Source organism: Magnolia sinica, chromosome 9 (assembly GCF_029962835.1).
Source record: "Magnolia sinica isolate HGM2019 chromosome 9, MsV1, whole genome shotgun sequence".
NCBI classification, from domain to species: Eukaryota; Viridiplantae; Streptophyta; class Magnoliopsida; order Magnoliales; family Magnoliaceae; genus Magnolia; species Magnolia sinica.
Genome location: NC_080581.1, coordinates 9263508 through 9407686, shown reverse-complemented (window position 1 = coordinate 9407686; position 144179 = coordinate 9263508). Strand labels below are relative to the sequence as shown.

At 39.9% G+C, this 144179-nt stretch overlaps 7 protein-coding genes across 7 annotated transcripts; 6 read left to right on the top strand and 1 right to left on the bottom strand.

Annotated features, from left to right (window-relative positions):
• Positions 1 to 18862: 18862 nt before the first annotated feature.
• On the top strand, positions 18863 to 35677 carry LOC131256839 (uncharacterized). The gene is made up of 4 exons (XM_058257896.1): positions 18863 to 19011; positions 26278 to 26948; positions 33522 to 33959; positions 34935 to 35677. Exons 2-4 carry the CDS (start codon positions 26321 to 26323, stop codon positions 35126 to 35128), a joined length of 1260 nt encoding a protein of 419 aa, XP_058113879.1. The 5' UTR covers positions 18863 to 19011; positions 26278 to 26320; the 3' UTR covers positions 35129 to 35677.
• A 6434-nt stretch (positions 35678 to 42111) lies between these two features.
• On the top strand, positions 42112 to 43068 carry LOC131256447 (uncharacterized). Its single transcript, XM_058257338.1, has one exon. The coding sequence runs from the start codon at positions 42112 to 42114 to the stop codon at positions 43066 to 43068; it is 957 nt and encodes a 318-aa protein (XP_058113321.1).
• A 23614-nt stretch (positions 43069 to 66682) lies between these two features.
• Positions 66683 to 67860, top strand: LOC131256125 (uncharacterized). The gene has a single exon (XM_058257175.1). It carries the CDS (start codon positions 66729 to 66731, stop codon positions 67686 to 67688), a length of 960 nt encoding a protein of 319 aa, XP_058113158.1. The 5' UTR covers positions 66683 to 66728; the 3' UTR covers positions 67689 to 67860.
• A 22885-nt stretch (positions 67861 to 90745) lies between these two features.
• LOC131256445 (uncharacterized) lies at positions 90746 to 91699 on the top strand. The gene has a single exon (XM_058257337.1). The coding sequence runs from the start codon at positions 90746 to 90748 to the stop codon at positions 91697 to 91699; it is 954 nt and encodes a 317-aa protein (XP_058113320.1).
• Positions 91700 to 94388: 2689 nt separating this feature from the next.
• LOC131256444 (uncharacterized) lies at positions 94389 to 95366 on the top strand. The gene has a single exon (XM_058257336.1). It carries the CDS (start codon positions 94389 to 94391, stop codon positions 95364 to 95366), a length of 978 nt encoding a protein of 325 aa, XP_058113319.1.
• A 16549-nt stretch (positions 95367 to 111915) lies between these two features.
• On the top strand, positions 111916 to 112875 carry LOC131256439 (uncharacterized). The gene has a single exon (XM_058257331.1). The coding sequence runs from the start codon at positions 111916 to 111918 to the stop codon at positions 112873 to 112875; it is 960 nt and encodes a 319-aa protein (XP_058113314.1).
• A 5028-nt stretch (positions 112876 to 117903) lies between these two features.
• LOC131256837 (glutamyl-tRNA reductase-binding protein, chloroplastic-like) lies at positions 117904 to 143836 on the bottom strand. Its single transcript, XM_058257895.1, has 4 exons — positions 143305 to 143836; positions 125584 to 125688; positions 125174 to 125323; positions 117904 to 118451 (listed from the first exon to the last, which is right to left on the bottom strand). The coding sequence occupies exons 1-4, from the start codon at positions 143710 to 143712 to the stop codon at positions 118215 to 118217; spliced, it is 900 nt and encodes a 299-aa protein (XP_058113878.1). The 5' UTR covers positions 143713 to 143836; the 3' UTR covers positions 117904 to 118214.
• Positions 143837 to 144179: the final 343 nt, after the last annotated feature.

Genomic DNA, 144179 nt, shown 5'->3' with positions numbered 1-144179 from the left:
GCTTCTCTGGACTCCTCATAGAGACTTCTCGAATCCACGAGGAAAGAAAGTAAGAAAATAGACATAGATTATAATAAATTCGAAATTTAATTAATTGATTGAAATAAACGAGTTCACAACCCTTTAAATAGGGATACCAAGCAATATGAGAGAAATCAGAGGCAAACTATAACTAAAACTTCCTAAAATTTGTCTATGCGGCTTAACCACGTTATTCTCCTAATTATTCTAAGCACTTTTCATGTTGGACACAACTCCTAAAGCCCAATGGATGAAGGGTTATAATCAAACTAAAACTTATTATTTATAGTAAAAAAGGAACTAAACATGGAATTCGACCGTCGATATGATGGAATCTCCCCCTATAGATTATGGCTTGAATTAAAAACTATGACAACTGTTCATGTGAAAATCGGTGATTTATTTATAAATGGAACAATATATCACTTACGATGGTTCTTTGTGAAAGCATTTGTTTCGCTTTTGTTGCTTATTTGCAAGTTGCCTCTCTTTGGAATTACTTTTCCATTCTTTTTTGTCAAGGGGGCATCCTTCATTTTATTTTTTTCTGTCTGATTTTATGGTCTTCATAATCTAAGTAAAATATTGGAACATGCATGTAGGGGTGTACATCGGGCCGAACCGAGTCGAATTGGGCTCAACCCGGCCCGGCCCGGCCCGGTCACCGGGCTAACATGTCCAGCCCGAACCCGGCCCGGTCAGCAATCGGGCGAGTTCAGCCGAGTTACTCAACCAGATATCATAGTTTTTTTTTTACTCCCTTATATTTAAATAAATCAACTGCCTTGATACGAGCAGCATGCGCTCTATCAGTCCCTAAGAGATATATATATATATATATATATATATATATATATATATATATATATATATATATATACGCCCATAAAGGATATGGTAGGCTTAGCGACGGGTCGTGACACCCATGACAGGTGGATAGTGCTTCTCATTAAAATGGCCCGTCCTGACCCAAACTCAGTTCCGGGTCGGGCCGAGTCGAGCGAGTTAATCGGGCTAGCCCGGTTCGTGTACAGCCCTACATGCATGCATCATGCAATCCTTGTAGGGCTACAACATATTTAGGTTTGGAGTTAATTTTTTTAGAAATTGTACGTTCACAATCAGTAGACAACCATATTTCCCAACTAGTAGACAACAGGCTTCGAGAACTTATTTAAATTTATTGGCAGCTGTGTGATTCTTGGGTTCCTTTTGCTAGTTCTTTTCTATTCCAATATTCTCATAATCTGCATGATAGGCAGATTTTCTAAGCTTTGTTTATTTGTGCTGCTTCTTTTTAAACGTTTGACAAGTTCAAGAGATGGAGAAGAAGATGTCTGAGATGAACGTAGACCCAGCACGAGTCTTAGGAAATGGTAGCCTTGCAAGCTCAAGTATATCTACCATCTCCAACACGCATCTCCCAAATGACGGATGGTCAGGATGGCTCGACAGTTATCTGAGCAACGACTTCATATTCCTGTGAGGGGGAATTCATTCGTTACGTTTACCTGTGGTAGTTACCTGTACTACTGATTTTATATATGCAGAACCGTGCTATTTTAACATATAGTGGAAGTGATGCAGGACATGGAAAATTAAATATGATATGCAAGATTGCAGGCTTAGATCACACCAATTCAGAAACAATCACACAAATTCCACATCCCACATGAAAATCCAAACATTCAATTAAAGGGGAATCTATGCGGGTCCAAGCCGACACAGGCTAGAACTGGACCAATAAAATTATAAACCAAACAATGTCAAAGGGAAATAAAATCAACTACTCATGCATAAAAATCAGTCCCTAATCCAAGGAATTCCCTAATTTCAATGTAAGGAACCCTAAGGTGATAAAAAGGGGCAAATCAATTAGGGATCATGTAATATAGGGTTAGGATTCATGAAAAAATAGCTATGAGAGGATAAAAGAGGATAAAAATCTGAGCCAAAAGATGATCCCGTGTGTGGACAACAACAATGGCCCAGACGGACGTGCGTGTGATCCCGGCCGCACGTGTGTGGGGCCCACTATTCAGAAAAAGGCCACCTTGGCCCTGGTCGGCCAGGGATGGACTCCAAAACCTCTAAATTTCAGCTCGATCCGATGTACGGTTTGTGCGTGGTGCTCCGCCGAAGTTTCAGCTCGCCTGCGGGCCGAAATCTGGAAACCTGCTTCAATGAAGAAATCTGATGCAACAAAAGGACAAATTCGAAGTACGGATGGTGGGGGAAGATGAAAAAAAAGATGATGGAAGATGGGGGTGAATTGGGATCGATGTGGCTTCGCACCACGGTAGTTAGCCCTTCGAAAAGGGAGGGCTTCGCACCCACTTTTGAATTCTTCCACAACTCACGAAGAGAGCAGAAAAATAAAGCAGGAATTTTTTTATTAACTTCAATGAATGAAAAGAACTACAAGGGGTGCCTATTTATAGGAAAATTCTACACCCCAAAACTTGCACCATGTGCGCAACCTATTACTTGGTGAGGAAGTAAACTAAAATAAAAACCAAACAAAGAAATCTAAAGCGTTCACGATATTCTAAATAATAACAATAAGCAAAACTTAAAATATGAAATCAATCCGACTAGCAGGCCATAATCATGAGATCCCATGATGGGCTTTTTTTTAATTCTCGGGCCCATTTTTTTGAACAAAAACTCCGTCTTCTAACATGGGGGCCCTCCCTGGACATCGTCATCGATCTAGATCAACGGTGGGGCCCTCCTTCTTGTGTACATGCGTAGGGGGCGGCGTGCGTGCGCGTGATGTCCCCATCAGGAAGGCTTATCTACACCCTGTTTTTAATACTCCTGAACCGCTTCAGGATGTCAGGATCAAGTCTCTGAAGCTCCTCCTCAGTGAGCCATGTGCTATCTGAAGCAAGGTATAACTTCCATTTAACTAAGTACTTTTGAAACCTGCCGTCCGACGTTGAAACTATCTGATGGTCCAGGATATTCTCTATTTCCTCTGTGGGTGTGTGAAGGTTATGTATGGGAGGGAGAGGTTGATAAGAAATGTCAGGAAGAATAGGTATGGGAGGTAGAGGCTGAAAAAATGGATAAGGACCGGTAGGTATGGAACGTAGAGGTTGGGAAAATGGATCGGGAAGGGTAGGTATGGGAGTAGAGGCTGGGAAGAAAGGTCAGGAAGAGTGGGTATGGGAGGTAGAGGTTGAGAAAATGGGTCAAGAAGGGTAGGTATATGATGTAGAGGGTGAGAAAATGGGTTGGGAGGGGTAGTTATGGGAGGTAGAGGCTGGGAAAATGGGTCGGGATGGGGCCATGGTTCAAGGGATAAATATGGAGAATCAGGATGGGTGGGCGAAGGGCTGAACAAAGTATCAGTGGTCCCCTGAAAAGTAACTAAATCCTCTACATCAGATGTGAAACTAATTCCCATGAAAGGTGGAAGATCTACCTCATACACATTGGAGCCGTTTCGTTTTATAATTTTGACGGGTCCAGCGCTACACGTGTGTAACTTACGAATGACCCTCGAAGGATACTGCGCGGGCCTGATGCAGACCATCACAGAGTCCCCAATATTGAATCCTTTGAAAAATTTATACTGGTCTGTAGAAAATGTGCAATGTTCATTATTAGTCATGATCTTCTGCCTGATTTCTTGATGCCATGAATGAATGTGATGCGCAAAAGACTCTGCAGACTCTAACGGCCCATGGGACAGTGACATAGGGACAAGATCAATAAGTTTCCTAGGTTTATAATCAGTAAAGACTTCATGAGGACTTAGACCTGTGAACCTATCAATAAAATTATTCAACGTAAACTCGGTTGTAGGTATTACGGTGTCCCATGTTCTGGTGTGCTCTATATCCCTCCTAGGGGGAGACTCATTCGGTAGATCATCAGGAAAGATATCACGTAACTCATCCATTACCGAAATGGCCTCAGTGGGTAACCCTACACTAGCCATTGGTGCACTCTCTCCAGCCATAAGGTCGCATTTGTTGTACCCCTCAAAATAGTGGTCTTGATGTTTCTCATGGGGTGGGTGCACGAGTGCACACCCATAATTAATTCCTTGACCAACTCCATTCATTGGTCTATCCTCCAGGCCACCTGCTTGAGATTGGACATCTACCCCAATGGTGGGGTTTGTCCTAGCGATGGTCTTTAGTCGGGTAATGCGTACATCAAGTTGTTCACAGCATTGGTCCATTTCCAAGCGCATAATCATAGACTCCAACGTCTGAGATATCTTGTTTAGTGACTCTTGCAATTGTTCCATGTTTAGTGTAGGGTGTCAACCAAAATTCAACAATATAGTTGTCAAAATATAAGAGATTTTTTTTTAAAAAAAAAGAATCGACCTAGTTTCTAAAAAACGAAAAAGGAAAGTTTCTAAAGAAACAAATTAGGAAAGCTTTTAAAAAAAATAAATTAGAAAAGTTTCTAAAAAAAAAAAAAAACCTAGTTTCTAAAGAAAAAGAAAAAATGAAAGTTGCTAAAAATAGAAAGTAAGTTAGTTTTTAAAAAAGAAAAAGGAAAGTAAATTAGTTTCAAAAAAAGAAAAAGGAAAGGAAATTAGTTTCTAAAAAACAGATTAAAAGAGTTTCTAAAAAATTAGTTTATAAAAAAAACAGAAAAGGAAAGTTTCTAGACCTAGAAATAGAAAACTAAGTTAATTTCTAAAATAATTCAAATAAGGGGATAACAGAAAATTTCAGCAGCTTATTCCAGGGTTTGTGGACCTCTAAACAGCCATATATGATGAGAATTGATGTGTAATGGACATAAACAACCAAACCCTAAACATATAATGAATTCCCTTACAAGAACCCTAGGCTCTGATACCAAATTTGATGCAGGACATGGAAAATTAAATATGATATGCAAGATTGCAGGCTTAGATCACACCAATTCAGAAAGAATCACACAAATTCCACATCCCACATGAAAATCCAAACATTCAATTAAAGGGGAATCTATGCGGGTCCAAGCCGACACAGGCTAGGATTGGACCAATAAAATTATAAACCAAACAATGTCAAAGGGAAATAAAATCAACTACTCATGCATAAAAATCAGTCCCTAATCCAAGGGATTCCCTAATTTCAATGCAAGGAACTCTAAGGTGATAAAAAAGGGCAAATCAATTAGGGATCATGTAATATAGGGTTAGGATTCATGAAAAAATGGCTATGAGAGGATAAAAGAGGATAAAAACCTTAGCTAAAAGATGATCCCGCGTGTGGATAGCAACAATGGCCCAGACGGACGTGCGTGTGATCCCGGCCGCACGTGTGTGGGGCCCACTATTCAGAAAAAGGCCACCTTAGCCCTGGTCGGCCAGGGATGGACTCCAAAACTTCCAAATTTTAGCTCGATCCAATGTACGGTTTGTGCATGGTGCTTCGTCAAAGTTTCAGCTCGCCTGCGGGCCGAAATCTGGAAACCTGCTTCAATGAAGAAATCTGATGCAACAAAAGGATAAATAATAATGATGATAGAAGATGAGATATATGGATGAGAGAGGATAGGGACGGATGGGGATCGATGTGGCTTCGCACCACTGTAGTTAGCCCTTCGAAAAGGGAGGGCTTCGCACCCACTTTTGAATTCTTCCACAACTCACGAAGAGAGCAGAAAAATAAAGCAGGAATTTTTTATTAACTTCAATGAATGAAAAGAACTACAAGGGGTGCCTATTCATAGGAAAACCCTACACCCCAAAACTTGCACCATGTGCGCAACCTATTACTTGGTGAGGAAGTAAACTAAAATAAAAACCAAATAAAGAAATCTAAAGCATTCACGATGTTCTAAATAATAACAATAAGCAAAACCTAAAATATGAAATCAATCCGACTAGCAGGCCATAATCATGAGATCCCATGATGGGCTTTTTTTTTAAATTCTCGGGCCTATTTTTTTGAACAAAAACTCCGTCTTCTAACATGGGGGCCCTCCCTAGACATCGTCATCGATCTAGATCAACGGTGGGGCCCTCCTTCGTGTGTACATGCATAGGGGGCGGCGTGCGTGCGCGTGATGTCCCCATCAGGAAGGCTTATCTACACCCTGTTTTTAATACGATTGTCTGGTCTGTTCTGGTAAAGTGCATGTGATTCATTATGGGGGTGAATGGATCATAACAGTGGGTTTAGTATGACTTCTCAATATATTGTCTGCATCAATGCACTCTTCAGTTGTGGGACATTCTACAACATGTAGCAAAAATTGCATGATTTTTCTATGTTTATTGTCATCATTTCTTGCATTGGTGGATTGTCTCTAGCATTGGGATTTGATGCATTTTTTGTGCAACAATAGTACAATGCTATAACTTATATAATTGCATTTGATCAGTTGTACTAACACTGCGACATGCACATATGGTTTGTATATTTAGATATCCAGCCATGAGAAAAGCCTTGTTGCTAGATGTTAAAGAATATATTGAATACTCTTATTAAACTTTCGAAGTTCGTTGCATGTTTTTTCAATATGTTCATTCTTACTTTTCCTTTTTCTTTTTTCTTTTTTCTTTTTTTTTTTAAAAAAAATTGCCTAAAAAAAGAATCATTGCTTGGAGAAAATTTCCTTAAAGTCTCCTAACTTTAGCTTGAGATTGAATTTCCTTTGGTTTGAGTTGGCAGTAGTTGTTTGGATGACAACAAATAATTCAGCATAGCCTGTGAAGAGACTAAAAATAATGTGTTATCATTTTCATCAATCTTTTCTTGTCTTCAACAAAAATAATATTCCATTTTTCAAAGTGCCATATGTTGATAGTTTAAGATTTATTGGCCTGATAAATGCTAGATGATCTGGGATCATCATTGCCAACATTTTTCTATCATTGAAGGCACATCTACAAATTTCATCAGACGGTGAATCTTTGGTGGTTTATCCTGATACTTTTTTCAATGGATGGAGGACATCAGGGAGATGAAGGAGACTGCTGCAATCTTCACTAATGTTTGTAGGGAACTCAATGACGTAGCTGTATGGATAAAAAGGGTTAATAGTATTCATTCCCTATTGATTGGGCGCTGCCTCTTGAATAGTTTATTTTGTAATTTCTAATAAATTCTCGATTATATCTTAAGGAAACCTCAAAGAACTAAATGAATGTAATTATATTGCAATTGGAGATTGATTGGCGCTGTCTGTAATTTTTTTAATGAGAAATGCCCACTACAAGAAAAATGGACTTTACCGGCGGTCAAAACCGCCGGCAAATACTTTGCCCGCGGTCAGCTAACAGCCTGTAAAGCCTCAGTTGGTAAAGGCTTTACCGGCAGTCAGGACCTTTGCTGACAGTTGTGCTGGCCGCCGCTACATGGTTAGAAGCTACGGTTAAAATTCGTAGAATAGAACGACCGTAGCCATTGGCGCCTAGCTCTTGAAAACATTACTACGGTTTATATCCGTAGCTATAGAGGTCATGGCCACTGACAATCCGTAGCCACAGTGAAATTCTTTCTTATCAAAAAGTTATAAAAAAAAAAAAAAGAAAAGAAAAGGTGACATACCTTGGTTAATGTCAATGATCTCCTTGTTGCCAATGATTGCCATTGTTTCCAAGGGATTGGTTTCTTCTATCGATCTTTGGTGAGCTGTGTAGCAGTAAAAGGCATCAGCACCAGTTAGCAGTTAAAATTAGCTCACACTCCAAATCACCATTCATTGTGTTCTGAGTGGCTGTGACATGTAAAACACAGATCCGTCTTGAATTTACCTTGACATAATATAATAATGGCAGAGAAAAGGAAGTGTGCCAGTGTCACCTGTTTGAAGATAAAGCAGGGAATTTGTAAGACAATTAGAAACACTACATACACACACAAAAACAAAAAAGAAAAGATTCAAGGTCTAAGTCAGAAAATAGACAAAAAACAAAACAAAAATATAACTTTTTTTCTAGAGTAATACTATGACCATTGATTTTGGAGAAGTGGGGTCCATGTAGATAATCCAAAATGCTGATCTAATGGATCAATAGTGGATGGGACCGGACCAAACACACTTTTTGCTATTCTAGGGGAAAATAAACTAGTTTACCTTTAAAACATCCATTGTCAATCCTTATAGATGCCTAAAGCCAAGAACACGAACTCGAACATGACTCCCTTCCTTGAACTTTTCATCTAGCTTGCAGACTTCCTAATCAACCACATCAGATATCTATGACCCACAAAAGAAGAATCTTTACATTTTCAGCCTGGGTTGTAACAACAACACCAGAAGGATCTTTAAATATGAACCAATCACAAAAAAAGAAGGCAATGCCTTCATCTGTATATTAAGAAAAGCTAGAGAAGAAAGAATTCAAAATTAATGCATGAATTGTAGTTTTAACTCTCTAATGAGGAAAACATCCATGTTCTTCTTCTTTAAAGGACTTTAAGTGTGATGTGTTCCCACCAATTTTTCAACTTGGTTTTTAAATACAACACATTTGGGTTTTTATTTTATGCAAGTGGGGCCATGGTTTAGTGATACAATCCATTAATATGCTGGGCCTAGTCATGGTTAGCCAATGAACTAAAAGTTCCCATGGATTGGAAGATTCTAGTTGTAGAATGCAAATTGTTGTTGTTTAACCATCTGGAGAAACTGGTATCTCCAAGTCATGGACTCAGGACGCAAAAGCTGCATCTCCATGTCATGGGCCAAAAAGCCTAATCTAATCTGCAAACAAGACCAGGAAGCCTATGAAGGTTGATTATGCATATTAAGTTGTTTTGGGTGAGGGATCAGCATCATGGATTAGTGAAATCCACAGATTTCAAATCTCCTCAACTTGTTTTATAGTCAAGATTTACAAAACCTGTAGATTTACCAATTCCAACCCCCCATAAATCCATAGATTTGACAAAACAGGAAAAGAAACCACAAGGAGAAGACTCATACATCAAGTAACATCTTCATCCAATTACTAGAATAAATCAAAGTAACAAAAGAGGATCGATATAAATATGAAAACATGTATCTATCAAGTTCTGAATCCTGATAGTAGCATGATAGTCATAAAAATAGCCTTACAGTGAGACAAACTATACTCCAAAAAAGATTAAACAAGAAACAGTAAAAATTACTTTAGTCTGTTGTCTCAATGCCTCCAACTACCTAAAGGTTTTAAGACATACAGGAAACTCCTTTTTTTGAATGGTAATGAAATTAAATACAGGAAACTTTTGCATGGCAGGATTTTCATAAACAGATTGCAAATGGAACAATCATATCATTTACAGAGGTCATACAAATAGAGACTCACTTGAATGCAAAAGCAAACAGAAGGAGAAATATTGGAGAGGCGGATTTACACTGCAAAAGAAAGGAGCATATAGGATAAATAATCACTTTTATGTTGGGAATCTTGTTGTTTCATAAGTAATGTGTACAACATACATAGCAGAAAGGACAATTCTATTCAAAAGAAGGTCGGTCATCATAACAAAAATTACTACAAAGAAGAAAAAGACAACTGACCATAGTGGCAAATGTGACAGAGATGAAAACAAGGGAGACATTACTCAGGTTTATATCCAGCGTTGTTCCAATAGCCGTTGGTACAACTGTAAAAGAGAAAGCACATCTTTGCATCAGGCAATTGGCCTCAATACCTGACAGTTCCTCCAGAGTAGTGATACGGTATTTCTTTAAAGGCTAAAGCGTGTTTTCATCAATAAGAGAGATACATAGGAGCACAGATATGAGTTACCCATAAGTGCTCATGCATGCTAACAATGGTAAACCCAAAAAAGGTAATGTGAAGGTAGGAAAACATAAACTCAAATTCAAAACCTGAGTACGAAAAAAGGCAAAGCCAAGCATCTGCTTATTGAAAACATTTTTCTTTTTGAAAGGTAACACTACTAGGGTTTGAACCCTGGATCACCCACACACACTGCACTGTCTCCACCAGCTTCTTGAAAACATATATATAGATAGTTCTTAAGTAATTCATGATAATGAAAAAATATAGATAAGAAAACACAGGCAATGGGAAGCGGAGATTTACTCACAAAAAGACTAACATTGTTTTATTGTGTAAAAGAGCACTAAAACTGTAAAAAAGAAAAACAAGAACCAGCCAATAATCTTCAATGCATTATGAAATCCAGCTCATAGATAAGAGCACTAAAACTATACAAGAGCACTAAAACAAGAACCAACAATAATCTTCAATGATGACAGTTGAAGAGGATTGAAAATTCAGGATTTTCTGCACTCCTTTTCTCTTGAATTTTAAAAGAGGCCCTTTTGAGGATTTGAAATCCAGGATTTAAAAGAGTCCTCATGATTTGGATGGTTCAGGTTGCATGTAAGAATCTCCATATATACATTTATGCCATGTGGAGGTGGATTGGTCAGGCCATGGAGGATGATGACGATTTCTGTATTTTGATTGCAGCAAACGATTTCTGTATGAACAACTACCCCTTATTTTCAAAAATGACAACAATGTTATGCCTCTTACTATCAGCTTCACGACGAGCAAATAATTGGATTGTTAGGATGTGTGTGGTAACCTACAAATAAATGGTTTTGAACATCAAGAGATTCATGCGTGGTGGATAAAGGTCTACAACCTGATTGCTATCAACACCGCTAGGCATCTAGGCGGCATTATTTTTCTACAAAAAATTAGATCAATGAAAAACATATATACCCAAGAGCATGGCATCCACCATTAAAAACAGCATGAGAAATTAGACCCATTAGCCTACACTTCCTTCCACCACCATAAACCAAATTGATTTTTCTCTCAACCTGGAAAAACTGGCATATACATAAGAGAGATGAAGCCAGACAGTAAAAAATACCAATTTAAAATGCTACTAGCAAAGCAAAATGGAAAATGTACCAATCACTTTCATAGAGAATGATAACATCTGCAGTGGCAAGGTTGATACCCAGACTAATGTATCAAGTAAATGCAATTTTGTTTGAGATGATGCATAACAGAAAAGACCAACAAGTTTCCTTCTCACCCAAAAAAAGACCATTTGTTTCAAAAAAAAATAAAAAATCTGAAATGGGTCTTTTCTCTATTTTGCCTACTCTTGAGAGGATTTGTGAGAAAATGAATGAAAACCATTTCAGAATTATTTTTTTTTATGATTTATTTAAAGGTGAATACACACCCTTGTAGTCTCTTTTCAACTGCATTTATAACTAGAATTTGGTGAGTCTTCTAATGCAAAAAAACAATTCATTGAGCAGGGGATGACAAACATAAGGGCAAAAAAAAGTGTCCTACAATCTAATTGTAGCTCAGATTGGGAAAACATGTTTTTAGATATCCTTGTGTTAATAAAGTTCCCTGTCAAACAAGAAAAGACCTTCCACAAGAAAATGTATAAATTGAAGAGACGTGTCTTTCGTATGCTATCAAATGAAACTAATATAAAAAATAAATGAAATTTGCTTGAGGATTTTGAGATAGAAATTACATTTTTTTCCTGCTGCAGCAAGGCAGGTTACATAAGAGTGTTGGCAGAGTGTATTGGTGCATGTCCCATTAGACAAATGATAGGAAAATATATTTTGGAGCTTTGGGGACCTCAAACTTCCTCAACTTCTCAATTGGTCATTCTTTTCTTTTAGCCTGAGATAGGAACATAAAGGAAAGTTTGGTGGGGATTAGTACTCAATTAAAGGAAAGTTTAGTGGAGAAGATGATTCAAAAAAATTTGTTAAACAATAATACTTATCAAAAAAATGAAAATAAGAAATTGCATATATAAGTAATAAAGAAGTCAAAGTAAAAGAAGTTGCAAATGTAAGAATATCACAGAACTTGAACTGTAAGCTTCAGATGACAAGTTAACCAAAATGTGCTAAACAATTAGAAAGAAAAAAAAAAATCATCTTTATATGAGCCGCATACAGGATTGTTGGGTGCACAGAAATGGACAAGCATCGACGCAGTAAAATATAAAGAAGTGAAGTCCCCTATTACAAAGGAAAAACCAAAAATGGGCAGATCCAGTCATAATAGCCATAGTTGAGCACAGGACTTCTCCTCAGCCAAGTTTTCAGGAAATAAAGGTAAAGAGACCACACACATAAACTAAATCTCTACATTGATGGTGACACACACACACACACACACACACACACACGAATTTCAAAGAGATTTTGGCCTGATAAGCCCAAACAAATCAGCAAAAAACTTGAGCTCATATCCAGTCCTAGGCCCCACTCCTTGAAATCTGACGATACCTGAAATAAAGGAAGCTTAACTTGAAGACTCAAGCATGCTTTATATATTCTTGGGTATGTGACCTGCTGTGGATGGACTACACTCCCAACCCTCCCAGATTGAAAGCCGAATGTGGACCATTGCCGCATTTCACTTCTAAACTGTCACTTTGCAGGCCAAATTATTGAACTTAGGATGGTCCTATCCAGGAGAACTTTTCAAGCAATGGTCCTTCCAAAGTGGGGCCCAGCTGACAAACGGTCTAGATAACAGAACATTACACAAACTGAAAATGAGTATGCTGTATATCTTGGGGCTAAGGATCAAACAGTTCATCTGCATTTCAGTTCTATCGTCAGCAGCCACACGAAGCCCAACAATTCTTACCTTTGCTCGTAGTTCGTATTGGTCATCGGCAAAAAAAAGAGTCGGTAATGGCCCACTTTCTTGCAGTGTCACTAATCTATAGAGGTCTATGCCAATAAAAAAAAAACTCAAAAGAGTTAATGTCTTCCTTAAATAAGGTTCCAAAATTCAAACTGTCACCCCCTCTAGGGTCCAAAAGGCACGATTTACTATGTTGTACACATCCCGTTTCCCTGATTCCTATAACTTCAATTTATACAAGTACATGATTTCTCTGGATTCATAGTTTCAATGCTCGCAACCAACCATATCAGAAAGGTTAGCACTCTTCCAGTCCTCTATCCATTGTTCTTTCATTTCAATATTTTGTTGAAAAATTGATAAATTTTGTGTTTCCTTTTCAAAATGGTCTTGTAGTAACACAAGTAAACATGGCTGTTGTTTTCTAAAATGTTCCTAAAAATTTTAGGATTCTATTAAAGAGATACATGTTACAATCTTTTCACTCTCCATAATCATTTATTTCTCTTTCAATCTTTTCATGGTAAGGTAGGTAATTTTTTCCTCCCTAATCACTGTTGTGTTTTTATCAAAATTAGAATTTGAAAACTTATGAAAAGGGCATGCATAACACTCATTGCATGTAAATTTCATACAGTGCTGGGCACTGAACATGCCACTTACCAGTCTTGAATAAATGCTTGGAAAAGTTACACTAAAGATCAAGGATTAGCAGCCACACTCACAAGTTTGAGAGATCCATAGCATTCAATCAATGATCACATCAAGTTGCACAAACGTCATGTTACACATCTGATTACTAGCCTATGGATATCAATCCAAGGAAAAAAAAAAAAAAAACTACTATCGGACAGCCTAAGAAAAATTAGGGGCAAAATAAAATTCCATTGACTGCAGGAATTAAGAATCATCTGATTGGTGCAATATTCTGGCCAGGCCCTTCAATAAGATGATCCATTGATTGGATTGTCAGCATTTAATTCAATGGATATTGAGTACCAATAGCAACCAGATCTAGAAAACATAGTTCTGTTATATAAAAAAAAGCACAGAGGTTTTTAAGCACATCAGAGAAAAAACGAAAGAAAGAAAGAAAATACATAAAAGACAATGCCTTTTCTATTATTTTTGAAACAGCAACCACACATAAAGCTCTCCCAATTCAAGACTGGCTTCAATCAGTTTCAACTGCTGAAGTAGCTGTTGAACAGAAATAGATCTGATTGATGAAACCAAGCAACTATATGATGGCTCCATAGGGCAAAAAGGCCATTTGAAACCTTTTTGTTGTCTGTCAATCTAATTGGCCCACCATCAAGTGTCTCTGCTACAGAATCCCACTTAGGACAGATACATTATGAAGCCAATGAGATGATCAATCCACACGAGTAAAAGCTGAATCCCGCCTTTACTGTTGGTTGACCAGAAAGAATGCAGTTTGGTCCCCAATCTAATTCAAATAAGCACAGTTGGTTGATCAGAAAAAACGCAGTTTGGTCCTCAATCTAATTCAAAAAAAAGGCACTGATCCATCCAAAAAGTGGAAGGAGAAATCAAGAAACCTGACGTAAGTGAAAAAAATATTACATAGTAAATGCATCGAACAACCAAATCACAAGGGGAAAAACACACGATAGGCATCAGTCACATACAGTGATGAAAAAACCAAAAAGAAGGGAAAAACATTCAAGAAAAAATTTATTAGCTTAGACCACTACATGACTCCCTTCTTTTTTCAATTTCTCTGTTTTTCCTCCCAATCAAAGAACTACACCAAAAAACGATCTCCTCCCTAGAAATTTCATATCCCTCAATTAAAAGAAAATTTTAAAAAATAAATTAATTAATATTCAAAAGATCTACATCATCAAAGCACAAATGAAAAACATCAGACAAAATTTTTAAAAAATAAAAATAAAAATCCTATGAAACGATCTCAACATCAAAATGCAGCACCAGAAACCCCCAAAAATCGTTGCAGAACACAAATGTGACTCAAAAAACCCTAGAAAACATAATGCAGGTCGATGAAACCCTAACCTTACAATGCGGGAAGACGAGATCAAAAAGATTGTGTTTGCTCTTACCTTAAATCGATAAAACGGGAAGCGAGAAAGTAAAACAAACCCTAGATCCAATGCGAACGCGATAACCAAACGGGTCCACCTTTGAAAACATGAGCTCGTTGAGATCTGCGAATCCAAATGAGAGCTCTCTCATCCAGCATTTAAAGTGAGAGAGAGAGATAGAGATGGAAAATCGGTAGTAGGGTTTTCTGAGAGAATCGAGGGAGAGAAAAATTCTAGAGCTTTCACCTTTATCACTGCTGCCGGGTGTTGCAAGAAGGAAAAAAAGGAAAGAAGATAAACACGAGGGAGATAGGGAGATACTGCGCAAATGGATAGGCATTTATGTTTTTTTTTTTTTTTTTTTCCGTTTAATAGAAAAGGATCCTTTGCCCATAGCCGTTAAAATGGGCTGCGGGCAAAGGGTAAGCCCATCAGTCGGCTAAGCCATAATTTGTTGTAGTGGCCGAAGGCTTTACTCCCGGAATAGGAAACAAAATCAGTGTAATTACACAATTGCACGCAATGGTGATTTAAGCATCGATCAATCAACATCAATCGAGCTCCCATGTTCGATCAATCAAACAAAGCCTAAGTTATCCAGAGAGCAAACTATACAAAAACATGATTTCTCAATCGATTGAGCAAGGATTTCGATCAATCAAACTCTCCTGTTCCAGACAGATTAAAGACATTTGACAACAATATGTCCTTTGTAACTTTTGGCTAGTGAGATCTATGAAAGTCCCTTGTGATTCTTGGTTTAGTATTCACGACTCCTGCATGACACCGATCACTATGCCAAAATCTTGATTTTACGACGGATTTCGTAAAAAAGGATTGGTTTAATGATGGACTTAGTCCGTCACTAATGGAAAATGTCCGTTGCGCACAACTTGCCCATTTTTCAGCCATTTTTTAAGGGCTTCCACATTACACACAGAGTGCGCTAGTGTGCCCTGTAGTTTGATTCACTTCTTTTGCTCCAAGGCAGCCCAATATGCCTCTCGAAAGATCAAAAGTGATCAAAGCTGTAATTGTACAAACATGTATGGAGCTTTAGTAGCTACCCTTTCACTAGCTCGTAGTATTTATTGGCTTTCAAGGAATGAAATATTACCATACACCCTTCGCTATTTCGAATTGTATTTATGGTCTTACGTTTTTTCTAGTCCTAATTTCGGTTAGACCCAGAGCATACTACGGATTAATGCTAAGCCCATGGAAATTATGGTAGTAAAATTGGAGGTAGTTAGCGATGGACCTAAATTCGTAGCTAAAATGCTTGGTTCGTTGCAAATTTGTGACAGATTTATTAATCCGTCGTAAAGTATGAGTTTGTGACAGATGTTAGTCCGTCGGAAAGTACCGCCCAAAAAACCCAACAAGCATTTTGCGACGGATTTTAACTGCTTTTGCGACGGTTCATGGTCCGTCATAAATTGATATTTTGACAATTGTCACTTTGAAAAAGAAAATTAAGTAAAATTTTTTATAATGATTAAAAATGAAAATTTAAAAATAATGAGATTTTGATAAAATTTTAATATTTTTAAAAGGAAAATTAATAATTAAAAAAATGTGATTTTAAAGAAAAAAGTTCGAAGGTTTGGAAAAAAATGACAATGTTTGAGAAATTTTGAGATTTTAAGATTTTAAAAAATGAGATTTTGAAAAGAGATTGAAAAGTTTTAAAAATTTTATGATATTGAAAAGCAAAGTTACAATGTTTGAAAAAAAATAACAATGTTTGTGAAAAATTAAGATTTTGAAAAAAATTAAGATTTAAAAATTTAAAAGAATAAAAAACAAAAAAAAAAAAACAAAAAAAAAAAACTAAGATGTTGAAAAGCAAATATTATAGCCCTAGTATAATAGATGTTGAAAAGCAAATATTTGAACAACCAAATATATTTGGAATATGCTAATTAGGATAGAGAACAAAATTGAGCCTAGTTTAACATGAAACCAATCTGATCCATCCAAAACACTTTTTAAATGGGTATGATTAGTTTGTTTAGATATAAATGGATTTTAGGAACAGATGAACGGGATTGATATACATAAAATACATCAATTTGGCTCACATGGTTATTTATCATTATTTCTGTTAGTAGGATCCTCTTGATTTGGAGCTTTGCAATTTTTGGGATCACTTCCCAAAATAAGATGGTACAACATATGGATGGTGTGGATTTACAAAAAAATATATCAAGGTGGGCCCTACACGGTTAGGTAACACCCACTAAGGGAGAGTGGATTAGGCGAGGCCTTGACCTCACTCAACATAGTGTGGCCCTGACTGTGGAGCCCACGTTGATGATATTTTGTATATCCATGCTGTCCGTCTATATCTCCCGCTCATTTTTGGGCGGGTTATAAAAAATTGTGTACATTTAAATCTTAGATGGACCACATCACCGAGAAGAGTGGTAATATAGTGCATCACCATTAAAATTTATGAAGAGCCATTAGAAAGGTTTTAATAGTGTTTATTTGCAATCCAACTTGTTGATAATGTAAAGAGGATCTGGATGAAGGGAAACTACAAAGATCAAATTGATCTAAAACTTTTGTGGCCTTCAAAAGGTTTTGAATGGTTATTCATCACTGTTGTAATTAGTATGGCCCACTTGAGATTATCAAGTTCTTATGATTGGGAATCACATCCTAAATATACAATAGTAAAACATATGGACAGAAAGTATATCAAGGCAGGCCCTACATGGTTATAGTAACACCCATGAAGGGGTTACCTAGGTGGGGAAATGGTACTATAAGGTTGGCTTCATGGGAACTTCCCATGAGGTCGAGCTGTGTGGGCCCCACCATGATGTGTGTAGAACATTAACACCGTGCATTGATGTGTCCCCTTTAGATTAAGGGACATCCCATAAAACAACCATATACGAAACTTAGGTGGGCCTTAGCATCTAAAACTATGTGAAGACATCCCTAAAACATGTAAAGAACTCAGTGGGGCCCACATGAGTTTTAGAGGCGGCTGAAACTTGGTTTGACTCCTCATCCAAGCGGGGTACACATAATGAATGGGCTGGATCTATGAACCATATCTAGATGGGGCCAATAAATGATTATGAATGTTTTAATGGCAGGGTAACCCTTCTCAACTATAGTTTGTGGTGTGGCCCACCCAATCATGGATTGACTTTATTTTTAAGCCTGTGGCCCACCCAAATCATGGTTTGACTTTATTTTTAAGCCCGTGGCACAACATGGAACACTGCATCTAACTGATGGGGCAGATCCAAAGTTCAAGTGGACCCCACCATAGAAAAGAGTAGGATAGTGGCGCCCACCTTTGAAACCTTCTTAGGCCCAACATGTTTATAAGTTAATACAGACATGGATCAAAGGAAAACATAACTATTAGCTTGATCAGAAACTTCTAGCCCAAAGAAGTTTTTACTGGAAGGCATTCAATCCTTGCTGTTTTCTATGGTGGGGTCCATTCTAAGTTTGGATCTGCCTCATACCTTGGCTTATGCTCTAAAATTATGCGTAAAATAGATGAACAGAGTGGATAAACTACACGTATCTATGGTGGGCCCCGCTGAAAATACCATACTTAGTTACACGGTACACAAGAGTTAGGGACGCGGATTGCGTCCTACCCGGCCCGTCTCCAGCTCGGAACGGGCAGTAGCTTTGAGTGGCCACTGTGATGTATGGGTTTTATCCACACCGTCCATACATTTTTTTCTTATCATTTTAAGATATAAGCCGAAGAACGAAGCAGATTCAAGGCTCAAGTGGACTACACAATGGGGATTGAACTCTTACCGTTGAAAACTTCCCGTGGGCCACAAGTTCTGGATGAAGCAGATATTTGTGTTTCCTCTTCAATCCAGGTCTATGTAACTTTATGAATAGGTTGGATAGCAAATAAACATGGGACCTAAAAAAGTTTCAACGGTGACAATCATTATCACCGCTGCTTCCTGTGATGTGGTCCAATTGAGCATTGGATGGACTTCATTTTTAATATTTTATCTTAAAATGATACGAAAAAATGGATGGACGGTGTGAATAAGACCCATACATCACAGTGGCCACTCAAAGCTCCTGCCCGTTCCCAGCTGGAGACGGGCGGGGTAGGACGCAATCCGCGTCCCCCTTACTCTCCTCTCTCTGTCTCTCTCTCTCGTACCCTCTCCTCTCTCTGTGTCCCTCTCTCGCCCTAATCCCCTCTCTCCTCTCTCTCTCTCTCTCTCTCTCTCTCTCTCTCTCCCAACCCACGATCTTGTTGCCGAACGCCCTATCCACGCACGCCCTCTCTCTCTCTCTAGCTCGGTTGAAGGCTAGCCCATTCACGAACATGAGGTATCTCTCTCTCTCTCTCTCTCTCTCTCTCTCTCTCTCTCTCAATCTCTCTATCTCAATGCCGATTTTGGGATTTGGGGATTTTAGGGTGGATTGTCCAAAATAGGGGTGTCAATGGACCCGGCCGCCCAATCTTGTGCAATTGTTCTGTTGCATTGAGGAGCGTTTTGGGACATGGCGCATCCATAGTGATGGCCAACAGACCAATGCCTTGGATGATTAAATCATGGGCACCACTCGCCTTGTTAGGATCCTATAATTTATTGTTTCAGAGAAAATGAGGGTTAGGGGACGACAACATCTTGTTGGTTCAGGACGCTTGCTGCGGTTATTGTTCTGGTTATTTTCAATTAGTGCTCTTGAAATACATGGCCATTCACATGCTGTCTACATATCCATATGCCAAAACCGTCGGATCTATTGCAGGGAATGATCACATACATCTGAACACGTGATGTTTGTGTAGACTCTCCGTTCATAGAGCGCTATTCCTATTTTCACCATACATCCTGATTGAGAACTCAGGTGGGACACCATAGGTAGCAATGTGCAATCACTCCGAAATCCGATATATATATATATATTTATATATATATTCACTAGTGGCCTACATGAGTTTTGGAATTGCTCGAGCTTAGTTCTTTACCTTAAATCTGGTGGGCCGCACTTGATGACTGGTTTGGATGACATATAGACAACAGGGTGGACCCACATTAGAAGTTTCTTTTGCTGGCGTTTCCCTCCCAAGCGCCCTTTGTTTCCTTTTGTTTGGCCCACCTGCGTTATGGATCAGGCTTTATTTTGGGGTTTAGGCCAAAAATGAGAGGGTGCATCTAGTGGACGGGTTGGATGACTTGCACACATTATGGTTGGCCCCACAGTGTTCATTACTAATGTATGTGATCATTCCCTAATATTATTATTAACGGAAGAGCCAATTGTCCAACAAACAAATGTCCGTTAATCAGAGGATGTGATTGATCAGTTGATCTGATTTTGGGGGCTATGCCCCATTTTAAGTTGTGCTCATGATTTAGTATGCCACGTGTTAGTGGCTATGTACATGCATGTGGATTCTCACACGTTCCTGGCATATCAAGCAACCCCTCAAAATTCTATCAAGAAAAGAAAACAGGGAATTGCACAAGAGGAAAAATGCTACCATGCCATCATGATTTTTTAGTTTCCATCTTTTCTTTTCTTTTCTTTTTTAAAAAAACTGGTCGAAGGGCTAGGATCAGCCCATTAGTGAAAATATGGGCATACCTATCCACAATGGGACCCACAACTATCAGGAGAACGCTTTTACTTTGTCACTTTCCCTGTTGCTAATATCTTGTGCCAGGCACACAGTTTCACAGCCTACTGACTCGATGACATGTCATTTGGCCATGACTAGAACTAACCCATTAGACCTTTGACATGCTATAGGCGAAGTGGTCATTTAACAAAAACTCATCTTGGCTCCATGTATTTGTCTTTTGAACTTTGTTATGCTCAAACTGCATAGAAAGCCTTGGAAAATTTCGAAAGTCGCATGACATGAACTTCAGTCATCCTGACTTTGATCGGCTACTTTAGTCCATTGGAACTCTCCCTTTTTTTATGCAATCGGTAATGGGAGCCATGATGGAACTAAACCCTCTAATGAACTGCCAATAAAAAGTGGCTAAGCCGTGAAATCTATGCACCTTGTGAATATTACGCGGCTCAAGCCAACTGATTATGACCTTGAATTTCTTGGAATCCGCAAACATGCTCTCAGATGACACAATAAAACCTAAGAAGATGACACTATTAGACAAAAACAAACACTTCTTAAGGTTGTCATGCAACTTCTCTGCCCATAAGGATCCCATACACTTGTCTCAGATGGTAGAAGTGTTATTCCTTAGTCATGCTATAAATAAGGATGTCATCAAAGTACACGACTAGGAACTTCCCCACGAAGGGTCTCAACTCCTAGGTCATCAACATAAATGTACTTGGGGCATTGGTTAACCCAAAAGGCATGATTAGCTACTTGTACAACCCATCCTTCGTCTTGAAGACAGTTTTTCATTCATCACCCGGGTGAATATGGATCTGGTGATACCCATAATTTTCTTCAAAATAGATTTCAAGAGTGGGTATCACTAGATCCGTATTCGCCCGGGTGATGAATGGAAAACTGCCTTGAAGACGAAGGATGAGTTGTACGAGTAGCTAGTCATGCCTTTTGGGCTGACTAATGCTCCCAAGTACATTTATGCTGGTGATGACCTAGGTGTTGAGACCCTTAATGGGGAAGTTCCTAGTCGTGTACTTTGACATCCTTATTTATAGCATGACTAAGGAATAACACCACCTTCTAAGGCAAGTGTGTGAAATCCTTAGGGCAGAGAAGTTGCATGCCAACCTCAAGAAGTGTTTGTTTTGTCTAATAGTATCATGTTTTATTGTGTCATTTGAGGGCATGTTTACAGATCCCAAGAAAGTCAAGGCTATACTTAGTTGGCCTGAGCTATGTAATATTCACGAGGTGCGTAGCTTTCATGGCTTAACCATATTTTATAGGCGGTTCATTAGAGTGTTTAGTTCCATTATGACTCCTATTTCCGATTGTATAAAAAAAGGAAGTTCCAATGGACTAATGCAACCTCTAGGGTGTTTAAGGAGATCAAAGTCAAGATGACTAAAGCTCCTGTCACGCAACTTTCGGATTTTTCCAAGGCTTTCTAAGTTGCTTGTGATGCGTCTGGGTAGAGTACTTAGTCAGGAAGGGTTCCATGTCTCTTTCTTTAGCGAGAAGCTGAATGTAGCGAAACAAAAGTATTATACCCATGACAAAAATTCTATGCGGTAGTGCAGTCTTTGCCCCATTGGCGACATTATTTATTACTGCAAGAGTTCATATTATTATCTGACCATAAGGCTTTGCACAATCTCAACTCGCAAAAGAAGTTGAACTCGAGGCATGCCAGTGGGTCCAATTTCTTTAGGAGTACACTTTTGTGTTGAAGCACAAGGTCCAGGTTGAGAATAAATCTACCGATGCATTGAGTCATAGGATTGCGTTACTGCAATCCATGAACGTCGAAGTCACCGGGTTTGAACGATTAAAGGAAAGATTATCTTAGTTGCCCAGATTTTGAAGAGGTGTATGTATCGTTGTTAAATTGTCAGTATATGGGTAGTAGTTAGTTTGTCCTGGTCAATGGGTTTTTGTTTAGAGGTGATAGATTGTTTATACCCCATACCTCCCTTAGTGACTTTTATTTCCGAGAGCTTTATGCTGGAGGGATAGCTGGTCATTTTGGGCATGACAAGACTATTGCCCTTGTAGATGATGCAGGACAATTAATCACTTGCTCTAAAAGCTCGAACTGTTAGAGCATGGCGAATTAATCCTTTTATCTCATAGCTTAGGCCTCATATCTCATGGGTTAGGATCTCGGCTGAACCCTCCTCGTGGGCACGGGCTGCCCACCCCGAGTGTGTCCTCGCATCCCACAGGCTACCCTACTTGAGCCCGGTGTGAAATCGCATTAATTACCCCTGGTAAGGAGTCTCGAACACGAGACCTCCCCTGTGGGCCCCACCCACCCCGAGTGTGCCCCTACATCCCACAAGCGACCCCACTTGAGCCCGTTATGAAAATGCCCCTGCATTAATCACCCCTGGTGAGAAGTGTTCGCTCTCTGACACCAATTTGATGCAGGACAATTAACCGCTTTCTCTAAAGGCTTGAACTGCTAGAGCATGACGAATTAATCATTTTATCTCATAGCCCAGGCCCCACATCTCATGGGTTAGGACCTCGGCCGAACCCCCCTCGTGGGCCTAAATCACATGGGTACCGCCTCACACGGGCCGCCCACCCTGAGTGTGTCCCCACATCTCACAGGCTACCCTACTCGAGCCCGGTGTGAAATCACATTAATCACTTCTGGTGAGGAGTTTCGAATACGAGACCTCCCCCGTGGGCCTCGCCCACCCCAAGTGTGCCCTTGCATCCCACAGGCAACCCCACTTGAGCCCGGTGTGAAAATGCCCCTACATTAGTGGAGGAGCGTTTTTATTGGGCAAATCTTAAGCGAAATGTGGCTAACATTATAGGGCAATGTAGGACTCGTCAACTGGTAAAGCAGAGGAAGCATAACACCAGTTTATATACTCATTTGCCAATTCCCCATACTCCATGGGTTGATATTATCATAGATTTCGTGCTAGGGCTCCCCAAGATGATTAGAAAGAAGCACAATTCCATTTTTTGTAGTTGTGGACCATTTTTCAAAAATGGCTCACTTCCTCCCATGTTCTAAAACGCCTGATGCCACTGATGTGGCTAAGATATTCTTTGGGGAGGTAGTTCGTCTGCATGGTTTACCGAAGACCATTGCGTCAGATCAAGATGTGCGGTTTATGAGTTATTTTTAGAAAACTTTATGGCACATGATGGGAACTAAATTACAGTTCTCTTCGGCATGCCATCCTCAGACTGATGGTCAGACGAAAGTTGTCAATCGAAGCTTAAGGAATCTGCTATGATGTTTGGTGGGAGACCATATTAGGACTTGGGATGTAATTTTGCCTAGAGCCAAGTTTGCATACCACAATTCGATCAATAAGTCCACATGAATGATTTCAGTTGAGATAGTATTTGGGTAAAAGCCTAGAACGCCTATAGATCTCATACGTTCGTCTCACATAGGCCATCTGAGTCTGTAAAAGCATTTGCATGTCATATTCATGACTTGCATGGCGAGATTAAGAGATGCATTAATGCTAGTAATCAACATTATAAAATCTATGTAGATTCACATCGTAGGTTTAAGGAGTTTTAGGTGAGTGACTACATCATTGTCGTGAGGAAAATGTATGCCCGCAGTGCAGGTCCATATAAAATTTTGACAAGAGTGGGCCATAATACGTGTATGGTGGATCTTCTATCTGACATGGGCCTTCGCAACATTCAACATGGATGACCTCGTGCCTTGTGACGGACCCACACATCCATCTTTTGTCCTGCAAACTTTTTTCCTACCCCAGATGATGGTGTCCCTGACCTCAACCCCAGCTCATGGCCTTTACTAGACCCTACTTCCCACCCATTGCCTTCTCTTCCATCACTACCTGGATGGAAAGAAGAGATCAATGATGTTATGAACCACCAAGTGGTCTCTACCCGCCATGAAGGATATCATAAATACCTCGTGAAGTGGAAGAACAGGCTGGAGGCAGACAACACCTGGATTATAGAGACATAGTTCTAACGCATTGATCCCGACCTCCTCAAGCATTACCACAACTTTATTTTGCCAGTGGTGAATTCTTCTCAGCTAGGGAGAGTTGATGGGGACATTAGAGGACCTACTTGGGTGTACTAGAGATGGAGGCGACCACCCATATTAGCGCATCTCTCTTTGTGGATGGGAGATGTGTTTCAGATGGGTCCCGCCGGGCCACTTTGAACTCCCTACATGCATTGGACGTGCATCAGGAAGACCCCACTTAGGGATGATGCATGTGAGCTGCTTAGGAGATAGTTTTAGTCATAATTTTTCGTGTCGATTTGACCATTGGATTTTGTCGATTTGGGCCACCAGATCTTCTAGATCCAGGCACCTTGTACCCTGATCTTGTTTTATTTATGATTTTTGTTATTTTTAGGATTTATTTGACGGTTAATATTGATGGCAAGTGTCTTAGTTTGCTTATTTTGGATGATGGGTCATGCCACTTAAGTGAGTGACATATTTGTAATTTTTCTAAGTTTTAATATAAAAGCGGTTGGCGAACTCTAATTGGAACTTGAGAAAGAAAAAAGAAGTCTTTCTTGTATTGACATGGTGTTTTTCCTCTTCGTTCCAATCAAATTATTGAAGGGTAGAAGCTTGCTTGATTGTGGATTTCTCAAAGATGTTTTCTTCTTCTTTCTTTTTTCCAACAAGGTACTCCACTTATTTTATTTTTTCTTATTTTTCTTCCCTTACAACTCTTCTAAACCCGTCAAAACCCAACCCAATCCACCTCATTTCTCTTTTCCCTTACCCATCCACGCGCGGACCCACATGCACGCACGCACGCACGTCCGTACGGGCTGCCTCATGTGGGCCCCTTTTGGTACTTTTCCCCCCTTGATTCCCCTCCAAACCCTACCTAATCCCTAGACCGCTAATTCCTAAAATCCCCAAATCTCAATCCTTAAGCTCCAAAACCCTAACAAAAGTCTGATTATTTATTTATTTATTTATTTTTTGTAAATCCATTCCTCAAACCTAATTTTATTGGCATCATTGTTTTCTCACGTGGTTGTACTACTCACGCTAGATTGGAAGTCCCTACTTCCAAGTGGGCCATTCTCATGATATTTTATATTTTTGTGCATCACGTATGTGATAGCTCAGGCCCTTTGTGTTACAAATATGAATTTTCCGAATCTATTATGTGGATGTGTTTGGTTTTACATGTTGACTGCTGAAATTATTGTGTAATTGATCTCACATCTTGCATCCTAAGTTTCAATCGTCCTACATCCCATTAGGAAATCTCCAAAGTTTGCTAAGACAAATAAAGAATTAGTAAATCTTGGCGTAGATTAGGAAGGAGTGTTTGAGGCCATTGCTTGAGTGGTTAGGAGGGGTAAAGGGGGAAGTGGTCTTTTTCAATGAAGATTTTATCGTGGAATGTCAGGGGTCTGGGTTGCCCTGATAAATGGGCCATCATGAGGGATGTTTGCATTAGATCCAAATCTCATTTGATTGTGTTGCAGGAAACCAAATTACAATATGTCAATGCCTCTTTGATCAGATTGGTCTGGGGTTGTAAGGGAGCCAAATGGATGGCCCTGAACTCGATTGGCTCTGCTGGAGGTGTCCTGGTCATGTGGGATCCCTCTGTTTGGTGCGGAGAAGACAGTTGGCTGGGTAACTTTTCTGTCAACATTGAGTTCAGGGATATTTCATTAATCTTTAATCTAAAATATAATAATATGATTACCATTCATCATAAAAAAGTTTACTTTTTTGGCAATCATACTCGTCATAGGGATAGTACGAGTTTGAACAGTATGTGCACTGGACCTGACCTCCATCCTTTAAGCTAGGCTTTCCATTCCATGACACAAAAGCTAAAGAAAAATGTAGAAAAGAAAACAAAGGTTGGTGCAGTTAGGGCTTTGTTTTTTGGTATGTCCATTCAGTCTTGTGTCTTTATTCCTAGGGATCTAAATCTTTCATTTATTTTTAGTCTTGGGTTTTGATTTTCATGTTTTTGTTGCTCCAGATGGATCCTCTTTAAGCTTGGATTGGGCCAATGATGCGAGAGCATGCCGACATTCACAGCGATTGCATTTGATAGATTAATAGAACCTGGGCATCCAAAATCAAGTTCGAAAACTGACACAGTGGCAAAGCTGGAGAGGCAATGTAGCCTGTCAACAGAGAAGAGAAACCACCGAGCATATATATCACCGGTGCTCTATGCAACTCCCGAGGCAACTCCACTTCCAGATTCCCCAACCTCGTTCACCCCCTCACCATACATCGTCAATCATAAGCGGCGCGGACCCCGTCTCCTGAAGACCCTTTCTCAGACCAATGCTGTAGATTGCCAACAAGTCAATGGAAAAGAGAAGATCGATGAAGATGGGGTGAATGCAACCAGGGATGTTTCTTGTACAGCAGCAGTTTCTATCAGCAGCCCTAGTGAACAGGTTCATGTCAATGGTTTCCAAGATAGGAAGCTCCAAGATGATAATCCTGGTGATGGTTTGGTCGGTGCTGATGAATCAACTAAATCCTTACCTCTTGATTCTGAGAGAGATGGTGAGGGCGAAGATTTCTTTGATCCTCAAGATTCCGTGAGCGTTGACACGGAGATGGAGGATAACGGTGGCATTGACCGCATGCGGAAGCCTAATGCGCTTCTTGGGGAATATTTCGATGCTTTTGAAGGTAAACTCTGCCTTCTGTTTTTCTTCATGTTCCAAATTGTACTTGTATGTTTGTTATGCCTTCTTGTTTCAGGTTTCATGTATATGGCTAATGTAGTTTGGAAAAGCAGACTTGACCAATGAGTCCTTCAATTACAAGGACATTGAAATTAAGTCTCCATACAAATGAATAATTGGTGAATAATAGTCCATAATGCATATTATCTCTATGTGTGATTACTTCAACTGATAGTGTACCTGTTTGCTGCTTATACCACCTACTTGTGCAAATAAATGTGACAAAGATTGAACGCTCAAAACACTCGTGAAGTCAACTTGACTCAATCAAATGCTTGAAGCACTCAAAGCTTATGTTTTGATCTCCATCACACTCAAAGCTTGTGTTTTGATCTCCAAAATAGGCCTTGATCTAGTTGAAATTGAGTTCTTAGTCCTCATCTATGCTTGAAATAAAGAAAATACACAAACAAGTAAGGAAGTTGGAAAAAAAGGTCAAAGAATGACCTCTTATGGTCATATCTGCCAGTACATGATATGTAAGGTTGATACAGCCACGGATTTGGAAGTGGGTGGTTTCACCCTGCATTGAGATTTGAGCCTCATTACAGGCCAATACAAATTCGATATGCCTATATTGGCCGATACAATACGGAGAGTTGGATCCTCAGCGGAATATTCAAAATCTTACTAGCTAGGTTTTTTAACTTGAGAAACTCAATCTAGCAGTGGACCAGTTATTTAGTTGTCTTGGCCCCAGGCTTTCATGCCTCATCGAGCCCTAGTGGAGTTCTGGCTTTTCAAATCTCAATGTGGTAATGTATGATTTAATTGTATATCATCCAACAATAGCTGTTTGTTTCATTTTTATTTTATGGTCGCATTGTACAGGGGAAAAAAATCTGATTCTATTTGGTCAAAGATTGACATTTCGTCAAAGATCGACATTTCCTTGCTACCTTGTGTTTGTTTGGACTTTTGCTTTACGAGTTCGCTTTTGAGTCTTGGCATTATTTCCTTGAATTATAGGAAGTGAGACCTGAGCTACAAATAACTCAATTTTGTGATACTCATCAAGTTTAAAACGCCTATTAGGTAGTTTGAATTAGGGGTTTTTGCAAATAACTACCTAAATAATAGGGTATTTACAAATATCTGCATAAAAATAACTACCCACTTTCGGTTAGTATTTTTCTAACAATTGTTTACTTTTTTGACATATTTTGAGAAATGATGAAACTACACATACCTTAAAACCTTTCTAACCCAATTTAAATACTCAGGTGGTGTATGACGCTAAGTGCACTTGCACTGTTTCCCTGAACATGGGGCCCACCTTGATGTATGTGTTGAATATCCATGCTGTCCATCAGTTTTTTCCAGCTCATTTTAGGGCATGGTCCTTCAAATGAAGTAGATCCCACATAGGAAAAAGCGGGCATTGAACGTTCACCATTAAAAACTTTCTAGGGCCCAAATTAGTCTTTATTTGCCATCCAACATGTTGATAAGGTCACACAAACCTGGGCAAGCTTGATTCAAAACTTTTGTGGCCCCGACAATTTTTTAATGGCGGGCATTCAATCCCTACTGTGTGGTCCATAAGATTTGGATCTGCTTCATTTGTGGACCATGCCCTAAAATGGTGTGGAAAAACTAATGGACAGCGTGGATCTACGACACATACATCAAGGTGGGCCCCACTGTCCGGGCATCACCCACTAGTTTAGTTGATGTAGGCCCACGACCCACCTAGGCCTTCTATGGGGCCTGGCAATGACGTAGGTCCACAGCCCACCGTAGGGCTCAATATGTGCTGATTTTTGGATTGTTTGTTTATATATTTGGCGGGCCTAAATCAAGGTTGTAATTTGCTATTTTTGGAAGATACTAGGGCTGGATATAAAGATGTGACTGAAGATATATGAGGGGGTGTGATTGAAGATAAGGGGCTGATTTAGATGTAATTAGGATTGCTTTTACTATTATTAGGCTTTTAACATCTTTAGGTAGATTAGATTGGTTTGATATCAATCTCTTAGTGTGGGGGGGGGGGGGGGGGGGGTCGTCTAAAAAGGGGAGGTGGTGTAGGAGTTGGTCATTCCAAAATTTACTAAGTGAGTTTTTTTTTTTTTTTTAATTTTTTTTTTTATTTTTATAAAAGCATTGTAGGAAGAAATTTAATTTTAATGGAGCTATTTCTCCCTCTCTACTTAAATATTCTTGTGAGTGTAATTTTTGTCGTTTTCTTTGTGATTCATTAACTTGATAACTGGGTTGCACCACTAGTGGAGTATGAATCTTGATATACATGAAATTTGTCCATCTGGCATTTATTAAATAAACTAAATCCATTAAAATATGGGGCCTGCTATTTCTTAGTCAAAATTTCAAAATCATATTGTGTGAATGATGTTAACCATTGATTTATGGGCACTTGTTTGTTGAAATAGGACCATTAGATAAAAAATTCTTCACCAAGGTATTCTATAACGGTAACGGTTACCTTTTCGAGGGGTTGTAATGGTGGTTACTGTCCCTGTCATGGCTGTTACGGTCTCTTTTTTCTTTATTGACAAAACCCCCGAAGAACTTGTATCGGCCCCATAATGGACCGTTACGACCTTTGCGGGGGGCGTAACGGGGCTGTAACGGCCCTTACGGGTAATGTTTCCGTAACGGCCGTTATGGCCTTTATGACCCCATAACGTGTAACGGTTGCCACTGTTACCTAGAGCTGTACACGAGTTGAACTAAGTTGAGCTTGGCACAACTCGACTCGGCTCGGCCAGTAGTTGACCCCAGCTCGAATTCGGCTTGGCTCAGTCCTCGAGCCCGAGTGGCCAACTCAACTCGGTTCAGTCAGCAGCTCGGGCCAATTCGAGCCGAGTTCGAGCCTCTGCGACATTTTCTCAAAGACATAGAATGCACCTTCAATTTCTCATTGTATGCAAAACAACATCAGCAATTTGCATGCATTTCATCAAACACTCGATAGGCAACATCAAAATCAAAATACAAGGATAGTTTTATCGTGTGTGTGTGTGTGTGTGTGTGTGTAGTGATTTGTTTCGTATCATACCTTCCTTGCCACCAGTTGATCCTGCAAAGAATGTATGCACCCGAAACACCACTTCGTTGAGTCATTTCATCAAACACTTGGTGAGCAATATCAATATCAAAATAACGAAGTCACCGAATTGATTCGATTCGAGTCAATTCGAACTCAGACAAGCTCGAACTCGGCTCAAAATTTTTTCGAGCTCCAAAAATCTGCTCGACTTGGCTTGAACTCAGTTTCGAACCGAGTCGAATCAAGCTTTTTCGAGTCGAGTCGAGCGAGTTAACCGAGCTAACTCGGTTCGTGTACAGCTCTATTGTTACCTTTACGTGATGGCCTTTATGACACACCACGTTCTTCATTGCCCAATAAATGTCAAATGATTTGATACTAGGATGATGAAATAAGTATTAGTTTGGGCCAATTGCATAAGTTGGGGCCATTGGATATTTTTCATTTTTCACCGTCCAATAAATGTCCACTAATTTGAGGTCAATTACATTAGTGGGATGAGTGCTAGTAGATTGCATGAATTTGAGGCCAATTTGGGGCATCGAATGGTCCCCCAATTCGGCGTCACTATTCATTCGAATTTAATTTCATTTTTATTCTTAAAATTTATTTTTTAAAGACGATATTTTATTAGGCCGAAAAAAAAGAAAAGAAAATAAGGATAGAGAAAGGAAGAGAAAAAAGAAAAAGAAAAGGAACAAATAGACAAAACAAAAACAAAAGAAAAACCGAAAAACCAAAACAAACCTAGAAAAACTACAGAAAACCTAAAAAACTAAGATTACAACAACAGGCACCTTGCTACCGCAATGCTTTAATTGCGGAAGCACTGCTTGTTCCTTTCTCCCCCGGTCGTCTGCAGAACAACTAGCATAGTAAATCTCCACTTTTTTCTCCCAAGCTTCCCCAATCCATTGCATGGCAAGCAAGAAATAGGTCGTCTATGGAGTGCGGCATGACCCAGTGGACTGACGCAAGGGCAAAGATCCCTGCCCACACATGCAGTGAGAGCGGTGCAAGAATAAATGGTTGACTGACTCAGCTTTCTTAAAATTTATTGGGGGAAATGATGTCAAATGGTTAGGGATATGCATTAGTGGAATGCGCATTATAGCATGCATGAATTTTGGGCCAATTTGGGGGCATATGTGCCCCCCAAATTAGTGACACTTTTCACCTAAATTTAATTTTAATGGAGGAGTGATGTCAAATGCTTAGGGACTTGCATTAGTGGGATGAATGACATACATTACCTGAATTTTGAGAATATTTGGGGGCATTCGAATTTAATTTCAAAATTTTCTTGAAATTTCTTTGGGAGAATGGTGTTAAATACTTAGGGATGTGAATTAGCGTGATGAGTGCTACAACTTGCATGAATTGTGGGTCAATTTTAGATCAATCTAAGCTTGTCAGGTTGATAAAATCTTCAGACAGGTTGAGATAGCATTCTCACCAAAGAGTGGACCTTTACACCACCATAAACATGGTAAAAAAAAATGAATGCATATTTGGAATATTTAGAATGTTTGGGATATTCTGGTATTTTTGCACAAAAATAAAAATAAGAATCCGACTGATATCCATATCTGGCCATTACCCATATCAGTAATGGCACCGATTGATACGACACATCTTGCTTGCATGTCACTCGATTCCTAAGGTGACATTTTATTAAAAATAAAGGCGGGAGTGGGATTCGAACCCCCAACCTTACCCAAGGGAAGCAATGATCTTAAACAGCGAGGCATCCATGTCATAGTTAGTTTGAGTTACATTGTATGTTACTAAGACTTAATTTAGATAGTTTAAATGCCTATTTATATTCCTAATATTTTCAATTGAGGATAATTAAATATCGAGTTGATTCGAGCCTTTGAGTCAACCCAACTTGGATGAAAATTGAGTTGAGTTTTTGGGTTTTTGAACCAGACATGCACTAGTGTATTAATTTGTGAATATTTAGTTTATCGAAGATGTTGGGGGGGGCGGCGGCGCGGCTCGGATGTTGAAAATTTGGAGAAAAAATAACTTAAAAGCTTGCAAACTTGGATGTCCAACGTTAGAAAAAATAACTTAAAAGCTTGCAAACTTGGATGTCCAACGTTACCTCCAACCATTAAGCAGAAACAACAAGTCTCTCAGAAAAATTCTAAAGAAAAAAAGAAGAAAGAATATGAATTTCCAATGTCTTTAACCGAATAGCAGAAAAATCAGCAAGGGCTTCAACATCATATCAAAGAGGCTTCAAATGTAGCAATACATGATTCAAAGCTCTAGAAAATATTCCAGCGGCAAGTCACCCTTTGTCATGAGTCACAACGAGTTAGTGAAGAAAAGGCCTCACGACTCTCATAATATAAAAAAGAAAAAGAAAAAGGGTGAAGGGAAAAGGGTTAATAAGAAGCTCTTTTTGTGTAGGGAAGGAAATGAACCACTGAAGCTTAGGAAGGGAAGGAAGGGAAACACCTGTTGAGAAAGATTAGAAGAATAAAACTCATAGAGTTAAGATGAAGAAGAAGAAGAGGATGAGAGCCACAAGCCACCCTCTTCTCAGGAATCACAACGAGTCAGTGAGGAAAGGCCTCACGATTCTCAAAACAGAAAAAAAAAAAGAAAGAATGAAAGAGAAGGGTGAAGAGGGTGAAGGGAAAAGGATTATTAAGTTGTGTGGAAAATGAAGGGAAACACCGAAGATTAGGAAATGAAAGAACAGAAACTACTTTTTGAGAAAGATTAGAAGAATAAAATTCATAGAGTTAAAGAGGAGAAGCAGGAAAAAGGCCAAGTCCATAACACCTTTTTAGACAAGTTGAATTAAAGACGATTTCTTTTTTAAATGTGTTTTAGTTAAAAAAGAAAAAGAAATATAAATCCTTTTGGGGGCAATTTAAAAAATAGAATCGGTGGTTTCACCCATTGATAGAATTGAGTAGAATGTTAAAAAAAAAGAAAAAGAAAAAGAAAAGAAGTAGAAAAGAATTGATTTATAGTAGTACAACTTGAAAAGTAAGGATTTTAGAGAAGCAAAGAACATCATTCTGAGTATCTATGTATGTTACTGTTCATACATATAAAATTTTAATTATTTAATTGAAGTTTTCCATTTTACCCTTATTTATGTACATGCTACGTACACATTTATGCACATGTATAGCCATTTTTTCACATTGCTATTTTGAGTCCAAACTGTATTTAACCCAAACTAATCATTCTCTGGGTTTTTGGAATTTCCATTTCTTTAACTGAATTCTTTACTTTCTTTTTAACAATCAAAATCGAATTAAACGTGAACATTTCCCATAACTTTTTTTTTTTTCCAATATGTTGTTTTGCTAACTATGCTCACAAGTGCGTTGCATTCATAACATTTGGTACAAGCAGGCTGTAGGTGATGTTCCTTTCTTCTACGTGCGATTATTTTTGCCAACATGGGAATGTTAAAAATGACTCCTCACTGTTTAGCAATAGAGGAGACTTACTCGAGCTTTCTACCTGTTGTAGAACTTTCTACCGAGGGTACCCCCAATTCTTCTCGCCGTAATGTTGAAGAAGAGCTGCGGGAGATAAGGTTGAATTTCTTGATGGAGATTGAGAGGAGGAAGCAAGCGGAGGAAGCTCTTGTCAAGATCCAGGAACAGTGGCAGAGGATTACCCGACAGTTAGCACATGTGGGGTTGACCCTCCCCGAAGCTTCCACCGTTCTATCAGAGCAAGATGAATGGCCAGATGTTGACCCTGCGGAAGAGATGTGCCAACAAGTCATTCTTGCACGGGCTGTGGCCAATTCCGTCGGGAGGGGTGTTGCCAGGGCTGAGGTTGAGCTGGAGATGGAGTCTCAGATCGAGTTGAAGAACTTTGAGATCACTCGGTTATGGGATCGGTTACATTACTATGAAACCGTGAATCATGAAATGTCTCAAAGGAACCAAGAAGCTGTTGGTGAGATTGCTTCGCATGTTCTTCCTTGTTGGTTTTTCTATTTTGATTAGTTTTTCCTCTTTCATTTGTTTTCTTCCTTCTATTATAAAAAATATTGGTTTTTTTTTTTTGTTTTTCTTCCTTCTATTATTTAAAATATTGGGCCTGGATTCTTTCCCATAGTTTATCGGGCATGTTCTGACAAGTGGACTCATTCTTCCCACAAGGAGGGTCGAGTTTGAGACCTGATCAACAGTGTTTCTTTCACTAAAGGAGTTTCCTTTTATATTTTTGGTCGGGAAGAATGGACAGTCTTCCTTTACACATTGGTGAAAAGCCCACTCCATTTTTGCAAGAGAAAAATAGGCTGTATCCAACATGTACTTGGACATGGCTATTAGAAAAGAACCATTTAATATTTTCTTGTTTCTTTTTGTTTTGAATTATTTATAAACTATTTAGGACGTGTTTGGATGCCACTAAAAATTTGTTTTAGCTCATTTTTCTCTTGACAGGTGTGACGGGCACCCGCACAAAAAAAATAAAAATAAATAAGTATGAGATTGTGGCCCAATAAAGCGTCCAATGGGCCTGAAATTTAACTCAGATGTGCTTTTTGTGATGTCGAGTTTGATTAACGGTCAGATTTTTTTAAATATCTCATATTGTAACATGTGTTTGAGTGGTGGTCAAGCAATGCCTATTTAGCCCACTTTTTTTGAAAAACAAAGGCTCAGTGGTAGACTGTTTAAACTCTGAGGTCGGGTTCGAGAACCCACGTGGTGTAAGAGTGCGGGGGTGTAAGAGTGTGCGTATTGACCTTTCCAAAAAAAAAAGAAAAAACAGGGAGGGAGCGGCTCTCACAGCATCCGCATGCCGCTTTCAGATATTATGAAAAATGAAAAATGCCTGGATTCAGATACACCCTTGTACGATTTATTCTTCCTAATGCAGCCCTGCTCTTACTGTTCCCACTAATTTTAGTTCCCATTGCAGAAAAGGCCCGGCAACAACGACATAGAAGGAAAAGAAGGCAGAGGTGGGTTTGGGGTTCAATTGGCCTCGCAATTATGCTAGGTTCCACGGCCCTTGCGTGGTCTTACCTGCCAAGTACAAGTAGTTCATCGATCACGGCCTCTTCTAATGCTTCCAAGAGTGATGAGGTTGCCAGCCACAAACATTCGAGGTAAGTTTGTTGGAGGTAAAGGTGTTGATGTTGGAGGAAAAAGAGTCGAGGCCTTAAAGAGTTCAACCGACGCTGCTTTGTGCCTCAACTTGAATGGTCCCAGGTTCATTTCCTACAGGTTCTTGAAAATAAAATCAAATGCATTCTGCTGTGTAGTAATTTTCCCTTTCTTTTATTAAAAAATGGAATACATGTTGTTCTTGAGTAATGTTCTCATGCTTTTCTTTCCTCTTAATCTATTCTCCTCTTTTCTTTTTCCTCGTTCTTTTCCCCATGGACATAGCAATAAGTATAAGCTTGGATTGCTTCCACGAGTGATCTATGTGACTGGTTGAATCCAGATCAGTTCTTGTATTTTGAATCCGAGTACTGATTTTGAAGCTTCTGCTGAATCCCACTCGAGTCCTGAAGTCATCTTCCAATCAGAGGCTCACATGATGCCATCGAACGGTCAGTTGTGAAGTCTTAGCACATGTATGCCTTTTTTACGTCACTCCTTACCATTGCTCAATTGGGTGTGGTTTGATATCGCTTTCTTTGGTGTTTTTGCTAACTTGAATGGTTGTCTATGTTAGAACTTTGGGGATTTTCAGCGGCACATCTTAGAAAAGGTGCTCCGTGCCCAAATGCAGCCCAAACATTCGAGTTTCAGTTGCTTGGCTGCCTATAGAGAACTTTGGGTGAGCCGGTTCCTGCTCCCTGATGGTTGGGAACACGTGGGTTGGCCTGTGGCGAGCAGGATGTGCTTGCTTCTCCAGTCCTCGCTAGCAGTTACAAAGGGCTGGAGGACATCGCCTTTGATAAGCAGGGCCTGGGCAACCCGCCTGTCTGCTATTTTTATGGATGGTTGTCGGCTGGGCCCCTTGGTTGCCATGTGTGTGTGTAGGAATGCTCACCTACGCACCTTCTTACGTTTGTACCTGTGCGCACCTTTGCACAAGTGTCATAGGCACAAAATCTGAATGGTCCATGTGATGTGGCACGCCTTGAAACTCTATGGACTCAATTTTCAGCCTTATCCAAAACTCTAGTGGGTCATAACAAAGAAAAATGCAAATCAAGGGAGGAAACTAAATTGATTTAGTTTAAATTTACTTAAAGTTTTTGAGTTGTTTATTTCTAGATTAGTTGTGTACTATGGGTATAATAAATGCTTTGATTTAACAATTGTTTAGCTTGAATTAGAGAATGAATCACTCCGTATAATTAATTTATCCAATGATGCCTTAGGGTGCCTCGGATGCTTTGAGTTCCATGCGATTGATGTCCGAATACTTTATGGGAAAACTAATTAATTGAAATTATATTCTTCTTGGTGTTTATAAATGGTTTAACAGAATTATCTTCCGATTGGATATGATAGGACTTCGATTCCAATTGAGATATTAAATCAGCAAAATAATATTGTGATTGCTATAAGTGGATTTCTGAATTCTTAATATATTATTATTATTATTATTATTATTATTATTTACCTCATTGGATTAAAAACTCAGACCAACTCATTAGACTTATATTAATTCTAGGTCGTGTTTCCCATTTCTTGTGTATTTAACCTCGGTCTTACAAAGTTATTTCTATAGTGCAGCCTTACAATTGGGGTTGTCCGTACAATATCATCATTCATCATGATCCAACAACCACTCAATGACTGGGTTACACTTGTGTTTTGCTATTTATTGTTGGTTGGACAATGTTTTATATGGTCCAACTGGCTTATAGGGAGATAGAGAGAGAGTAAAGTTCAACCAGTTGGACTATCAGTAAGGTCCAACCTATAGATAACTTCCAACCTTTCATGTGTAGGCAACATCTAACTTAACCCTGGCTCCATGGCTCAGCCGTAGACCGTCTCTGTTTCAACACTAAGATCAGGGGTAGAGCTGCCATGCGGTGTGGGTGTGTGAGTTGTGTGTGAAAAAAGAAGGCAACATCTAACCTGTCGAATAAGATGACCCAATCATAAGGATCATCTTTTGCAAAACTCATCAACGTACCACATTTTATTTTATTTTTGCTATTTACCAATGGTTGGACATTGTTTTATAATGGTGTGGCACACTTGATGAGCATATAAGGTTAACCTTTGCACTAGGCAACCCTGATGGTGTGGCCGCCAACCTATTGGAAGGGTTGGCTGTAACATGCACCTGAATAGGTTGGAAATTATCATCTAGAAGCATTGATCTAATCATCAAAGTTCACATCTTAATTATCAGAACCTTTGTAACAAGGAATAATACTTTCCCGGATATTATTGGGAAATCTTCAAATTTTGAGATTTTTCTTAGGATATTATAGGAGAATCTCACCAAAATCTAATTATTTAAAAATACCTAAATTATTAAATAAATTGAAATTTTCAATATAATTAATATAACAAATTCCTTAAAAGTTTACCATGTTTTTGTTAACATATCGATATTATTATAATAAAAATGCAATATTTTAAAATTTGCAAAGAATTCAAAATCTTGCGGTAATATAGTATGATACATTTATTGTTATATCATGGTGAGGTTTTCAAAATATCAGCGATATTTGTCATAGTGGCTGGTACAGATGATGAATGGTGTGGATGTCGCATGCATATCAATACCAGTCCATGATGCTTTTGTTGCATGCCCAACGTCCTTCATGTGGGCACTACATGTGTGGTTTTATGGTTATAGCATTGGGCCATGATATGATGCTTTTGATCAATGTACAAGGTACGGGTGTGTAGACACCCCACCTCAGGCGGTTAAATTGATCAAATTTGGACAGTTTAGAAAGATGTTTAAACCCTAATCCAACCCATAAACCTCAAACCTAATTCCAAACCTAATCTAAACCCTAACCTGAACCCTAAAATCCAAACCTTAAACCTTAATCCAAACCTTAAACTCTAAACTTAACCATAGGAAAAACCTAGTCAAAATCAGTTAACCAATGCGTCAAATCACTGAGTCGACTCACCGGGTCAACTTATCCAGTTAACTCTCCTAATCAAGCCAAACCCTGAACTAGAATCAAACCCAAACCCAAGCCGATTCGAAATCCAGAGAACATAACAACAGCAACTTTTGAGAGGAGGCCTTACATGTATAAGGGAGCCTCCTTGCCAAGGCAGGAGGACCCATGTGACACATGGCAGATCTCCTGTCGGGGCAAGGGCGGGAGCCTTATAAGTGTGCAAGTTCCCCATTTGCCAGTTTTATCAATGTGGCTCACTTCGATACCCTTTCTCTTTACCCATATTTACTCTTTTACCACCCAATCCAACACATCATATTCCACCACGTGGCGATCTCAAACCCTAGCCTTTGAAGTCTTTTCAACCTTAGAATTCGTAGTAATTACTGGAAAACCAACCCACAAGTTTATAAGTAGCCCCCCTTTCCCTTATTTCTAACCATCCAGAACTCACCAAGAATACCTCGCACACAAACAAACCTTTAGCATCCCATCTTCATCCCTCCACCAAGGAGAAGTGAGAGTAATTTGGAAAAGTCTTGCCTAGGTCAAGCCAAATCCAATTCAATCCAAGACCTCCTAAGCAATCGAAACCCTAGTCAGCCTAACCTCTTAACCCAATCTTTACGACGCATCCGTCCATCCAACCATCTAATTCCTTAATTAGCTTCGTTTAATTCCAACATTAGCATTGTGCAACACCGATTCTCTTCTCCACCCCTGCTTATTTAATCCATAACATTGCATCAATTAGCATCAAGCATTTAATTAACCATGAGCGTATGCTTTGTGGCTTTTCGATATAATCGGATCATTCACATCAGAAACTTTAGTCGGTTAGTTTATCGCATTAAACACGACATATTACATACACTACATATATCAGTGCGCAAGAACTAATCTATATCCTCAAGAATTAGTCAAATCTTGTGAAGTAGATATAGTACATTTGTATGAGTAGAGTAGATGCCTAACACCTTCCCTCTTTGTAACCGTGATCCTTTAGCTCGAATATCTAACCGTATATCAAAGAGTCATTCTAAGGGCTGAATGTCTTTTGTATCTTCCTTGGCATTTTATAGTCAGTCACTTGGGATTCTTAGATCATGATCCTGATGTCTATCCTTTGTGATTCCTAGGTCATGATGCCAATGTTTGTCCCTTATGATTCCCATGTCATTATTTAGAACCTACTAAATCATGTCGATGTCTGTTGCTTGTGATTCTCGGATTATGATGTCGATGTTTGTCCTTTGTGATTCCCGGATTATGATGCCGATGTCTGTCACCTATGATTCCCGGATCATCGCGTAATAGTTCTTTTGCTTTGTGGATTCTACTCACAATTTTCAACCGGTTGTGTATCCCCAAGCTGGTGTATGCCTGCAATTCATGCATTTAAATGAGATTTACATTTATGGAATGTATGTTATGTTTATTGCTTCTATTTGTAAACTATACTTGAATATTATAATGGATGTGTAATCTCACAGGGAATTCTTCACTGAGAGGGTCACATGGAAGAAGAGTCATACATGTGTGTGTTTAAACTCAAGCAATAATTTAGAATTTACACTTTTATAGAACTTTAAACTTGTTTGATAGTAAGTTCCCATTTGGAAGGCCATTTGGAGATCTTTGAGTTTGTTGATTTGAATCTTTATCGCAAGTATGATTTTTATTTTTTTATTTTTTTTTGTTTGATGCATATCATATGAATGTAAATATGAATAAGGTGAAATGAAGGAGAGTACATTTACCTGTGCTTTCCCTATTTAACACTTTGGAGCATTATAATCTAGAACCATGCTGCGACAAGCTCAAAGACCTTATGTTAATTTCTTAGATTAGTTCCACTACTATCCAGTGCACCACTACAGTACACAGTAGGTTAGTATAAATATTCATGACCTCATCATTGGATCTCCAGATTTCCGAATCCTTAATTAGTAATTCCCTCGTCACATCCTATTGAGCTTGCACCACAAGCATCTCACAACCATTTAAGTCCAAAGCATCGTCAAGACCATGGCTGTTTTGCCAACCAGACTGTCGTAGGTAATCTCTTATGCTTATTTACTTCTTTTCTTTTTTTACTGATTATTGTACTCAATTAGTACTCTCATTAATAAAATCAAGTCATTATTTTTTATACATCCATCTTTTATTTCTTTTATTGAGAAATATAATTTAAGTCATCACTCTAGAAAGAAAAGTTCTTGCCTTCAAAGCAAAAATGAATCATTCAGGAACGCTGGTTATTTTCTTGGCAAATCGCCTAATTCCAGTAACAATAGATGGCTGAATAATTAGACCAATCTTTATAAATTTGATCTTAATCCAGCAAATTCAATGCTTGATGTCACAAGAATTCAATTTAACTTGAGTCGAACACGTTTCTGGCACTACCCGACTTTTAATATAGTCGCACATATTTAAACAAAATTAGGGCCATTCATTTTAGGGATAGCCACTTGTCTGTATTGAACAGCAATATATAGGAATCTTGTGGAATATTTATACATGAGCCATCACATCAATGGCTCGGATAACTGAACCATGAGCCCACCTGTACAAACTGACAACCTGAATGGCAGTGCAGAACCAGCGTGACAAATGTGCCGAGATTTTGAAGACAGCTTGATATATTCTCCACAGATCTCTGATACAACTATAAGTTAAAAGTAATTCCCATTACATTGGGACACTTAAACATTCAAACCCATTGATTTAGATTGTTCAATAGGTCCAACGCATGTTTCATGGCCTACCATGAAAGCACAAACTAATCCAACAAATATTAACCACTTGCTCAATAGCCTTAAACATGGACGGTCAAGATCATTTACATGAATTGCTTATGAAATCATTTTTATTAGGCAACCTTAATCATTCATGGATCTAAATAGCCTATGTGACTAGCTGTCACTTATCCCTGCGAGCTAGCCTGTCAGCCACAACATTTGCCTCTCTTGAGAAGTGGGAGATAATAACCTCCCTGGTATCCACGAGGGACCTGATTCTTACCCACCAGTACCACATGGCGCACAAAGGAGTAGCCAGCTTGGTGAAGGAATCAACCACCTACATGTATTATAAACTTAATGGATAATTCAGATTAACTGATTGAACGGTCCAAGTGAACCAATGCAACTAGGAGCAGTATAAGTTACAGTGCTCTGATAACACTTAAAGCATTTCCCTGAGATAATGCCATGAGACTTTTAAAATATTGGCAATTTTGAATTTTTCTTATCTCAATATTAACGGAAAATCTGAATTTTTCTTATCTCAATATTAACGAAATTTGAAGTCTCCTAGGTATCCGAGATTTGTCACCACGTGTACAGCCCCTGCCATTCCTTAACACGTCGATGAATAAATAAATAATAGGCCGTTTCCTGGTGCAACGTTTGTCAAATAAGCTTATGCTACAGCGTTGTGTGTGGGGCCCACCGTGAGATAGGTCCTACATCCACTCCGTTCATAAGGTGCATCCTTCAAGTTTATCCCATACCCAAAAGTCAGATCGACACAGAACACATAGGCGAGTTACACGTCAGGGGACAGATGGGATGGAGAGGTCTACCAATAAAATCTTTCAAATTGCGTGTGAGGCCTGTAAATTTTCTATTTTCCATCCAGTCCAACCAGAATATGCAACATACCAATATCAATGGACAGACTAAAAAACTAGTCCATTTGAAAATCGGGTGGGACACACGACGACGTATTTTAAAAGTAATTTCCCATGGTGTGACCCAGATGAATTTTAGTCTAGTCTTACTTTTCGGATCCAGACAAAACATGCTGGGACACACATGATGGACGGAGTGGATTTCATGCATACATCACAATATCCTCCATACATAGCATTGTAGAATAAGTTTATTGTAGGAGCCGGCCTCAATAAACAAATAAATAAGGCCAATGGATGAGACATTCTACGCAAGAATATATAAACTATATATACCATCTTCTCTCATGAGTTTTACAATACAAGTTCATCTCTCAAAGCCCATAGCCAAGAACATGGAAATTACTCCATTCATGCCCATGGGTGTCTTTGGAATTCTAAGAGAAGCTTTCAAGATCCCATCCAGAAATGGAAAGATCTTCCTCTCTATTACCCTTTTCCTCCTCATCCCATCCTCTCTTATTTTCCTGGCAAACGACTTCACCATCAAGCCGTTAGTCATGGATCTAGTGGTAAAAACATACAAGTTGGAGGCCAATGATCCCCAATGGCCTGGATATTCCAAATTGATAGATGGGATTAGAAAAGACGTTGGATTTCTCGTGGGCGAGGAGACACTCTTGTTAGTAATCTCTTCTATAGTCTCACTCTTCACAGCTGTGGCCACGATTTTTGCATCTTCCATGACTTACTATTGCAAGGATCTGACACACAACGAGCTGTTCTTGAGGATTGGACAGACGTGGAAGCGACCCATGATTACATGGTTGTACATCACCCTCTTCGAATCGGGTTATCTTCTTTTGATATTTTTACTAGTAGGCATTTTTACTATGATAGCTAAGGGTTCTATGACATTAGCTTGTCTAACTTTAGTTCTAGCTCTTTTGCTTGTTCGCTTTTATGTTTATTTCTCTATGCTTTGCAAGTTGGGTATTGTAATTTCAGTCATGGAAGAGGATAATTATGGAATGGGGGCACTTACAAAAGCTGCAGATCTGATCGAAGGAAGAAAGAGGCAAGGTTACATTCTCTACGTTCTTTTTAAGCTAGTTGGGTTAGCTGTCTATTGGGTTCTCAGTTCGGCGATGCAGGATATAGACCGATCCCATACGACCCGATTGGTGATTGGAGTTGTTCTAATGCATGTTATTTCCCTTGAGAAAATCCTCATGTCTATGGTTTTTACAGTGTTTTACTTTGAGTGTAAGAAGAGCCATGGAGAGAAAGTAGAAACAGGAGGGGAGAGTGGGTATAGTTTGGTTTCCACTACTGCTCTTGTTGAGGTCTGATCTCTTCCTTGAATCAGCTTATCTGGGCCTTAGACTAAGTGGGCCAGTTTAGTGTATGGTCAGGGTTGTTTGATATCAAGATTATGGAGTTTGGGATTTGCTCTTATTTAATAATTTTAATATGTTTATAATGTTATTAGTTGTAATCCTTTGTTTCCATGTCATATGAAGTATTACTAGTATGATAAGAGGTTTGCAAAGCTCACATCTGCCAGCATGTACGGGTTCTGACATGTGTAACTTTTTATTTTGATTTCCTATTTTCAGGCCGTTTACTAGATGAAATCTGCAGTTGTAAGTTATGAAAAAGGTAGATGGTATAAGTTTTGTAGATATCGCCTCTTTAATCGTCTTAGGGTTTGTTTTTAGGGTTGTCAATGGGCTGGACTGGCTTGTCAGGCTTTTGAGCCGGGCTTGTGCTAGAGTATCAAGGCCGAGGGTTGGGTTCGGGCTTAAAATTGACACAGGGATGAACGTTATGAGGTCGATCACCGTCTTCCTCAAGGATAACTACTCCGAATCCATGGAGCTTCTTTGGACTCCTCACAAAGACTTATTGAATCCTCTAGGAAAGAAAGCAAGAAGAATATAAATAAATTCTAATAAATTTGTAATTTGATTGAAGAATATAAATAAATTCTAATAAATTTGTAATTTGATTGATGACTGAAATAAACAAGTTCACAACCCTTTAAATAGGGATACCAAGCAATGGGAGAGAAATCAGAAGAAAACTATAACTAAAACTCCTAGAATTCGCAACTTACTATTTATAGACGGTCGTGATGTCTACCAGTACGCAAGGTTTTCAGCCAAAAATAATAAGTGTCCTATTTGGCTTCACGAAGTTGTTCTCTTAGTTATTCCAAGCTTTTTTCACATTGGGCGCAACTCCTAAAGCCCAACGGATGAAGAGTTATAACCAAACTAAAACTTACTATTTATAGTAAAAATGGAATTAAAATAGGGAAATGACTGTTGATCTGGTGGTATTTCACAAATCTAGCTTGCGCAACCCGGTGTAGCGGGGTTGGGTGGCTAAAGTAACTTGTTCTATCCCAAAATCATACATTTTACTCCCGATAACTCATTCCGGATTGTGAGATACGCTCGATGTAAGATTTGATGGTCCGGATTACTTATGTTGACGACTAAGCCTTTTCTGATCCATCTTGGCCGTGAAACTGTCTGCGACCCGCTCTACATAAAAAATTCAGGATTATTTCTAATCAAGCTGGGTTTAGACCATGTACAAGGCCAGACCTAGCCCAACCTATTCCATTAGGGTTTGCAAGAATAATTTTATAATATACATAATATGTGAAAATTATCATTTACTCTTCATGTTACTGATTGAAGCCACCGCCTCTGTCTGTGTGTGGGCATTCACTCTCAATGGACAACACTTGCCAGGTTAGGCTCAGTCCTGGCCTAAACATTTTTAGGCTGGGCTCGAGCTGAACTATTTTTGCTTGTCATGGACCAGGGCCGGCTCAGGCTTATGTTAAACAATGTAGGCCAAGCTTGGACAGAGCTTCGCCCACCCTTACCTGATCTATTGCCACCCTGAGTTTTGAGAATTATTGCTTGTGTAATCACATTTATTTTGGAATTGTAATAGAGATTTTAGAATCCATGTAAATTTTCTAATTTAATTAAATTTATAATTTTTGGAAAATTTTCCAATCTGCTTGCATTAGGGTTTTGGGTGTGTGTTGTCTATTTAAAGTTGTCAGGTGATTCATAAGGATGTTCCATTCAATGAGCTTTTTTACTTTCCTCATAGAGGATTTTATTCTTTGTGGACTCAAGGATATTCATTAAGGAAGAGGCTGGTGATATCTTCCCTTTTCTCTGTGCACTGCTGCACTCACGGGTGTGAGATATGAGCCATCCGCAAAGTGGGTCCCACATCCTGGTTAACTTGGGTGAACGATTAGGATTCCACTTAGTAGGTGGCTCATAGTTTAAAAAACAAATTGACGAATGAAACAGACAGCCAAGTTTTTCTAGCAGTCGGCATGTTTTTAACACTGTTGGCCACTTGATATGAATCCTTGTTCTTCGGCAAGGGCATCTACATCATGTAAACATTCAACAGAGTGCGGATCGCCTGTGTTGAAGGCACAGGAAATTCCAGCGCCGTCTTCTCATTTCTACAGGTCATAAGTCAGCTCACAAAATAAGCCCAATTTCTCTCTCCCAGATAGATTGCGTTGCGTGATTTTGTGTTAGATCTACACTGTACATTAATTTTATTATTATTATTATTATTATTTTACAGATAATTCTAGAGAATGAACACAAAAATGAAGTACATCCAAAGCTAAATTGTACCACACCACATTAAGCAGTGGGGATTGAACAAACTAACGTTGAAACCTTCTCAGGCCAACTGTGAAGCTTATTTTCAATCTAACGTGTTCATAAGGTCACATATAAATTGGATGAAAGTAAAATACAAATATTAGCTTGATCATAACCTTCTATGACCCAAAAAAGTTTTCAATGCTAGCATCAATTTCAACTGTTTCATGTGGTGTGGTCTACTTTGAATTTGGATCTTCTTTGTTTTCGGGCTTGGGCATGTATATTAGAATAATCTGAACAAATGGATGGACAGTGTGGATCTAAGAACTACATCACTGTGGACTCACATAAATTTCACACGTCAAGAAATTTCATTGCGGGTGCAATGGAGAGAGAAAAATCGAGTCCCACACCGTCCATTAATTTTTCCATACCATTTTATTGAAGAGACCAAACGAGGGAAATCCAAGACTCCAAAGGAGGGAACTGGAGGCTACTGTTGAAAATTTCTGAGGGGTATTGGAGGCGAGGCTCTGATCAAGCTGATATTTCTGTTATCCTTTGTCTATATGTCTGTGTTACCTTATCAAGATGTTACATAGCTAATAAACCTTACAGTGGATCCTAGGAAGGTTTCAACTGTAGTCATTCAATCCCCAATGCTTTCTGTGGTATGGTCCACTTGAGCTTTTGATGTGCCTCATTTCTAGGTTCATGCTCTTAGAATGATTTGTAAAAATTGATGGACAATGTGGATCTAAAACATAAATTATTGTGGGTCAAAAATGCTCCACACATTAAAAGTTGAGTTGTGAGAGAAAATCTGTGTTTTATGCGATGACGTGAACCAATGGCACTGAAATTTTCTGTGCCTTCAACACAGATGATCCACACTCTTGTATGTATACACACAAGACCCACCTAATGATTGTATCAGCCTGATCAATGAGAGATGGAATCTACAGTCCACATGGTAGCAACGTGAGATCACCTGATGATTAGATCCGATGTCACACAGGTGTGCCTGGCTTCCACGTTTAAGGGTTAGCATGTCAAATAGGACTCCTTGATAAGAAGGCTTACAGCCCACGAAAGAAAGAGGAATTAAGACATGGACCCGATTGATCTTTTCATGATGCATGTATATGTACAAGTGGGGGTAATGTTTGGGTGATCCGGACTGTTGATCTTGTGGGCCCTGAATGTAGAATGAGCATTCAACAAAAGTCTTTCAGATAAGTATCCCAAACCTTAAGTAATGTCTGCAAAATAACAACCGAGATAAAATATAGCTACAGCCCCATCCCCATAAGCTGTGGAGCCTATAACATCAATGATCTATTTCAACGAACCATGTACTACTCCAGGGGTAAAGCATGGGCGTTGAATTACCATTGTTTCCCATGGCATGGCCTACTTATGTTTTGGATATAGTATAAAATAAACCTTGCGGAGAATATATTAGGGAGGCATATTTTCTGCTTTCGAGATTCGAACACAAGACTTTCAGAGAACGGTGCATCGACTGACCTTAATAAGATCAATGTATAAGGGAAAAAGGGTTTTTTTCAGGAAGATACTGGCTATGCTGCTCTACTATCGTATATAGACTTCAGTATACCTGATTGTATTAAAGGTCTATAATTCTACCTTAACTATGCATCTTAATTAACTAAATCCTTCCATCATATGGCCACCATCCTTAATCAATATCTCATACTGGCCTATGGTATGAATTACTGGATCTTAATCAATAGATATATGTCCATTAAGCTCAATTTAAAATAAATAAGCAGTCAAAATTAAAAGTTAATGGTTGAAAAAACTTGATTAAAGAATAAAAACTTCTAATGTGCTAGTCAACCTTTTAGACACTTGATGAACCGTCTAAACCATAAGACCAGTCCATAAGTAATATCTCAGGTAATCATGTGGATCCCTTATTGAATCATTTGATTGTACACGAGGTGAAACAAGCCAGAGCACATGTTATCGCCAAATGTCCTTAAGCCTCCAACTTTTTGGAATTCAGGCCTATCAGTCTTTGCAATGCTATCTACAAGATCTTCGCAAAAGTTATTGCCACAAGGTTAGCTAAGATCCTGCCTAAGCTGATTTCTAAAGAGCAGGGGGCATTCGTTCAAGGCGGGGATGTCTTAGCAACATCACGCTAACTCAAGAGGTGGTGAGAGACATTAACAGAAAGGTGCATGGGGGGAATATTATTATCAAGCTGGATGTCGAGAAAGCGTACGATAGAGTGGATTGGAATTTCCTGAAATCCTCACCTCGGAAGCCTTTTCCTCAAGTCTCAAATGCATGGTGGAGTCCAACAAAATTCAGCCATTCAAGCTTCAACGTGGCTGCCCCACCCTCTCCCACCTTCTTTTCATAGATGATACTCTGCTTTTCCTCAATGGGAGTGTTCACTCCCCATTCAAGCTGATCACACTACAAGCTTCACCTCTTAGCCCTAGCTAAGAGGTTAGCTATCCACAGACATGATTAACTACTTAAAAGAAAAGACAGAAAAAAAACTAAAACAAAAACTCTAATTTCTCTCTTGTGCTTCACGTCCCAGCTTGGATCCCCCTCTAGATCTGAATGAATTCTCCCCACGTCCAAAACCTTCTTTTATAGCTGCTAGAGGTGGTGGAGGGCTGTCGCAGCCATAGCGAAAGCTTTTTCGTAGTCAAGTTCGGAGCTTCAAAACTCCCTACTTTCCTCGCTCAATTTCCAAAGAAACACCGTCCCTTAGGATGGTTTTGAGCCCTCTACATGATGGACAGTTAAGATTTGCCATATGATGAAAGATGGTGTGCCACAACCGCTTGGAAAAGTCGGTTTTCGCGGATCTGCGAAAGCTTTCGCACTCCTTCTCCGTCGTGATCGGTGGGCCCCATAGAGGTATTTTTGAAAAAATCCACCCCGTCCATTGCATTAAGGACGAAGTTTCAGTCAAGAATGGATGGTTTTGAACGTCCATTGACGCGGTCCAAAGAAGAAATCATGCTAAGATTCCTTTTGAACGTTGCAGGGCAGTCCACTTGTGGCCTCTGTGTCACACATGTGTGTACGTATGGGTACAAAATTTCAGCTTAGGTTCGATCCTTTCGAGGCCCTCTACAAGATGGACGGCTTGGATCAACCGTATGAACAATGTATGAGGCCAACTGCTTTCCGTAAAACCCGACAGTGTCGATTATGTAGACTTCTGAAAACGACAGTTTCCGTTTTTGACTGCCACGAACCAGCCCGTTTTGGAAGGAGGTGCAGTTGCAGTGCGAATCTGGAGCATTTGTACAACATGCACACCTTGACTCATGCGGGGTCCATGGTGATGGTTCTGAAAAATCAGCTCCATCCATTCGTCTTGTCTCCTCATATAATATGTTGAATCCGAAGTTGAGGCATATCCAGATAGCAGGTGGCCCCACTTAGGGAATTAAGGGGCTGATCAATCCGTTAGGCCACTTCCCGAAATATCCAATGGTTGAAATTTAATATGTACGGTTTATTTATAGCCCCCAGCAATTGTATGAAGTTTCGAGCCAATCGGATGGTAGGAACCCTATGATGCTGCATTCTGGACCATTTTCGGGCCTCTTTAATGTGAACAACTTAATTTCCTCGGATCTCTTTCGTGTAAGCCCTTGATCATGGTCCCATGGAGTCCCGTCCAATGCCTTGGTGATGCCAGAGCGTTAAATCTATGCTTTTAGCATCCTTTCCAGTCCACGCTCCTAGATTCACCTTGCATCACAAACATGATTAAAATAAACCGTTAAGCAATATCATGTTCGTAAATCCAGGTAGTAACTGGGGTCTAATATGCAATATTTGACCCTCAACAGGGAGTCGTAGATCGCTTATGGCAGCCAAACGTTTCCTAGAAGAGTACCAAGAGGCATCGGGCCAAAAAATTAACTACAAGAAGAGCTGCTTTTTCAGTCCTAAGGGGTTACTAGCTGGGAGGGCTAGAAATATTGAACGTCTTTTAGGTTTTTTGACGACGGCTGATAGAATAATGTATCTAGGAGTGCCTCTTCGGCGAGGTAGAACCAAGGTAGTAGATTTCCAGTTCCTGGTCGACAAGATCAACCAAAGAGTTGGTGGTTGGAAGTCAAAGTTTCTATCACAAGCTAGTAGGTTGACTTTTATTAAGCATGTTTTGGGGACTATCTCCATCCATACCATGTCAGCTATGCATGTACCAGGGCAAGTTATCGGAAGATTGGAAAGTCTTTTTGCTATTTTTTTCTGGGGATGGTCAAATGGTAAAAGCAAACTGCACTGGATTGTTTGGGATAGAATTGCTAGGCCTATTAGCGAAAGCGACCTTGGGATCAGATGTCTTAAAGAAGTTATGGGTGCTCTCAAGATGAAGATGATGTGGGAGGTGAAGTTTGGGCAGATTGCTAGTCCATGGGCTTCACTTATGCGGGCTAAGCATCATAGGGACTTGAGGGGCCCAGTCAGAGTTTCAGCGTCAGCTTCCCCTTTATGGGCTAAAATCAAGCAACATTTCCCGTTCATTCTAAACAGTGCCCAATGGAAGGTGGGCCATGGGGACATAAATTTGTGGGAGGACAATTGGACTGGGTTGGGTCCTCTTCTGTGACTAGTTTCCGTCCCAATTCCTGTTGAGATGAGGGGTCTAAAGCTTAGAGATTTCTTGGGTGCGGCAGGTCCTCTCCCTCTGTCGTTAGCCCTCAATTTCCTCCCGAACCAGGTCCTAGCTCGCATCTTTAATGGAGGCTTCATGATCTCAGATGATGGCGAGGATAAATGATTCTGGCCTTTGATCTGTCAAGCAGATTCACTTTCAAATCAGCTTGGAAGGTGAGCCGGGCTTCCTCTCCGGCCATCAGTTGGAGCAAGTGGCCGTGGCACAAGGATATTCCCCTAAAAATATCGATTTTCTACTGGAGGTTGCTGCATGGGGCAATTACAGTAAATGATCGGGTTCAGTCCAGAGGGATTTCCCTGGCATCCATCTGCACTTGCTGCTCATGTGACATACAACGAGCTTTGCCATATGCCGAGTCTATTGATCATCTGTTCCTGCATGGCCAGCACGCGGCTGCAATTTGGTCCCATTTTAGCTGCTGTTGCGACATGCCCATCATGCCCAATTAGAACGTGGAAGGGAGAATGCTGCAGTGGTGCCTTGCGGAGGCTGCTGAAGGAGCATGTTGAGGGTCAAATATTGCATATTAGACCCCAGTTATTACTTGGATCTACAAACATAATACCGTTTAATGGCTGATTTAATCATGTTTGTAATGCAGGGTGTGTTTAAGAGCCTGGACTGAAAAAAGGTGGTAAATGCATGGATTTGACGCTCCAGAAGCACCAAGGCAAGGAACGGACTCTAGAAGACCAAGAGCAACGGAATTATACACTAGGGGTCCGCGAAAATCGAGAAACTGAAGCTTAAGTGGCCCAAAAGACGTCCAAAATGTAAGATCACGGGGTTCTCGCCATCCGATCAGCTCAAAACTTTATACATGGCCTGAGGGTCATAAATTAACCGTACACGTAAATTTTCATCCATTGGATCGCTGTGGAAGGGGCCCAACGGACAGATCAGCCCACAATTTACTGATCTGGGACCCACCTGATCTCTGGATACTCCTCATCTTCGGTCTCAACGCCTTAAATCATGAGAAGAACAAGATGGATGGTGTGGATTTCTCATAATCATCATACAGTGTATATAGTACACTTTTTGCACTAACACTGCATGGCAACACAAGGACGTCATCCTCTCCAATTCAAATTTTCGCCAGCGCGAAAACAGAGCTCGCGGCTGGCGTTTGTGGAGCCCAGGCATTGTTCAAAAGACAGATCTGGACCGTCCATTGTGACGAGAGGTTGGGGTAGACCCTCGCCTAGGTGTCGTTTTACCACCATGCAAGCTATTGTAAGATCCTAGCCGTTAAACGTAGGATGGACGGCGGAATAAAATATCGTATGGGCCACTCCAATTTCACTCCAAAAATATCCCTTCCAAAATGTTTTTTTGAGTAGATTCCAATGTACGGAATGGATTTTCGTCCTGACATCAATCAGTGGGCCGCCATCCATCACAGCGCGGACGCAAAAGCTCTGTTCGTAACCAGAGTTCGCGGTTGATCTCTATAGGCCTCCATAGGACAGCAACGGTCTGATCTGGACCGTCCATAAGAAGCCCACGCTCCCCATCATCCTAACCTGGGTGACGAATTTTCAAGAGGCAGCAGAGATATATTTTCATCCGTTCAAACGCAAGATAGACGGCAGTGAGAGAGATATTCCGTACCACTAAAGATCCGATCCAAAACCATCCATATACGACCGGTTTTTCTAGGTGAGCTCAGTGGACGGAGTGGATTTCCTGTCCAACTTCGATCATGGTTGCATGTGCAAACAAAACTGAAAAATTATTGGTTTTCTCTGTTGCGTAAAACGTCTCCAACTACGAAACAACCGACTTGCTTGCTGCGCAAACAGCCCAGCCGACCTACATCGGGTTATAAAAGGACAGAGAAGAGAGAAAGGGAGCCATCATCTGGGACAGGAAGTGCAGCCGTGGAGGCGAATTTTGAAGCCGGTTTCTGGAGTTTTTTTTTCCTTTTTCTTTTTCTTTTTATTTCTTTCCTTTCATATTTTTTATTTGGTTCTAGCAGGATCATGCTAGGCTAGACCTCTTAGCTCGGGCTAGGAGGTGAAGCTTGTAGGAAGATGGGAGATTCTACTTTGTGCCTTTAAATTTCATAAACTGAATTTGATTTAGTGATTATTATAAAGAATATTTTTCTTAGTCTTTAATGGTCTGTTGTGACTGAAATTACAATGGGTTTGCAATGGCTCAATATTTCTTTCCCCTTTTATGTTTATGAAGTCAGGAAGCCCTGTTGTTCATCATTGCTCCATGGGCATGGTAGGATGACAGTACCCTTCCTGATCCTCATACATTGTTGATTGGTTGGTAATTAGTTTAATCCTGTTGTTTGCTTTGTCTCCTGGGCATGGTTAGATGATGGAATCCATCCTAACTCATATACCATTCACCTCTTGAAAACTGTATCAAAGGAAGTCTAGTTCAATTCCATGATTTCTGAAGCAGGCATAATTTCTCCCTGATCTCTACAAGTGGATCCTCTGAATCCCTAGTTTCCTTCCTCTGAATTCCTTAAAGTTTTAGATAATTATTCCACAATTATTCCTTAAATTTACATTTGATTTTGATTACATCTTAGGCTAGTTCTATTTCTACCTAGTTTCAGGAAACGTACAAGTTTCAGTCCCTGTGGATTCGACCTCGGTCTTACCGAGTTTATTACTACATCACAACCCTATACTTGGGGAGTGAACAAGTTTTTGGCGCCGTTGCCGGGGACTGACGGTTACGTTTTTTGGGATTAATTAGTTTTAGAATTAGTTTGAGATTAGGATTTTACTAACTTTAGTTTTAGATTCTTATTTCTATTTGATTTTTAGAACTAACTTGTTTCCTGTTTTGTAGGATCCTGACATAAACTTCTAAATTGGTAATTCTTTTCTGATTCCTCTACTTTTTCTATTTTTAGAATTAGGGTTTGAATTTTAGAAATTTTCTAATTCTAGTATTTTCCTATTTTTTTTTTTATTATTTTTTTTTTTTTTTTTTTTTAGAAATAGTTTATTTTTAGAAACTTTTCTCTTTTGTTTTTAGAAATTTGGTTAGTTATTTCTTTTTTTTATTTTTTTAGAGTTTCTTGCTAATTTTAGAAACTAACTCATCTTCCCTTTATTTTTAGAAATTTTCTAATTCTGGAACTTTCCTTTTTAGGAACTAACTTTCTATTTTTATTAACTTTCTAATTCTAACTCTTTTAGAATCTAACTTTGTTTCCTAATTTATTTTTAAAAATTTCTATTTGTAGACTTTTTGTTTAAAAACTAACATTATTTTAGAATTTTTAAATTTAGAAACTAATTTCTGTTGTTTTCTTTTGCAGGATCTTAATATAGGAACTTCTCATTTGGTACCTTCTTTCTAACTTCTCCTCTTACTTTATGTATTGCTGTAGGATTCTTCTTTTTCTAGGATTAGACTCAGAGTTAGGGTTCTACCATGGAAGCGTGGGTACGTGCATATGCCGAGATGGATAAGAGATATTGGGGAATGCCTGAGGGTTGTGGAATTCAACGTATACCTCAAGATTTTTCTCCATCAAGAACAGACATTGAGAACCGACTAGAACGTTATGTTCCATCTGTTAATAGGGCCGTATATGATCGTAATTATGGAAACGAGGATTATTATCAACCATCATATTCTCCCATGTATGATCATTATGACTATTACCAGGGGAAACATCAAAATTTGGAAGATGAACCAACTATATGTTATAATGATTATCCTCTTAGATATCCTACCATTGATATCCAACCAGAAACAATCCAAGAGGATTTAGCTCAGCATAGCCTGGCCTATCTCACGGAAATGAGAAAATCGTTGGAAGCGCTTAATTCGCGCCTTGATAAGATAGAGGAGGCTCGGTTATCTCAACCACAATTCATTCCAGAAATACAATGCGAGAAAAGTGATCCTAACTCGCTTTGGAAGAACTCTGGAATTACAAATGAGGAGTTGGATTCTATCAATGAACATATGGTTCAATTTCCCGATGAGTTGATCTCGATGACTGTTCAAAGGAATGGTCAAGATGCGTGGGTATCTTTCAAATACAGTGATGATAACACACTTTCCTCACATGACACACAGGATCTCAATGATGACGTAGAAGTTAGTTTTTTCAAACCTCAACCGAACTTAGGTGTAGAATGTGAGGAGAGCGACCCCATCCCAAGTGTGTACTGCACGGAATTAGACAATGATGCTTATTGGGATGATGATCATGAATATACAGCCCAAAGTCCCCTAGAATCAATCTCAAGTTTGGTCCAGGTCAATGATCAAGATGTACATGAAGTGGTCGGTCATAATGAGCCACTCCCCTCACCTGACATGTCTGATTTTAAGGTGGAGGCTGAGCCCCTTACAATCGACCCTTCTAACTCTTGTGAAACATGTTTGGACCACTCTTTTGAATTAAATGATGATGTGATTCAGGAGAAGGTCGAGTTGCTCGTTACGACCTTGGAAATTGAAACCACTAAGTTGAGGCCACCATCTGAGCTGTACACGTTTGACAATTCAACACCTCGATTGAGTAGTTTCAATGAACAAAGTGATCACATCGATGCTTCCCCTATTGATTTTCAATCTATCTGTGTAGGGCTGGAGCAAGAGAGCACACCTCCATTTACCTTTAAAGACAATGGATTCCTTGGGCAGATCATCACAAGCTTTAATGTGGAAAATGAGTCACCCTCAGCTGAATGTCCCAACTCTTTTGATGATTGTTTGGCACACTTTGCAGATTCAAATGATCCCATGATAAGAGACATAGTGAATGCCTTGCAAGACGACATCTCGGTAGTCATCACTGACCGAGTGAACCCTTACTCTGAAGCCCCTTCTTCCACAGATCCTGAATGTTTACCATTAGGGGAGGAGGAGCTGAAAATTGAACTGAAGTTTGCTACTTCGGAATGTGTTGAGACTACACTACTTCCTGAAAATTTTTCTCAATTTAATCTACCTGTAGTCTCTGATTCACCATGGGATAGTAACTTTGCAACTTTTTCTGACACAGGTGAATCACATATACTTTGGATACCTCAAGCGAATCAACAGCAAAATTTTAATGAGGTACATAAGTTTCTATGGAAGGTCATGCTCCAAGGCGTCCAAGCCTATTGCAAAAAGGGCTTTTGGATGATCCTGTTGAGGAACTTACTGAGAAACTTATCAAGATACTGGCCGAAAGAGGAACCTTGCAGCTTGACTCAGTAGTTTTTCCTTGCTTTCTTAGGACTAGAGTAGTTGCTTTATTTGTATGGCTGAAGACGGTAAACTTAGCGCTCCTGGGAGGCAACCCAGCTATTCATTTCATTTCATTTTTATCATTAGTTAGTTCAATGTTTGTGGGTAACATTACTGCAAACCCTCACGAGATTACAACTCGTCCACTAGGGGTAACCTAGGGGTTTAAAGGCTTGTTGCATATGCTAAATGCAATCGAGAGCACCTGCGAAAGTGGTACAGGTAGGGTTTTATTTTTGTCATTTTTGTGTTACTTTCTCTCTCGTGCTGACCGACGCCCATGCTGCGATCTCTTGGAAAGTATCTCTCGATTCATCAGCCAGGTACTATCTTCCCATCACTTCATATTCACTTTTCGTGTCCTAAGTGCATTGCAAGCTCATATCTTTTACATTGAGGACAGTGTAGATTTTTGGTTGGGGGTGGGAGATTAGGTTTCCCAATCAGTGTTTCTTGGTCTTGAGCAAAAGTTGTGAAATTTTTTAATTTTTCAGAATTTCGTATGAATTCGAAGCGATTTTAATGGCCATCTTAGACTTAGAATTACAAGATAAGTGATGTTGGAATTGATGACTCTTGGATTCAACTATTGTTAGATTTCACAGTTAAGTTAGAACTATTAATCCATGATTAGAAGTTTTAAACACTAATTGAATCCTAATTTTACATGTCACATCTCGCTTACACATTAAGGTTTCATTCGATATTGAAGGATTAATTTGGTAATCATTAAGCTTGAAAGGAACCAACTTGAGAAATTGAAAAGATTGGGCGAATGGTTTTCACCATAGGTTTGCTCCCTACAGGTGAAGGTTTGATTCCCCAAGGTTAACATTCATAAACTTTTTGGCAACCGGTCTTTACCATAGGTTTGCTCCCTATAGGTGTAGATTCGATTCTCCTCCTTGGCTGTACTTTTAAGCAAGTTGACATAGTGTGAAAATCATCAAAAGCTGGAAGAATGGATCAAGCTTTGGTTTAGGTATTGGTTATCATGAATTCTCTTGTGGTTACCAATGATATCCTGAAATAGAGGAGTGAAATTTAAATGGTGTCAAGTCGAGATTAGACTATACATCCATGGAATTCAATATTTAGAATCGTTTTAATTAATGGATTAGTATTTAAGCTTGATTATGAAGTTTACCGTGAGCTTGATTTCAGGAGAAAGTAATGCCAACATTCATGAATCTTAGTTTTTTTTATTCGAGTATCTGAATTGTTTTTCATAAATCTCTTGGGTTTGTAGAAATTGTCCTGTATTTCTCAATTTATTTTTTCGCATACCTTGCTCGGGACTAGCAAGATGCTGGTTAGGGGTTGTGTTGAGGGTCAAATATTGCATATTAGACCCCAGTTATTCATGGATTTACGACCATGATAATGTTTAAAGGCCTATTTAAATCGTGTTTGTGCTGCAGGGTGTGTTTAAGAGCCTGGACTGAAAAAGGGTGGTAAATGCATGGATTTGACGCTCCAGAAGCACCAAGGCAAGGAACGGACTCTAGAAGACCAAGAGCAACGGAATTATACACTAGGGGTCCGCGAAAATCGAGAAACTGAAGCTTAAGTGGCCCAAAAGACGTCCAAAATGTAAGATCACGGGGTTCTCGCCATCCGATCAGCTCAAAACTTTATACATGGCCTGAGGGTCATAAATTAACCGTACACGTAAATTTTCATCCATTGGATCGCTGTGGAAGGGGCCCAACGGACAGATCAGCCCACAATTTACTGATCTGGGACCCACCTGATCTCTGGATACTCCTCATCTTCGGTCTCAACGCCTTAAATCATGAGAAGAACAAGATGGATGGTGTGGATTTCTCATAATCATCATACAGTGTACATAGTACACTTTTTGCACTAAGACTTGCATGGCAACACAGGGACGTCTCCCTCTCCAATTCAAATTCTCCCCAGCGCACAAACAGAGCTCGCGGCTGGCGTTTGTGGGGCCCAGGCATTGTTCAAAAGACAGATCTGGACCGTCCATTGTGACGAGAGGTTGGGGTAGACCCTCGCCTAGGTGTCGTTTTACCACCATGCAAGCTATTGTAAGATCCTAGCCGTTAAACGTAGGATGGACGGCGGAATAAAATATCGTATGGGCCACTCCAATTTCACTCCAAAAATATCCCTTCCAAAATGTTTTTTTGAGTAGATTCCAATGTACGGAATGGATTTTCGTCCTGACATCAATCAGTGGGCCGCCATCCATCACAGCGCGGACGCGGAAGCTCTGTTCGAAAACAGAGTTCGCGGTTGATCTCTATAGGCCTCCATAGGACAGCAACGGTCTGATCTGGACCGTCCATAAGAAGCCCACGCTCCCCATCATCCTAACCTGGGTGACGAATTTTCAAGAGGCAGCAGAGATATATTTTCATCCGTTCAAACGCAAGATAGACGGCAGTGAGAGAGATATTCCGTACCACTAAAGATCCGATCCAAAACCATCCATATACGACCGGTTTTTCTAGGTGAGCTCAGTGGACGGAGTGGATTTCCTGTCCAACTTCGATCATGGTTGCATGTGCAAACAAAACTGAAAAATTATTGGTTTTCTCTGTTGCGTAAAACGTCTCCAACTACGAAACAACCGACTTGCTTGCTGCGCAAACAGCCCAGCCGACCTACATCGGGTTATAAAAGGACAGAGAAGAGAGAAAGGGAGCCATCATCTGGGACAGGAAGTGCAGCCGTGGAGGCGAATTTTGAAGCCGGTTTCTGGAGTTTTTTTTTTCCTTTTTCTTTTTCTTTTTATTTCTTTCCTTTCATATTTTTTATTTGGTTCTAGCAGGATCATGCTAGGCTAGACCTCTTAGCTCGGGCTAGGAGGTGAAGCTTGTAGGAAGATGGGAGATTCTACTTTGTGCCTTTAAATTTCATAAACTGAATTTGATTTAGTGATTATTATAAAGAATATTTTTCTTAGTCTTTAATGGTCTGTTGTGACTGAAATTACAATGGGTTTGCAATGGCTCTGAATATTTCTTTCCCCTTTTATGTTTATGAAGTCAGGAAGCCCTGTTGTTCATCATTGCTCCATGGGCATGGTAGGATGACAGTACCCTTCCTGATCCTCATACATTGTTGATTGGTTGGTAATTAGTTTAATCCTGTTGTTTGCTTTGTCTCCTGGGCATGGTTAGATGATGGAATCCATCCTAACTCATATACCATTCACCTCTTGAAAACTGTATCAAAGGAAGTCTAGTTCAATTCCATGATTTCTGAAGCAGGCATAATTTCTCCCTGATCTCTACAAGTGGATCCTCTGAATCCCTAGTTTCCTTCCTCTGAATTCCTTAAAGTTTTAGATAATTATTCCACAATTATTCCTTAAATTTACATTTGATTTTGATTACATCTTAGGCTAGTTCTATTTCTACCTAGTTTCAGGAAACGTACAAGTTTCAGTCCCTGTGGATTCGACCTCGGTCTTACCGAGTTTATTACTACATCACAACCCTATACTTGGGGAGTGAACAGAGCACCAGCCAATATCAGGTACATTCTCCCTATTCTCAATTGTTGGAAATTTTGGCGTGCTAGGAATAAAGCAAAATATGAGGGTTGTAAGATGAGGGTAGCCTCATCCATTGCCCGAATAAAATGGTGGGCTGTTTTGATCCTTCAAAAGGATGCGGTTGACAACTCGAGAGGTAGGAGGTGTAGTCGGATCTTGGGCATTCCCTCTCCTAGGGAAAGACCGATGAGGTGCCATATAATCAGATGGAGTAAGCCAATAGCAGGGTGGGTAAAAATGAACGTCGATGGCTCGGCGAGAGGGAATCCGGGCTTGTCTGGAGGTGGGGGTGTTTGTCAGCGAGATAATGGGCATCTGATTTTCACTTTCTCCTCAAGCTATGGGGTGTGCTCCAATAATATCGCGGAAGTAAGGGCTATGCATGATGATATCAATTTTTGTCTTTTGAGGGGACTGAAGAAAATCTTCGTCGAATTGGACTCCGAGTTTGCCCTCAACCTCATCCTCGAAAAATCCCGAATTCCATGGACTATGAGACCTTGGGTCTTGCGGATTATTTCCCTTCTTAAGGGTTGTTTGGTGTCCTTTTCTCATACCTTCAAAGAGGGGAACGGGCCAGCGGATGTCATGACTCGTATGGGCAGTGAGAACCTAGTGGCCTCCTTCCACATGCATCCAAACTCCCTCCCATGGCGTCTGCGGGGGCTGTTGGTCCTGGACAGGATCGGGTTTTGGGCCCTGAGATCATTTCGTGTATAAAGTGTTTGTTACACGATCCCGTCGCGGTTTTTGATTTTTGTTGTGGGCTCTCCTCGGGTGATCCGGGGGGTCTTCGCGCTGCGTCTAGGGTTTTCTTTCTATTGATATGTAGAGCATATGATAGGAGAGGTTCGAGTTTTTTGTGGTTACCCTCCTGAATCAGGTCAATTGTATATCTGTTGATTGCACGTCAATGAAATTATATATCTTTCTCCAAAAAAATAAAAATAAAAAATGCCAGAGCACATGTTACCAAAACCATTCATCCACATGTCCTTAGGTCTATGGATTAGCCAAAGCCAGTCACATCCTCTTGTCTATAGATTAGCCAAAGCTAATGTATCTACAAATCGATCTCAGTCTCAGTTTACCAGCCCTGTAGGGGAATCAGACTTTGTAGATTTTAATCCACAATGACATTATTACAAAAACAAATAGGAGAATTACATGGTACTTGGTACCTAGAAATTGGACACATGCATACATTTGTTCAAGATAAAAGTCAAATCCAAAATTCTCATTATTTGAAATATTTCAGCCTTTGGTTGATGGACGTTTGTAGAAATAGGAGTAACAGTGGATATTTGTCATTTAACCGTCCAACAAATATCCACCTATCCTAAAAGATAAGCAAATAAACAGTCAATTTTGTTCAAGGAGCATTGAAATCGGTAAACATAATTCCAACAGTTTAGTAATTGACTTAGGCGTAAGAAATGTATACGGTTGCTGAGTAACTTCTAATTGCCTTTGTATCATCCATCTGACCACGCTGGAGTATTAAAGGTTTTCTCATGCATATTAGCATATATGCGTTCGACTTGCGCACAAATAGAAAAAAAAAAAAAAAACCCTCCTCTTGACTGCTATGCACGATGATCAATGGCAAAGCATCAGCATCATGCATGAAATCCACTCCAAGAAAGTAAAGACCCGTTGCATGAATTTTACCAGAAGGGATTACGTACTGAGTAACTCAGTATGCTTTGGATTCCTTCGTAAGCTGTGGGACCCACCACGTGTATGTGTTTGATCATGCCATCCATCTGTTTACCAGCTCGTTTTAGGGCATAGCCCAAAATTGAAATAGGGTGAATTTAACACCTACAGTCGAAAACTTCTTGAGGGCTACAGAAGTTTTGGGTCTAAGTTGACTCATTTGTTTTTCTTTCATCCAGGTCTTTGTGACCTTATTAACAGGTTGGATGAAAAATAAACATCATAGTGGGCCCATAGAAAGGTTCCAATGGTGGATGTCACTATCTCCACTGTTTCACATGGATCTACTTGAGCACCGGATGTGCTTCAATTTTTGGCTCATGCCCTAAAATGAGCTCAAAAAATAGATGGACAGTTTGCATAAGAAAAATTCATCATGGTTGGCCTCCTAGAGTTTACTCGATATGTCACAACATACTGACAGTAATGATCTTAAGCTATGTAGATAAAATATTCGGTTATATGTTATGGGATCCAATTGACAAGAACAAGGGGAGCAACCCTCTCAAGAACCACTAATCAAGCCTAAGTTAAAAAAATGTACTCACCTCATGAATATATCATGATTATAGATGGAGGTAAACCAGAAAACTATCAAGAAATTCAAATTGATGAACACAAAAGGGAGTGACTAATAGTTATGTAAGAGGAGATTGATTCTTTGCATAAAAACCATACCCATGACTTAATTAAGCTACCAAAGGAAGAGAAAGTACTTAAGAATAGGCAGGTATTCAAATTGAAGACTAAAGAGAATAACTCGCATCCAATGTACAAGGCAAGGTTGGTTATGAAAGGATTTGGGTAAAAGAAGGGCATTGACTTTGATGAGATTTTTTCACCTATAGTGAAGATGTCATTCATTTGGGTCATATTGAATTTCGCTACAATCATGAATCTAGAGGTTGAGAAACTAAATGTTAAGAAGATTTTGAAGTCAAAGGCAAGGAGCACATGATTTGCAAGTCGAAGAAGAGCTTGTATGGGTTAAAACAGATCATAAGACAATGGTAGAGTAAGTTTGATTCATTTATAGTAAATCAATAAAGAGTTTTAGCAAAACATTAGGGGTTTCTTTCTTAGAGAAAATGAGAAGAAAGAAGAAGAGAGAAGGGGCTTTGTAGAAGAGCAAGAATAAGAGTATTCTACCACTGAAATCTTTGCATCCAAGTTCATAAGGGTCCATATACAATGTCAGTTTCTATGATTGTCTTCTCGAAGGGTTGTGTTGGAGATTTTTTACAATCGTTAGTTGGTGAGAAATTCATTTCTTTCATATTATAATCCACCTTTACGTGATGGAATTTGAGTATTCAAGAGAGATCTTTTGATGACTGTACTTCCATTATTTCTATTATAATGGACTCGTGCTGGACAAGGTCTCGTGATTTTTTTCCTTCACATTGAAGGGTTTACATTTAAAAAAATAATAAAAATAAAAAAATAAAAAAAATCTTAGTGTCTCTCGCATCCTACATGTTTGATGATTTGATTTCTTGTATTAAAAGTGGTTTTCATCCTTTAAATATTTTATATTGTTAATACATTTATTTGCACATAGAAAAGAAATGTGTGTGGTTTCCTAACACATGGACCCATGCTAAAGGACAAGACCAAGTAAGCAGATTGCATCACCATCAATGGACTCAGATTCGACAGTGACCCCTGTAGTACCAAGCTTAGTACTGATCCATGCTGAAAAAGATCTATAGGCTGCAGCATGATGTATGTGTTTTATCCACCATCCATGCATTTTCCATTTAATTGTAGGGCATTAGTCCAAAAATGAGGTGGATCTAGAGCTCAAGTGGACCACACCACAAGAATCACTGGGGATAATGTTGCATACTATTGAAACCTTCACAAGGCCTACTGTGTTGTTTATTTGCCATTCAACTTGTTTATAAAGTCACATAAACCTAGATGAAGGTGTTGGCACTCGATTTGGTTTCTGTCACGTGTAGTGTGTGTGGGTGTGCTTAAATCGATAAATCGGCCCGATCCAAACCGATTAACTTTAATCATAAGCGCCAAAATAAGTAGATACGTCCAATATGAATGTATATGACCAGATTTTAAGAAGTTCAGTCCTTTACTCGACCACTTGCAAAATTTTATAATGATTAGATGATAATCGGGGGTGGAGTTCTTCCTCCGAAAGTAGGTTATATATTGCTTTCCACAAGAAAGGGGATTTTTCATAATATCAATATAATCGGATAAAAAGAAAAACTCACAATCGGTCACTAAGAGTGACTGCAAGAATGCGTTTTTTAAAATAACTGCTTGATATTGGATAAAGAACAAATCCAGCGTATGAGCGTAGATTTTGATTACAACTAAAATTATAGCTGAGAATCACTATTACTGGATTATCATTATTCTTAGGATAAGCTGAGATAAAGTAAATTCATATATTTGGTTTTATTATATGTTGGATTTTTTTTAGATGATTTTTTCTCCGTAGATTTCCCCTATTATTTATAAATTTTTATTGTAGCTTATTCTTCTATATGGTTTTAGCATTATTCCAATGGTTACAATAATTGAAGGACTACAACAGTCGAAAGGCTTCTCTTTGTATCCTTCTCTTATTATGTTTCCATTCTTTACTTATTACATCACTTACAGTAGTGGAATGGCCTCTCTCTAGATCATTTTCTTGTTATATTTCCCTTTTAATTATAATTATTCCTCTTCTATCAATCAGATTTTGTGTCTCTCTCAGTGGCCTACTATCTCTTGGACTCTTGGACCGTGCTTTTCTCTCTCTGCTTGTTAAATTTTAGATAACTCAGCTGCATTATCTGGTCAATCATCCTTATGTGTAGCACTAAATTTATGCCAGCCATAATTCCATAAATAATGCTTGAAGTATTTTAAAGGTTTTTCATTCATCGCTTCTCATGTTGTGTCATATGTCACCTTTCTTATAGCTTGTTGTATAATGGCCAAAAATAAGGTACAATAGAAGGGGAAATACAAACCAACTTGATCCAAAACTCCTATGGCCAACAAGAAATTTTGAACAATGTAAGCTTGATCTCCATTGTTTCCTATGGTATGGTCCACTTGAGATTTTGATTTGCCTCATTTTTGGGCAGGTGGCCAAAATGATCTGTAAAAATGAATGGACAATAGGGATAAAACACATGCATCATGGTGCGCCGCACATAGCTCCTACATGACTAGTACCGACCTTCATGACTTATTCATGTGGCAAGTTACGTGGGCCCAACCTTTCTAGGATCCATCGTGATGTTTATTTGCCATCCACTTGCTCATAAGGTCAATGGACCTAAATGATGAGAAAACATAAATATCAACTTGATTTAAAACTTTCGATGGTAGATATTTAATAGGCCGACATAACCTTTCCACGTCAACAAACCCCAAGTCCATCGGCATGTGCCAGACCACGCCACGGAGCGTATTAGGTGAGACGTAGGGCTCACCCGGGCTCACCCGAGACAGTGCGGCCATTAGTACGGGGCTCACCTTGATGCATGTATTTTTTATCCACTTCACTTTTTCATATCATTTTAGTGCATTATCTAAAAAAATGAAGCTGATCGAATTATCAGGTAGACAAAAGGCCATCCAAGTTTTGGATCAAGCATATTTATTTCTTCCTTTCATTCAAAAGAAGTTTTTAATAGTAGAGCGTTCAGTCACTGCTATTTTCAATGTATGGTCCACCTGATAATGGGATATGCTTCATTTTTGAGATAATGCACTGAAATGATAAGGAAAAACGGATGGACGGGGTGGATACAAAATAAATACATCAAGGTGGCCCCACCACAGTAATGGCCGCACCGTTTTGGGTGAGCCCGGGGTCACCTAATCCGTTCCCTTCCCAAAAGCATCGGTATCTCACCGTCTATACGTCCCTGAAAGGCACTTTTTCATTGGTAGCAGACCCGATGAGGTGTTTTCCGTGTAACATCGTACTCGTTGTTTCCTTGACCGAGGGGCTTACCTTAATATATGTACCGTGTGTTCAGGCCGTCCATCAACTTTTCCATCTTATCGTGGGGCATGCATACATCAACTATATATCCACACCGTCCATCAATTTTCCTGATCATTTTAGGGCATCGTACCAAAAATGAAACAGATTCAGATATCAAGTGAACCACACCACTAGAAACATTTGTCATTGAATGCCCACCATTAAAAGCTTCTTTAAGCCTCACCGTGATGTTTACTTGCCATCCAACCCGTTGATAATGTCACAAAGACCTAGATGAAGGTAAAAAACAAATATCAAATTGATCCAAACTTTTTTGGCCCACAAGAAATTTCTAATAGATAATCACCACTGTTTCATGGGTCGTGATTCTATTGAGATTTAGATCTTTTTAAAATTTTGGAGCATACCATAAAATGAGTTGAAAAAGCTGATCGACGGCCTGGATATACAACATGCTGATCAAGTTAGGCCCCACGGTCAGGGAAACACCCGCTTAGGTGTTACCTTACCCGGGTAACACCTGATCCGCTCCCTCGGCTTCCCTGATCAAAGAACAAGAGAACAGGTGGCCTTCATCTCTTTGGTCAACATAGACGGTAGATTTAAGTATTGGTTGTGGAAGAACGCACCTCCCCCAGATGTGTGTGGAAATTGATGTGGACCCGTTTACCAGGTAATTACCATTTACTTCAAAAATCAAACAGGCCGTTACTGTCTCGGTGAGCACCCTAAACCGTGTCCTGCATATCACCATAAGCTACAGAGGCACTGCAGTACATTAATCTGAACCGTCCATCTTGTAGGCCACACTGCAATGGACCACAATATCCGGTGGGAGACACTTTAATAGGACACAGTAAAAAGAGAAAGCCATAGCAGTACATTGATCTGCAGTGCCCATCTAGCATCTTAGACTCAATGAACAATATTTGAAAAAAAAAAAAAAAAGCTAGCCAGAGAATCTTATCAATCCGCTAGGTGGGTCTTGGAGATAATACATTATACATGGCAGTTCAATTTTCACTTTTTGGGCTACTTTTGTTGAAGGTGCAACTACGTATATCATGAAGAGTATCTGGATGTCTTAAAAAAATGGTGGGCCACATTATCATAAGGGAATAATCAGATCCTAGATGTCCTTAACAAGAGGTGGGCCTCACTGTTTGATCACTGTAAAATCCCAATCTGAAGGATGGCAGCATTTAATCAATACAAATGAAATAAAGTGGACCATTTAGTCCTGCTAGTTCCTTGGTCTACTTTTTGAAGACACGGATTGGATCGAATTCAATAATGGTCAGGTTCCCATTTCGATGTAGATTTCCAGTTGAATTTGGGATGATAACAGCAGTCAGATAGTTGGGCCCACCCGATGAAAATCTCCAATGAAAGAAGGTCAGGGTTGGCATGATGTTCGGACTATGGCCCGTATATAGTGGAGTCCAACTGTTTTATGGTTCTTATCATCTAACCATAGATTCTTGTGGGCCCCATTTAGATGTCATTGCTGAAGGACCCTTCAAGGCGATAAACGAAAATTTTATCAAGATTCTATAATAACATTAACATTACACTGGACCGGTTCCTCTACAACGCCTGTGGAATAAGCTCATTCCAAACAACTATACATTTGTGGGGCCCACAGTTATCTGGGGCACATATCTAATCCGTCCATAAGGTGAGTTCCCCTTCAAATTCATCCTCCTTCTAACGTCATGCCTATCCGAAACAGAGGTGAGTCACGCGATAGGGAGCCTTGGGATTGGGACACACTCCAATAAAACCTTCCAGATTGTCTGTGGGACCAACTATGTTATGTTTACGACATCCGATCCATAAATAAGATTCTATCCAGAAGGATAATTGACACTAAAATAATCAGGCCATTCAAAGCTCAGGTGGGCCACACCATATGATTTTATAGGTTTTATGCAAGATTTTAGGTAGTGTGGCCCTACGGAGTGTTGGGTCAGTCTAATTTTTTGATTTTTAGGATAAAATGAGGAGCCTCACATGATGGACGGAACGGATGTAATCCCTACAGTGCGGTAGACCCGAAAGACGCAGTTGTAGAATAAGCAAATGATAAAAATAAAATAAAATAAGTTGCAGAGGAACCCACCACAAGACATCTCACCTAATTGACCCCTGGCCCTGTAAGAGCATTTCGATCGCCACACAGAAAAATTGGAGAAGATCATTCAATGGCTAAGGAAGAGTTTTCAGTGGCCGTGGACACATCCAAGATGTTAGATCTGATAGGAATCCTAAAGGAATCCCTTAAGATTCCTTTAAAGAATCTGAAGCTTATGGTCTCAGTCATGCTCCTGTTGCTGATCCCATTCTCTCTACTTGCTTTGAACCACGATCTCGTGGCTGGCCCATTCCTGATCGAGATTGAAGATCAAGAATCCGACAGTGGTTGGAACTTCAGCACCTCTAGAGTCCAAAAAGACATTAGAATTCTTGTGGGTCTTGAATCAGTCTACTTCATTGCTTTCTGTGTTCTCATACCATTCACAATGACCGCGACCATGTACGCATCAGCAACAACATACACCGGTAAGCATCTGAGTCTCATGGATGTGTGCTTGAAGATAATCGAAATATGGAAAAGGCCAATGATTACATGGTTGTACGTTTTACTAATCACGGCTGTTTATGCTTTCATCGTTGTGATGGTGTTTGTGGCATTCGCTCTAATTACTAATGGTGGGACGTTGATAGCTATGATAGGATTGGTGAGCCTTCCTGCGATGATATTTTTTGTATACTTAGCTGCTGTTTGGATGTTGGGTCTTGTGATTTCTGTGGTAGAAGAGGATTGTTATGGTATGAAGGCAATAAAGAAGGCAGTGTACCTAATCAAAGGAAGAAAGCTTCAAGGGTTTGGTCTAATGATGGTTTTAGCACTCTTAATTGCTCCAATTTCGGTGCTGTTCTCTCTCAATACAATCGAAGATGATATAGAACCGGTAGTTCGGCTTGCAATCGGAGCTATCGAGACGGTACTTGCCAGCATCTTGAAGCTATTCGCCTTTGTCGTGTACACTGTGTTTTACTATGAATGTAAGAATAGCCATGGAGGGAAAGTGGAGATGGAAGATGAAGAACGGTGTGGATTAGTTTCCACTAATCTCTATGTTAATCACTCTCTTCCTTGAGTGAGTTTTTTTTGGTGTTAGAGTATTTTAGACATTTCTTGTGATTAGTGAGTTGTTTTTTTTATTAGTGAGTTGTTAAATAGGGTTTCAGATTATATATCAAAACTCTACAGGTTTAGCTTCTTGAATTAGAGGTTGGGATGTTCTTTTTGTGTAATAATCATGGAATGGTAATGATCTCTACCTTTGCTCATCATAGTTGGAAAAAAAAAACAAAACTGGAATCCAGTTAATTGATGTATGGAACGGTCGAATGACCTTGAATATTCGAGTCTTTATTACTTGACTTTAGAGGCATTTTGATTCAAGAAAACTTGTATCCAGCACACGTAGTCCGGGGCAACAACCTGTCCAAAGTTAATTTGTTCAAACCTACAAGAATTGAGAAAGATAGGAACCCTAAGGGCGTGTTTTCTTGTTGGGAAATTCATTCCCTAGTTTTTTATTTTTGATAAAGATGGCTTAATATTTTGTGATGAATGTATAAATTTTATTTAATTCATAAAGCAAGTTTCTTTAAAAAATTATAATCTTAATTGCGGAATAGGAGATCAATCGATGCATCGATAATCAAACTGTAGTTATATAACTGTTTAAGAAATTAACCATGAGAGAAAATTGTTGAATTGGACAAATCAAATCTTCCACACCTTACACCTTTAGAAGAAGCTTTGGGATGGGAGAGAGAATTGCTTTCACGATCTTCTGCAAGTGTGTAGACATACTCCTCCTTTATGACTCTACACTAAATGTTTCCAAGTCAAATAAATACATTGTAAAGAAGTGTGCCACCTCTTACAGGTTTTCAATATAACCATAACTTTAGTGAGGGTCCATCAGTATACTTGATCAAATTGTCCATCCTTTAGGTAGATCTAAACCATTGATCAAGTAAGCCCACCTTATACAAATCTTAAATTCTCTCACTTGGGCTACATTAATTAATGTCCAAGATTTATTTTGAAAAATATTTTGACATTTTTTTTAATGATTTTAAAGAAAACATTTGAATGGTAACCAATGTATCCATTAGATAATACGAACAATGTTTCTACGATCTGATTCATATGATCGCTACCATTGGATCATAGTACTCATCAAAATATTTAATACTTTCAAAGTGAGATGAATCATGGTCACAGATATAACTGACCTTAATGACATAGATCAAGGACATGGAAGTGTGGTATAAAGATTTCACATGCGGTGTGATCAAATGTGCCTATATTCAAGAGGCTTGTAATTTTAATGTCTCCAATGACTTAAGGCTTAAATTTCACTTACTCAAACCAAAATGACATATACTTAATGAGAAACGAAAACAAAGTCCATAAATAAAATCATTAAAGTTGTATAAATGAGATGTCTATAAATGTATGTGCATAATTGATTAAAACTAAACTTCGACTAACTAAATGCATCTGTGGGATCGATAACTCCCGAAGAAGTCACATAGTCCTTAAGTAGCATAATAGGGAACCCTTTAGTGTGTGGATTCGATGTCATTAGCTTAGTGTTGATGAGCTCCATAGACACCTGATGATTTTGAACTCCTTTCTTCACTACAAAATACTTGATGTCAATATGCCTCGACTTTAATAAATGCTTCTTGTTGGTTGAAAAGTTTGTTACAATTGGATTGTCACAAAAGATTCTTAATGACTTCGGGATGTACTCTAATTCTCATAAAGCAAAGAAGAAATTTTGTAGCCATATATTACATGATTTATAGAGTCATGATAAGCAACATACTTAGCTTCCATTATGGATGAGGTCGTCGTTGTCTATTTCATGCTCTTTCAAAGAATAGTCTCATCAACCATCATAAAAGCATAACCAAAAGTGGACTTCTTAATGTCAAGACAACCAACAAAATCTTTGTCGGAGTATCCAACTAGCTCTAAATAGTTAGACCTTTTATATACGAGTGCAAAGTTCTTTGTCCACTATAGGTAGCATAACACCATTGGGGCTATCAAATGTGACATCCTTAGATCGAAGAGATACCTACCCAACATTTCAACTGCAAAAGTGATATCGAATTGCATACATAAGCATATATGATGCTCCCCATTGTTGACACATACAGAAAATATTTCATACAATTCTTTTCTAGATCATTCTTAGGACATTGAAATTGGTTGAATTTATCGCCCTTTACAATGAGTGATTGGTCAAGAGAACAGTTTTGCATACAGTACCTTTCGAATATCCTATCCATATAAGATATCTATGACAAGCCAAGCAGTCCACATGATCTGTCATGATATATGTCAATTCTGATAATAAATGATGCATCATAAAGATTCTTCGTCTTAAAAGTTTGAGACAAGAATTTCTTACTATCACGTAATATCACAATATCACTATTAACCAATAAAATGTCAACAATGTATAAAATCAATATAATGAATTTACTCTCAAATACACTCAATCACAATATTCTTTACAAAGTTATATGAGGAAATCACTTCATAAAATTTCAAGTTCCATTGTCATGATGCTTGTTTTAACTCACAAATAATTTTTCTAAAGTTTGCAAACCATATGTTTTGTGCCATCAACTGTAAAACTATTTGGTTGCATCATGTATACATTCTCTTCCAGATCTCCATTGATAAATGCAATTTTTATATCCATTTGGTGTAATTCTAAATCCATATAAGCCGTGAGGGCCATTATGATTCTAAGTGAGTCTTACCTAGATACAAGTAAGAAAGTCTCCTCAAAATCAAAACCGTCACATTAATTAAAATCCTTATTAAGAAGTTTATTTTTATCTCTTTTAATATTACCCTTAGAGTCCTGTTTGGTCATAAACATACATTTATAACCAATCAACTTAATTCATTTAAGTAATTTTACAAGATCCATGACTTTATTATCTTTCATGGCATCAAACAAGCTAACGCTTTGTTTGACTTGTATAAAGGACTCGGAATCCTTTTCCACATTAATGTTAAACTTGTGCTCCCTGCGAGTAGATGATATAATCATTAGGAATCACAAGCCTCATCTCTCTCTCTCTCTCTCTCTCTCTCTCTCTCTCTCTCTCTCTCTGAGATCTTCTTAATGATGCATTTTCTTGAATTGAGTTTTGATTTTCTTTTTTAGAGATTTGTATAAGAGATTCATCGTGGCACCTTGCAGTGATTACGGACTCAACTGCAATATGTATATTAACGTTATTAGGAATGACTGCGATGGGGATCACATTCCCCTTCCTCGAATACAGTATTTCAAATGCTCAAGCTCTTACTATTATCAGTATCCTCGATGAATATGGCATTCCGAGTTTTTTTATAATCCTCATGTAATAAATAAAATTTTCTGTGTATGAGTGCTCATCCACGCATGTATTTTAGTAAAGATACTTTTTATAGAAAATATGTATTAATCAATGCACATAAACAAACATTTAACCACAAATACATACTATAATTAACTCTGGACACCCATATATCCTAATATACTTGATTGATCATTAAAACAACCGTTGAGATAATGATTCATCACTAGATTAATATATTTAATTGTTCACTTTGATTTTGGACCATGAGATCATAATAAACCAATTACGAGATCGTTAACTCCACACACACCTTCAATTGAGATTCTAATTCGTTCATCTTGTTCGTCACATAGGTTTATGCTTAAACAATTGTTAAAATCATGATCAAAAGATCTCACACATATATAAAAGTTGCCTAAGAATCTAATGGTGTATAGGCCCACCCATGGATCATTTTAAAAACCAATTTTTGATTATCCATTTATGAAATTGACGATATAATAATCTATATACATGATTAAGGTCTTAACCATCCAATTACTTTGATTTTAACCTACCATCTGACCATCCATTATATCTGTATCCTTTAAATAAGTCATCCAAATATCAAAATAAACTAATCATTTCAAAGCCAAAACTAGCGGCTAACTTTTCCATTAGATTTGTACTTTTGAATTAATGAGTCACGTAGTTTATTAAAATAAATTTCAAGCACGGTTGAGAGATCATGGTCCAGCTTAAGTCTATGGAAAGAGTGTATCAAATGGTGGGTCATGGTTAAAGTTTTGTCCCGATCGGACGGTGCGAAAAGGATTACACGCAATTGAATTTTGAAAGTGAATAAGTGAAGTCCTCTAGAAGTTACGGAGAAGTCTCTGTCATTGAAAATAAAATATCATAAATAATATATCTCTGTATATCCTAATAGATATAGACTTGTGAGGCGTCATGATATCGGGGAAAGAGACCTCCACACGCACTGTGTCACCTCACACTCTCATCTAACCATCCATCCAAGGAATCAGGACCTGGGGATATGAAGAGTTCAGGACTTTTCAGTTATATAAGTGTGGCCCATGGATCGATGATCCAGACCATCAACTTGTGGTCCTTGCTATCAACAGTCATATATATATATATATATATATATATATATATATATATATAACAAATGATTATAAAAGTCAACACCGTTAGAAGACAGGTTCCAACGGTAGGCATCTCACATCCCACTTTTTCACATGTGCGGCCCACTTAAGTTTTGGAGCTACCTCATCTCCAGGCCCATGTCCCACCACAATTTGACAACATAAATAGCCAAGGTGAATTTCTTACAAACAACATGGTTGGCCCCACCAACTCAAGAAATTGGAAGAAACAAAAAAGAGTTTCAGCACCATGCGAATGCACAGTGCCGATGAAAAGAAACCTGAAAGACTTTTTCCCACTTCTCTTCTTCGTAAGCAGTGTGAGATCTGATGATCGGGACAATCGATCAAATTTGATTTCTTCCGAGAGAAAATAATAAAAGAATAATAAAAAGAAAGAAGAATCCGAAGACTCAAAGAGGAGTCGAAATGGAGTTCAGAGGAGTTGCGCCATAAGACTGTAGGAAACTCTGCTAACTTGGAGACGTAAAACCGTATTGTGCGGGGCAGCTTGTTCAAACATGCAGTGGGCAATATATTCGAACTGCATTGATCCAGACCATTTAATATCGGATGTATTCCTAACCTTTGATTCTGATCACCCATCCAAACATTTTTCAACCACCTAAGAAATCAAAGCCATCAATCATACCCAAGAAATCAAAGCCATCCATCGTGTGGGCCAACTAATCGCACAGATGATAGACGATTCCCCAATTCCGATCACCTTAATTATCTACGTATCAACAAGTCAGAGGTAGTGTAAAAAGTCTATACATTGGAATTTTCTAGTGTCACCGGGAGTTCCCATAGACAACAACAATTTGGGGTTATAAAACCGACTTCACATGTGTCAAATACATGTGAGAGTAGGCATCGGCAAAAGAAATCATATTTAAAAGAATAGAAAAGATGTGGCGTTGATACGTTACTCACAACAATTGGATTTTCGTAGGGATCTAATCAAAGGATCTATGTGCGCTCAAAGATGTAAAACAGTTACTTAGGAAATGTTTCAAGCACACATGCATTCCCCACTTTCTTTTTCTTTTCGACAGAATGGATAATGTTTTTTTTTTCTTTTGATATCCCTGGAATGATGAACCTAATTTTTAGGAATTGGGTGGGGAAAGGCCCAGAATTAAAAACTTCGGAATCTAAGGAAAAAGAGGCAAAAGAAAAGGAAAAGACAAATGAGGAGAAAAATGAAGAGAATGAACGAATAGCAAGAGCAGAAAATTGGAACACTATTCTATTTGCTTTAGTAATAAGAGGTTCTATGTTAGTAACACAATCGATTCTTAGAAACTACATCGTATTGCCTTCATTGATAATAGCTAAAAATCTTGGCCGTATGTTATTATTTCAATTCCCCAAGTGGTACAAGGATTGAAAGGAGTGGAATAGAAAAATGCATGTTAAATGCAACGTGATTGTATCCGTTGTGGGTGTGATTAGTAGCTGAGTAGGAATACAACATTACCACACTGTTTTTTTTTTTTTTTTTAAAGCGTAGTGCTCCAGCATCTGTGGATCTTTTTTTTTTTTTTTAAGGAATAGATGGGGGACAGCCCCCCGGTATTTATAGACTAAAGGAAGTATATGAACATATACTTTGTGTGGGCTCTACAAAAGAAAAACAAACGGCCTCACCTATCATATGGCAAATACACAGACCTAAATGAAAGGAAGAAAAGAGAGAATGATCAAATTATGGAAAGTAGCACCCAGATGCTCAATCCAACGAGACCCAGTGAGAATAGGAAGAGCTTCACAAGCCATTGTAGCATGATGGGAGAGTCTGGCCGAACAGGGAAGGGGCCAGAAGCCGAGGCCTGGCTAATATTGCATCCACTACTAGATAGCCCATCAAGCAAAAGGCCATGACAAGGAAAGAGCCAGTAGCAGAGCCCGCAACTCCGCGGCAGCAAAAGACCTTGTGGCCAATGAGGTGATCCACTACCTGCGACTAGATTCAACCAAGGGCAGACCTAAGATAGTAGCTGAAACCAACTTACTGGAACGGGGTCCTCCCTTGAATAATGGAGAGTAAGGAAATGCCCCAATCGCAGTCATTTATCACATAACAATGAAAATGCTACTCTCATCTGCCTCATTCCAAAATCTGCTGCGCCTAGTAGATTCTCCGACTTAAGGCCAATCAGTCTGTGCAACTGCCTATACAAAATCATCGCTAAAATCATGGCTACAAGGCTGAGCACCATCCTTCCTTCCCTGATTTCCCCAGAACAAGGGGCCTTCATACAAGGCCGGCCAATAGCAGAACATATTGCGTTGGCTCAGGGGCTGTTCAGAGACATTAACAGGAAGTCCCGGGGTGGCAATCTTGTAATGAAAGTGGACATGGAAAAAGCATACGACAAGGTGAATTGCGGTTTCCTTTAAAATGTCCTGTTTCGTCTCGGTTTTAGCCAGGAGTGGGTTCATTTGGTGGAAAACTGCTGGGCGAGCTCCTGGTTCTCAGTCTTGATTAATGGGGAAGTGGCAGGTTTCTTCAAGTCTTCTAGAGGTCTCCGGCAAGGAGACCCTCTATCCTCAACCCGTTTCATTCTCGCCGCTGAAGTTCTTAGTCGCAGTCTGAAAGCATTGATCTCCAAAGAGTCCATCCTTCCATTCAAGCTGAGAAGAGGGTGCCCAAGTATCTCACATCTTCTATACACAGATGACACACTTATCTTCCTGAATGGCAGCTTAGCTTCAATTAGGACCACGAAGAAGTTCCTTGACGATTACCAGGCAACCTCAGGCCAATCCATCAACCTCTCCAAAAGCTCCTTTGTTTGCACTACTTCTCTCTCGCTAGCAAGGATCAGAGCCATTGAACGGGCCAGCGGTATTGCCAAATCAGCCACCTCTTTCACTTATCTCGGCGTCCCCCTGGCGGTGGGCAGACTAAAATCTTCAGCCTTTCAACCTCTCGTAGAAAAGGTCGAGGCCAGGATTACGGGTTGGCAGGCCAGGTTTCTATCGTAAGCCGGTAGAACGGTGCTAATTCAACACGTTCTAGGCAGCATTCTGGTCCATTCCCTTGCAACTACGCACCTTCCTCTTCAAGTGCTATCCTCCCTGGAAAAGCGTTTTGCGAACTTTCTCTGGGGATGGTCTGAAGGCAGACATAAATATCATTGGCAGAGTTGGAAATTCATTTCCCATCCCAAAGAGGAAGGTGGTCTGGGGTTAGGAAGCTAACAGACATAATGAAGGCTTTCAGGATCAAAATGGCTTGGACAATCAAAGTCAACAAAAATCATAGCCTTTGGAGCTCCTTCATGGGGGTGAAATACTGCCGCAGCATTAGCCAGATCAATCTGCGCCCTCCTCCTACCTCCGCCTCGCCAATCTGGAAGAAGATCCTTCAACCTGGCCCATTGGTGGAAGAGTTCACGTAGCTGTATGTTGGTTTGGGGGAAAGCAATTTATGGACCTCGAATTGGACAGGTTTGGGTCCTCTTATCCAGATAGAGGGCATCTAAATTCCCCCTGAGCTGTTACACCTAAGAATCAACCGGTTTCTAGGCCATTCAGGCCCCTTGCCTCCATCGGCAGTCCTTAGAATCCTCCCGCAGGAGGTGTCAGATTTCTTTTTCCAAGCAAGCTTTTGCCTTTCCTCGGGTCCTGATGATGCTTTCTGGCCATTCACTCCCTCTGGGGAGTTCTCTGTTCACTTGGCATGGGAGCTATGCAGAGCAGGTTAGCTGCGCAAGCATTGGTCCAGATGGGTCTGGCACTCGTCCCACCCCCCCCCCCCCCCCCCCAAGAGAATTGTGAAGGTTAGAAAGAATTCCGTCACCCTACCATGCCCATGGGACGATGGTGAACAACATATCTTACTAATTTCACAATCTCAATTCAAAAAAAGAAGACATATCAAGCTATCACAAATCTATTGTAATTTGAGTCACAACAAACTATTAAAAACTAAGAATATATCTTCATAAATAACTAGAATCCATAAGAGTTGAGCAAAACATGAATTAAAACAAAGCAAACATCCTAATCGCGTTACAAGCTTCACCTCTTAGCCCTAGCTAAGAGGTTTAGCCTAGCAACATGATTAGGCTAAATCCAAAATAAACAAAAAGAAAAAGAAAAACAAACAACTCCACTCTCTCTCTATCTCTCTGCTCCACGTCCAGCCCAAGCCAAGATAGGATCCTCCACACGTCATCTCTCCTTCTCCTTTTATAGCAGATATGTTCGGTGGAGCGCTGGAGTTGGCGTGCGTGGAGAGATTTCGCAGCAACAATCGGTTTGCGCAGGTCCTGTTTACGCAGCAACTGAGGCGGCACTAACTCCTCACTTTCCTTTCTTCTTTTCCACATAACCAACATCTCTTAGGACTTTTTTAGATAGCGTACATGATGGACGGTTCAGATCGGACATCCGATTATCGCTGGTGGGCTAGGACGATTCGGAACATCCGGTTTTTTCGGACTGCGAAACAGAGCAGCGTAGTTGACGCTGTGACGACGGTGGGCCCATTTATCGGCTTCTAATGATAAATCCACTCCGTTAATTGTGATCCTCTCGAAAAACCAGTAATAAATGGATGGTTTCAGATTGGATTCGGTGTGGCACGCAAGATATTTTATGCTACCGTCAATCATCCATTTGAACGGTTGAATTCTGATACACGTTGTCTCCCAAAATTCCGTCACCTAGGCTTCGGTAAGAGGGCCTATTAGATTCCAATAGACGGTCCAGATCATACATTTGGATGATGGGTGGGGTCCACTAGAGAAACCCAATCGGACTAGGACCGTCCGTGACGTGTTTTGGAAAGTTTTTAAAGAAGCATCAATCAGCGCATGCTGACCGATTTCTTAATTTTTGGTGCTCGTCCAGTGCATGTGTCTGTGCACACACACCATGTAAATTGGGTCCCATATTGATGTGTATGAAGAATCCGCTCCGTCCATTCCTTTCTTCATCCCATTTAACATGTTGAGACCAAGATTGAACATATCCAGATATCCGGTGGGCCCCACATCAGGATTTAAGGGGTTGATCTATCTGTTGAAAAATTTTCACAGGGATACAATGGCTGAAATTTGACATGTAAGGTTAATTTAAGGTCCTCAGTCCATATATGAAGTCTCGAGACAAATAGATGGTGGGAACCCTGTGATCTTGCATTCTGGCTCACTTTCAGGCCACTTGAGCTTCAGTTTCTCAATTTTCTCGGATTTCTGACGTGTAAATCCATCGATCTTGGTCCCCTAGGGTCTGTCCTTACCTTGGTGATTCTTGAGAGTTAAATCCATGCTTTTAGCATCCTTTTCAGTCCATGCTCGTAAATCTACCTTGCAACACAAACACGATTAAAATAGGGCATTAAACAGTATCATGCTCATAAAAGCAAGCAATAACTGGGGTCTAATATGCAATATTCGACCCTCAACAGCTGGCAACAGGCAGGCACAACACAGGAACCTACAAACTGGCCCCCTACATTCTGCTATGGGAGATATGGAAGATGAGAAATGCTGCGATGTTTTCTGAGTTTCAGCCCTCCAAACGTAGGCTAATTGCTCGAGTTACTTGATGGATAGGTGTTATCAGGGGAGATCCGGGTTCTCCGACTCCATCAGCGAACCCGCTCCTTCTTCAGCGCTTGGCTGGAGTGGCTGGCCACCAGAGAGGTGCGCAAACGCAAGGGCCAGCTCAATCCATGCCCCAAGCTCGCCCTCTCTCGATAGTGAAATGGAATAGTCCTCCTTACGGCTGGGTCAAGATCAACGTGGACGGGTCGTCCCTCAACAACCGTGGCTCATCTGGTGGAGGGGGTATTTGTGAAGGACAATCAGGCCTTCTCCTGTTTGCTTTTGCTCATGGTTACGGTATGAGATCCAACATCCACGCAGAGCTCAAGGCTATCCATGACAGGCTTAGATTAGGGCTGAGAGCCAGGGTCTAAATCGTATAATTGTGGAATCAGACTCTGAGTTGGTGATCAATTTCCTGATAGGTACATCCTCCCCCAGCTGGAAATGGAATTACTAGCTGTCCAAAATTTGCGGCATGCTCTCCTCTGGTCAGGTCACCTTTTCCCACACCCTGAGGGAAGGCAACGCCCTGCGGACGCTATGGCCAGGATGGGGAGTGGGTCCCAAGCTCCCTTCTTCTCCAACAACATGGGGGATATCCCGGCCCACATCAGAGGCCTCATTTTTCTGGACAAAGTGGATCTAGGATCAGTTAGATCTAGATAGTTTTTTATTTTCCTCTTTGGTTTTGTGGCCCCACCCCCTGGAGTGGAGCCGTCCCTCTTTTATTGATTCCCTCACGATAGGTTTCTCGAGAGTCTTTTCTATCTAGGAATCCCAAAAAATTGTAAATGCTGATCTTTGATCAATATATATGAAATCCATCCTTTTTGTTAAAAAAACAAAAAAATAATAATAAATAATAAAAAAAGGCTCATTCTCTTCTTAGATTTGTTCCTCCTAATTTCATATTAGTTCAAAAAATAAGCTTATTATCTAGGTAAAGACAGATAATAATATCATCACTTCTTAAAAATTTACTATATACATATCTATCTACATCATTTATTAGATAGATTGTATAATGACTTAATTAATCTATACACTTTATTTTTTTTCTCTAAGATAACTCTTTGGGTGTTCCATATATATTTTTTCTTGTAACTCTTCATTTAAAAATATAATTTTAACATTCATTTGGCGTATTAATAGCTCGTATATAAATAGAGCTGGGTAGAATCCGACCCTATCCAATCCGAACTAAAGGCCAGGATCGGGTCGGATCGAGTAGGCCCACTCAGATCTGACCGTACATCGAGTCGAGTTCGGATCAGTAGCCAATCCGGACCGATCCAATCCGGAATCCGATCTGCACAATGTTCATTTCCTGTGATGTTCTCCACTTGAGATTGGGATATACCTCATTTTTGGTTTAATACCATAAAACAATCTAGAAAAATAAATGGACAGCATGGATGAAATAAATACACCATGATGGGGTCCACAGAGCACCAACCACCAGCCATTGGCTGGTGGTAGGGGGAGTAAACAATCCGTCCTCTCAAGCTCTCAACACAAGGCTTAAGGTGCTGCAGCGAACACCGAGCTCTGACACAGAATAGGGATGTGGATTTCATGCGAAAGGCGTTCCTGAGTGGGATGTTAGATGGGTCCCACCATGATGTTTGTGATAAATCTACACCGTCCATCCATTTTGGGAGCTTATTTTAGGACATGCAACTAAAAATGAAGTGTATCCAAAACTCAAGTGGCCCTTACGAGAGGAAACAATGTAGATTCAATGACCACCGTTTGAAACATTCACATGGCCACAAAGTTTAATATAAGAGAAGTTTTTGGTGTTTTCACTTCATCCAAGTGGAATGACCTTATAAACAGTTTGGATGGCATAAAAATAGCAGGGTAGATAACAAGAAGGTTTCAACTGTTGGAAACTCTTTCCTAGGTTTTCCCTCTCGTCCGGCCCACATGAGCTTTGGATCCACCTATTTTTAGTATCATGTCCTAAAATGAGCTCCCACAATGATGGATGATGTGGGTTTCTTACAAATATCACTATGGACCCCACATAGCATCTTAGTTTAGGAAATCCGTGTTCCAAGAAAATAAATACGGTAAAGGAAGTGGATTGGCAGGTGTACAATGCACCAGGCCAACTGGGCAGCTGGTGTATTGACGTCAGCAAGTTCTGTGGGCCCCATCATGGGGTATGTGTTATATCCAAACCGTCCATCCATTTGGTGGGCTTGTCTTAAGGCTTGAGCCAAAAAATAAGACAAATCTAAAGATCAAGTGGACCAATATGAAATTTGTTTTTCCTCTTCATCCATGTAGTCGTGACCTTATAAACAGATTGGATGGAAAATAAACGTTATGGTGGGGCTATATATATATAATTTATTTATTTTTAATTTTCAAAAAAAAAAAACAAAAGATTTCAATCTGAACCGTACTCAACCCGATCCAACTCGGTTTCCCTAACCAAGTCGAACTCAGTTCGGGTCAGGCCAGTAGTGCAACAAATTGGATTGAGTTAGAGGACCTCGACTTGGTCCCTGATTGGATCGAGTTCGGGTCAATGCATTGACAATTTCGGACCGAGTCGAGTTGGACCCAATCCGGTCTGACTCGACTCAATGCCCACCTCTATATATAAATGTTACTGCAACTAATACCCTAATAGTTGTAATTCTAATTATATGAGAATAGGTCTCAAAGTAGTTAATCTCCTTCTTTCATTTAAAGCCTTAAGCAAGTAACTTGGCTTTAAACTTATTAATGGTTTCATCTGGTTTTAACTTCTTTTTAAATACTCATTTGCATCATATTGATTTATTTTTAGGTGGAAAGTGTATGAGTTTTCATGTATTATTTGATATAATAGACTATAACTCATCATTTTCATTTCAAAAGGTTGCATCAAGAAAGCTAAGTACTTCTGAATAAAAAAAAGAAGGCCATCTTTTAATAAAAATGTGCAAGAACCATCTACTAAGTTTTTTTCTAACTCTTTTGTTTCTCCTTAGTTTTATTTCTTCTATATTTATATCATCTATACCTATGTTAGTTAATTAATGCAAGTTTTATTCTACCAACTTCCTTTATTCTTGAGGATTTTGATTTCATAGGAAAAACATTTTCTAATAACTTTGCATCTATATATATATATATATATATATATATATATATATATATATAGAGAGAGAGAGAGAGAGAGAGAGAGAGAGAGAGAGAGAGAGAGAGAGAGTCATGCTCAGCTGTGCATTGCACACGTGTTATGGGAGTCTAATCCAAATGGTCCATGTGATGCGAAATCCCATGAAACCCCATGGGAAAAATTTTCACCCTGATCTAAAATTCGGGTGGGCTAACAAAGAGAATGCAAATCAAGGGAAGAAATTGTTTTCATTTTTCATAGCCCACCAAAGTTTTGGATCAAAGTAAAAATTGGGCCGATGGGGTTTCATGAGTTGCTGCTTCACGTGGACCGTTTAGATTTTGGAGTCATATCATGTATGATGTGTTCTCAAAAAAATTCGCACGAGTTCCGTGTGAACTGGTGTGTAGCTGAGCATTCGGGCTTTATATATATATATATATATATATATATATATACTGAAAACTTATACGCTCCTATAAATATATTCAGTCGTTTTATGACCTAAATTTCTTTTCTTTGTTTTAGGTAATCCTATTTTTGTAAAACACCTACATACTAAAGTATTTATAATTAGGTGTATAACTTTTTAAGAGTTCATATGGTGTCTTTCTAGTTATCTTATACTTGTCAAAGGATAATAACTTAAAAGATTCATACTCTCATCCTTTATTTGTTCTAAGGGCGTGTTGTTAATTCTAAAAAAATTCACTTAGTGCAAAACTCTGAAAGCGGTCTACATTCAACATTGTTTGTTAACTCCGGATTCAGAAAAGTTTCCATCATTTTCCCGTAATACTTTCCACGGAAGAGATCTGGCTTAATAGGGACTGCAAAATGTGCTCGGCCAATTCTTTTGAAACCAAAATTTTCTACTTCTAAAATTACCCTTGCACGTTGCAACATAGATTCTCTATGCGTAATACACAACTTATCTTTTAACGTATGGAACTTCTCTGGCCCATCATGATTTATGTGTTAGATGCATACTTTCCGTCAACTTTTCTAAATCATACTAGAGCATGAGCCCTATAAATGAGGCAAATACAAAGCTCAAGCAGAACACACCGCATAGAACAGGGGGAAATGAACAATTACCCTTGAAACCTTCCTAGGGCCCACTATGAGGTTTATTTGTCATCTAACCTCTTCATAAGGTCACATGAACCTAGATGAAGGGAAAACACAAAATCAGCTTGATCAAAGCCTTCTATAGTCCCAAGAAGCTTTTAATGGTGGCCTCTCAATTCCCACTGTTTATAGTAGTGTGGCTCAGTGAGCCTTAGATCTACTTCACTTTTTAACTTTTACCTTAAAATGGTGTGAAAAAAATGGATAGACGGTGTGGATGAAACATATATATATCATGTGAGCATACGTCCCATCCTGGTTGATAGTACCCCTAACCTCCCTAGAGGATTTGGGGAAAACGGATTTTGCGATGACCTCCCTGGTGTGTTAATTATGTCACCAAGTTTTTTGGGCTCTACCATGGTCTATGTGTTATATCCACACTATCCACCCATTTTAAAAGATAATTTTAGGGCACGAGCTCAAAAATGAGGCAGATCTAAGGCTCAAGTAGGCCACACCACAAAAAGCATAGAGGATTAGACGTCTTCCATTGATAACTTCTTAGGGCCACATAAGTTTTGAATTAATCTGATATTTGTTTTTTTTTTTTTTTTTTTCCCTTCATCCTTGTCTTCGTGAACTCATGAACAAGTTGGATGACAAATAAACATAAGAATTATCTTTTAAAATGGGTGGATAATGGTGAGCCATAAGAATGTTTCAACGGTAGGAATCATTGTCTTACTGCTTTCTGTTTTGTTGCCCACTTTAGCTTTAGATTTGCCTCAATTTTTGTCTCATGTCTTAAAATGATGTTGCTAAATGGATGTATGGTGTGGATATAGCACATACATTATGGCGTGGCTCACATAACTTGGTGACATCCAAGTGAGCACACCAAGCAATCCGCTTGCTGGTTGCGGGTTCGATGGATATTGGATCAAGAAGGGATTGCAGAGAAACCTGGTGGCTAATGGATGGTGTTATATGGCCCACCATGATTTTATATATATATATATATATATATATATATATATATATATATATATATATATATATATATATATATGTGTTTTATCCACACTGTCTCTCTATTTTTCCATATCATTTTATTGCATGAGCCCAAAATTAGACTGATCCAAATCTCAAGTGGACCACACCATAAGAAAACAGTGGTGATTGAACGTCCACCGTTAAGAATTTCCAAAGGCCCGCTGTAATGTTTATTTACCATCCAACCTATTGATGAAGGGTAAACACAAATATCAGCTTCATTCAAAACTTTTGAGGTCACTAAGAAGCTTTTAATGGTGGGTGTTCAATCACCATTGTTTCCCATTGTGTGGTTCACATGAGATTTGGATCTTCCTCATTTTTGGGATCATTCCCTAAAATTATCGAAAAAAATGTAAGGACAATGTGGATAAAACACACATCCTATAGAGTAGTACCCAATCCGTGCATGTCTGGATCTGCCCGACGTGGGCACTATTGTCTCTGCATTTCTTATGATGTGGTCCACCAGAGATTAGGGTCTACTTCATTTTTTGGTCCGCGACTTAAAATGAGAAGGAAAAGGGAATGGATGGAGTGGTTATAAAACAAATACATTATGGTGGACCTCATAATGCCTAACAAAGCAAATACGGTGAGAAACAAGAGGGATAATAGTGTTCACATTCAATTTTTGTTAAAACACAACAAACCTCTCATTCACTTCTCCATTGCATCATTGATTATTTCTTTACCTTCTTTGTAGAAGATTAGAAGTATTTCTCTTCGGCAGGTATTATAGTCTCTCTCTCTTTGAAGAATGACTTAATTTTTGTCATTTCTATCTATGTTGATTTTTTTATTTTCTTTTATTTTTTTTTGTCTTTTCTTTATTTATACATGCAAATCATTGATTTTTTATCTTCTTTTTTTAATAATGATATTTTAATTTTCTATTAAGCACTTTAGTTTATTTGAATTAAATATAATAATTTTAATTTCATTTAATAAAAAATAATTTCTTCATGATGTAAAACATTTCCAAACATGAGATATGGGTAAATGTGTGGAATTAACAAATTTCAGACATTTCAGACATTTGTTAACAAACAAGTTGTTTCAAATTCAATACTTAATTTTCAAACTTCAGCAATAGTTAATAAATAAGCTTTTTTTTCTTTTCTTTTTTTTAAAAAAACTTCAAATTTAGACTTCATATTCAGATTTCACATTCAGGCTTTAGACTTCAGATTTAACAAACGGGACCTAAGTTTTTTAATTTCTTTTCTTCCTAAGTTGGTTTTTAACTTCGATTCTACACTTGATGAAAATTTCTAAAGCTCCATTTTTATTCCTTAACACGTTAGTTGTTATGGAAAAATATGAGCCAAGCCCAGGAAAGGCCGACTTGGAGAAATCATGCGCAGAGCCTCGGTGCAATAGCGATGCCTCCGAGCCGACCATACTTCCGAACTACGATTCCAAAACTAGGGTTGTAGAAGAGTGGCAGACTGGGCCACTCCAATGTCTAGAATTCTCATCCGAAGAACTATGACCCTGGATCAGATATCTGGAACTCTTATCCAAAGAACTATGGCCCTAGATTGGGCCCCCGAGTCTGAACTTCGACCATGGGCATAGAAAGTTGTAGACAAGGCTTGACTCTAGTGAAGATATGGAGTCGGAGGCCAAGAACTTGGTACCAACATATGTTATCCAAGGCCCGAACAAGGGTAACTCCCTCGTAGGCATTGGAGGGATGCGCTCGGATGGACGTGGTTGGCTCGGATAGATATTCGTGGGCTCGGAGGGCCATGGGTCAAGGTCGGCTCGGATACGTACATGGCCGAAGATCACGCCTAAGGATCAGTCCCAATGAGACGTGTGAGAGAGTTCTCCGGTGCACGATCAAAGGATAATGGTTGACATCTACACACTTATAACGCCCGCTTAATGGAAGAGATTGTGCCAAGATTAATGGCTACGACTCCTTCGACCCACAGGTATAAATATGAGAGGAGTCCATTGCAATAGGTACGCAACATTTGGCACTCTAAACCCCTAGCAACGTTATTTAGACTCAGATTCCTAGCCTAACTTAGGCATCAGAGGGTCCCCTACCCATAGCCAGGGTCTCCTGTATCCTTCTCTTGCACAGCTTTACAAGGCTCAGAGCTAACCATCGAGGAACGGTTGGAGTCACCATATTTTTGCATCAACATTGGTCATCACAAACCCTAAGTTCCCCTGAAGGCACAAGTCTTCTACACCATGTCTCACATACAACCTCTTTAAATTTCTCTTGCATTTTGATGTAGGATTATTTAAAATGCAATAAACATAAGGAATAGTGAGTTCAAAAAGAAAATGAAGGAGAAAAAGTTTTTCGGGTACTCTTGATTGGGTGCTAGACTCTCAGGAGTTTCAACTCCCGGTCAAGGGTTCAAGTACCCATAGGTGGTGAAATTCCACTAGCGTTAGTGTGTGGGGGTGTGTGTGCGTGTGTGTATAAAAAAAATAAAAAAAAAAAAATAAATAAAAAAACAAAACAAAAAGGAGAAAAAGTTTTAGCAGGAATTTTAAAAACATAAAAAATTTAAAACACTATTAAAATTACAACAAGATTTTTCATAAATACTATGGCAGGCCCACTTAACTTTCCATAAAATTCTTATGAAAGGCTCTCGCAGGCAATCCATGTCCCATATATTCTAACTTTACAAATATAATGCTGCAGACCTCACAGCAAGATTCACTCCATCGGTCAATGAAATAGCATTGTATGTATGCGTGCCGACCTCGCAGCAAGGAGAATGACTGGACTGTGACCCAGCACCGGCTATGTGTGTGGGAATTGACTGTAGTGCCCACCTTGAAGTATGCATCGTATGTCCACTCCAGCTATCTATTTTTCCAACATATTTTAGGGCATGGTCCAAAAAATTAGCAGATACAAATTTTGGGTGGACCATACCACAGGAGATGGTGGTCATTGAACACCCACCATTAAAAACTTACTAGGGTCCATTGTAATGTTTATTGACCATCCAACTTGTTGACTAGGTTACACAAACTTTGATGAAAAAAAAAAAAACCAAATATCAACTTGATCTAAAACATTTGTGGCCCATAAAAAGTTTTTAATGATCAATAACCATTCTAATGGTGTGGTCTACCTAAAATTTGTCTCTCCATATTTGGGACTATGCCATAAAATATGCTGGAAAACAAAGAGACGGCATCAATATTCAATGCATACATTTAGGTGGGGCCTACATTCAGGGTCCCGCCCACATAGCTGGTTCAGGGGTTGCAGCCAAGTGGGCGCGGCTTCCATGGGTGGGATCCCTGACTGTGGGGCCCCCCGTGATGTATGTATCTTGTATCCATGCCATCCATCTATTTTAGAAACTGATCATTTGCAGGCATGATAAAAATAAATAAAAAATAAAAAAATGAAGTATATCCAAATCTCAGGTGGACCATAATACAAGAAACAGTGGTAGTCAACCGTTAGAAACTTCTCATGGGCCTGGATCAAGCTGATATTTGTGTGGTCTCTTCATCCCGGTCTTTGTGACCTTATAAACAGGTTGGATGGAAAATAAAATTTCTAGTGGCCCCATGAAGTTTTTAATGGTGAGGATTTAATCATGACTATTTACTGTAGTACCTAAGATTTGTATCTGCTTCATTTTTAGATAATTACATAAAATGATCTGTAAAAATGAATGGACGGTGTGGATGTAAGGCACAAAAATCATAATGGGGCCAACAGGAATCCACCCAAACCGCGCCCCAGCCAAGTCACGCTCCACAGAAAGATTCACCCCATTGGTCAATGAAAATGCATTGGATGGAGGGATCATGCGTGAAACACATGTTGAAAGTAAAGACTCTAGCATGAATCACACCCTTCTGGTAAAACCATATAGAAAAATTAAAGACTCTGGCATGAATCACACCCTTTCGGTCCATGCTTCTGGACGTGCATATGCATGGTGCTCTTAAGATAGGGCGCAGATTGGGTACTTCCTCATCCGTTCCGAGATAGGAACAGGCTAGGGATCTGAGAGCCACTGTGATGTGTGGATTTTATCCACACCGTCCACGTAGTTTTTCATGTCATTTTAGGCTGGGGCCAAGAAAATGAGGCAGATCAAAGGTTCAAATGGGCCACACCATAGGAAGAAGAGGTGTTAATAATATCTACTGTTGAAACCTTCCTAAGGCCTACCTTGATGTTTATGTTACATCCAACCTGTTCATAAGGTCATAGAGACCTAGATGAAGGTAAAAAACAAATATCAGCTTGATCCAAAACTTCTGTGGAGCGTAAGAAGTTTTCAACGACAAGCGTGTAACCCCCATTTCGCGTTCCACTTGAGTATTGGATCTGCCTTATTTTTGTTCCCGCAGCCTAAAATAACATGGCGAAATGTATGGACGGTGCAGATAAAATCCATACATCACAGTGGCTCTCAGATCCCTAGCCTGCCTGTATCCCGGCACGGGCGGGTGAAGTACCCAATCCGTACCCTTCAGATGTGTCCAGCGGGAGCCGATGAAAAAGCACTATGTACGCCTCCACACTGCTATGGACCCACAGTAACTCAACACATACATACATCAAGGTGGCCCCACAGTCAGGTCCACTTGATATTTGGATTTACTTAATTTTTTATACCAATCCCTAAAATGAACTGAAAAAACTGATGGACGGCATGGATATGTATATCAAGGCGGGCCCACGTTCAGGGCAACACGGATGGACATGTTACACGAGTAATACCTTATCTGCTCACTCCACAGGAAGACAGATGGCCTTATATCATTGGTCAACGTAAAGGCATCATTTAAGTATTGTTTGTCGAAGCTCGCACGCCGGATTTAAGTATTGTTTGCGGAAGATCGCACCTCCACCAGAAGAGACGCAGATTGCCTACTGTCGCTGCCTGTAGCGAGCTGTCTATTTGTCGGTGCTCTGTGGGGTCAACATGACGTATGTATTATATCCACGCCGTCCATCCATTTTTACTGATCATTTTAGGGCATGTGAAAAAAATTAAGTTAGATACAAATCTCAGATGGACCACACCACAGGAAAAAGCGGTGATTGAACACTCATCATTAAAAACTTCCGGGGCCCACTGTAATGTTCATTTTCCATCCAACCTGTTGATTAGATCACAAAGATCAGGATGAAGGTAAAACACAAATATCATGTCGGTCCAAAACTTTTGTGGCCCCTAGAAATTTTGAATGGTGGCCGTCGAATCATCACTGTTTCCTATGGTGTATTCCACCTGCGATTTGGATCTCCTTCATTTTTGGACCCATGCCATAAAATGATCCGAAAAAAAAAATAAAAATGGATGGACGGATTGGATAAAATACATACATCATGTAGGGCCACAGAGCACCGACCAATAACGACTCCACTGGGTGGGAATTGATGTGGACCCACTTAATGCTCCAGTGAGCAGGACGCGGATTGGATACTGACAGGTTGAGTAGCGAGACTGGCTACTGAAGTGACGTCACCAACTTCTGTGGGGCCCACCATGATGTATGTGTTGTATCAACACCGTCCATACATTTGGAGAGATCATTTTAGAGCATGGTCCAAAGAACGAGGCAGATCCAAGGCTGTGGTGGACCCCACCACAGAAAACAGTGATGAGAGTGACGCCCACCGTTGAACCTTCCAAAGGTCCACCATGATGTTTATTTGAGATCCCACCTGTTCATGTGTTAAAGCAGACATGAAAGAAGGGAAAACACAAATATTAGCTTGATAAAAAACTATCATGGCCCTTAGAACTTTTTAACGATGGGCGTCACTCTTCCCACTGTTTTTTTGTGGTGGGTCATCTCGAGCTTTGGATCTGATTCATTTTTTGGATCATGCCCTAATATGATCTCTCCAAATGGATGGACAGTGTAGATATAAAACATACATCATGGTGTGGCCCACAGAACTTGGTGACGTCACTTCAGTAGCGAGTCTCGCTAATCAACCTGTCAGTAGCTAATCCGCGTCCCAGTGAGCACCCAGAACCGGGTCCTGCATATCACCATAAGCTAGAGAGGCACTGCAGTACATTGATCTGAACCGTCCATCTGGTAGGCCACACCTCAACGGAACACATTACCGGAGTGGGTCACAGTTTAATGGGACACAGGCAGATTAGACTTAATGGGCAATATTTCAAAATTTTGCTAGCCAGAAAATCTCATCCATCCGCCAGGTGGACCTTGGACGGATAATACATGCCATTTCAATTTTTGCTTATTGAGCAACCTTAAAGTTGAAGAGGTGCAATTATCTATATGATACGGAGTATCTGGAGGCCTAAAAAAATGGTGGGCCACATTATCATAGGCAGTATCTAGATCCTAGAGTTCCTTAAGAGGAGATGGGCCTCATTGTTTGATCACGGTAATATTCCAATATGAAGAATTGCAGCTTTTAATGAATACAAATAAAATAAAGTGGACCATTCAGGGCTCCCAAGGGTCAAGTTTAGGATGTGCCCTATATATATATAGTACCAGGGCAACCGGATTCGGGTCTTGTCGGTCCAGGTCTAGCATTTAGAGACCCGGATCTAATTAGAGTTGAGCATGGTCCAATACTTATTAGATCTTTAGAATTAAGATTTCTAGCCAATTTACATGGGTGGGTTCACCCATGGATGGATTAGATAATACACAATTACAACTTCAACCCCTGCATGGTGTATAAATTGGTTCTCTTGCATGGAAGTGGCTCATGAATTCTTATTTATTTTGTTAAAATAATCCACAAAAATTAAATATACATAATTTTATTAATAAAACTGGACCAAATTGACCGGACTTGACCCGACTTTAATCGGTCCATCACATGGACCCCACCTGAAACTTCTTAACCGGGTCAAAACATGAGACTGGAACTCAACCTGATATTATATGTGAGTATCCATTAAAATGGGGTACCCGTCACCTCAATGTTGAAACACGCCCTAGCTTGTCAATCGCTGGATGGACCCCGCATGGATGGGATAATCGGAATCGTCCATTTGGTTACTATTAATGGCCTGCGGCACCAAAAGACAGCTGACCATCGCTCGATCGGTGCAATTCAAATTGAGAACGAACAATCAAAACTGATATAGTCGGTCATCCATGCTTGTGGGCCCCATGTAGATGTCATCGGTGAAGGATCGATCCTTCAGCACGAATAACGCAGAATGCTGTCAAGATTCTGCAATAACACTAAACATCAATAAACGGAACTGGTTCCTCTACAAGCCTTGTAGAATAAGCTCATTCCAAACAACTACGTTTGTGGGGTCCACAATAATCTATGGAACATATCCAATCCGTCCATAAGGTGAGAGCTCCCCTTTCAAGTTCACCCTTTCTTAAAAAATCAGGCCGATCCGAACTATAGGTGGGCAACACTACAGGGAAACTTGAGATGCGGCGTACACCAATAAAACCTTTCAGATTGTATGGGGCCAACTGTGTTCTTTTATGTCATCCGATCCATTAATAAGAATGCTCTCCAGCAGGATAATTGAATTAAAGAAAGAATCAGGGCCATATAAAACTCAGGCAAGCCACACCACGTTTTAGGCATGCTTCTACGTGGTGTGGCGACCTGAGTTTTGGATCTGTCTCATTTTTCACTTCTCTGAGAAAATGAAGGGCCTCACATGATAGACGGATCGGATGTGACCCTTACAGCGTGGTGGACCCAAAAGATGCAGTTGTAGAATAAGCTTATGGTACAAAAGTTGTATGGGAACCGGCCACAAGACATATTGCCTGTAAAAGCATTTTGATCCCCATACAGAAAATTTGGAGAAGATCATTCAATGGCTAAGGAACCATTTTCAGTGGCAGTGGACACCCCCAAGATGTTGGATCTGATAGGAATACTAAAGGAATCCCTCAAGATACCTTTAAAGAATATGAAGCTTATGGTCTCAATCATGCTCCTTGTTCTGATCCCATTCTCTCTACTTGCTTTGATCCACGATCTTGTGGCTGGCCCATTCCTGATCGAGTTTGAAGATCAAGAATCCGACGGCGGATGGAACCTCAGCACCTCTGGAGTCCATAAAGACATTGGAATTCTTGCGGGGATTGAATCGGTCTTCTTCATTGCTTTTTGTGTTCTAACTCCATTCACAATGACCGCTACCATTTACGCATCATCAGCGATATACACCGGTAAGCTTTTGAGTCTTATGGATGTGTTCTTGAAGATTATCGCAATATGGAAGAGGCCCATGATCACATGGTTGTACATTTTACTAATCACAGCTGGTTATGCTTTCCTCCTTGTGATGGTGTTTGTGGCATTCACACTAATTACTAACAGTGGGACTTTGATCGCTTTGATCGGCTTGGTGGGCCTTTCTGCAATGCTATTTTTAGTATACTTAGCTGCAGTTTGGATGTTGGGTCTCGTGATTTCTGTGGTAGAAGAGGATTGTTATGGTATGAAGGCAATACAGAAGGCAGTGGACCTAATCAAAGGAAGAAAGCTTCAAGGGTTTGGACTAATGATGCTTTTAGCACTCTTAATCACTCCAATTTATGTGCTATTCTGTCTCAACACAATCGAAGATGAAAGAGAACCAGCAGCTCGGATTGTAATCGGAGCCATCGAGATGGTTCTTGTCTGTGTCTTGAAGCTATTCACCTTCATTGCATACACGGTGTTTTACTATGATTGTAAGAACAGCCAAGGAGAGGAAATGGACATGGAAGAACGGCGTGGATTAGTTTCCACTAATCTCTATGTTAGTCACTCTCTTCCTTGAGTGAGCATGTTGGGGGTTTGAGTAGTTTAGACCTTTCTTGTGATTAGTGAGTTGTTGTTGTTGTTGTTGTTTAATTAGTGACTTTCTAAATAGAGTTTTAGATTATCAAAACTCCAGAGGTTTAGCTTCTTGTTTGAGGGTTGGATGTTTTTTTAGTATTAATCATGGAATGGTAATGATCTCTACCTTTGCTCATCATGGCTTAAAAAACGCGACAAATCTATCCAAAGTTTGTTTATTTGGTTGACACAAACAAGTTGTATGAAAAAAATAGGTCTAAAACTTTGTTTAAATTCTTTAGGCTTCTGTCCCTCGGATAAACTTAGGGCAAGTTTTTTGAATAAGATATGAAGAATGTACAAATCTACAAAAGTCATAAACTAAAAATGTTTATTTATTTATTTATAAGTAAGAGAACATATGTCCTGAAAATGAATAAAGATGAGAGAAGCTTATTTGTAACTTTATTAATTAGTTAGAGAAGATGATATAAAACCATTCAAGTGGGCACGACAAAAAGACAAGTGACCTCACCGATCTTATAATGCAGTGAACATTAGACAAGAAGAAAATTTAAAAGAAGGAATAAACAAATTCAATGTGAATGCCAATTGGACGCCACAAAATCAGTCTGCATTACCTACTGCAGCCCCCTAATTGGAACAGTAAGCAAAGAATACAAATAGCCAACCAACGAGCGACAGACAGGGCTGGCAACACCCTCAAGCATCCCACATGCATGAGATTAGCCACAATCAATCTTTACAGACCTGAATATGCCTCATGTGCCACGTCCATGTGGGCTATATGTGTCACGGGTCATTTAAACTTGGCACTTTCGACACGCCCCTTGAATCTTTCGCCCTACTCTCAATCAAAGAAAACTCCAAGGGAAAATACACAGCTACCAACATGAAAATTTATTTTTTTAAAAATCAAAATAAAAATAGAGAGAGAGAGAGAGAGAGAGAGAGAGAGAGAGAGAGAGAGAGAGAGAGAGAGAGAGAGAGAGCATTTTGACCGCCTAGGTTCTTTGGACTTAACCTAAAAGCCCATTAGCTCTCATTGTGAAAGGTTCCTCTTTTGAAGAGGAAACACATTGTCGGTGTGTATATATATATATATATATATATATATAGAGAGAGAGAGAGAGAGAGAGAGAGAGAGAGAGAGAGAGAGAGAGAGAGCATTTTGACCGCCTAAGTTCTTTGGACTTAACCTAAAAGCCCATTAGCTCTCATTGTGAAAGGTTCTTCTTTTGAAGAGGAAACAAATTGTCGGGATCTGTACTAAGTAGAAACCATCATACATTGATCCAGACCGTTGATCTTTGGTGAACCAATTCAGGTTCATCCTAATCTCTTCCAGATTTGAAGATTGATGCAGGAAGGGAGGGACGTGATGAGGTCAATCACCATATTCCATGGGAAATAACTACTGAGAATCCACAGAGCTCTTTACGATGTATAAAATATAAATAATTTCTAATAAATTCAAAAATAAATTGATTAATGATAAAAAGGAAATTGCAACCCTTTAAATAATGAGCTCAAGCTTCAGATGGAGTTTTAGACTCAAACAACCTAAAAATGTGACTTACTATAAATAATAAACTTATTATTTGTTGATGTAGAAATTTGGGTAACCTTCCCTAGACCTTCGATTTCCTGTAAAAAGAACGGACAAAGGAGACTTTGGCTGCAGTAGGGGGACCCTCCGATGCTTAAGGTAGAGAATTTGGGTTTGATCGTGGGTAGGGTTTGAGGCTTAATATTATGCGTACATTTCACCATTATGGGTGCTCTTATTTATAAGTGAGGAGAGGCGGTGACATAGAGGGATATTCCCTGTTTAGTAAGAGCGTATTGTAGTATGATTCGGATCCCAAGTTGTAGTGGAATTGATATCTGGATGAGCAGTTAACCAAACATTTATCACATTGGGAAGAAACTAAATATTTATGAGAAATCCATACCATCCATCCATTCTGTGAGATTATTTTAGAATTTCAGATAAAAAATTGAACTCTCGATCCAAGACTCAAACAGGGCCGTACTAGAGGAAAATTAGGAAAAGAAATGCTAGTTGTTGAAATCTTATTAAGCTCCACCTTAATATTTATATGCCATCCAAACCGTTTATAAGGTCATTCTCACGGGGATGAACTGAAAACACAAAAAAATTAGCCTGATATGAAAGTCTTGGTCATGCAAATGTTTCATCGGTGGCTCATTGTTTTATCGGCCAAACCTAAGAGGTAGGCCCACTTACATTCCCAGCCTAAGAACTTCCACCAAAGCCTTTGCAGTAAAAGCTCCTGAGCTGGGAATGTGGGTGAGCCCACCATGATGTTTGTGATAAATCCACCCCATCTATCGAGATTATTTTAGTACATTGCAAAATAAAAAATTAAAACAAGTGGGCCGTACCATAGGAAAAATGAGAAAGAAATGCCAGCCGTTGGAACCTCCCTCGGCTCCACCTTGATGTTTACATGCCATCCAAACCGTTTATAACGTCATTCCGAAAGGGATGAACTGAAAACACAAAAATACTAGCCTGATACAAAATCCGTAGCCATGCAAATCCTTCAACGGTGGCCAGTTGTTTTCTCTCGTCCGTACAAAACGCTCCAGATGAAACAAACAACCAATGTCTCCCCATAAATACCCAACATCAAACATCGATAATGATCAACGGCCGCAAGGAAATGGAGACGTCAACGAAGGCAGCAACGACGACCAGAGAATCCTCTCCGGCGTTAAGCACGTGGGGAATTATCAAAGAATCCTCAAAACTCACATGGAAGAACAAGAAACTCATGTTCTCACTCACTCTCATCATGATCCCTCCCTACACCATTCTCGCCCTGTTCAACGACACCTTGGTCAATCGCCTAATGAAAGGCTTAGATTCAAATGCATCCCCCTTCTGTCCAGAGCCGTGCGATCCCTCCCTTCAAAATACATCTCTCGACCAAATCGGAAAGAGCCTACGAATCCTCGCCGCCCTAGAATTTGGTTGCTTATTCACATACTGGGTCATTACACTAGCCTTGATGGTGACAACGATATACGTGACGGCCACGACCGTCGGGATTGATCTAACTGGCCACAAGATACTGGCGATGAGTAGACGGACACTAAAACAATCGGCGATCACATGGTTATATGTCTTTCTCTTCTCCATCTCTTACGTTGGTGGCAGCTTGTTGTTGATGTGGGTTGTGGTACCGGGTGGCGGAGTATTCATCAGCTTCGCTATGTTGATGAGCCTTGTGTTTGTGTTATTGTATATATTCCTTAATGCTGTTTGGATGGTGAGTATTGTGGTTTCTGTCGTAGATGAGGATTGTTATGGAATGGCGGCATTGGCGGAAGCTGGAGAGATTATTAGGGGAAGAAGGATTCAAGGGTTTGTTCTTATGTTACTTGCAATAGCACTCTCTGTAGCTTTTTTCATGGCGAGCAGCTTCACCGCGACTACAGTTTTTCAATTGATGTTGCTTAGTCTAGCTTGTCCTTTGAAGCTCTTCACCTTTGTTTCGTTTACAGTGTTCTACTATGAGTGTAGGAAGATCCATGGGAAGAAGGTGGTGGGTCATGGGGGGGATCCTAGGGCCCAAGATTCACGTATGAACAAGAACGATGTGGAGGCAAACGGATGATATTTCATGGGATGATCGATTTGAATGCACTCTCTTTTTTTTTTTTCTTTTTGTTTTTCTTTTTTCTTTTTGGGAATTGCAATAGGCCCATTTCAGGATTGCTGGGAATGGGTACAGACACTTAGTCATGTGTATCAATGATCTCTGGTTTCTGTCTGGCTGGCTTGTGTGGGGTGATAGAGCCCAGGATGTAACAAGTGTATTAGTTACATATTTTTAAATTAGTTTTTAAACACAAGAAGGTAAGAATCCACATATTACACATGGGGAAGAGAGATTTCTCTATGAACCTTTATCATTAGTTCAAACATTGATAGCATTTAATTGATTACTTTGGTTGCTATAGATAGGGACAAAAGCACCCATGGAATCCGAAATAGCAAAACGAAAAATCACTATTTCCGAGGATCTAAAAGCCTAGCCACTAGACAATGGAACAATGAATCGGCACAATCAACGACAGATAGTGAAGGCTCAACCTATCATTTCGGTACTTGTCTACTTGACGCATGGAAGGACGTGTAGTGGTCTAGCACCGTCTTCCACGGCGTTATGTAGACTCCTCACAGGGATGTCTCGAATTCGTGAGGAAAAAATAGATATTAATTCTAGAAAATTAGAAATAATTTTGTTGATGATGAAAATTGAGTTTATAACTCTTTAAATAAGGATACAACTTTGGAGAGAAGTTTCAGAATCATACTATAACTAAAACTCCTAGAAATCACAACTTAATATAAATAGTTACTATTTATAAACGCTTGTGATTCCTACTAGTGCGCATGGTTTTCAGCCAAAAATAGTAAGTGTCCTATTTGGCTGAACCATGATGGTATCCTGATTATTTTAAGCACTTTTCATGTTAGGCGCAACTCCTAAAGCCTAACAAATGAAGAGTTATACTCAAACCAAAACTAACTGTAAATGGTAAAAACGAAATTAAAATAGGAATTTGACCGTCGATCTATGGTATTTCACAAATTTGGCATGCACAACCTCGCGTAGATAAAGTAGCTCGTCCTACCCCAAAATCATATATTGCACGTCTGATAACTCATTCTGGTTTGTAAGATACGTCCATTTTAAGTTCTGACGATCCGAATCACCTCCGTCTCTGATCGAGCCTTTTCTTGTCCATCTTGGCCATGAAATTATCCACGACCCGCTCTACATCACTACTGAATCTGAACATGTCAAGATATGCTTATTAAACATGAACAACCAATTGTCTTATGTCCTCTTTGTAGTTCCCATCCACCCTTTAAAACAATTAGCCACTAAGGCTCATGAGGTTAAGCAGTCATTAGCATGGGATAAGCCTTCATCCAGAAGGGAATGGTCCAAGTAGGACCAAAATAGGCTTTCCTCTTCCAATGGTGTCAATAAGAACAAGAAGCCCATCAAAGTCAATACCAAGAGAGAGAGCAAAGACACTACGACTGTGCTAAGCGTAAAAAATGTGACTTGTAACAAAGGGAATATATTTTCTTTTTTTTTCTTTTTTCTTTTTTTAAAATAAAATGGGTGCGATATATTCATTCTGAACAAAAATTACAGAGCTTCGGGTCTTCCTCGGAAAAAAGGACCTAAGGAAGATCTATTGTAAAGGCCGAAAAAAGGAAAAACCAAAAGACAAAAAAATAGAGGGGACACACTCTAAGTCTTCCTCTCCCTTATCACTCCTAGCCCAACCTTGTCGAGGAAAAGGATGCCCCTCACCTGTTGAGGAAAATCTACAGTATAGGAGAAATATAACCAAGATTGGGACACACTGCCTGCCCATGAAAGAGCGTCAGCCGTGCCGTTGCCCTCCCTAAAGATGTGAATGAAATTCACCATTGCGAGACCCTGGAGCCTATCTGTAAGGGTTCTTCAACCTTTCCATACCCAACCAATGTTAGCCCCATTGTTGAAAACCTTAATCACCATATCTGAATCCGACTTCACTATGATCTGGGAGAAATCTTTCTCCAAGCACAAAAGGATTCCATCATAAACCGCCCTGAACTCAGCGCCAGTGTTTGTCATCGAACCATAACCATATGCAGAACAAAAAAGAAACTCCCCCTTGTCGTTTCTACAAACCCCGCCGCCCCCTACCAATCCTAGGTTTCCTCTAGAGGACCCATCCACATTCACTTTTACCCAACCTGCAGGTGGTTTTTGCCATTAGACGACCGCTTGCGACGTTTGCTTTGGATGGGTATCTCGATCAAACAACAACCCACCCACAGTTTGGATTCACTGGACAAACCTATTCTTGGCAACCTCCTCCCTGGCGCTGGACAGCCACCAAGAGACTTTAGCTATGACCGAATGGTGATTCATCAACCTGTCATCGAAAAAAGCCCCATTCCTGGATCGCCATAACTCCCACAAAATGAAAGCTGGAGTCGCACCCCCTGGTTTCTCCTGTCCGCACAGGCACTTCTCCATTGCATGATTCTGGATTCCACCGTCAACGCCCTGCATGATAGAGATCCCTGCCTACACACCAAAGAAATTCCAAACAGATTTTGCTATCTGGCCGTCCAGAAAAAGATACGAGTAAAATTCTTCGGTTGGGCCCTGCTTGGTGCCGTCTCTGCAGCACAAACATTTAGAGGCAAGGGAAACACCTATTGCTTGGACTGTTAACTAAAGCGGAACAGCTTTTTGAAGAAGCCTCCAAATGAAGAGGGATATTTTTGGCAATAGCATACCGTGCCAAATCCACCTCGCCCAGCCCTTTCTGGGGCCGGTCAGCCTGCTAACATCCCAAGTAATCTTGACGGAAAAAGAACTAGAAGAGGTGAAGGGCCATAGGGATGAATCAGGCTCAGCTGAGACGCAGAAACCATGGTGGAAGATGAAATCAGTTACCTCATTGGGGAGAATGGACAGGGCAATCAATGGCGGGAGTGGACCACTAGGTCCCAAGACTTGATTAACCTTCAAAGGATGGATGGCGGCTGCAACATCTGACGACAGAAAGTTCTGAAGGGGGCCAAGGCCTATCCAATTTGCCTTCCAGAAACTACATTCACCTGCGCCAACACTCCATTGAACCTTCTCATCAAAGAATGAAAACTTGCTGAGGATCATCTTAAGAAAAGGGGGAGCTCTTCCCAGGATGAAATCAGCCCTCATCGATTCCTAATTTAAATTATATTTAGCTGCCATAAAAGAGGCCCAGAGACTAGAGACTTTATGAAATTTTAGCACCCATGTCATTTTAATACGAAAGGCTTGCATCACTTCAACAAGCTTCCTAATACTAAGACCACCTTCTTCCTTTGGCATCGTGATAGTCTTTCAGCTCTTCCAATGCAGTTGCTTTTACCCTCAATCCACCCTCAAAAGGAGGCAAATCTTCTGTCAAGATCGAACATGACCTGCTTTGGAATACAAGAGGCTGCCATAGAGTGAATGAGAATACTGCACAACACAAGCTTAATAAGGACCATTCTTCTCCCTGCTTGCGACAAAAATCTGGATGTCCAACCCTTTATACAACCAGCCACTTTGTCCACCAATGGCTGAAAAGTAGAGGATTTCTATTTTCTCCGTTGAGAATCTCATCCCTATGTTTCGAACAGTTGGTATCATGAGAGGTTGATAACCGTCTTCCTTAAGGGATACCTACTCCAAATCCACATAGCTCTATGGACTCCTCGCAAAGTTTTCTCGAATCCACGAGGGATAAAAATATAAATAATTTCTAATAAATTCAAAATAAATTAATTGATGATATAAAAAATGAAATTACAACCCTTCAAATAATGAGCTCAAACCTCATGCTCAAAAACCCTAAAAATGTTACTTACTATAAATAGTAAATTTACTGTTTATAGACGGTCTCCATTCCTACTAGACTCGATGGTTTTCAGCCAAATATAATAAGTGTCCAATTTGATCTAACCATGTCATTCTCCTCACCGTTCTAAGACCTTTTTCATGTTGGGCACGACTCCTACAACTCAAAGGATCAAAAGCCATACTCGGAGTAAAACTTAATTACTATTTATAGTAACGACAAAAATAAAATGGACTTTTGACTGTTGATATGATGGAATCTTACAAATTTGGCATGGGAATCTCGCAACCCAGTGTAGCATGGCTGGTTAGCTAAAGTAGCTTCTCCTACTCCAAAATCATATATGATATATGGAAAAACTTATCCCAGTTTGCGAGACACGACTATTTTAAGGTTATTACAGTCCAAATCATTTTCGCCTCTGTCAAGCCTTCTCTTGTCCGTCTTTGTCATAAAAGTATCTATGACCTACTCTACGTCATATCTGAAGGGGCCATCACGTTGTTCGAGTCCTACATGCCTCAGGAAGCCATTAGAGCAAAAGTCCCAAAATTCTATCAATACCACATCGTCAACCACAACACTGAAGACAATGTTGGGTTCCGAAGAACTTGATTCAGCACACGTTTGACGACGGCAACATTACACTGAAAAAAGATGACAAAAGAACCATGTCTTTGCCAACTCTGTCATACACGCTGGCCTATCACACTGTGACCTTACAACCATTTACTTCTTCAAGATCATCTTTCATTCTGCGCGCCCTATAAACTCTCCAACCCGAGAAATAACAAGACTATGATGATAGTGATATTAAGCCTTGGGAGCTTGCAGGCAACAAAAGGCACATCCGCAACAAAGGCCTGGCACACCATTACCACCTCTAGGCAACGTTGGCACACCGACTGTTTAAGGGCCAATACAAAAAAGAGCAAGTCGACCCTCATGTTAGGTACTCTTGGACTAGAGCCCACGTCATCTCATGACTTTACGAGAGTTCTACCCTCGTCACCTTGTCTTTCCGTGTGATAGTGATGAGGAGAATGATGACGATTTTAGTGACCGGGCATCGATCGGTCGTCCACTACATGACCATTTTAATATCCTTTGATAACTCATCATCTGCCCAGCTTGTCTACTGGCCTGTCGATTTTTAAGGAAACGCTGTTGTATTTTGTTTCAAATTTTATATTTGTTAAAAAAAAAAAATCAAATATTTTGATTTCTCTCCAAAGTTAAAAGCTTTATTGCTTTTGTGTTGGGTCTAAAACCCAGCTTCCTGCTGACGTGTGGCTGCAGCCACCATGAAACAAAAATCAGCAACTTTTAGAAGAAGAAGAAGAGAGAACAGCAACTGTCTTTTTTGGAATGAGAAAATCGTATTACACTGCTGCCTATTTATAGGCTTTCTTATTGTGTGAAATTACTAAACTATCCTTGTCTAGATTCATCCTAGGGGTAGCTAAATAAAGAAGAAATAATCCAGAGAAATCTAGAAAGAAATCTACATAGCTAGCAATCTGATCTTAGAAGAAAAAAAATCTAATCTAACAGCTTGCTGCACACGGTTTTTGGATTTGCAGATATCACCGTATCTAACACTCCCCTTCAAACCAAAACCGGCTTCATTCCAAGCATTGATCTAAGTCTCCTGAATGTGTCAGTTGGCAATGCTTTGGTGAAGATATCTGCCACTTGCTCAGTGGTGTGACAGTATTTCAGTTTTACCAATTTCTGTTTTACTTGATCTTTAAGAAAGTGATATCTTGTGTCGATGTGCTTGCTCCTTCCATGCTGAACTAGATTTTTGGCAAGTTCGATTGCCGACTTGTTGTCCACATATATAACAGTGGATTCCTCCTGTAGATGCTTCAGCTCCTTTAGTAGATTCCTTAGCCAGATCGCCTCACATACAGTGGATGAAGCTGCTACGTACTCAGCTTCACATGTGGACAGGGCGACCACACTCTACTTCTTTGAATTCCATGTAAATGCTGTCGACCCAAGATAGAAAGCATAGCCTGTGGTACTTTTTCTTTCATCTTGGTCACCACCCCAATCACTATCAGAGTATCCATACAACATCGCTTCATCATCGTATGGATAAAAGAGACCGAATTCAATAGTCCCTTTGATATACCTCAGTACTCGTTTTGCAGCTAGCCAGTGTGACTCTTTTGGGGCTTCCATATACCGGCTTAGAAGCCCAACACTGTAGACTATATCTGGCCTAGTGATTGTGAGGTACCTTAAGCTTCCGATTAGGCTCTTAAATAGGGTTGAGTCGACGTTTCTTCCTTCTCCATCTCTTGTGAGCTTTAGGCCTGTTGTTACAGGTGTATTTACGGCTTTACAATCGACCATCTGAAACTTCTCAAGAAGTTCCTTTGTGTACTTCTTCTGGGATATGTAAATGTCGTCGACTTGTTGCTTCACTTCAATGCCCAAGAAGAAAGACATCAATCCACCATCAGTCATCTCAAACTCTTTGAACATAGCCTGCTTGAATTCTTCAAACATCGCCTGGCTATTCCCAGTGAACAGCAGATCATCAACATATAAACAAGCGATAAGGATATCACCACGGGCATTCTTCTTTGTGTAGACTGCATGCTCATACGGACATTTGACGAAGCCATTCTCTTGAAGATAACCGTCAATCCATGCATTCCAAGCACGGGGAGCTTGCTTCAACCCATACAAGGCTTTCTTCAGCCGATACACCTTGTGTTCCTCCCCTTGCATGACAAAGCCTTCAGGCTGGTCAACGTATACTTCTTCTTCGAGTACCTCATTTAGGAATGCAGATTTCACATCCAGTTGGTAGATCATCCAACTGTGATGAGCTGCAAGGGAGATAATCATTCTTACAGTGTCAAGGCGAGCAACTGAGGCGAAAACTTCTTCATAGTCTACCCCATATTTCTTTTTGTAGCCTTTTGCTACGAGCCTTACCTTATATCGTTCGATCTTACCATCGGCATTCCGCTTGATTTTGTATACCCATTTGAGACCAATGGTCTTCTGACTTTTGGGGAGTGAGGTCAACTCCCATGTTCGATTCTTCTCGATGGCATGAATCTCTTCTTCCATAGCCTTTCTCCAACATCCTTCATTCACAGCCTCCTCGAATGTGAGAGGCTCGTGGTTCGCATACAGGCAGAGTAAATTCACTTCCTCAGTTTCTGCATAGATGTCGTTGAGGCTTTTCATTTTAATGGGAGCCAAGGGTGAAGGAGAATCGAATGAAGATGTGCTGGATGAATTCTGATTTGATGAAGTACTTCCAGGAGAGATGGAGCGTACTCCTGGACTTCTGTGATCCGAAGGGGGTGATGTGGGTGTCTGCTCTTGCTTCTCACGTCTCTCTTCTTCATATTCTTCGACCTCGATTTGCTTTTCTTTTGGCTGAGTTTCCCTCGTTCCATTTCCATGCTTCTTCCTCACAAAATACCACATCTCTACTCACCACTAGCTTATTGGTTAGTGGGTTGTAGAGCTTGTATGCCTTTGATTCTTCGCTATAGCCGATGAAGATGCACTTCTTGCCACGATTATCAAGCTTTTTCCTTCTTGCTTCTAGAACTTGAGCGTAGGCAACACACCCATAGATCTTAAGGTGTGCCACGCTCGGTTTGTATCCACTCCATGCTTCTTGCGGTGTCTGGAATCTGACACTCTTAGTCGGACACCTATTGAGCAGATAGGCAGTACATGCAACTGCCTCTGCCCAGAAATTCTTTGGCAGACTTTTCTCCTTCAGCATGGTCCTCGTCATATCGAGGATGGTGCGGTTCTTCCGTTCCGCAATTCCATTTTGTTGTGGCGTGTATGCTGCAGTATGTTGTTGCTTAATACCATGTTCCCTGCAATATTCTCGAAAAATATTTGAGGTGTACTCCCCACCTCTGTCAGATCGAAGAGTTTTGATTTTAAGACCACTTTCTTTTTCAACAAGGGCCTTAAAATTTTTAAAAATAGTAAAAGTAGCAGACTTCTCTTTGATTACATACACCCATAATTTTCTACTGAAATCATCAATGAAGGTAATAAAGTATTTATTACCTCTAAGAGAGATTGGATCTAATGGTCCACAGATGTCAGTGTGAACCAACTGCAACGGTTCTCTTGCTCTTCGGGATACTCCACTCGAAAAGGAGTTCCTTTGTTGTTTCCCAAGTGTGCACGCCTCACACACATGTTCTGAAGCTTCAATAGTAGGTAAACCATGCACCATGCTTGATGATGACAGAAGTTTCAGGCCACTGAAATTTAGATGGCCAAAGCGAAGATGCCACATCCAGGAATCATTCTTTACTTTTCCATAAAAACACTTCTCAAGCATTGTGTTTATATGGAGAGGAAACATACGGTTCTTCGCCATCTGGACTTTTACAATCAAACGTCCATGCATATCTCTAATGGAAAGAGAAGAGTTCTCCATGTGTATGACATACCTTTTTTTGAGGAGTTGTCCGAGACTCAGTATGTTACTTTTCATGTTAGGCACATAGTACACATTGGAGATATAGTTTGGAACACCATTCTTCTGAAAGATTTGAATTTTACCTTTACCTTTCACAGGTGTTTTTGATGAGTCTCCAAACGTTACATCGCCATGAACTCCTTCTGTGAGTTCCACAAAGAGTTTCTTGTCGCCGCACATGTGATTACTAGCACCCGTGTCGAGATACCATACATCATGCTGATCACTACCTTTCTCTTATGTAAGGAGAAGTGTGGAGCTTTCTTGTTCATGGCTTGATGCTTCGGCATAGTTGGATAGCTCGTCTTGAGTCACCGGCTTGCTCCAGCAATCAGATGCATAGTGGCCAAGCTTGTTGCAATTGTAGCATTGGATGTTCTTTGTACTTCCTCGTCCATACATAGATCTACCTCTACCATTTCCTCTTCCATGGAAATTGGTATTTTTCTGCTGGTTTTGGCCATGGCTTTGTTGGTATCCGCACCCTCTGCCTCTTGCGCGATTGTTAGCAAAACGTCCACCACGTTGTGAACTTCCACGTCCACCATTGTTATTATTCAGAGTCAATCTTGACTCTAAAGCTTGTTCCATCGGCATGGAACTGACATTCTTTTGCATTCGTTGCTCATGAACTTGCAACGATCCCATCAACTCCTCAATGGAGAGTTTCTCAATATCTTTTGATTCTTCGATCGCCACAACCACATGCTCAAACTTGGTTGTGAGGGATCGAAGTATCTTTTCAATAACTCGGACATCTTCAATCTTTTCACCATTTCTTTTCAAATTATTGACAATTACAAGCAAACGTGAAAAATAATCAGTAATATTCTCACCTTCCTTCATGTGAGTTGCTTCAAACTCGGCTCTTAATGTTTGAAGGCGAATCCGCTTCACTCGATCTACACCCTTGAAGATGGTGCCAAGGGTATCCCATGCTTGCTTGCTTGATATTGCTTCGGCAATCTTTTCGAAGGTGGATTCATCCAACCCTTGATAGAGGAGAAACAAAGCTTTATTGTCTCTCTTCCTCTGATTTTTTAGAGTGATCTTTTCTTCATTGGTGAAGACGGCTTCTTCTTCCATAGTGGGTTCTTCATACCCATCCGTGATGATTTCCCATAATTCTTGCGACCCGAACAATGCCTTCATTTGGATGCACCATTTTTCATAGTTGTCCTTTGACAACTTAGGGACCTGCGGCTGAATTGTGCTAGCCATTTTTTCTATATATATTTTTTTTTAAACGGCTGATTTTTTTTAAAAAAGAATATAGATGAAAGGAAAAATCTGAATATTTTTTAAACAGATTTTTTTTGCTGCAATCTCTTTTTTTTGCAAACAGATTTGTTGCAATCTGATTTTTTTTTTATAATAGATTGTTGCTGCAATCTGATTTTTGAAAAACAGATTTTTTCAATCAGTTTTTTTTAAAGCAGATTTTTTTTTGCTGGAAACTGCTTCTGATAAAAAACTGGACCTGTTGGTTATGGCCCCACCACAACTGACGTATCAAACAAACCTGGCAGAGGGAAAACAGGGAGTGCGAGACCTCCTTCCACGGCTGATTTGTCTTGGGTATTGCAGACCCAAAACAGGTGTAGAACCTCCTTCTTACGGCTGATGAGGCCCAATGATCAACAGCTCCTTCTCATGGCTGATGAGGCCCAAGGATCAAGGGCTCTGATACCACTTTGTTGGGTCTAAAACCCAGCTTCCTGCTGACGTGTGGCTGCAGCCACCATGAAACAAAAATCAGCAACTTTTGGAAGAAGAAGAAGAGAGAACAGCAGTTGTCTTTATTGGAATGAATTGAAAATCGTATTACACTGCTGCCTATTTATAGGCTTTCTTATTGTGTGAAATTACTAAACTATCCTTGTCTAGATTCATCCTAGGGGTAGCTAAATAAAGAAGAAATAATCCAGAGAAAATCTAGAAAGAAATCTACATAGCTAGCAATCTGATCTTAGAAGAAAAAAAAATCTAATCTAACAGCTTGCTGCACACGGTTTTTGGATTTGCAGATATCACCGTATCTAACATTTTGAACCATGGGTTTAGTCATACATCAGATTTGTCTTTAAAAAAAATTCTTATATATAAAATAAGCTTTTTGCCTTGTGACTTGGGCTCCATTCAATGGGCATGTGAATTTGTATCATGGAGATTGATTATTTTGGAAATATGTTGTACTTGAGAAATTGTCCAAAGAGAGAAAATTCGATTTCAAGACGAGTAACACACGTCACGCCTCAACTCAAATATATAAATCTTTTATCTTAATTCTTTTATTTATTTATTTTTATTTTTAATTTTAAATAGTCTATTTAATTCAATACAAACCAAGCATCCATGTTTACATGGGCCCAAAAATAAATGAGATAGATCCAAAACTCAAGTGGGCCACATGACATTAAAAAGAAAACGTGTGGAGGAAAATGCCTATGTTTATATGCAATTCAAACTATTTCTAAGGTCATTCCCATTAGGATGAACCGAAAACACAAAAATTATTAGCCTGATCCAAATCTTTTGTGGCCCCACGGGATGGTGGACGTTCAATCCCCACTGATTCCTGTGGTGTGACCCACTTGAGTTTTGGATCTGCCTCAATTTTGGGATCATGTCCTAACATGAGCTGGGAAAAACGGATGGACGGGGTGGATTTCTCAAAGACATTATGACGGGCTCCACCTAGGTTCAGGTTTGCAGGCAATCCGCGTAGATGTATAACCTACCTGATGATTGGTTCAGATATAATACACGCTTGCCATTTGCACCAAAAAACGGAGTCTGCATACTGCCCAACAACATAGTCCAAATCGTCAATAAAGAGGGTGTGAATATAAATCCTATATATAAATGGCGTCTGTATTCCTGCTCTTAGCCCGTCAAAATCAACGGTCGATAAGAGCTAGGCCTAATTATCATTATATCCCCTGCACATGCTGCAGGAAGAGCGTACAAAACCTGACCTTTGTGCATGGGCCTCCCGTGATCTGTTTATAACATCCATTCCGTTCATCAGTTGCGAACCTCACGTTAGGATGTAAGCCCAAAAATGCAGTTGATCGAAAAACTCAAGTGGACCACACCACAAGGAACTGTGAGGGATGGGGATGACTACCATAAAAACCTTCCCGGGGCCACCACGTTATTTATATGCCATCTTATCCGTTAATCCGGTGAACCCACCAGAACTAAAACTATAGGAATTATTTTACATTATTCCCATAGTGTGGCCCGCCTAAGTTTTCCCTCACTCTTTTTCCCCCTTTTTTTTAATCTTCTTTTTATTTATTTATTTACTTTTTTGTCAAGTACGTTGAAACCGGCGTGGAAACTGATGAACCAAGTGTATTTAAAACCACCATTGCGGTGAGTGAGGCCGACAGAGCTCGATTATTGCATGCGCCTCCTACAACAGGTGTTGTAGAGATATTCCGGTCCGTAGACCCCAGCCCGTGTTGAAACAGACAACCCAAGTGGCCCCATAATCGATCATGATCAACGGTTACAAAGAAATGGAGAAGTCACCCAAGTTGGTGGTGACTGCCGGAGAATCTTCTCCGCCCTTAGGCACATGGGGAATTCTCAAAGAAGCCTCGAAACTCACATGGAAGAACAAGAAGCTCATGTTTTCACTCAGTATCATTGTGCTCCCTCTCTACATCATTATCGCCTTATTCAACAACTACGTCATCGATCTCCTAATGACAGGCTTCGATTCAAATGCACCCCTCTTGTATCTAGAGCCGTGTAATCACTCCATTAGTCATGCAACCCTCATCAGAAGCCACAAAGACCTCCGAATCCTCGTCGCCCTAGAATTCGGTTGCTTAGCAGGATTCTGGCTCATTACACTAGCCATGATGGTGGCCACGATCTACTCATCTGCCTCTATCTATGTTGGGGTTGACCTAACTCGTGAAAAGATACTTGCAATGATCAGACAGGTACTAAAACGATCGGCGATCACATGGTTATTCGTCTTTCTTCTCTCCATTTCTTACGTTGGTGGTGCATCTTTGTCGGTTTGGGTTGTGCTACCGGAGAGTACTGGAATTTTCATCCGCTTCGCTAGGTTGATGAGCCTTGCGTTCATGTTATTTCATCCATGCCTTAATGCCACTTTGATGCTGAGTCTTGTGATTTCCATCGTAGAGGAGGAGGATTGTTATGGAATGGCTGCGTTGGTGGAAGCTGGAGGGGTCATCAAAGGAAGAAGGATTCAAGGGTTTCTTCTTTCACTACTTTTAGTAGCACTAGCCATAAGTATTTTCACGGTGACCAGTTTCATTCCCAATGTGGTTTTTGAAATATTGTTGGTTAGTCTAGCTTGCCCTTTGAAGCTCTTGGCCTTCGTGGCATTTACAGTGTTCTACTACGAGTGTAGGAAGGTTAATGGGAAGAAGGTGGTGGTTCGTGGAGAGGTATCCATGGCCCAAGATTCACGTATGAACAAGAACGATGTGGAGCTGAACATATGCCGTTCCATTTGCATACACTCCACTACGCGTTGATCGACTTGCATGCACTTATTTTTCATTTTGGGTGTTGACATATTCTCATTTTAGGATTTTTGGGAGTGAGTACAGCCACTTGATCATGTATTAAAAAGATTGTATGCTAAAATAAAGACCATATGTATAAATAATCTTTAGCTCCCATCTTCTTGGCATGTGTGTGGTCACGGAGCCCTTGGATGTAACAAGCTCTTGTCCTCTTTTTGAGTTCAGAATTCTGTCACATGTAGTATTTGCGAGCGTGCTAGAACTGACCATGCAGCTTGATTCCAACCGAACAACTTTTAACCACAAGTGCCAAGATAGACAGATACATCAGGTTGCGCGTATATGATTGAGATCTAAGAAGATCGGTTGCCTATTCAGCCACTCGTAAGATGTTGATTAAAATGGTCCCGATTATCGGAGGATGGAGTTCGTTCTCTGAGAATGGGCCACACCTTGCCTTCCGTACGAAATGACTTTCAAATAATGTTATCAGGGAAGATAGCATTTATTGTTCTTTGATAAGTAGCCCCTATATTTTTTATCCCAAACTGCATAACCACTAAGCAAATGGTTCCCAAAGGTCCAAGCATCTAAATGACATTTTTGGCACATAATCAGGTGTTATGATGATTTCGTTATACCCTAAATATCGTCTAGAAAGAAAACCATTTGATGCTCAGCTGCTCGGCCAATCAACTAATCGGCCATTAGCATTGGACATTCATCTTTAGGCATGACTTGATTTAAATTTATATTATCAATGCATACTCGGAGCTTACTATTTTTCTTGATGACTGGCACCATATTAAAGATCCATTTAGCATATTTGATTAGCCTGATGAATCACTCCTTCAATAGTCGTTAGATCTCTTCTTTCATTTTCTATGTATCTTTTGTTGTCATCCGCCTAGATGACTGCTTGTGCGGTCGATACCCTTCCTTTAGTGGCAACCTGTGGTCAATTGGTTTTCGGTCTAAACTAGGCATTTCATGTTAATCCCATGCAAAGTGATTAGCAAACTCTCTGAGTAAATCAGTGAGCTTGCCTGGACTTGCGGTTCCAGTAAACTGCTAATGAAAGTTGGCTTGGGGATTTACTTTGTCCCCAGATTACTTCAACCAGTGGATCCTGGACTTGGGCTGGAGAATCCTCTGGTTTCTTTGGAGCTTCCTTTAGATCTTTCAAATCTATGCCATCCTCAATCGATACAACAACTTCGGCTAGATTGACAAAATAATCGCTATATTTAGAGTGTACAGCTATCTCTTCATATATAGGCAATCGGAGAGCGACTTCATCATGTAAAGGCTCTCCAACCTTGCCCATAAGCCTGCGGTGGTCGTTTAAGAAATAATATTATAAAGGACATCATCGGTTAAGCACAATTGAATTGCCATAATCGTCCTTTGATCTAGGTCATCCCAATCCTCTTCCTTTATAGTTTCATAAGGTCTCGCTTTGCCAAAGAGAGCCTACTACACCCCCTTGCTGAATTAAGATGGCTTTCATCTTCAACCTCGATAATTCAAAATTATTTTTGCCTGTAAACTTTTTCATCTTGAACTTCACATTCAATCCATTTGAACCCATGTTTCAAATTCGATTTAAACAGCCTAACGTAAAACCTACGTTCCAATACCACTTATTGTGTGCAGTTGTCACACGTTACGCATGAAAGCAACCTTAGAACAAATCAAATATATGAATAGGAAAACAAAAATCAAGCAATCAGAGACAAATACAAAGATTTTATGTGAAATAACCTTTATGGGAAACAACCACGGTACCAGTCACAAACTATCCACTATAAATATTACAAGAAATAGATGACTTACAAATTTGAAACCCTTGTCTGGTTGGACAAATTCCACTTTCAAAATCCTAACTCTCTCTCTACCAAAATGTGATTAATACTAATCTCATTTTTACAATCATATATAACGGGGCACTCATGCAGTATGTATGGTCACAAGTCCAGCCTACCGGTAACATCGTACAAGTCACGGTGGACCGTAAGCACCTCGGTCAACCAGTACTGCCGGATCACCATATATTAAAATCACTCTGAGAAGAAGCAGTCGGCAGTCCAGCCCTAATTCTCGATGGAGGACACGAGGCTGTTGAATGGGGTTGGTTCTTCATTATCCTTTTTGAACCGTCTATTTCTCTATACACGTTTGGCCCACCTGATGAGCGTTTTTTTCTTGGGCCTGGGCACATTATATGTGTGGCCTACCAGATGAATGGCCCCGATCTTGCACGAGTTGATGACTGCTAGCCAGTATTAAGACCTAATCGTGTGGAGCATTGCTATCCCACACGCACGACGAGCCCAGCCCCATACATGCTACGTGGCACACGTGCCCCATCTATTACATAAGCCACAACATGTAGATGCCACGGTCCAAGAATCACGCTGGTCCACTCATCAGGTAGGGCTGACATGCACATCGAATATGAACCGTTGAAAAAAATCTTACCGTCCATTTGCTTGTCCGTTGTGGCCCATCTGATGATTGGACCAGCCTTATTCACCAGAGAAGTATAAGCTCCTCCTTCACAACCGGACAAGAAAATAATCATAGGGTCTTCATTCACTTGAGAAGTATAAGCTCCTCCTTCACAACCGGACAAGATAATGATCATAGGGACTTCCGCCCAAGTTCCAACGTACTTTAACCCCTCCAAAACATGGATGTTTGCTTATCTGATATCTCTGTACTCACCCAAACCAAACCTGGCACGCGTGTAACATCCTATCCGTGAATCACATGGGATCCACCGTGTAGAAGATCTAACCAAAATAGCAGGCCGGAAAATTATACAGTTGGCCATATACATGTATCGAGAGCACCAACGGTACAAAAATGCTTGCGAGTTTTAACCGTTCCTTGTTTTCGTAAAGATCTGACCTTGGCCTGATCGATAGGCACTGATATTTTGTCTGATCATCTTAACAGAAAGTCCCACCTGATACACGTATGAGATTTGGCATACGTGATTGTATATAGAGGTGCATGTGGAAGGGTGAGTATGGGCCTTGAAAAACCCTCCCAAACATGTCATTACTAGCTACATTGCATAATCCAATGCGCGTTTGGCTGTGACAATCTCGATGGAATTCATTTAGAGGCCGGATCTAGTGGAAAGCTTTGTGCGTTAAGCTATACCTACAATGCAATGTGTGGGGCGCACCGAGATTTTTGCATTACATCCAATCCATCCATCACGTGTGGCCCTTCATGTTTTCCTCGCGGTCTAAAAATAACGCCTATCCAAAACTCAGGTGGGCCCTTCCATGTAAAATCATGCCTAAAACTTCTAAAATCATATGGTGTGCCCCACCTGAGTTTTGGAATGGCCTATCTTCTGAATGGATTGGATGACACATACAAACACGGTGGGCCTCACACAAAATCTGAAAGCTTTTCAATGGTGAGCATCCCCATTCCAACTATTCCCTGTGGTTTGACCCACCTGAATTTTTTAAGATAAGGAGAATATGAGAGAGTGCGCATGATGGACGGATTAGATGTCACGAGAACACCATGATGGCCCCCATACACCACAATATTGTAGCTTAAGCTTAACCTACAAAGCATTGTAGTGTAACCAGACTCGTTTGAAAATCCTTCTTAATTGTTTAAAAGACAAAAGAAAAGTCATAGCACCCTTGAATTAATCAACCAAAATCAGAAAATCTACTACAAATATACGAATTTGAATGCTAATGGTTGAATAGCTCACTAATGGAGGAAGAGGCAAAGCTACCGTTGATGGCCAGAGAATCATCCCGACCGTTGCGAGTGGTTGGGATTCTTAAAGAAGCCCTTTGTCTTCCCACAAGAAATGGGAAGCTCATGCTCTCCATCATACTCCTCGTGCTTGTTCCATTCTGTATTCTGGCTCTGGCTAGCAATCTAGTCCTCACCCCAGTGGCCAGAGACCTGATTTTTAAGATAGCCCACTTTCCTAAGGGTGATCCAAATAGCCCAAAAGTTAAGGAGATCTCAGATGAAATTAAAGAAGACATCCGACTCCTCCTATCATTCGAAGCGATCTTCTTCGTTATGATGTGCATCATGGCATTGTTTTCATTAGTGGTTACTGTCCACTCAACGGCTATGATTTACACTGGGAAATCCTTCACACTCAATGACTTGTTTTCAATGATGAGGATAGGAGGATCTTGGAAGCGACCAATGATCACTTCCTTCTATGTGTCTCTCATCTCAGCCGCTTATGGCCTTTTGATCATGGGCTTAAGTATTTTTATCGTGATGGCTACCGACGGTGTGATTCTAACAGTGTTGTGTTCTCTGCTGGGGCTTTCGGGCTCACTCTTTTATGTGTACTTAACTGCAGTTTGGATGCTGGGTCTTGTGATTTCCATAGTAGAAGAAGATTGTTATGGAATGAAGGCACTTGGGAAAGCTGGAGAACTCATCAGAGGAAGAAAGCTTCAAGGGTTTGCTCTTATGTTGCTTCTTTACATCACCACCATGGCGATTCTTGTGGTCTATTTTTGTGCCATGAGGGTTATGAAGCAGATGACTGCGGCCCGATTGGTGACATGGGCCATCGTGTTCTGTTTAATTTGGGTGGTGAAACTCTTCATGTACGTCGTAAATACAGTATTTTACTATGAATGTAAGAAAACCAATGGAGGAGAAAACGTTTATGTGCCGGTTCCGACTGGTGAAGTTTAGTGGACGTTTACTGGTTGGTAGTACCCTAAACCTAAATTTGTAGTCTTTCCATGGCATTTTATGAGCATATTGTACTTATGAAGATGGACCTGTGGACCCCAACACATCGCACACACCAATAATGTCAATGTTGCTATCATGAGATAGCTTTATTTCATGTTTGTTGATTGATGTCTTAAATATGTAAATCAATGGGTCTTCGATGACAACATGATGCCATTGAAGGTTGCTGGACACTTTTGGTGTCCTGCTCGATGCCATTGACGAGCTGTCGATGACATCGAAGTTCCATCGAAGTGCCATCGAAAAAATTCAGAAAATAAATGTTTAGTCGCTGGAATGTTTTGGTGTTTAGTTCGATGTCATTGAAATGCCATCGAATGTGTCATCGAATGATCGCGCAAAGTTACACAGAATTGCGTAAGTGCGGGATTTATTTCCTATTCCGATTGTGATTCTCCTAGAGGCTATGTATATGGGTGTAATCGAGATTAGGGGTATAAAAGAGCTTTCTACTTCGTTCCTATGATTTCAAGGGTGTAGCTTGGGTGATTCGAGGCTTGTTTGAATCGGTTAATTTTTCTCTCCTATAATTTTATGCTTTCATAGGGCATATCAGTCGCTTGATTTTTTTCTAAAAGAATTTTTCCACCGTAAATTCAGAGTCTTTATGATTGGGCTTAACTGTGTTATTGAAATACTTTGCTTAATTTATCTCCGCGTGCTTCGGCAATCCCATCTGACATGGAGTGGGTCGCAGACAACTTCATGGCCAAGATGGATTAGAAAAGGCCCGATCAACGACAAAAGTGATCCGGACCATTGGACCTTAGATCGGGCGTATCTCGCAATCCAAAATGAGTTACCGGACGTAAAATATATGATTTTGGGGTAGAACGAGCTACTTTAGCCACCCAACCCAGGTATGCAAGGTTACGCAAGCCGGATTTGTGAAATACCCCTAGATCGACAATCGTTTCTCCGTTTTAATTCCGTTTTTACTTTAAATAATAAGTTTTAGTTTCATTATAACTCTTCATCCGTTGGGCTTTAGGAGTTGCGCCCAATGTGAAAAGAGCTTAGAATAATTAGGAGAATAGCTTGGTGAGGCCAAATAGGATACTATTTTTTACTGAAAACCTTGCGCACTAGTAGACATCACGACCGTCTATAAATAGTAAGTTTACTATTTATAGTAAGTTGCGAATTCTAGGAGTTTTAGTTATAGTTTGCTTATGATTTCTCTTCCATTACTTGGTATCCCTATTTAAAGGGTTGTGAACTAGTATATTTCATTCATCAATCAATTTCAAATTTTATAGAATTTATTTTCTATTTTGCTTGCTTTCTTTCTCGTGGATTCGAGAAGTCTCTATGAGGAGTCCAGAGAAGTTTTGTGGATTCGGAACTGTTGTTCCCTTCAGGGAGACGGTGCTCGACCTCACGTCATTCCCTGCATCACCATCAATGTAACATTTCAAAATCAACTAGTAGACATCTTTACTAAAGCAATGGCACATGCTTGCCATAATTATTTTATGGACAAGCTAACACTATTCCCATAGGGTGAGTTTAAAAGGGAGGAGGCAGTGTTGCTGTGGGCTTGTCTGCTTGTATATTCAGAGGGGTCTTTGTTTCTAAAAATAGGATACTGATGGATGCAAGTCGGAGGTCATGCAGCCATGTTGTGAGTTCAGATGCTGTTTGGATCTCTAGGATAGGTAGATGCGGATGTTGCTGGAATTTCCAGTTCAGCAGACGTTCGGTGATGAAAATCAAGCTGGATGTCTTCCTTAGATGGCTGCGACCTACAGTAGCTTATTTGGCTCCTTTCTCTCTGTGCTGCATAAGTTCTAGTGCGACTACTTGGGGCTGGTTTGGGCAATTAAGGGATGGAGATGTTGCTCTATCTAGAGGGGTTCGTGTGCTATAAATTCTCCAGGTTCTTCAGCCAATTCAGGTCGTCCAGGCCTGTTTAAAGGTTGGTTTTTCGGTTTGTAGGTTGGTTTTTCGGTTGTGGGTGTAGATGGAGATGTCAGTCTGAATTATGTGGTCCTTGCTGACTGGTACACTTACGCTAGTTTTGGATATGGCTCGGCCTGTTGGCTGGATCCAGTGTCTCTAATGTCTTTGCTTTTTCATGTACATTTTGTTTTGAGCCGTACAGTGCAATTGAACCATGAATGTTAATTTCTGAAAGTCGGTTACTTACAATTGGTGTTTGGGAGAGGAAATTCACTAATAAGTCGTTAGCAAAATTGCTGGGAAACTTCAACATGCTGGGTTGAAAAGTCACTTCCCTGTAAGTGATGACTTAAGCTGAAAATCACTTTGAAGTAAAAAATCATAATTTAAAAACTTACAGGCATCCAAACAGCCCCTAAATGGCTATCCTGTTATGTCTAGTGGCATACTTGGAAAGCCTGCAACCATGCCATATTTGAAAACCTGGGGGATATCTTGTACAAAGCTAAGATGGAAATTTCAGAATTTTGCAATATCTGTAGCCCCAAGATGTAGCATGATCCCTTCACATTAAGACTCTTGGACAACTGGAATCAGCGTGGGTTAAGTTGTGTGAACCTCTCACCAACCACTGCGAAATGGACCCTCCTGGGTGGCAAAAGCTAAATTTCAATGGACCGTCGACTTCTAGGATGCCTGATAGAGGCTCGGGTGCTATAATTTGGAACGATATTACGGATTCATGGCTGCCACTAGCAACAACTGCAGATTGTGCAATAGTTTCGCACTCTTTGATGGATTACAACTAGTGCAGAAGATTGAGACCCGATGTTTGGAGATCGAGCGTGTTTCCCTTGCAGTGGTGAACACTAGTGCGGAAGATTGAGACCTGATGTTTGGAGATCGAGCATGTTTCCCTTGCAATTGTAAACCATGTTTTAAATATCAACGATATCAGCTGATATCTCCCACGATATATCGTGTATCTTACCTGTGCGATACAAAAAGCACTGGTAGTGCCAATATATCCCTCATTTTTCATCTGTCGAGTGTTTTCAATTTTCGATCTTTTTTTTTAATTATGTTAAATTAGTGTCAAATGGTAATAAATACATTCGTTCGTCATGTTTTGCATGAAAAATCATGGAGTTGGAGCTTCGATTTCGATATCCATTAGTTCTTGATGTTCTCCATTTTCTTTTGAAAATTTTCTTCAACTAGTTGTCAATTGAGACTAATTTTGAAGAATTTATGAGTGTTTGATGAAATGATCATCACATACATTGTAATTTCAAATTTTGAGTGTAGGTTGTCCGATTTGGAAAAAGTTAGAAAATTTTTTTAAAAAAATTCAATTTCTCCCAAATTGCTTGCAATGTTGCACTCCAAACATGAAATCAAGCATGCATGAAGGTTGATCTACTGATTTGTTAAGAACTAGTCAATTTTTGAAAAATAAAAATTATTTTTAATTAAAAATTATTAAACTATTAATATTTTCTCAAAATTTTCTTTCAACCAATTGCCAATTGAGACTAATTTCAAGATATTTAAGAGTGTTTGATAAAATAATCATCACATATACTCTAAATGTTAAGCATTCAATTTGAATATAGTTGCATTGGTCCAATTAGACAGCGCAAAGCTTAGGACTTTTTGTTTTTTTTTAGCATAGCGTAGTACCCTATATAAAAGAAACCTATTACGTGCACTTTTTTTTTTTAGATGTTATGATTTAAAAGTGTGTATTAAGATCTTTTCTAACAATCCTTGAAGTTTCATTAAAAAATTCAACCATTTTCTCAATGTTTTCCCATGTTTCCCAAAATGCGCGATAAACGACCAGATAGAAACGATATATCCTATATGATAACCGATGCATATTTGCATCCCAAAGATGCGATATGTAATGCGATACCGATATTTTGAACATTGGTGGTAAACACTATCTTGGTTGCTTGGGAGGCCAATCTGGGAGATCTGGAACCTAGTGTGGAGCTGCAGAAACATTTTGCAGAAGTGTGATGCCCGGTCCATCTCCCACATCTTTCGGGAAGGGAATGCCACTGCCTAAGGCTCAAAGTGACCTCTTGGTTATGTTCTGCATAGTGGCATTATTTTCATTAGCGGCAACAGTTTGCTCACTGACAATGACTTGACACTGGGAAACACTTTCATTCTCAAGGGCTAGTTTTCAAGGATCTGAGATTCAGGGCAGCCCTTGATCACTTTGTTCTGTGTTCCTCTTTTCTGCCGCTTATGGTCTTATCGTCATGGGCTCATTTGCTAAGATTACTTCACATTGCTTTCCAAAATCAACTAGCAGACATCTCTACTTCACATCGCTTTTCAAAATCAACTAGCAGATATCTTTACCAAAACAATGACGCATGCTCGCCATGATCATCTCACAGGGAAACTAATGTTGTTTACTCAGCTGCAGTTTGAAGGGAGTTCAGAGGTAGAGATAGAGAGTCCAACCTGAACCCCACCCAATCCAAACTGTGTACAGGTTGCATAGGAGTATGTAGATGCATATCATACATAGGTTCTAGGTGAAGAGAACAAAAACAGAGCATGATAGATTTTTTCCTTGTTGTATGTGTACGGAATAAATATTTAGGCGCTATATGGTAGACACCTAAAACTGTGTTCATCTCATTTTAGTTAACAGTAACTATGTATTAGCAATCTGGATCTCTAACACATAATCACTGTTCTCTTGAACTCATTGTGTATCACAGATCAATGTATTTAATACATAGTTACTGTTACCTAAAATGAGATCAACTCATTTTTTAGGTGTCTGCCAAACAGGGCTTGATGAAAATCTATCCATTAGTAATAAATGATATGAAGCAGCACACGATGCATTCAAGATGGTACTTGTTAAGGACATCCATTCGAGATGGTCCATTTCACCTCAACACAAGGGAGGTGGGACAAACACATTGTAGACAAGGCCCTCTGGCACCTGCCATTCATGTTTCATCTCATTTTCATAATCTCAGTGGATGAATCATCTCAACAACAAATAAATAAATAAAAAGTGCTTGAATACAATTGTGAAAATTTCTTGTCATTCCAGGGAAAAATGATACAAAGATGATTGCAAATTTGCAAGGGAGCAAGTGAAGGCATCCCAAAGTTAAAACTGTAAACACTTCAATATCGCTGTAAATTCACTTAGATGAGAGAGAGAGAGAGAGAGAGCACTGGTTATGAACCAAATGAAACTTCACACCTTCGAATTGGAAAAAAAAATTAATTAATTAATTAATTAATAATATCTTGGATTACAACGCAATCTGTGGCCCACCTCTACATCAGACACAGACCCACCCAGAAACCCACTTTCTTTTCCCCATCGTTGCCTAATGTCTGACACAAGTGATCTCTTTCAAGTGCTTCACCTTCTCAAACTCAGGAACAGTGTAATTCTTCTCCACTTCCCATGCAAGTTGAGACATGCAATTGAATGATGATTTCACACCCTTTTCATCGGTAACTTCTCTAGGGAAGGGAATCCGGACCTCGTAAAGACCTTTTTGTGAATGAACATGCACATCGAATCCTAACCGGTCGACCCATATCATCTTTGCTTCCATCACCTGAGATGCAAATCATGAGTAAGTCTATTGTCGTGTTATCTTTGCTTCAATCCTTAATCTTTTTCTCTAAATGTCCCATTTAATCACACAGGTCGTGCAGCTAATGAGATGGCAGATTCTCTCATGACAGATTATATCTCTTGGTTCAATCTTCCATACATGTGCGTGCGCACACGTGCGTTTGCATGTGAGCATACGCATGCATGTGTGTTTGTGTGTCCGTCTTTGTGTGTGTGTAGAGAACAGCATAAGACTCTTCTCCCATCTCATGATTTGTTGGCTTTTCTAATAAATTCATTCATTCAGTCATTCAGGGATACACACACATATACAGATGCAGGGCGGGGGCGTATAAAGAATGCATCACATACCCCTTATTTAACAATGACTCATAAGTTATGACTGATGGGGACAGTTTAAATGATCAAAATAACAGATTGATGCATGGATCATGTATAGCTGCATGAAGCGAAGTGGCAAGAATTTTGGGTGCAATAGCGGGAAGGACGCTAATTGCCTGCAAGGAAAAGGAGCCTCATGCACCTATCAGTTACAAGGTCCATGGTGGAAAGGCAAAATCATCATTTCGCATGGGAATCTTTGGTTTTCACTGCAGGGCGCTTTTCCATTGGGACATCAAGGGCTGAAGGAACCCCCTATAGGCTATAACCCCCCATTACAGGCAATTGACGTCCAATGGGGAAGCATATGTTTCAAAATGTAAACAGGTAAATATAGGTAGGTAAAGCAGGAGTCCAAAGCGCAATTTGAAGCGGGAGCTGCACCTAGTTAGAATAGAAGGATCCTAAAGCTAAGGAATCATGGATGTATACATCACTTTTCAAGTTTGATTTTTATTCCACGCATTTGTTTTACCAATCAAATGATGCCCAAATCAGTATAAAAATGGTAGCATCTAACATGGATATTCAATGAGTCATCTGATGTGGGCTGCCCATGCTGCATGGGTGGCCGCGCATAAATAGCATGGCGGCCTATGTTGGATCACATCCCAAAAAGAACCAACTCTCAAAAGGCTAACCTTTGCAGCACCCGTAACTAGGGCTGCAACTTGGGTTTGGGTCAACACAAACCCAAGTAACCCAACCCGAATGCACGTCAGGTTAGGTCGGGTAGTCAGGGTCCTCGGATCGGGTTAGGGTTGCAAAACTCCAACCTGATTTGAAATCGGGTTGGGTTTGGGTTGAGCCAATTCAGGGCGAGTTAGATTGGGAATAATCACATATATTTGGGTCGGGTTAGATCAGGTCAGGTTGGGTTGGATCAATTTAGGGTTAAATTTAGAGGAATTTGGGTTGGGTTCCGGTTGGAATTCAGGTAGGATCAGGTTTTTCTTTTTTCTTTTTTTTTATAGAAAAGAGATGAAGAGAGGGTCAGGTCAGGTTGCGGGTTGGGTTGGGCTCTGGTTGACCCTCAATGGCCTCAACCAGACCCAACCCGCCCGAGTTGCAGCCCTACCCGTAACTAGTAAGAGTTCCAATAGAGAGACTGGTTATTGGGTCACCATAGCACTAACTATGGCAAAAAGGTAAGTTTCCCACTCGGCCTCTCTAGATATTTTATGTTACTGTAGTAGTAAAAAACAGAGATTGACCGATGACTAGGAGAGCAAATGACCCAAGTAGGCCAGGCCAAGGCCTTTCCAGGCTAGCCTGCCCTGCTAGCTAGAGAACCAGATACAATCCCAGCATGCTGCACAACGCAAATAATATAAAATTTCCAATAAAGTAATCAAATAACATTGGGTGAAAACCTTAAATTCCAAATCCGCATAGATGTTGCAAAAGCGATGTACGTCTTCTTTGTGTTTGGCATTCATCTCATTCACAATCTTTTCCGCACAGTTTCGAAGTGGATCGGGGTTTGCCTTTACATAATCTGATGATGCCACCCATACACCGTCCTGAATATACATCAAATAGGCATGAAAGGAAATGATCAAACTAGATGAACTTAATGTTGAGACCCATAAAATGCATCCAATTACTCAAACAGTGCATTGACAGAAATACGCAGTATATTGGACTTGAGACCTCTTATAAAACCTTCAATTTGAATTGTTGTGGTGAGCAGATAAAGCACGCGAAAGAATGCCAGAATATTACATATTACTAAACACCTTTGGAGTATCATTACCATTATGTGCCAAGTACCCAATTCAATGCATCCATACCTCCCTGAAATCTTCCATCTGAAGTACCCGTTCCACAGAAACTACATAAATAAGGTCTTCATCAACTTCTTCCCCATACCTCTTCGCCCACAATGCATTAAGCTTCTGCAAAAAGTGTGCAATTATAAAAATCTGAAAATGGTCGCTAATCAAAGAACTAACCTCAATACATATATGTAACCATACCTGCATTTGTTGTTTCCACTTCAATAATTAAGAAAACAACTCCCGTATTACTTGAAAAACAAAAACAAATAAGGGTATGTCTGGAAGTTCCCATTTCCTATGGGCAACATATGTCACTAGCATAAAACATTAGGGCTAGAGGGATACTAGGGTAGGGATAGTGGTAGATAAAGATTCGAAGAATGAAGTTCCAAATGTTAAGACAGCCAAATTCCATTAATAGAAATATAGAACTTGTGTTAGGAGAGGAGATAATAAATGTTATTAGTGCACAAGTATAGAGAATGCTAGTGTATTGTATTTATTGTGTGTGGTTAGTGGGCGGCCCTTTTAGTGTAAGTGCATGTGCACACTTCCCTATTCTCCTGCAGTGTACTATATGCTTTATCATAATAAAATATTATGTGTTAGGGCAAGCAAGCCCAACACATCATCTCTCCCAAACTCTCCTCCTTCTTCTTCTCTCTCAATATCCTCATCTCTTCTTCACATTATCCTCATCAAATCCTTCTCTACTTGGTATCAGAGCAAAGATCCAAGCATTCCGCATCCACCAGGTTGAGAGGCGACACGTCACCTTGCTGACGTCAGTAGCCGTACGGCTGAGGTCAGCGTTGTACGGACGCATGGACTCTGTTTGAGCTAAAAGTTTAGGGGTTTGATAGATCTTGATTTTAGAAGATTTGTCATGATTTTTTCAGAATTTATTAGACCTCATTTCATGGTATTTTGGGCGAAATAGAGAAATTCGAAAATCGGTTCCAAATTCCATTTTTCTTCGATCTACCTCAAATCGGTAAGCTTTTCTTTGGTAAGATGGACCGAAACTTCCTCCCAAGCTATCCATGGTGGATTTTTTTACTTAAGATCAATGTTTGAGAGGTTTTTAACCTCAAATGGGTGTGCGGCTAGGCCGTTTTTCACTCGGTCAGGCCCTATTTGACTGCATTTCATGGTTTTTTGAATGATTAATATTTGTTTGAGGTTTATCTCTTGTTATCTTGAAGGATTGAGTGAGATAGAGTTGTTTGAATCAATCTTTCTTGGCATAGGGGGTCTCTTAGCATAGGTTTATTTCTCTTGGACTCTACTATGACTGACAAAGGGCCCTCATCTCTTGGCATAGGGTCTCTTAAATCCAACCCCTTGCAGAGTACCTCCATTAAGTTGAATGGTGACAACTATCTTCAATGGGCACAATCTGTAAAAGTATTTTTAGGAGCCCGTGACAAGTTGTCGTATATTTTGGATGATCCCCCAAGCTATACAGATGTCACCTACAAGTCTTGGACAAAGGAGAATTATCAAGTTATTGCATGGTTGTTAAATAGCATGAATTCCTCGATTAGCCACTCAGTGATGTTTTTATCCTCGGCTAAAGGCATTTGGGATACGCTTCATGATTTGTTTCGGAATCTCAGAATTTTTCACGGGTATTCCAGCTTATTCAAGAAATTGGTCGGTTTCAACAAAACTCCAGATCCTTAAAAGACTACTATTCGACGCTTCGGGGTAAGTGGGATGAGTTGGATATATATCGGCCTCTTCCTTCCAAATGTAAAGAGGATCATGAACATGCTCATAAGCAACGGGATGATACTCGTATCATGCAATTACTCGCTGGGTTGAGTTCTAATTATCTTCACGTTCGCGATTAGATTGTTATGCAGGATCCTCTTCCCCCATTGACAACAGTCTATGCCATGTGTCAGCGTGTTATAGTCTCTACTCTTCCTTCTCATTCATTTGTGCCACCCGAGCGTTCGGCATATCTTGCTAGGGATCAGTCCTCCCTTGGTCTTCGGGTACCATCCTTGAGCTCAGGGAGCATTTCTAGTTTTGGTGGTCGTGGTAGAGGCCGCGAGGGAGATCGTGGTCGCGGCGGCCGTAGTCTTCGTGGTCGTGGTGGACGTGGACGAGGACGTGATGGTTCCTGCATTTGTTCACATTGCGGTGGAACTAATCACACTATTGATTATTGCTGGCAGCTACATGGTCGTCCTACGTATGCCGCTGCTTCTGTTGCTTCCACTGTTGCTTCTAAGACACAGTCTTCCACCCCGACAGCTGAGTAGTCTACTTCAGGGGAATCTCTTATCATTTCTCGGGCGGCATATGATGCCCTTATGTAGCTTCACATTCGGGATATTCCTGAGCCTTCTCATGCAGCTTCAGCCCAGTCAGGTACTGCCCTTCTTGCGTCATCCTCTCCTACCTCCTAGGTCATCGACTCTGGAGTTTCCTCTCATATGACTGGTAAGTTGCAATTCTTTTCTTCTTATTCTTCTTCTTCTCCCACTCAGTATGTCACAGTCACAGATGGAACCCAATCTCCCATCTCTGGGATTGGTTCCATCCCTCTCTCTTCTTCCTTGTCTTTGTCCTCCGTATTGCATGTGCCTCGTTTTCCATTAAACTTATTGTCTGTTAGCTATCTTGCTAAATCACTAAATTGTTTCATCACCTTCTTTCTTTCTTATTGTTTGTTTCAGGACCTACAGACGAAGAGAGTGATTAGTGGGGGGCATGAGTGAGGAGGCGTTTATCTTCTCGATGATACATTTGTTGCCGCTTCTAGTACCTTTTCTCTAGATCGAGAGTCCATGACTCGGTGGCATTGCCGCTTAGGCCACCCATCCATTGCTAAATTGAGACTTTTGTTTCCCTCCTTATCTGTCACTAAACCATTATGCTGTGATATTTGTGAATTGTCTAAACATCATCGTGCTACGTTTCCTCCTAACTCTTCTGGGAGGAAATCTCAACCTTTTCTTCTGGTTCACTCGGATGTCTAGGGGACCAGCTCCGGTTACCTCGACTTTTGGATTTAGATATTTTGTTACCTTTATTGATGATTATTCCCGCATAACTTGAATTTATCTTTTGAAATCTAAAAGTGAAGTGTTTGATGCATTTAAAGTGTTTTATCATGAAGCGTGCACTCAATTTCATTGTTCCATCAAATCCCTCCATTCTGATAATGGGGGAGAATACATGTCTACTGTTTTTGTCCTTCTTGCAGGAACGTGGTATTTTGTCTAGGACGTTATGTGCTCGCACTCCTCAACAAAATGGTATTGCAAAACGAAAGAATCATCATCTTCTTGAAGTTGCTCGCACCCTTCTGCTTGGTATGCATCTACCCAAACATTTTTGAGGTGATGCTCTTTTAACTGCTACTTTTCTTATTAATCGTATACCCTCACGTATTCTGTCTTACAAATCTTCATTTACTATATTGTATCCTCATGATAATCCATTTCCTCTACCACCTAAAGTTTTTGTTTGTACATGCTTTGTTCAAATTTTGGATGGGAGCAATGATAAACTTAGTCCTAAGGCGATTAAATGTGTCTTTATAGGGTATACTCGGAGTCAGAAAGGGTATAAATGCTTTGACCAATTGACTCGCAAGAAATGTCTCTGCCGATGTCACCTTCTTTGAGGATCTTTCTTTTTTCCCCTCTCCATGCCGATCCCTCTGTGATTCTCTTGCGCGTCAGGGAGAGTATGACTCTTATCCTCTTTCCACTAGTGATCATGGGAAAACTCATCTCCCCTCTATTCAGCATCCTATTGGTGATATGGGTGAGCCTAAGCCTCTACGGGTGTATCATCATCGAGATAAATCTTCACAAGCTCAGCCATCCACCCTTCCGCTCACTTTGGATGTTAGTTCAGGTGACTCTCTTATCGGGTTAGGGTTGCAAAACTCCAACCTGATTTGAAATCGGGTTGGGTTTGGGTTGAGCCAATTCAGGGCGAGTTAGATTGGGAATAATCACATATATTTGGGTCGGGTTAGATCAGGTCAGGTTGGGTTGGATCAATTTAGGGTTAAATTTAGAGGAATTTCGGTTGGGTTCCGGTTGGAATTCAGGTAGGATCAGGTTTTTCTTTTTTCTTTTTTCTTTTTTCTTCCTTTTTTTTCTTTATAGAAAAGAGATGAAGAGAGGGTCAGGTCAGGTTGCGGGTTGGGTTGGGTTGGGCTCTGGTTGACCTTCAATGGCCTCAACCGGACCCAACCAGCCCGAGTTGCAGCCCTACCCGTAACTAGTAAGAGTTCCAATAGAGAGAGTGGCTATTGGGTCACCATAGCACTAACTATGGCAAAAAGGTAAGTTTCCCACTTGGCCTCTCTAGATATTTTATGTTACTGTACTAGTAAAAAACAGAGATTGACCGATGACTAGGAGAGCAAATGACCCAGGTAGGCCAGGCCAAGGCCTTTCCAGGCTAGCCTGCCCTGCTAGCTAGAGAACCAGATACAATCCCAGAATGCTGCACAACGCAAATAACATAAAATTTCCAATAAAGTAATCAAATAACATTGGGTGAAAACCTTAAATTCCAAATCCGCATAGATGTTGCAAAAGCGATGTACGTCTTCTTTGTGTTTGGCATTCATCTCGTTCACAATCTTTTCCGCACAGTTTCGAAGTGGATCGGGGTTTGCCTTTACATACTCTGATGATGCCACCCATACACCGTCCTGAATATACATCAAATAGACATGAAAGGAAATGATCAAACTAGATGAACTTAATGTTGAAACCCATAATATGAATCCAATTACTCAAACAGTGCATTGACAGAAATACACAATATATTGGACTTGAGACCTCTTATAAAACCTTCAATTTGAATTGTTGTGGTGAGCAGATAAAGCACGCGAATGAATGCCAAAATATTACATATTACTAAACACCTTTGGAGTATCATTACCATTATGTGCCAAATACCCATCCATACCTCCCTGAAATCTTCCATCTGAAGTACCCGTTCCACAGAAACTACATAAATAAGGTCTTCATCAACTTCTTCCCCGTACCTCTTCGCCCACAATGCATTAAGCTTCTGCAAAAAGTGTGCAATTATAAAAATCTGAAAATGGTCGCTAATCAAAGAACTAACCTCAATACATATATGTAACCATACCTGCATTAGTTGTTTCCATCGTGTCAAGTGACAAGTTGGGCATGATCAACATCCATATGCTCCAACTTGAGGGAGTATAGAGAATGCTAGTGTATTGTATTTATTGTGTGTCATTAGTAGGCGGCCTTTTCCTATGGGCAACATAAGTCACTAGCATAAAACATAAGGGCTAGAGGGATACTAGTATATGCTTTATCATAATAAAATATTATGTGTTAGGGCAAGCAAGTCCAACACATCATCTCTCCCAAACTCTCCTCCTCCTTCTTCTTCTCTCTCAATATCCTCATCTCTTCTTCACATTATCCTCATCAAATCCTTCTCTACTATAAGTGCCTCAAGAAGGGTTAGAAGATACAATCGAGAGACAATTCAGGATATGGATGGATTAATGCAAGAAATTCCAAACGAAGAGAGGATATTTGTAGTAGACTAAGTTATGTAGGAAAAGAAAGCACGGGATATGAGAGCATAAATGGATGGTGTGGTTTTGGGCGAAGAAAAAAGATATGGGATGTCATCCTTGATTTCGATATGGCATACAATCTAACTTTTTGCAAATACATACTTAAAAAAGAGAGATGCACATTATAGCCCTTGAAAAGTGGAATGGAAAAAAAAAAAAAGGGATTCATGTAGCCAACCCCCAATTAGTTGGGATAAGGGTTAGATGATGATGATGAAAAACATTTAATAACTTTCAGAAGTGGATTATATACAAGGCAAAGAGATTTCTTTCTACTTAAGAAGACAAAACAATCAATATGTAAGGACTGCAAGGTCCTACTAGAAAGAGAGTTTGACTGCACAACAAGGTTGATGGTTATGCATATTTACATTAAAAGATGGAAGAAGGGGAATAAAATCAACAGGTGTTCAAAAACTAGATGGTGGAATTTAAAATGAGAGAAAATTATTATTCAAAAATAAATTGATGGAAGAAGGAAAGTGGAATGTTGAGGAAAAAAGTAAATGTTATGTAGAATGAGATGGTTGAGCGCAATGAGAAAGTGGTAAAAGATTTGCTAGGAGTATCTAGAGGGAAAGGCCAATCATATAAGGAAACTTGGTAGTAGAATGTTGTACAAAAAGCCATTAACGAGAAACGATCATACTTATAAAGACTAGCAAGGGACTAGAACTGATGAAAATCTTGAACAATATGGAAATGCTAAAATGATTACTAAGAAAGTAGCAAGGCTAAATTAACGGCCTATCATGATCTTTACAATATATTGGAGACGAGAAGTTGAGAAAGATGTCCTTTAACTTGCAAAATTGTGTGAGAGGAAATGTAGGGACCTTGATCATGTCAAATGCATTAAGAGTGATGCTCAGATGGTACTAGTGAAGAATAATGAGATCAAAGAAAGGTGGAGAAGCTATTTCAAAACTTGTTAAATGACAGTCACTTCGAGAGCACAGAAATACAAGGAACCATAAACTCAAATGATGTCAAAGTCCATAGATACTTTCGTAAAATTGGACTATCTGAAGTGAAAGAAGCTTTGAGAAAGATGAAAATAGGAAAGGTCGTTAGATGAGATGGTATACCAATGAAGGTTTAGAAGTATATGGGAGATATGGAATTATTTTGGTTGACAAAGTTGTCCAACAAGATTGTAAAGGAAAATGGAATTCTGCTTAGGGCCTGTTTGGATTGGTGGAATCCAAAAGGTAGATTTGGAAAAGAAAACATCACGTCCAAGGAAAACCATGGATAAGGAAATCCATTGAAAAGAAATCTAAAAAGGTTGCTTATTTTAATTTTGGTGATTTCTAGGAAAATGTTGAATGTCAATGGTGAAAAGTGAAATTTGTCTCACAAAAAGTGTGGAGATCAAGATTGTCAAGCTTATTTGGAAGAAAAGGATAACACTCTTCTTTTAGGGAAACCGTGGAAGGGAAAAAGATTTTCCACACCTTACTTTATTGTCTCAATTGGTGGAAAACATTTTCTTTTCCATAGTTACTTTTCGAATTGCACCTATCCAAACAATCTTATTTCCTACATAAAACCAACTACAAAGCTACATTGTTGGCTCAAAAGCCCCAATTAATGTTATCTGCCTATCTGGTGCTACCCAACCCAATGTCTAATCCCGAAAGAAAAGGTGTGACTTTCAGAAAGATAAATCCAAGCGGCGGTCGTTAATGTTGATCCAATTTTCTGCATTAGAGTGCATTTGGAGGAGCATGCAAATGCCCACATGACATATTAAAGGCGATGCATTTGGAAAATGCAGAAAGCGCATTCCACATTTATTAAAAAAGCACTTGCCTGTCAAACCAGCTAGAAATTTCCATTCTGCTCACAAGAAACTAGAGCAATGGCAATTTTGGGCAAAAGATCATACAGTTCAATGGCATACAAGAAATTAGATGTTACATGCAAATGACAGAAGCTCAGAGAAGATGACATAAAATTCTCATACGATTCAGCTGTTTTTTTTTTTTTGAAAGATAAGAGACCTTACTAAAAAAGCGGCCAAAGCCAACAAAAAACTACAAAGAGAGAGAGAGAGAGAGAGAGAGAGAGAGAGAGAGAGAGAGAGAGAGAGAGAGCATTGAACCAAGACAAGAACACCCGAGAGCCATCCCACCTATGGCGCCCAATCCCTAAAGAAAATCAACACCCTGGAAAAGACCGCTGCAGAGGAAAGACTGAGGTTCTTGAAGACCCAGTTGTTCCTTTCAGCCCAAACCGCCCAAAGCACAGCTAACAAAAGACAGCTCCACTTTCTTTTTCCCACAGCCCTGCCATCTTCTGCATGCCACAAGCAAAAGATGTGGTCCAGATTGAGGGGCATTGTCCAAGACACACCTGCCAAGCGCAGGACACTCCACCAGATGTCTGAAATGAAGGGGCAGTGAATGAACAAATGATCCACTGTCACTTCGTTTTTGTAGCAGAGAAGACAGGTATTAGGCAATACCATTCCTCTCGTGTAAATTCTCAACAGTAAGGATCCTATTTCTCCCTGCTAACCACCCAAAGGCCGCCACCTTCTGAGGAATACCATAAACCCATATCGCTCCCATGTGACAGCAAGAATAAGGATTGTGAGAGGACAAAAGCGAATTATAGAAGGATTTGACAGAGAAACTTCTCAAGCTTGAACGCTTCCAGAAGATGGCATCTTCTATCAAGGGATTCGGGCAGAATCCCTGCACAAGGGAAAGCAACGAAATAAATTCGCTTATCTCTTCATCATTGAATTTCCTTCTTAACGGAGGAATCCACAATCCACCCTGACCATTAAAAAAGAAACAGTCTTTCACAGTAATGTTATGGTTAGGGCTTAAAATGAACAGGTAAGGAAATGCCTCTACAAGTGTGGACGATCCGCACCAATGATCAAGCCAGAATCTAATTCCGCTACCATCACCAAGAATGAAATGGGTATTCTCTGGGATAGACCTAGATAGCTTAGCTATGTTTCTCCAAAGAAAGGAAGACATGTAGGTCGACGACTCGAGAGGCCACCAATCAAGGGCCGACAAGCCATACTTCAACGCGAGAATTTGTCTCCAAAGACTATTGGGTTCGGACCCAAAGCACCATATCCATTTCGCTAGGAGGGCTTTGTTCACAGTCTCCAAGTCTTTACTATTCGCACCCCCTTCATCATAGGGGGTGCACACTTCCATTTTAGCAAAGGGAACTTGAAAGATTCTCCATTCCCTTGCCAGAGGAATTTCCAATGAATATTGTCAATCTTGCAAATAATTGATTTGGGACAGTGAAACAACGAAAGGAAATAAATGGACATGCTCGAAAGAGAAGCCTTTATCAAGTTGATTCTACCCGCTAGAGATAGAACGTTTAGCATCCAGGAGGATAATTTCCTCTCTATTCTTTCTATAATGCCATCCCACAAGCCAATAGGAGGTTTACCTATACAAAGAGGAAGACACATGTATTACATAGGGAGAGAGCCAATCTTACATCCAAAATAATTAGCAAAAGACTCACAGACCTCATTGGGCAAGTTTAGTCCTATCAATTCTGTTTTGGCCATGTTCACCTTTAGACCCGATACTACTAGAAACCAGCAAATGGTCATGCTCAGGAGACTCATCGTGGTTTCATCTGCATCACAAAAGAGTAAAGTATCATCAGCAAATTGCAAATGGGTTATACATAAGGGAAAATTTCTGATAGAAAATCCCCTAAAAAGCCACATTTCTTGCCCTCTAGATAACATTCCACTAAGGGCTTCTATAACCAGCACAAAAAGAAACGGGGATAGAGGGTCCCCCTAGCAGAGCCCTCTAAAAGATCTAAAGTATCCGAAGGGGGATCCATTGATCAAAGAGAAGAAATACAGATTCTCATCCAGGATCTCTAGATAAAGCCAAACCCCATTCTTTACAACATGTAATCAAGGAAGGACCAGTAAACGAGGTCATAAGCCTTCTGAAGGTCGAGCTTGTAGAGGATACCTGGCCTCTTCTCCCTAACACACGAGTCGAGGCATTCGTTGGCAATCAGCACTGAGTTTAGGATCTCCCTACCCTCAACGAAAGCAAACTGGGCAGTGGGCAAGGGACACCCTTAGCTATCACCTACCTTAGACGATTAGCTAAAATTTTGGAAAGAATTTTATAAGGTCCCCCTACCAGACTGATAGGGCGAAAATCTTTGATGTTCTAAGCTCCTTCTAGTTTTGGAATTAGGGCTACAAAGGTACTGCCCATCTCAGCAGAGAGACTCCTGTTAACAAACAGCTCAAGGACAAAAGCGAGAAGGTCGTCCTTGATAAGTTCCCAAAAAGCTTTAAAGAAAGCTATGGGGAAACCATTGGGACTAGGAGCCTTATCACTACCAAGATCCCACACCGTAGTTCTTAATTCTTCAAGGTCTACTGCTCTTCCGAGACCCACCGCTTCCTCCTCCGAAATTTGTTGGATAGGAGAATTATCAATTATGGGCCTATACAAATCCTCAGCTATCAGTAAGCGAGAATAATATTGCATAATGGAATCACAAATAGATTTATCATAAACAAGTTCATTGTCAATCCAAAGAGAAGAGATTGCATTAGTTCGGGATCGAGCAGTGGCAAAGTTATGAAAGAATTTAGTATCCCGATCCCCTCTTTTAACCCATTCCGAGAAGGCCCACATCGAGAAGGAAATTTTGGGGCCATTTGATCGTTCGAAAGAAAACCGAATGATGTTAAAATCTCCTCCTATCAACTAGGGAAGCTTTCATCTCATGGCTACATCAGACAACTCCAACTAAAATGAAGAAGAACTGGCAGCTCTAGAAGGGCCATAGACACCAAAAAGAAAACTCATTAGAAACCCGAAGATTTCTCTCTAAATAGAGCTTCTTGAAGAGAAGATAACCCGGCGTTTCTTCTATCGTGAGGGAGTTCCACCAGCCAAAAACCATCTCCCGAAATCCTTCTAAACCCAATGAAGCTAGCTTGAACGTAAATGGCCTAGGGCCCCAATTCAATTCATCAGTTTCCAAAAGGATTGGGCAATGATCATAAACAGGTCTGGGCAAACCTCTTTGGAGAGCAAAAGAGAAGTGACTAATCCAGTCATGGGATAGAAGGAACCTATCAAGGAGGGACATCACTAGCGGATTTCTCCAATCTGACTAGGTAAAATTCACTCCCCCCATCGGCAAATCCACTATCCCATGATCGGAAACCCATTCCGAGAAGGCCCACATTGAGAAGGAAATTTTGGGGCCATTTGATCGTTCGAAAGAAAACCGAATGATGTTAAAATCTCCTCCTATCAACTAGGGAAGCTTTCATCTCATGGCTACATCAGACAACTCCAACCAAAAAGAAGAATAACTGGCAGCTCAAGAAGGGCCATAGACACCAGGAAAAAAACCCATTAGAAACCCGAAGATTTCTCTCTAAATAGCAAATTTATCGAGAAAACCCAATCCAACTTCATATGAGTCACCAAAGACCACTTCCAATAATCTGCCAACATGGCCGACCGCATCGTGCACCCATTTCTTCTTTTTTATAGCCTCGAGGAGGCTTTCCAACACCTCCCCCGAAATTGGGGCTGACGAGGACCCCTCCTTGTACACTTGAGGCAACTACTCTAAGGGGGGATTGCCTCCTCCAACCCCCTAACATTCGAAGAAAGGACCTTCAATGGGATACTTTTGATACCCCTTTCCCTCTTCTCCTCTGTCAAGGAATAACTTCCAGAAGGCCAACCTAGTTGACCCCAAGACTCTGCTACAAATTGGATTCGACAGACACAGGAACCAAAGCTAGCTAACCAGCCATATCAGGGCACAGAGAGAAACAAGGATTCATCAACAACGGAAAGGAACACATGGGTAAGGACGGTGGAGTGGTGAAAACTTCAAGAGGTAGAGACAATCTATGAAGAGTCGAGGAAGGATCCATCTCAAGAATGCCACCATCTTGATCAGAATGGGAGAGAATCGGAGATAAGGGTTCGTGGTGGACTGCGTCTAAGAAGTCTACTTCATTTGTTGATTCTGATTATGTATCGTCCAACTCTACCCCGCACTCCACCAAGGCCTCCTCTAGCTAGTGGAAGAGAAGACTCTTAGCTTGGAGGGATTCATTCTGATCATGGAAGGAAAGAGTATATCACTACAGGGGATCTGTTTGTCGGACCAGTCCTCAACCCCATTCAAGATCGATACGGGATGGGGGAGGGAACCATGACCAGGTTGCTGCCACATGGCCTCTCCAGAGGTAATATCTTGTGGTTGAGGTAAGATACTACTATCATTCTGCCAGAGAAGACAGCGTTGGAGGCAATAGGATCTTTATAAGCTGGAAACATGTCCTCCGCTGCAGCTATCTAGTGTGTATCGAGAGACAGGTTGACTCTCTCACTGCCCAAGGTCCTGCACAAAAATATCAGCAGATCTTTACCCTTGTCTCGACCTATCACTGGCGGGAAGAAAACGCCCGATAATTCAAGAGAATTAAGCATTGAGCCTGATTAATTGCGCAAGATATCAGCACTCTCGCAATTACCCCACATCTGAAAAATATCCAAAGAAGCACGGAATGAGGATCCATGTGGCATGCCGAGAAAGCTCCCGTGTCATCAACGTTTCTACACACATGGGTAGAGGCTTTGCACAGAACATGCTCTTGAGGGGGTACTCCGCAAGACATCTCGAATGGTGCTCCTCCGGCCATGGCAGAACTAGGAACCTGCAACTAGAAAGCCAGAACAATGTTGTGAAGGACATTGTCCACACACTCTCTCCCCAAATCCTATTTTCCATAGCCGCTTGGCCCATCATAACCCTCACAATGTTAGGAACCTCCAACCCTCTCTTGATTTTGATCATCATCCTGGCGTAGAGGAGATTCTCCCACTTCTCTGTCTCCTCATGGATCTGCATGACTTCATTTACACAAGCACCCAAAGACAAGAAGAAATCCTTAAACCAGAACTCCAGAGGTATATCAAATAATCAACGCCAAACCACCTCTAATCCAAAACGGGAACAAGCTTCCCATTTACATAGATCAACAACCGGCCCGACTCTGTTAGAGGATCCAATAGACAGAATCCGGGCAATGTCAGTTGAGGGATAGAAAGAGGCCCATACCGAGGACGAAGAAAGGGAACAAAGAAGTCCCCAGACTAGAAAGTAAAAAAAGTATCGAAACCAAACGGACAAATCCTGCAGGGAGAATCCTTTTTGGGGGCGGGGGAGCCTTAATAGGAACCAGCACTGAGGGAGTCAGCTGAGAAATAGGGGCAGAGGAGAACTCTTAGCAAGTCCCAAGACTATCGACACAGGCCAGTCCTCCAGTGGAGGCAGAAAGGGGAAAGGGGGGGAAGGAGCAGGGGAACCTGTAGCCAAATCAGAGAAGGGAGGGGAGGAAAGAATAGGGATCGGCCCCTTCAACGCCTCGCTAAAGGACCTAGGGCAGTTCTCAGTGGCGTTTGGAGAGGTCATATATTCCCCCAATAGCAAGGGAGGGGAAGGAAAAGAAGTAGGGACCGTCGTGAAAGAACCCCTAGAGGAGGGGGGCGATTTAGAGGCCAGGGCTTTCTGCTCTTAAGCCCACTATTTCAAGAAAAAGAGAGTGGAAGCAACTAAACCCCCATACCAAGCACTGGTTCACTGATCAAGGCTTAGATAGAGTAAAAAGAGCCAACAACAGCACGAAAAGAATTCCCCACGCTTCCCAACTACCAAGAAGCAATCTAGCCTTCAAACGATATGCAACAGCATACTGACAAGGCAATCACCATAATTAGCATATACACGTATTCACTATTCTTTTCTTTTCTTTTCTTCCTTTTTCTTTTTTCTTTTTTTTTTCTTTTCTTCTTCTTTTTTTTTTTTTTTTGTGGGGGGGGGGCATTGTCTTGAATACATGGTATGCAAGGTGTCCCGTATCGGTATCGGTTGGCGTAACGGTGACCTTCAAAACCGATACGGATACGGGGGCGTAACGGTGATACGGGGGCGTAACGGTGCAAAAATTTTTTTTTGTCAAAAAAATATGAAAAAATATGGATTAAATCCGGAATATTCTAAGCATTCCAAATATGCATTCATTTATAAATTGGAACATGTTTATGGTGGTGTAACGGTCCACTCTTTGGTGAGAAGTTGTATCGGACTATCTGATGAATTTATGAACCAGATAACCTGAATTTGACTACAAAATTCATATATTTAATTTTCTAACTATCTACTGTCAATGATAGATATATTAGAATGAATGTAATATGAAAATATCTTACATTTAGGTGTTTGCAATTATTTTTGAGGGCCAAAATTCATGCGTAAATAGAAAAAAATATAAAAAAATATAAAATGGCACCCCAAATATGTAAAATGCACATTAACATGTTCTACTATGATTAACACATCATATGACATCATTAAAACAGCAAAAGAATCATTAAAAATGATTTTTTGAATTTTCAAAAAAGGGCCGAAATAAATGCGTAAATAGAAAAAAATATAAAAAAATATAAAATGGCACCCCAAATATGTAAATTGCACATTAACATGTTCTACTATGATTAACACATCATATGACATCATTAAAACAGCAAAAGAATCATTAAAAATGATTTTTCGAATTTTCAAAAAAAGGGCCGAAATAAATGCGTAAATAGAAAAAAATATAAAAAAATATAAAATGGCACCCCAAATATGTAAATTGCACATTAACATGTTCTACTATGATTAACACATCATATGACATCATTAAAACAGCAAAAGAATCATTAAAAATGATTTTTTGAATTTTCAAAAAACGGGCCAAAATAAATGCGTAAATAGAAAAAAATATTAAAAAAATATAACATGGCACCCCAAATCTGTAAAATGCACATTAACATGTTCTACTATGATTAACACATCATATGATGTCATTAAAACAGCAAAAGAATCATTAAAAAATGATTTTTCGAATTTTCAAAAAAAGGGCCAAAATAAATGCGTAAATAGAAAAAAATATTAAAAAAATATAAAATGGCACCCCAAATCTGTAAAATGCACATTAACATGTTCTACTATGATTAACACATCATATGATGTCATTAAAACAGCAAAAGAATCATTAAAAAATGATTTTTCGAATTTTCAAAAAAAGGGCCGAAATAAATGCGTAAATAGAAAAAAATATATAAAAAATATAAAATGGCACCCCAAATCTGTAAAATGCACATTAACATGTTCTACTATGATTAACACATCATATGATGTCATTAAAACAGCAAAAGAATCATTAAAAAATGATTTTTCGAATTTTCAAAAAAAGGGCCAAAATAAATGCGTAAATAGAAAAAAATATTAAAAAAATATAAAATGGCACCCCAAATCTGTAAAATGCACATTAACATGTTCTACTATGATTAACACATCAAATGGCATGATTAAAACAGCAAAACAACCATTAAAATTTGATTTTTCGAATTTTAAAAAAATGGGCCAAACTTCATGCGTAAATAGAAAAAAATATTAAAAAATTATTAAATGGCACCCCAAATCTGTAAAATGTACATTAACATGTTCTACTATGATTAACACATCATATGACATGATTAAAACAGCAAAACATATTAAAAAAAGTATAAATACCTATTTTTGACGAATTTCTGAAAAATGGCCCACCGAGCTTTGATTCAAAAAAATTTGTGATATAATGTGTTTTTATCTCAAATACCTAGCTAAGGTTGGTCGAAATTAGTAGTAGAAGGAGTGAAAAACAGTTTGGAAGCAAAAGGTTTCAAAAAAACAGCAAAAAATGAGCTAAAAATGGAAAAAAAAAAAGTTACCGTTACGGGCCCGTTACGGGCCCGTAACGGCCCGTTACGGCCGTTACACCCCGTAACGGGCCCGTATCGGCCGATACGGGTACAAAAAATCGTATCGGCCGATACGGCCCCGAAACGGGTAACGGTTCGCACCGTTACCGTTACGTATCGGCCGATACGGCCGATACGTAACCGATTCGGCACACCCTGATTGCACGGGTGGCATACAAGATATATCGTCGGAATATCAGCCGATATCGTTGATATTTAAAACATTGCCTATCGGGGCCGAAACGGCCGATTCGATTTTTTGTACCCGTATCGGCCGATACGGGGCCGATACGGCCGATACAGGACCGATACGGGCGTAACGGGCCGTTATGGGCCCGTAACGGGCCCGAAACGGTAACTTTTTTTTTTTTTTTTTTTTTAGCTCTATTTTTGCTGTTTTTTTGAAACATCTTGCTTCCAAACTGTTTCTAACTCCTTTTACTACTAATTTCGACCAACCTTAGCTAGGTATTTGATAAAAAAACACATTATATTATAGATTTTTTTGAATCAAAGATCGGTGGGCCATTTTTCAGAAATTCGTCAAAAATAGGTATTTATACTTTTTTTAATATATTTTGCTGTTTTAATCATGTCATATGATGTGTTAATCATAGTAGAACATGTTAATGTGCATTTTACAGATTTGGGATGCCATTTAATAATTTTTTAATATTTTTTTTATTTACGCATGAATTTTGGTCCCTTTTTTTAAAATTCGAAAAATCAGTTTTTAATGGTTATTTTGCTGTTTTAATCATGCCATTTGATGTATTAATCATAGTAGAACATGTTAATGTGCATTTTACAGATTTGGGGTGCCATTTTATATTTTTTTAATATTTTTTTCTATTTACGCATTTATTTTGGCCCTTTTTTAGAAAATTCGAAAAACCATTTTTAAATTATTCTTTTGCTGTTTTAATGATGTCATATGATGTGTTAACCAAGGTAGAATATGTTAATCTGCATTTTACAGATTTGGGGTTCCATTTTATATATTTTTTATATTTTTTTCTATTTACGCATTTATTTTGGCCCTTTTTTTGAAAATTTAAAAAATCATTTTTTAATGATTCTTTTGCTGTTTTAATGATGCCATATGATGTGTTAATCATAGTAGAACATGTTAATATGCATTTTACAGATTTGGGGTGCCATTTTATATTTTTTTTATATTTTTTTCTATTTACGCATTTATTTCGGCCTTGAAAATTCGAAAATCATTTTTTAATGATTCTTTTGCTGTTTTAATGATGCCATATGATGTGTTAATCATAGTGGAACATGTTAATGTGCATTTTACATATTTGGGGTGCCATTTTATATTTTATTTTTTTTTTTTCTATTTACGCATTTATTTCGGCCCTTTTTTTGAAAATTCGAAAAATCATTTTTTAATGATTCTTTTGCTGTTTTAATGATGACATATGATATGTTAATCATAGTAGAATATGTTAATGTGCATTTTACATATTTGGGGTGTCATTTTATATTTTTTTTCTATTTACGCATGAATTTTGGCCTCAAAAATAATTGCAAACACCTAAATGTAAGATATTTTCATATTACATTCATTCTAATATATCTATCATTGATAGTAGATAGTTAGAAAATTAAATATATGAATTTTGTAGTCAAATTCAGGTTATCTGGTTCATAAATTCATCAGACAGTCCGATACAACTTCTCACTAAAGAGTGGACCGTTACACCACCATAAACATGTTCCAATTTATAAATGAATGCATATTTGGAATGCTTAGAATATTCCGGATTTAATCCATATTTTTTCATATTTTTTTAACAAAAAAAAAAATTTTGCGCCGTTACGGGCCGTTACGCCCCCGTATCACCGTTACGCCCCCGTATCCGTATCGGTTTTGGAGGTCACCGTTACGCCAACCGATACCGATACGGGACACCTTGCTTGAATATAATTCAAAAGATATGGTTTGATCTGCATATTTTTTATGCCTTATGTATAAAACATACATGATATGCATTTTATATGTATTCATGTATAATGCACAGGTTTATGATGCAAGTTTTTTTCGTTGACTTCAAAATGCCTTTTGACTTCCATATTAACTTTTGAACCCCTTTTTAAAGCTGCATTTTATTTTATTTTTATTTTAAATTGCCTCCTCAACTTACAAACAAAACCCTTCATAATCTCCAACTCTCCCACTAAAAACAACTCTAAAACCCATAGCCAAATTTTGGATCCCAAACTATTCAAGACCATATTGTACCTGAACATATACATCTGCTAGTTTTTGGCATTTCCATCTTTTTATGGCTGAATTAACCATGTTTTTCACCGTCTACACCAAATGATACTTGAACTTTTGTTGTACAGAATTTTTGGCAAATTGCTAACCTTGGTGATGACTATGTTAGACCACATGAACCAAATGCTAAATGAGAAGTTGTGCGTCAACCAGGAACTGCACACCAACGCCAATCGGCCATCCATCGTCGGCCAGCATGGAAAGAGTGCCCACAGAAGAGAGCTCCATGATGGTTCTGGAAACTTCAGCTGGTGATGGTTTCGCCTGCTGCTGCTGCTGCAGCTGCTCTTTTGGGACTGCTTGAGCTACAGAGAGAGAGCATCTGAGATAAAATTTTGAAGATTTGAGAGATGGGTTTTTTATTTTGATGTGAGAATTGAAATGGGTGGAATTGGTAATGGATTTGAACGGTTGTGATGGGAAGATGGAAGGGATTGAGGGAGAGCTGAGGAAATGAGTCTGAGGGAGCATTTTTCTTTCTTCTTTCGGAGGAAATTGGGGTGGCTTCTGATTTTGATTGGGTTAGAACGCTTGAATTTCAGAGAGAGAGAGAGAGAGAGAGAGCACCAAATCAAGAACAGACAGAGAGACAGAACACCAAATATAGAACAGAGAGATGCAGATGATAGAGCCATGTTGCTACAGTACAAGGGGCAAAATCGACTTAAAGATAAGCTTTTACAGAGGGGCCCATGTTTAGTGATCCAGACCATTGATATGTTGTTTCCCACCATAGATGATCTATGGCTTGAAAATCTACTTCATAGATCAATGTTTAACCATTCAATTTGTGACCTGAAAATATACGGTTAAGAAGAGAAATGAAGCAACAGTCCACAATCAGGCCCCAGCTTGGGAGCTAAGATCTCCCGATATGGGTCGAATCACGGTGGGGTCACGACATCGTTGTCTAGGACTCTAGATCATTGAATTATGACCCTTGATGAAGTACAGAACTAAACTATAGTTGGGAATTTGGGAAGTGGATTGGTGTGGCCATGTGGGGCGACGTAGCCCAAACTCTGTGGGGCCCACCGTCATGTATGTGTTTATCCACGCTGTCCATCCGTTTTTTAAGATCGGCCTAAGGCGAAAAATGATATAGATCCAAAGCTCAAGTGGACCACACCATAGAAAATTGTGGGGATTGAATGCCCACCGTTGAAAAGTTCTTGGGAGCCACGGAAGTTTTGGATCAAGCTTATATTTGTGTTTTACCTTCATCCAGGTCCGTGTGACCTTATGAACAGGTTGGATGGCAAATAAAGTATCACGGTGGACCCTATCAATTCAACGGTAGTGTGGTCCACTTGAGCTTTGGATCTGTATTATTTTTTATCCCATGCCCTAAACTGATCTGAAAAAACGAATGGACGGCGTGGATAAAACATATACATCACGTTGAGCCCCACAGACCTTAGGCCACGTCATGCCACACGCAATACCCGAGAAATTGACCATCGTAAATGCAACTTTTTACCCAGTTTCTTCTCTGAATAGGCCAAAACTTTCCTTCCCAACTTAGACGTTGGGCGTACGGACGAGCATTTGAAGACAAAAATACCCGTGCCTTCCTTTCGGAAGCGGATTGGCTGGTGCGCGAAGACGAGCGCTGACGCTCGGACGCAGGGGAAACGGATTGGCTACTCTGGTGGTTGGTGCTATGTGGACTCCACCACGATGTATGTGTTTCATCCATGCCGTCCATATATTTTTTACAGATCATTTTACTGCATGATTCTAAAAATAAGTTATATTCAAATCTCAAGTGGACCACATTACAGGAAACAGTTTTAAATGAGGCTCGACCATTAAAAACATTTTGGGGGCTATAAAAGCTTTGGATCAAGATGATCTTTATTTTTTCTCTTCATCTGGGCCTGTATGACCTAATGAAAATATTGGATTTTAAATAAACAGTATAGTGGGCCTTAGGAGGATTTTAATGGTGGATATCCAATCACTACTGTTTTCATGTGGTGTGGTCCACCTTAGATTTATATCCCTCTCATTTTTGGGATCAAGCCATAACATGATCTGTAAAAATGGATGAACGGAATGGACGAAACAAATACATCATGGTGGAGCCCACAGAGAACCGACCACTGCCACAGAGCTGGTGGCAGGGGGAGTAGCCAATCCGTTATACACTGACAGGTTGAGTAGCGAGTTCGCTACTGAAGTGACGTCATTAAGTTCTTTGGCCCCCATTATGATGTATGTGTTATATCCACACCGTCCATCCATTTTTAGATATCATTTTAAGGTATGAACCAAAGAATAAGGCAAATAAAAATCTTTAGTGGACCCCACCAAAGAAAACAGTGAGGAGAGTGATTCCCAACGTTGAAACTATCCTAAGGCCCATCATAATGTTTATTTGAAATCCAACCTGTTCAAAAGTTAAAAAAGACATGAAATAAGGAAAAACACAGATATCAGCTTGATCTAAAACTTTGTGGCCTTTAGAAGTTTTTAATGGTGGCCGTCACTGTCCCACTGTTTTATGTGCTGGAGTCCACCAGAGATTTGGATTTAACTCGTTCTTTGGATATTGCCCTAAAATGATCTCTCCAAATGGATGAAAGGTGTGGATACAAAACATACATCATCGTGGGGCCCACGAGCGTCAGCGCTCGTCTCCGCACACCAGCCAATCCGCTTCTGAAAGGAAGGCAGGGGTATTTTGGTCCTCAAATGCTCGTCGGTACGTCCAGAAGCTAAGTTTTGGACTTCCCAGGGTAAAAAGTTGCGTCTACAGTAGTCAATTTCTCCGCGATACCCTTTCGGGAACTTGCAGGGAGCAAAATTTTGATACTCCGGCAGGGTGTGATGCCTGATACGCAGGCACTTGCAAATTACTTACAAAATGTTACGTTGCATGCAAGAAATTCCAATTAAGCCGTCTAAAATATAGTTCCCTCATATATCAAGAACTAAAAATTACGGTTATTTCAACAATGAGTGTCCGATTCGTGGACATTTATTGGACGGTTAAAAATGAAAACATCCAATGGTCCAATTTCAACAAACAATCCACCAATCAGAGATCAAGAATGTTCGACCAATCTGATTTTGGTACAGTGGGTTCCACAATTTAGTCTGTTTAACCTAGGTTGGAGTTTATATATAACACGCGTTTAAAGTGTCTGCGTATCAAGCGTCATGCCCTGCCCGAGTATCGTATTACCCCATTTGTAGCCTGCGGCTCCACCGCAATCGTTGGTGTGCACGTTTTCTGACGTTGATCTGATGGGCCCTACTGCGAGTGTGGTGATGGCTTGAGAATCAAACTGATCAGACGATCTTAACCGTTTGATAGGCTACTTACCGAGCAAAGGATGTTCTACAGGCAAAAGTCCAGCATTACGATTTACGACCGCATTTCAACGGTTCGATTTACTGGGCCTACAACATGCAGGGCTGGGCCCTCTATCGTACTCCTTGCATGATCATGAAGCAAGCCTCTTCATAGCGCGCGCACAAAAACTAGCCGTTGAACACTGACTACCTGGGCCGTTCATCTAGTGCGCCCCACTCTGGAAGGGCAGCGGCAAACAACGGAATCGAAACTCTCCATAATCCAAACAAACGATTACTAAGAGGCAGTATCCAATGGTCAGCGTGGATTATCAGCATTTTCATTCTGACCAGCATTCTATGTAGGTGGGGACTGGTAACCTAGTGGGACCCTCCAAGAGTGGGCATTGACAAACAATCCCAGTCATCCCATGTAGTATCAATGGTCTGCATGAATTACCAGCATTTTCATTCTGGCCAGCATTCCTTATAGGTGGGTACCAATAATCTAGTGGGTCCCCCAACAAGTTGGTACTGAAAACAATCCCTGCCATCCAATGCTCAGCATGGATTACCACATTTTCATTCTGGCCAGCATAACATATAGGTGCAGATGGAAGCAGATACGGTGCGGCCCCAGCCTCACCCAGCATGATGCGGCCCTTACCCTAGGGCCCACCTAGCCCAAAAACGAAGCAGATCCAATTCTAAGGTGGACCATACCATAGGAAACAATGTTGATTGACCTTTAATGGGCCACAAAAGTTTTTGATCAAGCTGATATTTTTTTCCCTTCATCCAGGCTTATGTAACCTTATCAATAGGTTGGATGGCAAATAAACATTACAGAAACATTATGGTGGGCCCTAGGAAGTTTTTAATGATAAGGTATTCAGTCACCACTGTTTCCAATAGTATGGTCCACCTGAGATTTCGATCTTCTTCATTTTTGGGCTCATGCCCTAAAATGGTCTGACAAAACGAATGGACAGTGTGGATATAGAATAAATATAACAATGTGGGCCCCGTGGTAAGGGCCGCACCGTCTTGGGTGAGGCCAAAGCCACACCTAATCTGCTCCCCGTACAGACCGGTAATCTAGTGGGTCCCTCCACAAGTGGGCAATGAGCCAATGATAAGCATTCCCAGCCATCCCATCCCTGATGGATAGTGTGGATCACCAGCATTTCCATTCTAGCCAGCATCCCATATAGGTGGGGAATGGTAATCTAGTGGGTCCCTCCACAAGTGGGCATAGACAAACAATCCAAGCCATCCAATGAGTGGAGTTCTGCAGCCACATGGATAATTTGCTAATTGTAAGCATTTCACGGCATCTCACATCAACAGTCAGCTTCAATCATTAAAAGGTGGGCCCCACTTGTACAGACCCCAACTGTAATAAAAACATAGGCAATTCAGACTGAGCCATTGCAGATTGCTTTGAAAACTAAACAAGCTGAGAATACAAATATTAATTCAAAAAAAAAAGATATTTAAACCCCCAATTCTTCATACATACACACCTTTTCCCTCTCAAATTACTAATTCCAATCGCCAAAAGGTGTGTATCCATCAAAATCAAGGAGAATCAATCTCACTTCCCACAAAAGAATGAAGAGCAGTACCTGTACATGGAGACTAGACCTCCTATCTGTCGAGAACTGTCGGCTCGCCGCGTTCAAGCACAAGACGGGCCCACCTTGTGCGTCAACCAGGAACTGCACACCAACGCCAATCGGCCATCCATCGTCGGCCAGCATGGAAAGAGTGCCCACAGAAGAGAGCTCCATGATGGTTCTCGAAACTTCAGCTGGTGATGGTTTCGCCTGCTGCTGCTGCAGCAGCTGCTCTTTTGGGACTGCTTGAGCTACAGAGAGAGAGCATCTGAGATAAAATTTTGAGGATTTAGGAGATGGGGTTTTTATTTTGATGTGAGAATTGAAATGGGTGGATTTGGAGATGGATTTGAACGGTTGTGATGGGAAGATGGAAGGGATTGAGGGAGAGCTGAGGAAATGAATCTGAGGGAGCATTTTTCTTTCTTCTTTCGGAGGAAATTGGGGTGGCTTCTGATTTTGATTGGGTTAGAACGTTTGAATTTGAGAGAGAGAGAGAGAGAGAGAGAGACGAACACCAAAACAGAGAGGCAGATTATAGAGCCATCTTGCTACAGTACAAGGGGCAACATGGACTTAAAGATAAGCTTTTACAGAGGGGGCCATTGTTTAGTGATCCAGACCATTGATATGTTGTTTCCCACCATGGATGGTCTATGGCTTTTAAATCTACTTACAGATCAATGTTTAACCTTTCAATTTGTGACCTGAAAATATACGTTTAAGAAGAGAAATGCAGCAACAGTCCACAATCAGGGCCCAGCTTGGGAGCTAAGATCTCCCGATATGGGTCGAATCACGGTGGGGCCACGAGATCGTTTTCTAGGACTCTAGATCATTGAATTATGACCGTTGATGAAGTACAGAACTAAACTATAGTTGGG

Bases quoted from the DNA above. Each gene is read 5' to 3' on its own strand.
- LOC131256839 (XM_058257896.1), top strand. From the start codon at position 26,321: ATGCCGACATTCACAGCGATTGCATTTGATAGATTAATAGAACCTGGG. The intron at 26,949-33,521 runs GTAAACTCTGCC...TACCTGTTGTAG, and splicing joins ATATTTCGATGCTTTTGAAG to AACTTTCTACCGAGGGTACC. The intron at 33,960-34,934 runs GTGAGATTGCTT...TTCCCATTGCAG, and splicing joins AAGGAACCAAGAAGCTGTTG to AAAAGGCCCGGCAACAACGA.
- LOC131256447 (XM_058257338.1), top strand. From the start codon at position 42,112: ATGGAAATTACTCCATTCATGCCCATGGGTGTCTTTGGAATTCTAAGA.
- LOC131256125 (XM_058257175.1), top strand. From the start codon at position 66,729: ATGGCTAAGGAAGAGTTTTCAGTGGCCGTGGACACATCCAAGATGTTA.
- LOC131256445 (XM_058257337.1), top strand. From the start codon at position 90,746: ATGGCTAAGGAACCATTTTCAGTGGCAGTGGACACCCCCAAGATGTTG.
- LOC131256444 (XM_058257336.1), top strand. From the start codon at position 94,389: ATGATCAACGGCCGCAAGGAAATGGAGACGTCAACGAAGGCAGCAACG.
- LOC131256439 (XM_058257331.1), top strand. From the start codon at position 111,916: ATGGAGGAAGAGGCAAAGCTACCGTTGATGGCCAGAGAATCATCCCGA.
- LOC131256837 (XM_058257895.1), bottom strand. From the start codon at position 143,712: ATGCTCCCTCAGATTCATTTCCTCAGCTCTCCCTCAATCCCTTCCATC. The intron at 125,689-143,304 runs GTACTGCTCTTC...CACTTTTTGCAG, and splicing joins GGTCTAGTCTCCATGTACAG to AAGCTTAATGCATTGTGGGC. The intron at 118,452-125,173 runs GTTTTCACCCAA...TTTGCATCTCAG, and splicing joins ATGCGGATTTGGAATTTAAG to GTGATGGAAGCAAAGATGAT.